General features: G+C 45.1%; 1 protein-coding gene across 2 annotated transcripts; it reads left to right on the forward strand.

Annotated features, from left to right (window-relative positions):
* Positions 1 to 23,487: 23,487 nt before the first annotated feature.
* LOC135552178 (semaphorin-6D-like) lies at positions 23,488 to 120,358 on the forward strand. Of its 2 annotated transcripts, none has more exons than XM_064983635.1 (20): positions 23,488 to 23,650; positions 40,725 to 40,895; positions 77,304 to 77,446; positions 91,930 to 92,144; positions 93,795 to 93,909; positions 94,124 to 94,181; positions 94,773 to 94,829; positions 95,023 to 95,124; positions 96,888 to 96,978; positions 97,319 to 97,441; positions 99,269 to 99,357; positions 100,920 to 101,137; positions 103,465 to 103,596; positions 103,766 to 103,921; positions 105,251 to 105,424; positions 106,056 to 106,196; positions 107,391 to 107,468; positions 110,757 to 110,815; positions 111,482 to 111,535; positions 118,776 to 120,358. In XM_064983635.1, the coding sequence occupies exons 4-20, from the start codon at positions 92,015 to 92,017 to the stop codon at positions 120,101 to 120,103; spliced, it is 3,105 nt and encodes a 1,034-aa protein (XP_064839707.1). In that variant the 5' UTR covers positions 23,488 to 23,650; positions 40,725 to 40,895; positions 77,304 to 77,446; positions 91,930 to 92,014; the 3' UTR covers positions 120,104 to 120,358. The 2 variants fall into 2 exon arrangements, with proteins under 2 accessions (XP_064839707.1, XP_064839708.1); XM_064983636.1 differs by having other exon boundaries at positions 111,485 to 111,535.
* Positions 120,359 to 136,189: the final 15,831 nt, after the last annotated feature.

Consider the following 136,189-nt stretch of genomic DNA (forward strand, 5'->3'; position numbering starts at 1 on the left):
GAGAGAGCCATGTTTCCGTGAAACAAAATATGTCACAGGCCCTGATGTGCTTCTGGAAAGAAATCCAAGTTTGTCATCTTGTGGGCCGGCAGGGTAGACTAGTGGTTAGAGCGTTGGCACTAGTAACCGGAAGGTTTCAAGTTCAAACCCCCGAGCTGACAAGGTACAAATCTGTCGTTCTGCCCCTGAACAGGCAGTTAAACCACTGTTCCTAGGCCGTCACTGAAAATAAGAAATTGTTCTTAACTGACTTGCCTTGTTAAATAAAGATTTTAAAAAATCTTACTCAGAAGTGGTCGGTGGTGTGTGCGCCTAAGAGCCAGTCGCAAGGCCTCCATCTCCGTCGGTGGAGATGGTGGAGATGCCCACATATGCTGAGCACTTGCTGGCTGCTTTTCCTTCACTCTGTGGTCCAACTCATCCCAAAACATCTCAATTAAGTTGAGGTCAGGTGATTGTGGAAGCCAGGTCATCTGATGCAGCACCATCCATCTCCCTCTTGGTAAAATAGCACTTACACACCCTGAAAGTGTCCTGTGGAAAAACTAATGATAGTCCCACTAAGCGCAAACCAGATGGGATGGCGTATCGTTGCAAAATGCTGTGGTAGCCATGCTGATTAAGTGTGCCTTGGATTCTAAATAAATCACCAACAGTGTCAACAACAAACACCCCCCCCCCCCCCACCACCACCTCCTCCTCCATGCTTCACGGTTGGAACCACACATGCGGAGATCATCCGTTCACCTATTCTGCATCTCACAAAGACACGGCGGTTGGAACCAAAAATCTAAAATTTGGATTCATCAGACCAAAGGAGAGATTTCCACCGGTCTAATGTCCATTGCTCGTGTTTCTTGGTCCAAGCAAGTCTCTTCTTCTTATTGGTGTCCTTTAGTAATGGCTTCTTTGCAACAATTTGACCATGAAGGCCTGATTCACGCAGTTTCCTCTAAACAGTTGATGTTAAGATGTGTCTGTTACTTGAACTCTGTGAAGCATTTATTTTGGCTGCAATCTGAGACTGGTAACTCTAAAGAACTTATCCTCTGCAGCAGAGCTTAACTCTGGGTCTTCCTTCCCTGTGGCGGTCCTCATGAGAGCCAGTTTCATCATAGTGCTTGATGGTTTTTGCGACTGCACTTGAAGAAACTTTCAAAGTTCTTGAAATGTTCCATGTCACAACATTAAGAAGGAAATCCATTCCACAAATTAACTTTTAACAAGGCACATCTGTTAATTGAAATGCCAAGAGTGTGCAAAGCTGTCATCAAGGCAAACGGTGGCTACTTAAGGGTGTTACTTCCAAACAACTCAACTTTAGTTTAGTCTGTCCTCAGAATATTTTGCCGGTAGGGCTGTGGAACATCCAGGTGCTCTTTTGCAAACTTCAGACTTTTTTGGACAGCAGTGGCTTCTTCCGTGGTGTCCTCCCATGAACACCTTTCTTGTTAAGTGTTTTACCTATCGTGGACTCATCAACAGAAGCAACAGTGCTGAACTTTTTCCATTTATAGACAATTTGTCTTACCGTGGACTGATGAACATCAAGGCTTTAAGGGATATTTTTGTAACCCTTTCCAGCTTTGTGCGAGTAAACAATTCATAATCTTAAGTCTTCTTCGGTCTTCATAATCTTAGGTCATCTCTTTAGTTCAAGACCTGGTTCAGGCAATGCTTCTTGTGAATAGCAAACTCAAATTTTGTGAGTGTTTATAGGGCAGGGCAGCTCTAACCATCTCCAGATTGGACTCCAGGTTAGCCGACTCCTGACTCCAATTAGCTTTTGCCTAGGGGTTCACATACTTTTCGAACCTAGACTGTGAATGTTTAAATGATGCATTCAATATAGAAAAATACAATAACTTGTGTGTTATTAGTTTAAGCACACCGTGTCTGTCTATTGTTGTGACTTAGATGAAGATCAGATCAAATTTTATGACCAATTTATGCAGAAATCCAGGCAATTGCAAAGGGTTCACATACTTTTTCTTTCCATTGTAGCCTATAGGCCTAAGCCAATTTGCGCTCACTAATAGCCTAAATTGACTATCCAATCTACTCATCACATTAGGAATAGTAGGCTTACATTAGTCTGCAAATGTGATGATAGATGTATGCAATCCTTTGATATAAAGGTGCATTTATTTATATGGTGAAAAAAATTGCTTCCCAAAACTTGAAACTCAAGCTACACATGCTGATAGCTATACTACAAGCTATCTAGCTGGCTAATGTTGGCCACAAGCTATCTAGCTGAATAATGTTGGCCACAAGCTTTCAAGCTAGCTAATGTTGGCGAACTTAGTCTTGTTGTTAACACCTGGTTAGCATAACAGCCAAACTAAACTCAACATCAATTAGACTTATCAGTGATGAAATGATCGGAGCAGACCCTGAACTGAAAGCTGTCTGGGTTCAGGTCTTGATGGAGCAGACCCTGAACTGAAAGCTGTCTGGGTTCAGGTCTTGATGGAGCAGACCCTGAACTGAAAGCTGTCTGGGTTCAGGTCTTGATGGAGCAGACCCTGAACTGAAAGCTGTCTGGGTTCAGGTCTTGACGGAGCAAACATTGTACTGACAGCTGTCTGGGTTCAGGTCTTGACACTCAAAAAGGTGTCTTCCGTTTTATGACAGTTCTTGAGTCTTATCTCCTTGGCGTTTCATGATTGCGGGTAATCTGTAAAAATATTTTTCCAGTTGTCTTTCCTGCCTTGTTAGAGCAATCAAATACTACACAGAAATATACCGTGGTGATGAATCAACTAGTTTTAGGAACTGTTATCATGCAGCTTGGGGTAGCCACTCAGCTGTTGTCTAAATAATTGTGGTGGTCTTCCAACATGGCTGACAGGAGGCATCGTACATCAACTGGCAACCCTCTTTAATGCATGCCCAATACATTGTAACATTCTAAGTGGCATGTGTGGATATTGCAACGTAGCCCTAGTTAAGCCATTTGCTACAATGACCCTTGCAATTTACCCCTTGAAGGGGGTTGCATTTGCACTATCCCCGGTAAAAATGTATGTAAAAAATTGAGGAGAATATGAAAGGAAGAAAGACACATTCCCCTCAGTGATACGCCCTTCAGTGTGTCCACCCAACTGATCCTGTCTCCGCATCAAACCATATGGATAGCTGGTGGGCCGTAAGAAGAAGAGGAAGAAAGGGCCTGAGCCTTCCATTCAGCCTCACCTTGACAAGTTCCTCTGTTTGAAGTTCACCCCCTCTGTCTGGTTATCATAGAAGCTAGCCATGTGGGGCCTCATTACTCTGAGAGCAGAAATGCAAAATAGGACTAATTATCATTCTTCTTACTGCTGAAATAATGATTCTCCTTATTACATGTCGTCCCTAATTAGGATCGAGTGAGTTCCCCGGCTTCACCGGTCTTATGTGGTGGTATTGTTATGGCAGCGTCACACTGTTTTGAAACGACTTTCCACTAGTGATATTCCCCGAACTGTCCTCCTGTGTGTGTGTGTGTGTGTGTGTGTGTGTGTGTGTGTGTGTGTGTGTGTGTGTGTGTGTGTGTGTGTGTGTGTGTGTGTGTGTGTGTGTGTGTGTGTGTGTGTGTCTCATGCTACTGTAGCTGACATGGCAACACACCAAGAAGCCCTTATGATTATGGTTGTGCCTCATGTGAAGTTTGTAGTCTCATGTAAGTCTTAATGGATAATATATGCTGATGTTACCAAACCTAGTTCCTAACCGACTCCCCCAAACTCTTTCTGATGTCTGCTATATGCTTCTCTCATCACCTTCACACGTCCCCTCTGTTCAGTAGTCATTAACTCCATTTCTCCTGGTTTCTGTATTCTTTAATGATTCTCTCTCTCTCTCTCTCCTCCCCCCCCTCAGTTATTTCCTTCTTTATTCAGTCCAATCTGGCTCCCTACAGTGGCTCCCGTAAATGATCCATGAGTCCTGTGTCATTGTGGAGTAGGCCAGTCACATCCACAGTCAGCCACGGGAGGTTCGGTGAGGTTAACCTATAAATTCCACTCACTGCTACTCTCTCCCTCTTTAAAAAGAAAAAAACATCAAGGATGAAATGAATGAGTGATGAAAAGTAAATGAAAAATGGACCAGGAGGACAATGGATAGGGCAGATCCAGAGGGGGGGGGGGAATGGTATAGCCTATCACTCTAATCCTAACCGCTGTTAAAAAAACAGGGCACTTTAGAGCTATGCAGCGTGTTTGGCTCTGGTTATAATCCATTGTCAATACTCCCATCCTCCCAGATTTATGGTAGTTAGCGAGAGAGCATAGTGTAAATGTTTTGAAATTATTACTTACTGATACCAGAGGCTTATTTAAACCTCCAGTCATTAGTCCCCCGACCCATTTGTAAGCTCTGACCCATTGGTAACCTTTGACCCATTTGTAGCCTCTGACCCATTTGTAGCCTCTGACCCATTTGTAACCTCTGACTGACCCTTTTAGCATAAAGTTCCCCAAACCCATATGCTTCAATGATTTATCTCCAAAACCAGGGTGGTTCTGTGCAAGATGTTTTCTGGAATTTTCTGGAGAAGTCAAGTACGATTTGGTCAGTTAAGCCTCATCCGGTCACCTGTGAAGCCTCAAAATGGTAGTGGGTGGTCACTGGTCAAGCGGTTGGCTGTGGTCTGGACAGGTATGGTGGATTATTGTGACGTACTGTAACATCCCACCTGATGTTGAAAGAGTGTGCAAAAGGAAAAGAGGTTAATAGTGGGAGATAGAAAGTAATACTTCTCTCCCGCCCTTTCTCACATGGAAACGTGTCACACACGAGTGCGTTTGAGTTCGTGGGGGTGTTGCATGTCTCTCCATTCTTAACGGTCATAGATCGGGTATGCCTTCAAATCCCCTCGTTTTAACTCTGTTGAGGTTTGGAGGGCAGGAAAACAGACACGCACACAGTGACATACACACAGTCACACCGTTTCACACAGCCACACACAGATTCAGTATACAAATCTCCCTTAATTATTTTTGACGTGTCCAGTCGTTGGTTATATTTTGCTTCCCCTCCTGTAATGTCAGAGTGTCACGATCGTTTGTAGAAACTGACCATGGCGCAGCGAATGTTGAATTCCACATAATTCATTAATAGTGGAAACTTAACAAAAACAACAAATAATAAACAACGAACCGTGACTACAGAGTTGCTACATACACTTACTCAAAATACAAAATCCCACAAACACAGGTGGGAACGAACACTACTTAAATATGATCCCCAATTAGAGACAACGATTACCAGCAGCCTCTAAATTGGGAATTATACAAATCACCAACATAGAAACATGAAAACTAGAACACCTATATAGAAATAATAAACTAGACTAACCCCCCAGTCACACCCTGACCTACTCCACCGTAGAAAATAAGGACTCTCTATGGTCAGGACGTGACACAGGGGCAGCGGTGGATTGAAGGGATAGGTCAACACTAAAGGTCGGTAACAACAACCCTGGCCTCATTTACAACACCCCGTCCTAACCCCATCCCTGACCACCCCCCACTCTGTTGCCACCCCCCCCCCCCCCCCTAGACCTCAGCTAATCACAAGTAGAAACCATGTGTTTGATGTATTTGATACCATTCCACTTACTCCGTTCCAGACATTACCACAAGCTCCTCCTCCCCAATTAAGGTGCCACCAACCTCCTGTACTAATCACGTAGGCCCCAATCCTAACTGGAGATCTGTTTGAGTAACTTGAGTTTTCGCACAGATCTTCCATTGACATCAATGCGTGATTTATGCTAAAAATCAGAGTTAAGCGCATGCATCTATAGCCTTTAGCCCATATGATATTGGCAGTGGGAGGGACATGCCCTCTTAGGAGAAACACTGAGACCCAGCTAAGAATCTTACAATGCAAGTCTTGCATGGTGACCCTCTTTCAAAGGGCTTTGAGCTGTACTGTGTTTCATAATGTTGTTATAAAACCCCATCAACCTCCTCCACACCAAATGCAGATGGCAAACCCCAATTATCGTCACCTTAAATGTCATCGGAAAACCTTTCCTTTCGGTTGAGTGTTTGTTCCATTTGAAGCATGCTCTGGGTTCAAGGTGACCCCCCTCCAGTACAAGTGCAGTGATTATGAGAAAGTCAGTAAATAGAGAAACTGATCTGGAATCTGATTGGAATTACAATAAAGAAGCAATAAAGGGGCCTTATTCGCATATGAACAGAGAGAACCTGGGGGGAAATGCGGGTTGGTTATTGCATATGAGCATCTGTGAGATATTAAAACAAAATAGGATTTGGGGGGGCGTGTGTGTGTGTGTGCGTGCATGTGCTTGTGAGTGCGAGAACGAGACAGAGAGAGAAATAGCTAGGCTCTGTATATGTATGTGAAAGGGAGAGTGTGCATTAGAATACATATTGCCGTTGTCAACGATTAGGTGAATGGATAAGGCGGAGTCAGGCGCAGGACACAGGTATGAGTAATAATCAGAGAATTTACTCAAAATTGAAGCAATTTTCCAACAAGGAAATACACAAATATCCAGAGCACAAAATAACAAAACATCATGACAATGACAATCACGCACAAAACAGAAAGGGAAGCCAGAGGGCTAAATAAGTAACATTGATTATGGAATGGAAACCAGGTGTGTATAATGAAAACAAAACTAAACGAAAATGAAACATTGATCTGTGGTGACTAGAAAGCCGGTGTCGTCGACCGCCGAACGCCGCGCGAACAAGGAGAGGGACCAACTTTGGCGGAAGTTGTGACAGTACCCCCTCCCCCCCTTGATGCGCAGCTCCAGCCGCACGCTGACACTGGCCTCGGGGACGACCCGGAGGATGAGACGCAGGGCGATCCGGATGGAGATGGTGAAATTCCTGCAGTAAGGACGGATCCAGGATGTCCTCCACCAGAACCCAGCATCTCTCCTCCGGACCGTACCCCTCCCACTCCACGAGGTACTGAAGGCCTCTCGCCCGACGTCTCCATGATGGCTCGCACAGTATATGCCGGGGCCCCCTCGATGTCCAGAGAGGGGCGGAGGAACCTCCCGCACCTCAGACTGCTGGAGTGGACCAGCCACCACCGGCCTGAGGAGAGACACATGGAACGAGGGGTTAATACGGTAATCAGGGGGAGTTGTAACCGATAACAAACCTTGTTCAGTCTCCTCAGAACTTTAAATGGCCCCACAAACCGCGGACCCAGCTTCCGATAGGGCAGGCGAAGGGACAGGTTTCGGGTCGAGAGCCAGACCCGGTCTCCCGGTGCATACATCGGGGCCTCACTGCAGTGGTGGTCGGCACTCGCCTTCTGCCACCTGATGGCCCATTGTAGACGCACATGGGCAGCGTCCCATGTCTCCTCCGAGTGCCGAAACCATTCATCCACCGCAGGAGCCTCGATCTGGCTCTGATGCCACGGTGCCAGGACCGGCTGATAACCTAGCACACACTGAAAAGGTGAGTGGCGGAGGGAGTTTTGGGCCATCTCTGCCCAGGGGATGAAAACCGCCCACTCTCCCGGCCGTTCCTGACAATAGGACCGCAGAAACCTACCCACATCCTGGTTGACTCTCCACCTGCCCGTTACTCTCGGGGTGAAAACCTGAGGTGAGGCTGACCGAGACCCCCAGGCGTTCCATAAACGCCCTCCAGGCGTTCCATAAACGCCCTCCAGGCTTTAGAAACTATATCCTCAGGCAGTCCCATAGTGCCGGAAAACGTGGGTGAACAGGGACTCCTCAGTCATAGGGAGACCGGGCAAAGGAAGGAGACAGCAGGACTTAGAAAACCGATCCACAACGACCAGGATCGTGGTGTTGTCCCGTGACGGGGGAACAACCGTCACGAAGTCCACCGATAGGTGTGACCACCGTCGTAGTGGAACGGGAAGGGGTTGTAATTTCCCTCTGGATAGGTGTCTAGGTGCCTTGCACTGTGCGCACACCGAGCAGGAGGAAACATAAACCCTCACGTCCTTAGCTAACGTGGGCCACCAGTGCTTCCCAGCAAGACAGCGCACTGTCCGACCGATGCCAGGATGACCAGAGGAGGGTGACGTGTGGGCCCAACAAATCAACCGATCGCGGACATCAAATGGAACGTACAGACACCCAACTGGACACTGTGTGGGAGTGGGCTCCGCACGTAACACCCACTCTATGTCCGCATCAACCTCCCATACCACCGGTACCACCAGGCAAGAAGCTGGAATTATGGGAGTGGGATCCGCGGACCTCTCCTCTGTGTCATACATCCGGGACAGTGCGTCTGCTTTAACATTCTGAGAACCTGGTCTGTAGGATAGGATGAAAACAAAGCGGGTGAAAAACATGGCCCACCTCGCCTGGCGAGGGTTCAGTCTCCTCGCCGCCCGGATGTACTCCAAATTGCGGTAGTCAGTCCAAATGAGGAAAGGGTGTCTAGCCCCCTCAAGCCAATGTCACCACGCCTTCAGAGCCCCGACAACAGCCAACAGCTCCCGGTCCCTCACATCATAGTTTCGCTCCGCCGGGCTGAGCTTCTTCGAAAAGAAAGCGCAGGGGCGGAGCTTTAGTGGCGTACCTGAGCGCTGAGACAGCACAGCCCCCATCCCAGCCTCGGATGCGTCCACCTCAACTATGACCGCTAAGGAGGGATCAGGATGAGCCAGCACGGGAGCCGAGGTAAACAAGCCTTCAGGTGACTAAAAGCCCTGTCCGCCCCAGCTGACCGCTGCAGTCGCACCAGTAGTCAATACACGGGCGTAAATCTCCATCCTTCTTCTTCACAAAAAAAGAAGCTCGAGGAGACAAGTGAAGTGGAAGGCCGAATGTATGTCTGTCCCAGAGATTTGGTGACATATGTTTCCATAGCCGCCGTCTCCTCCTGTGACAGAGAATATACGTGACTCCTGGGAAGTGCAGCGTCTACCAGGAGATTTATCGCACAATCCCCACGTCAATGGGGTGGTAATTGAGTCGCCTTTTTTTTACAGAAGGCGAGTGCCTGATCGGCATATTCGGGGGGAATATGCATGGTGGAGACTCTCCATAGTGGCACCTAAGTAAACACCTACACACCTCCCTGAGCACTGACAGGACCATCCCTTGAGAGCCCTCTGTTGCCATAAAATAGTGGGGTCATGAGTGACCAACCAGGGATGGCCCAACACAACAGGAAACGCAGGAGAGTCGATCAGGAAGAGACTAATTCTCTCCTCATGACCCTCCTGCGTTATCATACAGAGTGGAGCTGTGACCTCCCTAATTAGCCCCGACCCCAAAGGACGACAACAGGACCAATAGGGATTCCTAATCTAAGTGCAAAGGAATAAAGTTCCCAGCTGCGCCTGAATCTACTAGTGCCTTATGCTGGGAACACGGGGAAAACTCAGGAAATTCTATATATAACCACATGTGTGCAACAGGGAGCTCTGGGTGAGTTGTGTGCCTACTCACCTGGGACCCACTAGTGGTCCGCCTGCTACCTTGACCCTCTGGGGAACCTCCCCAGCACCGACCAGCAGTGTGCCCTCTGCGGCCACAGAGGGCACAGAGGGTCCCCCCTCCGGTCCCCCTCATAGCTGCACCTCCCAGCTCCATCGGTATTGGATCAGAAGTGCTGGGGGATGGAACTGACGGACCCCGATCCGGACGTCCGCGGGAGGCCAACAGGTTATCCAGCCGGATGGATAGGTCCACCAGCTGGTCAAGGCTCCCTACGAACGTCCTCGTGTAAACTACACATGTAGTGGTTGATCAGGGCCCGCTCATTCCATCCCGCGCCGGCGGCCAGTGCAAACTCGAGCGCTCCTCATCCCCTGTCTTGGGGATGGTACAAGCGTTCCCCCGCCGCTCTCCCTGCAGGTGGATGATCGAAAACCGCCTGGATACGGCGGGTGAAATCCTCATAGTTGTCCAACGTTGGGCCTTCCCTTCCCCAGATGGTGTTGGCCCATTCCAGTGCTTTACCAGTCAGACAAGAGATGAGGATGCTCACTCTCTCGCGTCTCGAGGGGGCTGGCTGAACAGCTGCCAGGTAGAGCTCAGCTGGAGTAGGAACCCCTGGCACCTGGGAGTCGTTCCGTCATACTCTCCCAGGAGAGAGAGCCGAATCCCACAGGATTCTGATGAAGGAAGTGTGGACATCTGGGTCGGTTGTTGTGGGAGCTGGAGAGGTGCTGATGGGTTGACCGGAAACCCCCTCTCTCCCATCGGTCCATGGTTTGCTGCTGAACACGCTCCTCCAATGGGAGAGGAGGGCTGGCTGCACCTGCTGACCTCATTCTATGGTGCGTGATTCTGTCAGCGATTAGGTGAATGGATAAGGCGGAGTCAGGCGCAGGACACGGGTATGAGTAATAATCAGAGAATTGACACAAGATTGAAGCAATGTTCCAACAAGGAAAAACACAACACAAAAACACATGTCCAGAGCACAAAATAACAAACCCACATGACAACGACAATCACGCACAAAACAGAAAGGGAAGCCAGAGGGTTAAATAAGGAACATTGATTATAGAATGGAAACCAGGTGTGTATAATGAAGACGAAACAAAACAAAAATGAAACATGGATCGGTGGTGACTAGAAAGCCGGTGACGTCGACCACCAAACACCGCCTGAACAGGGAGAGGAACCAACTTTGGTGGAAGTCGAGACAGCCATATACATGCAAGAAGAAGGAAGTGTGTGTCATTGTGCATGTGAGTGATGGCATTCCATGTCTGTGAGAGAGAAATGGTGTGCATGTAAGCAAGTATCGTTTTGGTTGGATATAGGGACCCATGTTTGTAACTACATGCAGGTCTCAAAGCATTAGATGGAGAGTCAACTGATCCACATCCAAGGGTTCTCGCACACTGTGAATGTTGAAAAGGGAATATGGATCGAGGGAGAAGCCATACCGCAGAGGTCCACCAAGACACTTTTTTGTAACAGTTCCATGCATTTTGAAGTGATATGTTAAGTTTTTCACAGTTGGGATGTGGCAAATGGCATGGCTTGAAAGACAGCTTTCGTTCAGCTCAGAGCTTTATGGTTCCATTTCTGGGCTACAACACTCCTGATGATATAGAGTACCAGTCAAAGGTTTGGACATACCTACTCATTTAAGGTACTTTTTTTTTTTTTACTATTTTCCGCATTGTAGAATAATAGTGAAGACATCAAAACTATGAAATAACACCTATGGAATCATGTAGTAACCAAAAAAGTGTTAAACAAATTCCAATATATTTTATATTTGAGATTCTTCAAAGTAGACACCCTTTGCCTTGATGACAGCTTTGCAAACACTTGGCATTCTCTCAACTAGCTTCATGAGGTAGTCACCTGGAATGCATTTCAATTAACAAGTTTTCCTTGTTAAAAGTTAATTTGTGGAATTGATTTCCTTCTTATTGCGTTTGAGCTAATCAGTTGACAAGGTAGGGGTGGTAAACAGAATAAATCCCTATTTGGAAAAGATTTTAAAAATCCCTTTTTCTCCCCAATTTCGTGGTATCTAATTGTTAATAGCTACTGTCTTGTCTCATCGCTAGAACTCCCGTACGGGCTCGGGAGAGACATAGGTTGAAAGTCATGCATCCTCCGATACACACTAGCCTGCTTCTTAACACAGCGTACATCCAACCCGGAAGCCAGCCGCACCAATGTGTCGGAGGAAACTCCGTGCACCTGGCAACCTTGGTTAGCGTGCACTGCGCCCGGCCCGCCACAGGACTCGCTGGTGCGCGATGAGACAAGGATATCCCTACCGGCCAAACCCTCCCTAACCCGGACGACGCTATGCCAATTGTGTGTCGCCCCACAGACATCCCGGTCATGGCCAGTTACAACAGAGCCTGGGCGCAAACCCAGAGTCTCTGGTGGCACAGCTGGCGCTGCAGTACAGCGCCCTTAACCACTGTGCCACCCGGGAGGCCTAGTCCATCATTACTTTAAGACATGAAGGTCAGTCAATCCGGAACATTTCAAGAACTTTGAACGTTTCTTCAAATGCAGTCCCAAGAACCATCAAGTGCTATGATGAAACTGGCTCTCATGAGGACCACCACAGGAAAGGAAGACCCAGAGTTACCTCTGCTGCAGAGGATAAGTTCATTAGAGTTAACTGCACCTCAGATTGCAGCCAAAATAAATGCTTCACAGAGTTCGAGTAACAGACACATCTCAACCTCAACTGTTCAGAGACTGTGTGAATCAGTTCTTCATAGGCAAATTGCTGAAAAGAAACCTCTACTAAAGGACACCAATAATAAGAAGAGACTTGATTGGGCCAAGAAACACGAGCATTGGAAATTAGACCGGTGGAAATGTTATGAACTTGAGTGAAGACCCAAAAGCGGTTTTAACAGAAAACAGAGTTCTTTAATGAAAAAACAGGAATGGCATAAATCCTCTTCCAACGTTGTCAGCGGAACAAAAAGAACGTTAGTATAGTGCAGGTTGCACCTGCCAGGCAGACTCCGACAGGACAGGACAAGGTGGAAGCAAACGAGACGACAGCTTGCTTCTGGCATCAAAAAACACAAACAAGAATCAGACACTGAAAGTAGCAGGAACAGAGAAAGAAATAGAGACCTAATCAGAGGGGGAAGAGAGAACAGGTGTGAAAGAGTGAATGAGCTAGTTAGAGGAGATGTAGAACAGCTGAAGAATGAGAGACAGAGAAGGTAACCTAAAAAGACCAGCAGAGAGAGAGAGTGAAGAGAAAGGACAGGAACAGACATAACAAGACATGACAGTACCCCCCCACTCACCGAGCGCCTCCTGGCGCACTCGAGGAGGAAACCTGGCGGCAACGGAGGAAATCATCGATCAGCGAACGGTCCAGCACGTCCCGAGAGGGAACCCAACTCCTCTCCTCAGGACCGTACCCCTCCCAATCCACTAGGTACTGATGACCACGGCCCCGAGGGCGCATGTCCAAAATCTTACGAACCCTGTAGATGGGTGCGCCCTCGACAAGGATGGGGGGAGGGACGAGCGGGGGCGCGAAGAACGGGCTTAACACAGGAGACATGGAAGACCGGGTGAACGCGACGAAGATAGCACGGGAGAAGAAGTCGCACTGCGACAGGATTAATGACCTGAGAAATACGGAACGGACCAATGAACCGCGGGGCCAACTTGCGAGAAGCTGTCTTAAGGGGAAGGTTCTGAGTGGAGAGCCATACTCTCTGACCGCAACAATATCTAGGACTCTTGGTCCTACGCTTATTAGCGGCCCTCACAGTCTGCGCCCTATTACGGCAAAGTGCCGACCTGACCCCCTTCCAGGTGCGCTCGCAACGCTGGACAAAAGCCTGAGCGGAGGGGACGCATGACTCGGCGAGCTGAGATGAGAACAGCGGAGGCTGGTACCCGAGGCTACTCTGAAAAGGGGATAGACCGGTAGCAGACGAGGGAAGCGAGTTGTGGGCGTACTCTGCCCAGGGGAGCTGTTCTGACCAAGACGCAGGGTTACGAAAAGAAAGACTGCGTAAAATGCGACCAACAGTCTGATTGGCCCGTTCGGCTTGACCGTTAGACTGGGGATGAAAGCCGGACGAGAGACTGACGGAAGCCCCAATCAAACGGCAAAACTCCCTCCAAAATTGAGACGTGAACTGCGGGCCTCTGTCGGAAACGACGTCAGACGGAAGGCCATGAATTCGGAAAACATTCTCGATAATGATCTGAGCCGTCTCCTTAGCAGAAGGGAGCTTATCGAGAGGAATGAAATGAGCCGCCTTAGAGAATCTATCGACAACCGTAAGAATAACTGTCTTCCCCGCTGATGAAGGCAGTCCGGTGATAAAATCTAAAGCGATGTGAGACCACGGTCGAGAGGGAATGGGAAGCGGTCTGAGACGGCCGGCAGGAGGAGAGTTCCCAGATTTAGTCTGCGCGCAGACCGAACAAGCGGCGACAAATCGACGCGCGTCACGTTCCCGAGTGGGCCACCAGAAACGCTGGCGAATGGAAGCGAGCGTACCCCGAACGCCGGGGTGGCCGGCTAACTTGGCAGAGTGGGCCCACTGAAGAACGGCCGGGCGAGTAGGAACGGGAACGAACAGAAGGTTCCTAGGACAAGCTCGCGGCGACGGAGTGTGAGCGAGTGCTTGCTTTACCTGCCTCTCAATTCCCCAGACAGTCAACCCGACAACACGCCCCTCAGGGAGAATCCCATCGGGGTCGGTGGAGACCTCAGAAGAACTGAAGAGACGAGATAAAGCATCAGGCTTGGTGTTTATTGAGCCCGGACGATAAGAAATAACAAACTCGAAACGAGCGAAAAACAGAGCCCAACGAGCCTGACGCGCATTAAGTCGTTTGGCTGAACGGATGTACTCAAGGTTCCTATGGTCAGTCAAAACGACAAAAGGAACGGTCGCCCCCTCCAACCACTGTCGCCATTCGCCTAGGGCTAAGCGGATGGCGAGCAGTTCGCGATTACCAACATCATAGTTACGTTCTGACGGCGATAAGCGATGAGAGAAAAACGCGCAAGGATGGACCTTGCCGTCAGAGAGAGAGCGCTGAGAAAGAATGGCTCCCACGCCCACCTCTGACGCGTCAACCTCAACAACAAACTGTCTAGAGATGTCAGGTGTAACAAGAATAGGAGCGGATGTAAAACGATTCTTAAGAAGATCAAAAGCTCCCTGGGCGGAAACGGACCACTTAAAGCACGTCTTAACAGAAGTAAGGGCTGTGAGAGGAGCTGCCACCTGACCGAAATTACGGATGAAACGACGGTAGAAATTAGCGAAGCCCAGAAAGCGCTGCAGCTCGACGCGTGACTTAGGAACGGGCCAATCAATGACAGCCTGGACCTTAGCGGGATCCATCTTAATGCCCTCAGCGGAAATAACGGAACCGAGAAAAGGGACAGAGGTGGCATGAAAAGTGCACTTCTCAGCCTTCACATAAAGACAGTTCTCCAAAAGGCGCTGGAGGACGCATCGCACGTGCTGAACATGAATCGAGAGAGACGGTGAAAAAATCAGGATATCGTCCATGTAAACGAAAACAAAAATGTTCAGCATGTCTCTCAGGACGTCGTTAACTAGTGCCTGAAAGACAGCTGGAGCGTTAATGAGGCCGAAAGGAAGAACCCGGTATTCAAAGTGCCCTAACGGAGTGTTAAACGCCGTCTTCCACCCGTCCCCCTCCCTGATGCGCACGAGATGGTAGGCATTACGAAGGTCCAATTTGGTGAAAAACCTGGCTCCCTGCAGGATCTCGAAGGCTGAAGACATAAGAGGAAGCGGATAACGATTCTTAACTGTTATGTCATTCAGCCCTCGATAATCCACGCATGGGCGCAGGGACCCGTCCTTCTTCTGAACAAAAAAACCCCGCTCCGGCGGGGGAGGAGGAGGAGACTATGGTACCGGCGTCGAGCGAAACCGACAAATAATCCTCGAGAGCCTTACGTTCGGGAGCCGACAGAGAGTATAATCTACCCCGGGGGGGAGTAGTTCCCGGAAGGAGATCAATACTACAGTCATACGACCGGTGTGGAGGGAGAGAAGTGGCCTTGGAACGACTGAACACCGTGCGCAGATCGTGATACTCCTCCGGCACCCCTGTCAAATCGCCAGGAAACAGGAGGGATAGCAGACATTAAACAGGTTACATGACAAGAAACATTCCAGGATAGGATAGTATTACTAGACCAATTAATAGAAGGGTTATGGCGCACTAGCCAGGGATGACCCAAAACAACAGGTGTAAAAGGTGAACGAAAAATTAAAAAAGAAATGGTTTCGCTATGATTACCAGAGACAGTGAGGGTTAAAGGCAGCGTCTCACGCTGAATCTTGGGGAGAGAACTACCATCTAAAGCGAACAAGGCCCTGGGCTCCCCTAACTGTCTGAGAGGAATGTCATGTTCCCGAGCCCAGGTCTCGTCCATAAAACAGCCCTCCGCCCCAGAGTCTATCAAGGCACTGCAGGAAGCAGATGAACCGGGCCAGCGGAGATGGACCGGAAAGGTAGTGCGTGATCCAGAAGGAGAGGCCTGAGTAGTTGCGCTCACCAGTAGCCCTCCTCTTACTGATGAGCTCTGGCTTTTACTGGACATGAGGTGACAAAATGACCAGCGGAGCCGCAGTAGAGACAGAGGCGATTGGTGATTCTCCGTTCCCTCTCCTTGGCCGAGATGCGAATACCCCCAGCTGCATAGGCTCAGCATCCGAGCCGGCGGAGGAGGGTGGCAGTGATGCGGCAGGTGGCAGTGATGTGGAGAGGGGAGCAACGGAGAACGTGAGCTCCTTTCCACGAGCTCGGCGACGAAGATCAAACCGTCGCTCTATGCGAATAGCGAGAGCTATTAAGGAGTCCAGACTGGAAGGAACCTCCCGGGAGAGGATCTCATCCTTAACCTCGACGAGGAGACCCTCCAGAAAACGAGCGAGCAAAGCCGGCTCGTTCCAGTCACTAGAGGCAGCGAGAGTGCGAAACTCAATAGAATAATCCGTTATGGATCGATTCCCCTGACATAGGGAAGACAGGGCCCTGGAAGCCTCCTCGCCAAAAACAGAACGGTCAAAAACCCGTATCATCTCCTCCTTAAAGTCCTGATACTGGTTAATACACTCAGCCCTCGCCTCCCAGACTGCCGTGCCCCACACACGCGCCCGTCCGGCAAGGAGAGAAATGACGTAGGCGATGCGGGCTGCGCTCCTGGAGTAAGTGTTGGGCTGGAGAGAGAACACCACATCACACTGAGTGAGGAATGAGCGGCACTCAGTGGGCTCCCCAGAGTAACACGGCGGGTTGTTGATCCTGGGCTCCGGAGACTCGGAAACCCTGGAAGTGGGCGGTGGATCGAGGTGGAGCTGGTGAACCCGTCTTGTGAGGTCGGAGACTTGGACGGCCAGGGTCTCAACGGCATGTTGAGCAGCAGACAATTCCTCCTCGTGTCTGCCTAGCATCGCTCCCTGGATCTCGACGGCGGAGTGAAAAGGGTCCGGAGCCGCTGGGTCCATTCTTGGTCTGATTCTTCTGTTATGAACTTGAGTGAAGACCCAAAAGCGGTTTTAACAGAAAACAGAGTTCTTTAATGAAAAAACAGGAATGGCATAAATCCTCTTCCAACGTTGTCAGCGGAACAAAAAGAACGTTAGTATAGTGCAGGTTGCACCTGCCAGGCAGACTCCGACAGGACAGGACAAGGTGGAAGCAAACGAGACGACAGCTTGCTTCTGGCATCAAAAAACACAAACAAGAATCAGACACTGAAAGTAGCAGGAACAGAGAAAGAAATAGAGACCTAATCAGAGGGGGAAGAGAGAACAGGTGTGAAAGAGTGAATGAGCTAGTTAGAGGAGATGTAGAACAGCTGAAGAATGAGAGACAGAGAAGGTAACCTAAAAAGACCAGCAGAGAGAGAGAGTGAAGAGAAAGGACAGGAACAGACATAACAAGACATGACAGGAAATCTGTCCTTTAGTCTGATGAGTCCAAATTTGAGTTTTTGGTTCTAACTGCCCTGTCTTTGTGAGACGCCTAATAAGTGAACAGATTATCTCTGCATTGGGGCGGCAGGGTAGCCTAGTGGTTAGAGCGTTGGGCTAGTAACTTAAAGGTTGCAAGTTTGAATCCCCAAGCTGACAAGGTACAAATCTGTCATTCTGCCCCTGAACAAGGCTGTTAACCCACTGTTCCTAGGCTGTCATTGAAAATAAGAATTTGTTCTTAACTGACTTGCCTAGTTAAATAAAGGGAAAAAAATACAAATAAATGTGTGGTTCCCACCATGAAGCATGGAGGAGGAGGTATGATGGTGTGGGGGTGCTTTGCTGGTGACACTGTTGGTGATTTATTTAGAATTCAAGGCACACTTAATCAGCATGGCTACAGTACCACAGCATTCTGCAGCGATACGCCGTCCCATCTGGTTTGTGCTTAGTGGGACTATAATATTTTTCAAACAGGACAAAGACCCAAAACACACCTCCAGGCTGTGTAAGAGCTATTTGACCAAGAAGTAGAGTGATGGAGTGCTGCATCAGATGACCTGTCCTCCACAACCAAATAGAGATGGTTTGGGATGAGTTGGACCGCAGAGTGAAGAAAAAGCAGCCAACAAGTGCTCAGCATATGTGGGAACTAGGTCAGTACTGTTGGAAAAGCATTCCTCATTCCAGGTGACTACCTCATGAAGCTGGTTGAGAGAATGCCAAGAGTGTGCCAAGCTGTCATCAAGGCAGGCTACTTTGAATAATCCCAAATATAAATTATTTTGATTTGTTTTGCACTTTTTTGGTTAGTACATGATTTCATATGTGTTATTTCATAGTTTTGATGTATTCACTATTATTCTACAATGTAGAAAATAGTAAAAATAAAGAAAAACCCTTGAATGAGTAGGAGTGTCCAAACTTTTGACTGGTACTGTACATCCATTGGTTTGCATGAAGCAGGCAACTATCACCAGGGAATGTATCTGAATTGGGACTGTACTGTTTAAACTTCTTCATTGGGAATTTAACAGTGTAATATAGACATGATACCAAAATGTACCAGAAATAAATAGTTCAGCTAAAATGCAAGTTCAAACGAAAAAACTGTGACAACTTTGTTAGCCTTATTTAGCTCAGGACGGCTAACGACACTCAAGCACACTGACATCTCTGCTAGGGTGACGGGGGCTGGGGGTGGAGTGATCCTGTCCCTCTGATTTGTGGATAAGGGACTCAAGGGGGCCGTTGGCCAGCGTGATTTAATTCACACCGTGTCACCCTCTGCCTGTGGTCTGTCTGATGTTGTTATTCTGGGGAGCCTAATTCCCTTCTGCTCTCTAGTGTCTGACTGTGTCTTATTTACATTTTAGCCTACAAGTGAGAAGACATGAGGACTGTATTGGGTTAAAGTGGTTCTATAAGGGTTTGAGGTCGGTTACTGAACAAAGTAATGTCCACAGTCGGTCATGCACAGAAGTCTATGCAGGCTATAGATAATGTGTGTGTGTTTCTGTGTGTTTGCTCGTGCAATCCCATACTTGTATGTCTAAACGCATAAATGTGATGTGTGTAGATGTGCCTTCTAAAAAATAAAATAAAAAGTGATGTTTATGCCCTTGACTCCTCTCCACTACCTTTTTGGGTGGGACATGGGGCAAATCAATTCAGATTTCATTGTAATCCATCTGGGAGTTGTGTGTCGCTTCTCTTCTTCTGATTGTGTGACCCTCCCGAAAAATGAATTTGAACCTTCTCCCTGCCTTCTGTTCATGGCCTCCTCCCGCCTCCCATAGGACAAACAAAGGGACCCATGAAATATTTAGTGATTGCTTTCTTATAAACATAGGGATTTGTTTGCAGCCCATGTAGGCCCTCAACATTATAAACACATAATTGAGAACATTCATTTCAATGTAGCAGGACCTCGAGGACAGTTGATGAGAATGGAAGTTCCTCTAGGTTCGTAGAGTTGGCGGTTATGTGCTTTAACTTGTGTTCTTCAACACTTCGTAACGTCATTCATTGGGAATAAAGTGAACTGCGTAAACCGTAAACCATTGATCTGTTCCAAACCACGTTGATCATGTAGTCATCTATTAATCAATAACCGTACATGTATCTTGATTTATTATATTTATTGGCGCCCTTGTGAATTTAGACAGGAACACTGGTGATTGGTCACTATCTTTAGGACAACTATAAGGAGGCAGATAATTTCCCCTTGAAAGATCCTCAGAGGGCAAGTGATGCCAGTCGGATGGCAGGGGGGCGGGGCAGATATGCTGCCAACTCTGATGCTCTTGGTCCAGAGAAGCACTGGCTGAGTGACCCACTGCTCAGGGAGAGACTCAGCGTAATTCAGTCTCTCTTCAAGTAATCACCATCTATTCCTACTTAGCAATCCCAGAAGATACAGACAGTGAAGTTACCAAGTTGTTTGGCTCATGATGATCAAGTCCCTTTAGCTGTTTGGCAAAATGCAATGGGGATGTTATTTGTGCAGCTCGATTCTAGTGCCCGGTGTGTGGTGAACGTGAAACTCGCCTGTAGCATGTTTGGCTGGAGTATATCGGTGCTGTCACCTTCCTTGAGACCTACTGTACTGTCATTCATGGAGTGGCAGAATAGTCTCTTGCTCTGTTGGCTTAGATGGTTGGCTTTGAGTAGCCTGCACTGTTGTGCAGATGGCTCTGAGTTTGAGCATCACTTGATGCAGAACAGAATGCAGTCTATGCATGTTGAGGGCATTTAATTTACTTACTGAATCAACATAAATGTTATAAGAAACATGGTCTAATGTGGCCAATGCACCACAAGGTTGTGTTAGCCTGCTGAGCTAAAGCTAAGGCATTAGCCCAGGGAGCTAACACAAGCCTTCTCATCAAACAAGGTTACTCATCATCACATGAGCATAGTTCACCGAACCACCTCAGTTACACTAACCAGTAACCAATGTTCGATGCATCATTCACTCTTGGGGTGCTCTACATATGTGGGATGTATTTGTAATGCTTATTATAATATGAGGATGTATTTAGTATTCTTCTGCTTATGAGAATGTCCTGATTTGTTTTAGGAGTGCCCAGCGGCTCCCCCAGGTAACTGTGCAATTATAACCCTGGTAATAGCTTCCCTCATAAAATAGTGCTTTTCTAAATAGACTTTGCAATTATGGCGCTTTAATTGTTAAAATACGGGCCAATTGTAAATACAAATGTACACTACAGGGTTTCAGTTTTTCATTTTCAGAATGCATTCAGATCATCAGATATTTACTCTCTCTTTCTCTCGCTCTCCCCCTTTCCGGCTGCTGCTGATAGTTTATGGTCTGGTGGCTTTGACGAAACAGTCATTTCTCTCATGTCACTGATATCATTATTGCCGCCTGCAAATGGCTCTCCATCCTTAATGGCACTTGTGTTGAGTTTACACTCACAAACTTGTCCATCAGTCTGAATAACTCAATGATGAAATGGATGCCGATCATAAATGCTTGGGTTAACAAAGCAATACAAACACTGCATCAGTGTCCACATAACAACATGACCTTTTTATGAATAGACAGCACCATGGCGAGAGGAAGGAAAAATAAACATCAGGCTACAGTATAATCATGTAACAGTATAATCATGTAACAGTAGCTTTGACTTTGACAACAAAAAACAATTTCCCATGATGCAACAATTCTCATAACAAATAGGCCTACAATTTAAAGAATGTGGCTCATGTTAATAAAAAAATGAAGTATTTTTCTCACTCTGGATAAACCCATTGCGTCTTTACTCCTAATTACCCTGTATAAAACGGCATTTAATTTGAATGAATAACTTTTGTTGAAATTAAACGGCCGACTTTGAATGACACAAAGTGGGTTCAGCACGCGGCTATTTCTTGCTGTTTCACCAGAGGTAGTTGTGAAATGGAAAACGGCGGTTGCAGGAAAATTCACCGGGGATGTTGGGACATTGATCCCTGAGATTGAAATGTGAGTTGAGCGGTGTGCTCGAAATGCTTTGATTGCTGGCAAAGCAATGTTTGGACTATAGCTTAAAATGTAGAATAATACCACTTAATGACTTAGTTTGCAAGGTGAGTGCCTAAGTGTTTGATCAGAACCCTCCAAGTGAGACTGTGTAATGTCTCACATATATTAATGATATAGGGAGAGAACGTGTTATGGTCAAAGTAGACCGGATTTGTATTTGATCCATAGAGAAGTGAGAAAGCCATAGCAAACTCTATGCAATGCACAACTAGGCATTTTTCTTTTCCCTAATATTGTTGCTGGTTATTCCTACTTGCTTGCGACTATGCTTATCCTTATATCCAAATAAGATGATATGGTATATCATAAACTCAGCAAAAAAAGAAACGTCACTATTTCAGGACCCTGTCTTTCAAAAATAATTAGTAAAAAAACAAATAACTTCACAGATCTTCATTGTAAAGGGTTTAAACACAGTTTCCCATGCTTAAGACACTAACAGCTTAAAGACGGTAGGCAATTAAGGTCACAGTTATGAAAACGTAAGACGCTAAAGAGGCCTTTCTACTGACTCTGAAAAACGCCAAAAGAAAGATGCCCAGGGTCCCTGCTCATCTGCGTGAATGTGCCTTAGGCATGCTGCAAGCAGGCATGAGGACTGCAGATGTGGACAGGGCAATAAAATGCCATTTCCGTACTGTGAGACGCCTAAGACAGCGCTACAGGGAGACATGATGGACAGCTGATCGTCCTCGCAGTGGCAGACCAAATGTAACAACACCTGCACAGGATTGGTACATCTGAACATCACACCTGCGGGACAGGTACAGGATGGCAACAACAACTGCCCAAGTTACTGGACTGAGGGCTTGTAGGCCTGTTGTAAGACAGGTCCTCACCAGACATCACCGCCAACAACGTCGCCTAAGGGCACAAACCCACCATCGCTGGACCAGACAGGACTGGCAAAAAGTACTCTTCACTGACGAGTCGCAGTTTTGTCCCACAAGGGGTGATGGTCAGATTCACGTTTATCATCGAGGAATGAACTCTGGAGTGGGATCGATTTGGAGGTGGAGAGTTCGTCATGGTCTGGGCCGGTGTGTCACAGCATCATCGGACTGAGCTTGTTGCCATTGCAGGCAATCTCAACGCTGTGCATTACAGGGAAGACATCCTCCTCCCTCATGTGGTAGCCTTCCTGCAGGCTCATCCTGACATGACCCTCCAGCATGACAATGCCACCAGCCATACTGCTCGCTCTGTGCGTGATTTCCTGCAAGACAGTAATGTCAATGTTCTGCCATGGCCATGGAAGATTCCGGATCTCAATCCCATTGAGCACGTCTGGGACCTGTTGGATCGGAGGGTGAGGGCTAGGGCCATTCCCCCCAGAAATGTCCAGGAACTTGCAGGTGCCTTGGTGGAAGAGTGGGGTAACATCTCACAGCAATAACTGGCAAATCTGGTGCAGTCCATGAGGACGAGATGCACTGCAGTTATTAATGCAGCTGGTGGCCACACCAGATACTGACTGTTACTATTTTGACCCCCCTTTGTTCAGGGACACATTATTCCATTTCTGTTAGTCGCACGTCTCTGAAACTTGTTCAGTTTATGTCTCAGTTGTTGAATCTTGTTATGTTCATACAAATATTTACATGTTAAGTTTGATGAAAATAAACGCAGTTGACAGTGAGTGGATGTTTATTTTTTTGCTAAGTTTAGTTTATAGTACATAGTATTTATAGTACTTATCTATAATAAGATGTTTGCGTTAATATTTGACGTAATTCTTACCAAACGTTGCTTTTTTTGTGTGTCAACAATTAGACATTTTAATTAAGTGTTAAAAAGAAAAGTGGGGTGGAAAAAGCTCAGAGAATATTTTTATGCTTACAGTTTGGACTGGAGTCCAAAATCTGGACCATGGTTTGAACGGGGTGGGAGGTGCCACCTGCATCGTCTACCGTGCTGCGCCCCCTAATTGGTCGTAAAGGTTCTTTCATGCAAACGAAGAGGGTGTGTCCTGGGCGAGACAACAGCAGCGCGTCTGGGAAGGTCTTCCGCTGCTTTAGTGTATGTAGTGAATGCAAACACAACAGCGTGCGTTCTGGGAATTACGACGTTCTAAGAGTGAAATAGTGATTCTTTTCTGACTGTTCCGTCTTCGTCGATACACTTGCTGGAATTTTGGATTATTTCTCTCGGAAATATTTTGCGGGATTAATTTGTGAAAAGGTAAATTCTGTGTTGTCGCTGACAATCTGTGTCTGCTCCCTCTGTACATTTCGCTTGGTTCAAATGTTTGAACGATCGGTCCTCATGCAGAACATATGTTGTGGGTTCTGTCTTTTCTGTCTTTGCAAACCCACTGAACTGAATTTACGAACTAAAATGTTGAAACCCTTCAACCCACGGCGCTCTGGTTTGACACGTCTGACATATCAATCCAAGTGAGACTGTCACACAAGGTGTCAAATAAAAATTTGAATGAGAAAAACATTGCATTTATTCTAGTGTCCGGTTTTTGTAGCTTGCAACCTTTCATTTTAAGCTATATTTTATTAGGTTAGTGTTTTCCAAGTTGTGAACATCTTTATTCTAGGGCACTTGATGACTTTCCAGATTGATGGTCACTCTTGTAGTTTGTGATTATAAAGTATGTACAATTCTTTGCCCAGCTATTCAAGTTTTATAGGGTGCGGGGTCGTAGATATGGTTGCCCACAAAGGTGTGTCCCGTCATTGTACCCCAAGTCATCAATGAATATCGATGGGGACAACTAAGGATTGTCAGTGTATGAAAACATAATTTACAAAAATGCTTCGAATGCTTCAGGGATGTAAAGTTGCCAAGCCTATAAAGTCGTCAACTTGAAGTGACATATCACCCTACATATAATTGGTGTGTATTGTAGCCAATAATCATTAATTATATTGAGGCTTTCAAAGTTATCATATCAGTTACGAAATGCTTTGTCCAGGCTGTGTAAATTGTGTACATGTTTCTTCAACAAAAAAACAAATGTCATGATCTAATCATAGAATACCATTTAGAATAATCTTCTCACTTAATTTTTGTAATAAAAATCATGTTTCAACACAGAGGGGGCGTTGTAAAAATGATATTACATGACGATCATTGAAATATTTTCTGCTGAACCCACGGTTGTCATTGCCTGTTATTTCCCCTGAAATCTCTGCCGCGGGACTCGCCTTTTGTCCTAATCCGTTTCTCTCACCGTACTGGTTTACAATCAAAACCCGGATTTAGCGATTTAAATCCAGTCTGGCCATCTGCAGTTGCCTGCGAAAACAGTCTAAATTAGCACGTTTTATGCTTTTATTCAAACAAAGCCTTTTTACGCAATAACAGATTGTATGACACACGTTTTGGCAGATATAGGGCAATATAATCGAAGTTGCTTGCTCTCTTCAGGTGGTTAATTGCCTTGCGCATTGTCTTTTCCTCAAATCTTTTGTCCGTCTTTTGTTATCGTGTAATTACGCCAATGCTTCAAGTCCTCCCTCTTTGTATTTGGGAATAGGCCTATATAGATCTTATGCAATTGTAACATGGAAAGACTTGTTACAAGCTCAACAAAGTTCTGTGAAAATGAAGTAGGCAGCAGGCTGTTAACTGAATGCTCACTCGCACAGAATTCTGCAGTTGGCAACCTGAAGTGCAAGAGAAACGTTCTCTATTGACAGAGCTATCTGAAACATTTATGCACTGTTAAAATTGTATAAGATATTTAAGGCTTCAATGCACACAGTGTATAGGACAGGCTACTGTAATCGACCACACTGCCCCACTCTGGAGGGAGAGAGCTATCGTGTCAACCCCACGTTTTTCCATCATATCTCACCTCAGTTTAGCCATCATATCTCTCACCTCAGCAGGATGTTGTTGGAGCCTGCAGACTGATGTATGTGCGACTTATACAGTGACATTTTGGGGTCTCTTTTTGAATGGGACCATCCCATCTGGGCCTAATAGTAAAGGTAAACTGTAAAAACGTGGCATAAACACAACCAGTCATGTTTTCATCTGATTGTCAAACAAATCCCTCCAACATAAATAAGTTACCTGTGCAAGTTTGTCCACTCAAATAATTCAAGCATGCAAACAGTGCTCTCTGTGCACACGCCTTTTGTTGAATGAAAAGAGGCACCGTTTTACAGAGCACAGTGACATTCGGCGAGTATCTCGTAGCCCGAATTAATTGATGAGTCTTGCTGACACATTGACCTTTTTTTGCAAAAAGAAAAGTAAAAACCTGAAAAGGGACTGACATACGCGACCGGGACGATGGGTGCAGCCACATGGAAATAATACAAATATAAAAACTGACTGATCTGACTGATAATTGCATTATTTAGAAGTTTGACTTTTCTTGCATTTAGGGGAGGGTCATATTTCCTTCAAGGGGGGTTTAGACCCCCTGCCCTCCTGGTAATTCGCACTCTGTGTGTATGTCAATGTAAGCACACGTTCACTTTTTGCATGCATATGTATTCGCTGTGGGCGTGTGTCACGTGTTGCATGACTGACGAAGTCACTGATGCTGTGAATAGGTGACCTCGCTCTAGGAAGATCACACCCTCCCTGCCACATCCTACCACACACGTCTTTCTCTCTAGGCCTCTACCCACCATCGTAGTAGACATCAGGTGCCCAGGTGTCCTCGTGTGTGTGTGTGTGTGTGTGTGTGTGTGTGTGTGTGTGTGTGTGTGTGTGTGTGTGTGTGTGTGTGTGTGTGTGTGTCAACCAGGCAGTTCATTTGTAGATCACTGAATCCGTGTTACAAACAGCTGATCTATCTGAACTGAAGCCAGTTTTCTGGTACGCGCTCTCGGTTTTGGCGACAGCCTTAATTGGCTAACTGATAATAAGGAGTTTGGGTTCACAACCTAAAGGGCATCGTTAGCTGGCGCCACAACAAAAGCCTCGGTGTCATCGGCCCACATCTCTTTTAACTATTTTTATTTTTTTCACAAAGGAAAACGAGCATCATTGTTTTGCCTCACTTAAAATCGTACTCAAATGTGAGCGCTGTCTTTAGTCGGTGTTATTGTTGATGCCTTTCCCCCTTAGTGAGAGTCGTATCTTTAGCCTGTTGGCTTCATTCATTTCAACACCTATCTATCTCGCTGGTAATTGTTCGTTTTTTTTTCTTGAACTATGACACATCTGCTTGTGTATAATGTTTAAATCTATTCAGTGGGCTTTTGTTGACATACGTTTTCATATCGTTGGACCGGGTTGTGTATGTGGCTGGACTTGAGCACACAGATCATGCCGTATTCTGTCTATGTTGATTTTAAAACATGGCTTCGACAAAGTTTGAAAAACATCAGTAAGGCATTGAATGCTTTTGCACGTACACAAAGTCTAGGCCTAATCAGCATGGAACCCCTACAGTGTTTTGTCCATGTGGTTATAAAAGCATTAACATCCACAGTTGTATCTGCCAGCTTGAATTTCCAGCACACAACTCCCAACAGGTTTATCTCAGCTTGGATGTGAAACCACCCCTCTGTGCTGAGTGCAACAGTCTGCACATCACCTTGGGATGTCATCGCTGTTTTCATAGTGGCACTATTGTCTGTACAGTGCAGTGTCTTTTTATTTTGGTTGGGACATCCACACTTGTGGACATTAGCTCTCTGACACACCATCTGTCTCTCCGACCACTGGGCTGCACTGCCATCGAGGGTGACACAGTGGGAGTGGTGAGGTCATGGTTGGAGAACCGTAGCACCATGACAGGGGAACTGTCTCTAGCCAGTTTTGAGATGAGGGAATTAGAAGAGCAGGATGTGGGAAGTTCTCAGTGGGAAGCTGAGGATGCTTCCGATGAGATTGAGGGGGGGGGGCAAATGGGTGTGTGTGTGTTCTTGAGGGTGAAAGAGAGAGCAATGCTTGTGTTGGATTTGATTCATGGCGTGTATAGTTTGGGTGAGGAGCCAGTGTGGTCACTAACAAGTGAACATATGCCTGTGTGATTGTCATTCCGCCTGATGTGTGGTTGCTTTGTGTGCGTGTGTCTTTTTAGCCTAATATCTGTATCAGTCTCTAACGTCTAGTCTGTTGCTCCACTCTGTAGCTCCAGAGGATCTGGAAAAGATCCACTTCCTTTGTTTGCCAATACTAATCTCTCCATTCACCAGCCGGGTTGGGTTCTGCTCGCCAGCCGTGATGGCTTCAATTGACCCTGCCCTCGTAGCTTTTTTTATTTTGTCCAAAGATTGTGTCCCGCTCACTGATGGGCCTGCAGATGCTGAAGCACCCTGGGAAATGGTCAGTTTTATCCAGGTTGTGATTATTCCCCCCCCCCCCCCCGGCTGTCTCTGTTCAGACGTTGGCTGCTGAATTATGTGTCGCCGGTGGAGAGGTCCTCAAAGGTCTGCTGCGCCTAATGCCCCCAGAGGTAATGAGCGCTGAAATAGCCTTCCCCCTCAGGTGCCTCTGGTCTCTGCACCCCGTTCCTTATTACTTCATGTTTTCTCCTCTGTCTCCTTTCCTCTCTTAAATGATGGGGGGAAAATAGATAGTTACAGTGCCTTCAGAAAGTATTCATACCCCTTGACTTTTCTACATTTTGTTACAGCCTGAATTAAAAATTGATTAAATATATATATTTTTTATCCATCTACGCACAAAACCCCATAATGAAAACATGCTTTTAGATATCTTTGCAAATGTATCTTGGGTATCAGCTTTGCTCATTTGGATTTGGGTTTTTTCTCTATTTCAGATTTTCTCAAGCTCTGTTAAATTAGATGGGGAGCGGTGGTGAACAGCAATCTTCAAGTCTTTCCACAGATTTTTGATGGGATTCATATCTAGGCTTTGACTGGGCCACTCAAGGACTTTCACATTCTTGTTCTGAAGCCATTCCAGCATTGCTTTGGCAGTTTGGTTGGGGTCATTGTCCTGTTGGAATGTAAATCTTTGCCACAGTCTTAAGTTTGTTTGCACTCTGAAGCAGGTTCTCATCAAGGCCTGTTTGGTTCCATTCATTGTTCCCTGTCTTACCAGTCTCCTAGTCCCTGCCACTGAAAAGCATCCCCATAGCACAAAACTAATTTGAATTCAGACTGTAACACAACAAAACATGGAATAAGTCAAGCGGTACGAATAGGTTATGAAGGCACTTTATATATTGCAATATTATTTTGGACAATATTATAAAGCTACTTTTTTTTAGCTAGGTAGCTTTAGCTAGTGCTAGTTGGCTGTACCTGTGCTAAAACAGTGGTATTTTTCATCCTAAAGCTTGTTCACCATCTTATTAAATAGTGATCCAACATGTTTTCCATGACTGACCAGGACACATTTTCTCATGCTTTCTGCAGCAGACATGTAATGAGCAATGTTTGGAACATCAAATTGCAATACATGTTGCTTATCGTGAATTCCCTGGTATTTCCCAGCCCTACTCTTCTCACCCATATACTTTTCTCTCTCCTCTCTCCCCCTCACCTCTTCTTCTTTTCTCCTCGTCTCTTCTCATCTTTTCCTCTCTCTTGTACCTCCAGCTTTTCAAACATTCCCCCACATATTCCTCACCTTTTCACTCTCCCCTATTGCCCTGTTGTTGGTTCTATCCACACAGTTTCATAACACTATCTTTACTGCATCACGTGGGAGGAACATAAAACCAGGTCTTTTATGGTGTTTTGCTGTTTTAGGGCTGTATTTGGTAAGAGATTATGTTGAGGCGAGGTGATTAGTTTTCCCAATTCGGAAGCAACGGGTCTCTTATGCCCAGTTTGAAGTCATGTCTGGGTATATAAAAACCACGAAGCAATTGCCTCCTGTGCAAATTAAGGATCTGTGAAATGCTGTAGCAGTCGTCATTAAGGGGGGGGGGGGGGGTTGGTTGACGCCTCGTATTGTAGCTCAGCGGTAATCCCAGCATGCTCGTGTAGACTCCCCATGATCCTCCCTGCTGCTCCTGATTAAAAAAATGTCAGCAAATCTATCTGAAAGACTCCTTTCACAGTTTCCGGCTCAGTAGCTAGCTTTGGCCTAATGTCACCATCCATGAACCCAGCACACTCTCCACAAATGACTTAATTGTCAACACATCCCCTCCATACAAGCTCTTATTTGCTGAGCGCCTTTAGAAACCGTCAGACTTTTGAAGCTGGGTCCAGTTTTTCATTATGAATGAGGTTCAAAGGGGCTTGGGGCTGCTTGTGCCAAATTTATCGCTATCCCATTCACTTAATGATAGTGCATGTCTTTCCTCCTTCCATTGATTAGATGTTGGCATATAAAATGGCTGAAGAGTCCTTTCTGCGGCTGGCCTGCTTCAAAGGGAGATTGGGGTGTCGCTAAATCAGGTTAATGGTTGATGGTGTCTGCCGATATGCAGCACAGAGACTGTTTTATGAGCTTGTTTGGTAAGGCGTGGCGATAAAACAAGACATTGCTTGGAGGAACGCATTTTCTGTAGGGGTGTTTTTGTTCTGTGCATGCCCTGGCACTACGCTGGTACTCGCTTAAAGCTGCAATATGTTACTTTTGGGTGACCTGAGCAAATTCACATAGAGATGTGTTTTATAGATCTCACAATCTGTTTTGAAAGCAAGTCTAAGAAGCAGTAGATCTGTTCTGTGTGCTATTTCTATGCATCCCATTCTTAAGTTTTGCTTTCGCATATTTTACTTTTGGTTTTGTACACTTGGGCCAGTAATCGAATCCCCGAGCTGACAAGGTAAAAAAAACTGTTGTGGTTAACCCACTGTTCCCCGGGTGCCGAAGACGTGGATGTCGATTTAAGGCAGCCCCCCGCACCTCTGATTCAGAGGGGTTGGGTTAAATACGGAAGAAACATTTCAGTTGAAGGTATTCAGTTGTACAACTGACTAGGTATCCCCCTTTCCCTTTCCCAGCTGAAAATACAATCTTTTTGGTTATGGGAAATATATCACAGTGGTTTAGATGGTACAATGATTATCTACACTATACTTGCTTGTTTTGTCACAAACTGAAATTAGACTAACTATTCAAATTGTATTAACCAGAAAATGGCGGAGCAATTTCTGCATAGTGCATCTTTTAAAAATCATTTCCGCTGAGATTTGTAGATGTAGGCTGAGTTATCAACTTCTTTCTTCTTGCGAGCCCTCTTTTTTTCCCCCCACTTTCTTGCTCCTGTTTTGTTTTATCTTGCCGCATTGCTTGTTTGCTTGCTTGAAGTTGAAGTGCAGGTGCTGGCAAACACAACAGTCAAAATTCCTTAGCTCAAGCGTTCCAGGAATGTAAAAGTATAAGAAAGCAAAGTGGGGTGAAGGGAGGGGGGGAAGAAAGATCCCGCAGAATTCCTAAGTGTGCCAAAATGGGTCTGTTTGACGGAGGGGAGAGAAAGGGGGAGGAAGAGAGGGAAAGGGAGGGAGGGAGGGAGGGAGGGGCCACGCCACGCTTAAGAAGGCTTGAGAGGCCACGGACGCTCAAGATCTTTAACTTTGTCCCAGTCCGATGAGGCTGGAGAGAAGTCCAAAAAAGGAGAAGAAAGAGCTTTCCAAAACGTACAGCTGCAAGCTGTCTCTTCCAAGCACTTAAAACGTTGCTTGGCTTTGTGCAACACATGGAGCTGGGTGAAAAATCTGGTCTCTGTAAGTGTTCCAAGGGCTCTCTATGGCAATTAATGGAACAATAATTACAGTAGCGCGGTTAGACAATGGAGAAATTGATGATTTGGTGCTGCTAATTTGCCGGCTGATGTCATTTTCGAAAATGATTTCTGTAATCAGGTTGAGAGATGAAATGAGGCAGAAAATGGAAGGAACCAGATATTGGATTTCAGAGCTGTTCAGTGGGTTTCATATTCATTCATTGCTCCCCTACAGTATCTCCTCAACCCTTACCAGCATGTGTTGCACATCACCCCAAGGACTGTTTCATTCGCTGGTCCAGTTTTAATCTATCTTTAGCAAATAATAGCGTCACCAGTAAGAGATGGAACGACAGTTGAAAGCCTGGCGACTGGAAGGAAGACAGGAAGCAGGTGACAGATGGAGTGTTCCATGTCCTCTTCTCTCTCTCTCTCTCTCTAGCTCAGGCTGGACCAGAACCAAACATCTGGTTTGTCTCTTAGGACTTGGTGGTTTGGGCAGTGTGGGTTATATGCGGAGAGAGGAGACTGACTGGTGTTCAGGCTTCGGTTTGGAAAAAGGGTCTATATTTAAACCTGGGAGTGTGTGAAGGGGGACAAAGGTCAGGGGGTACAGGGCGGTTGCAAAGGGGGGTTGAAGCACTGCATGTCCCAAACCCCCCCTCCTAAACTATTTTCCCGTGTTCATGTTTGGGAAAAGACAAAGAGAAATAACCAAGGAGAGAGATGTAGAGTTTGTCAACGTCAGTGGTGTGCTGATGGACAAAGGGAGGCTCATTCTGTGAGAGATGATGACGCATAGCTGGAAGAGGGAGAAAGGGAGAATGATTTTGCTAGCTCTGGATTTCAACGATGGTAAACATCATTGCCATTATTTCACCTGGAAGCAGCTTGTCGGTCTCAGGGTTCAGACATTTACAAGCTGTTTGTTAATGGTGGTTGCATGCTCAAATTGATGATGGTAATTTGCTGATTGACCTAATGTTTTTAACTTCACAGTATTCCCTAAATATCTATCTCTGGCTCTGTGATGTCACCCTTCTGGGCCTGACTGCAGTGAATAATGGGTCGATCATATCAGTAGAAGGGAAACCATTAAATAGAGGGCGAGATTGACAGAGCGAGAGAAGGGGGAGAAAGAACGCTTTGAAGGAGAAATAAGGAAGGAAGGACAGAGTGAGGAATTCACATTGTTTTTGTTCTGAAGTGAGTATATTCAGAATAAACTCTCCCCTTTTACTATGCCAGGAAGTTGGCAGATGTAAATGTTGCCCTATGACCAAAAGGGTCAAAGTGTTTGTGTGTGGCACCTTTTAATACAATGTCTCATCTTTAAAATTGTATGGAGGATGCATCCAGGAAATAATTTGAGCAAGGAGAAATACTCCTCACGTCACAAGGAGCTGTACAAGGCCATAAAAACGAACTAACCTTAGGGAAATGCAACAGGCAATCGAACAATAAGACTTGACCGGTTCGGTGAATGCTCTTTGAAGTGTCAAGGTGGGTATGGCAGTTACAACGTAGGGTTTAGCCCATCGGCCGTTGTCACGTTTTAATGTAAAACATTTTACAAAATGTTAAAAGACAACTCAGATGTCTTACGGGAAAATAATAGTCCTAATAAATTGCGACAGAATACACTTAATACAAATCATTAGTTTTAGAAGTAGTACTAAGTTCACTCCGGTTATTTTGCCGGGCTCTAATGAAAATGATGGTCCAAATCATGGCTCCATCCTTCCATACACGGAGCGTAATGTTCTTAATTAACAGTTAGCGCTAACGTCTGCCTCTTTCCATACACTCTTGGCTGTTTCCGAGTCATTGGGGTAGATGGCTGTATTGGTTTAGCAGAGCTTTGATTTCCCTGCCAGTATGAAAATCAATGTTCGGCGGGGCCAGTGTCTTTTATGGCCTAGATTAGCATGATAATGTCAGAGTAGCGGGAGTAGCTAATCAGATTCTCGTAGTGCTCGTGCAGCTAATATCGTACGAAACACACCATTAGTGGAGAATGATTTTCCGCCAATCCCCCACCCTTCAATTATTTTAACTAGCTTCTTGGAAAGATGTGCCAGAAATGGGAAACAGTATGGGGTAAGCCGAGATGGAGAGCTTATGGAAGACTGCCTCAAACCGCTATATGCTGTTACCCGCTGTGTTTTTCTATTACTCTAAACCTCTATGGAGGCTGGTCGCTCAGGTGCACGTGGCGTGGGTCTGGGCTCATGTTTGTCTGATTGAAGTGAGTCTGGTTTGGGCTAAAGTGAACCAGAATGGACAATACTCTACAGTGGCTTGTTCTTGTCTCATTCCTTCATCTGCACTGATCTGAAAAACAAAACGAGTCGGCCATTTTAGACTATTGAGGTACAACCATGGAGGCAGATGTGACTTAAAAAAAGCTCAGGTTTCGAGAACCAATCTGTTATTGGCCAAGTTAGTTTGATAGAGACTGTCCAGATATGAGCTTAGATGGCCTGAACGGACACAGCTGACCTCTGATCTGACATGTTGGGGGAAAGACTACAGTGTACTTTGTGCCTTCTGTTGACTGATGGAGAAGAGTCACTTTGATTCCTTTCTGAGCAAGTTGTCAAGAAGTCTGATTGAGCTGCTCTACTCTGACACACTAGCCAACCACACACACACACACACACAGAAGAAAAGTCACTTTTCCACCATAGGGCATCCGCACCGTGCTGGGTCAGCTAGGTCATGAAGCAAGGAGGGGGGACGAGTGATCTGTACGTGGCCCAAATGGAATGTCGCGATTTTATCCACGTCCCACAGTGTTTCCAAAAACACGGAAGAGGATCTTCTATGGCTCCCGCTGTGGTTTAGACGATACAAAGCAATATTTGATAGCAACTCCTTTTGGTGTGCGAAAAGTTCTGATACGCTCATGGAATATGTTACCCTGTAACTGCTGTAGGAGCTCACTCGGTGCCCCTGGTTTGTAGCTGTCCCTATTAGTGCCGCGCGGTGGACTGAAACGTCTGTACTTTTCCCGACACAAACGAAAAACACATTTGGTACCAGAATATTTGTTACTTTCGGTACTTCTGTCAAATGTGCCTCGCGGGATGGAGAGGTTCAAGTCTATCAGCGCAGCCCCTTTTGTTATAGCGAGAAGAGCAAATAGCCTGATCCACTGACTCGTTCATTGCTTGAGCTGTCGGGCCTGCATTGTTAGCTCCCCTCATACTGCACAGAGGTTAACACACCTGAATAATGCAACGCAGCATGTTGAAACGGTTCATTACTGTTCACAACACAATGTCCACAGAACACTTGCATCGCAAGTCGATACCTGTAGATTCCAGCTTTAATTGTAGGCTAGCTTTTTTTGCTAGCTAACAGCTGAATTCACTACCCTCGTACTTTGTTTGTGACGCCATAATGAAAAATATGCACATTTCAAAGCTGATTGTCACCAAAAACGTTATTAATTCCAGACGTCTCCCTTCACCACCAAAAACGAATTCACTTCCCTCGCCTCCCATCTGGTTTCCACGAGATTTCATAGCCACATAGTCAGAGTCCATAGCCACGTTCTGCATTGTGAACGGCATCATTACTTTCTTAAAGAGACAGCACGCGCTTTTGTAAAAGAGAGTGCTTCTTCTATGCAAATGTTGATCAGTACAGAAAATGTTACAATGTTCAAATGTGATGATATTGAACTCAAAAGATGCCTAATGATTGAACAGAGCAGTAGCTGTGTTTCTCTCTGGGTCAAGTGCAATTCTGAGACTTTGGCTAATATGTCTTATTCTTTTTTAGCTGTGGTATTGAGTATACATTGTATTGTGATACTAAACCTGATATTGGTATCAAAGTCCAAATTCTAGTATCATGACAACACTAGGGAATATGGGTCCATTTCTGTCCAGAGGCGCTTGTCTGGCCCATGAGTCAACTGTGTGGGTTTATCGTCAGGCCCTGACGTCTCTTTGACGTCTCTCTCCTTTTCTGCCTCTTTCTACTTTCTCTGTTCTCTCTAGGCTTTTCTCTCTCTCTCTCTCTTTGCTTGTTTTTTTCCCTTATTTCGCTCACTCTCGCTCTCTCAGGGCATACCTAGGTAAGCTCTTGTCTAGGCGAGAAGAGGTTGTGGTATGTTGAAAAGCTGAAGAGCCTCTCTGTCTGTAGTCAGGTGTTAGATTGGGCTGGTGATGAGGGAGTTGGATTGAGTTCACATGAGGCAAGGCTACGCTGTTCATTATCTCACAATCCTCTGGGATGGGTTTGGAGAAAGCGTCTGTAGAAAACAAGTTGCTTTGTCCTTCAGTCCAGCATGGGCAAGGCATCTCTCTTTCATCCTCTCTCTCTAAAATTCAATCTGCGTTAATGGCATGAATGACGAGGTCGATGTTGCCAAAGAGAAGTGATATACAGTAAATGACAATTATAAAAACAGCGAGAGCAATAAGATTAGACGCTATAATACTAAAGATATGTACAGTACCAGTTTCACCTGGAATGCTTTTCCAACAGTCTTGAAGAAGTTCCCACATATGCTGAGCACTTGGCTGCATTTCCTTCACTCTGCCGTCCAATTCATACCAAACCATCTCAGTTGGGTTGAGGTCGGGTGATTGTGGAGGCCAGGTCATCTGATGCAGCACTCCATCACTCTCCTTCTTGGTCAAATAGCCGTTACACAGCCTGGAGGTGTGTTGAGTCATTGTCCTATTAAAAAACAAATGATAGTCCCACTAAGCGCAAACCAGATGGGATGGCGTATCGTTGCAGAATGCTGTGGTAGCCATGCTGGTTAAGTGTGCCTTGAATTCTAAATAAATCACTGACAGCTTTACGGTGGGAACCACACATGCAAAGATCGTCCGTTCACTTACTCTACAATGTAGAAAATAGTACAAAGAAAGAAAAACCCTTGAATGAGTAGGTGTGTCCAAAATGTTCATCGGTACTGTATATAATCAAATAAATATCCAATACAGAAATGTAATAATGGTCTACCTTCAGAATCATTCTTTCTCTCATTCTCTCACGGTCTCTTTTTCCCCCCTCTTGCTCCCCCTCCCCTCTGAATTTGAAATGCTACTGTTCAACCAGTGGCTCTCTGAAATGTCAAGGGGGTCATCGGCAAATTGTATCATGTAGCTGATGATGGAATTCAGAGATGAGGTCAACTGCAACCTTTTCCTGGCCTCTAGAACTTCAATTTCACACTTTCTAACCTATTTGATCTCGTTCGAGAGGTATAAAGCTCATTTCCCCAACAGAAGTAGCCTATTATCACGTCAGTCTCACGTCAGTCAGATATAAAGGGCAAATTGGAATATTAGTTTGGTGGCTAATATTGTATTTTTGTCAAATAAAATGGGTTTGAGGTTCGATTTTTTTTTTTTTTTTTTCTCCCAAGATGAACAGGAATTTTCCTCACTTTGGGTTCATTCTGATTTTGATTGAGACACGCAAGACGTATTGGATCTTGAGCATCCTTTCACATGTTACATTTAAGGCCATCTCATTCTTTGGTCGTCTGGGTTCCTAGTCTGAAGTCTTTTTTGGTGTCTGCAGAACACTCTACACTAAGACCATCAGGGCCTTGTCGGGACACAGGTGGTCGACTATTCCTTTTCACCAAGGTGATGTCAGAAATCACCCTTGGATACCCTGTCTTTCTCCCCCCCCCCCCTCCCCCCAAGGTCAGCATCTGTTTGATTAATCGCTCATTCCCTAACGGGGGCATCTTAGCTATTCATCATCTTGGATCAAGCACCAGGAGACTGGGTCAGGGTTGGGTATGAGAAGCAGGAATTCTGATAGTCACACGTAGACCTACTCCTTGTACTCTCGGCTCTATTGAATGACGAGTACGTTTAAATGCACAGTTATGTTTGACGGTTTCTTTCAGGATTTTAACGTGTTCCCTTAAGTTGTTTCCCTTAATTAGGAAGATGTTTATGGACTTCGTGAGTGCTAGTGAAAAGAATAGCTTTGGTTGGTATGACATGTCTCGCCACCTACTGGTGTTCCAAGATGCATTGTTGCTGTTTTTTCCTATTTCTTTTGAGATCCCACTCTCTGAACTAAAATGCACATAGGATGCTTCTGGTGTTCTCTAAACCAAAGCAGATTAAGCATGATATATTTTCATATTTTTGTCTGTGTTATGTTTTGAGTGTCGTTTTTTCCCCCATCACTATTTGTCCCATTCTAAGCCTAAGTCCACTTGGCGTCATGCAGCACGTGTGACTTGTGTTGGAATAGGAGTGGTTGCTGAGAAGAATGTGAGATACTGTAAGCTTGAGAAAATAAAGCTTTTATTAGAAACTTGGACCTTTTGAGGATTCAACCCGTGAGAAGCAGAGAAAATAGCCAACTAATTGTAGGAAGAAATCCCAATTCCAGCTTTATTTTAATGTTCATTAAATAATTTGCCATTATATTTGGCTTTGTAGCAATCAGAATCTTCAAGTATTTAATTAAAAAGGTTTGTCAAATACTTTCAAAATTGGTCCACAGAAATCTCTCATTTATCCTTCACTGTTCTGTTCTTTTAAACTGTAATCCCACCCATTGTTGCAATCGTTTTTTTGGCAAACATCTGACTAGTTCTAGTGTTATGTGTAGGCAATTCGGTCACGACCCAGATATGAAATGCTCTTAAACGCCGGACCCGCTTGGCTGACCTCCTGCCCAGTCAGCCTACAGCAAAACATGCTTTGATCATATAGCGAGGGAGGAGGGGTCGGGTTCCGAGATAATCATATTTTCTTGTTTTCTGTACTGATCTGAGCCACAATGGACACACTTAGGACCCAGAACAAGTGCTGGATTCAGTTAAACTAGAAACGTCCTGCCCCAGGCTAATTCCCAATGACAGGTCCTTTGTTGACGGGCAAGCTACTTTTGGAGGGAAACACAAAACCACCTCCTAACAAAGTAACAAGCCATGACAGAGGAGGAACGTTTTTTTGAGGAAAAGGATTTAAATTGACCTAGGAACAGATTAAAGGGGAAAAACAAGGACTTTGTGGAAATAGGATTCTTAAAGTCATGACAATAGCTCATTTCTCCTGCTAAAGGTTTTCTGTGTCTCCCCTTAACCTCAACCCTCCCCCAGTTTTAGAGGTTGAGGTTAGCTCAACTGTTAGCACAGAACACGAGGGCAGGGTTTTGATAAATCTCAGCTGAGCCCAAAGGCTCTGGTTTGTGTCTTGGGGCACAGGTTGCCAAATAAACTATTCAGGGAGCACATGTTCAGCTGCCCTCACCCTCCTCAGCACAAATACAGTATTATTTTTTAAATCTCTCTCTGTACTCTACCACTTTGATTCCTCCGTCTGTGGCGTTTTCCAATTTCAGAGGATGCATTTCGGCCCCCACAAAGAGCTTTCCAGCAGCTTTCCATTTTAGATCACATACCAACCTGTGGGCTAATAAGGCCTGACGTATAGACTCCCTAAAAGGGACAGTTATCTGAATCATGGGTCCACCCTGAACACTGATGACACTATCTGTGCCACCCAATGTGTTCAGAATTTCCTTTCCAACATTTCCTCTTTGTACCAAACTCCCCCAGACCATGACATATTGGCTGGCTTCAACTCTTAACAGCCGCGCGTTGGGGCCAACCGCCTGATATCCGAGTCTGGCTGGGGTGCCCTGCTTGGGGAATAATTTTCTCTTGCGCTCAGTAAGTGTGTTTAAGGGAGCGGGGGGGGTCATCCCAGGCAGCTGTGCTGAAAGCCTGTGCTAAACACAATCAGGAAGTCGATGGGAAAGGCAGCGTGTTTCTGTCAGGGAGAGGGCAAACGCCACGGCACATTGAAAGGCCTCTGGAACTTCAAACGAGGACGCTCCTGCCCCCCTCTGAATCCAGATGGCAGTTAGCTGCGTTAGACTTGGCCCGGGCCGCACGTGGAAAGAGGCCCCCGTTTCTGTATATATTATGTTAACTAGTGGCGGTTTAGCGAGGAAAAAGAGGCCCATGCTGTATAAAACGGATCTGGTTCACTTAGGAAAGACAACTAGTTGGTTGGATTCCAGCACAAACGTAACCAATCCGAAAAATACTGACCTGCTAATTGCCCCAATTTCCCCTCGTTCTCTTCAGAACATGGAGACATGTTCTGCATTTTTGGGCTGATATGTACATTACATGGCCAAAAGTACGTGGACGCCTGCTCATCAAAACATCTCATTCCAAAATCATGGGCATTATTATGGAGTTGGGTCCCCCCTTTGCTGCTATAACAGCCCCCACTCTTCTGGGAAGGCTTTCCACCAGATGTTGGAACTTGCTTCCCTTCAGCCACGAGCATTAGTGAGGTTGGGCACTGATGTTGGGCGATTAGTCCTGGCTAACAGTCGGCATTCCAATTCATCCCAAAGGTGGGGTTCAGGTCCAGCCTCTTCCAAGTTCTTCCAAACCAATCTCGACAAACCATTTCTGTATGGACCTCGCTTTGTGCACGGGGGCATTGTCATGCTGAATCAGGAAAGGGCCTTCCCCAAACTTTTGCCACAAAGTTGGAAGCACAGAATCATCTAGAATGTAATTGTATGCTGTAACATTAAGATGTCCCTTCACTGGAACTAGGGGGCCTAGTCCAAACCATGAAAAACAGCCCCAGACCATTTTTCCTCCTCCACCAAACTTTACAGTGGACACTATGCATTAGGGCAGGTAGCATTCTCCTGGCATCCGCCAAACCCAAATTTGTCAGTTGGACTGCCAGATGGTGGAGCGTGATCCATCACTCCAGAGAATGCGTTTCCACAAGATTTCAGCGAGATTTACAACACTTCACAATGCGCAAGGGGCAGTGTTGTAATGTTAGGCTTGTGTGGGGCTGCTCGGCCATGGAAACCCATTTCATTAATCACCCAACGAATAGTTCTTGTGCTGACGTTGCTTCCAGAGGCAGTTTGGAACTTTGTAGTGAGTGTTGCAACTGAGAACAGACAATTTTTACACGCTGCGTGCTTCAGCACTCGGCGGACCCGTTCTGCGAGCTTGTGTTGCCTACCACTTTGCGGCCGAACTGTAGTTGCTCCTAGACATTTCAGCTTCACAATAACAGCACTTACTGTTGACCGGGCAGCTCTAGCAGGGCAGAAATTTGACAAACGGACTTGTTGGAAAGGTGGCATCCTATGACTGGTGCCGCATCGAAGGTCACTGAGCTCTTCAGTAAGGTCATTCTACTGCCAATGTTTGTCTATGGAGATTGCATGGCAGTGTGCTCAATTTTAGCAATGGGTGTGTCTGAAATTTGACGGGGTGTCCACATACATTTGTGTATATATAGTGTAGCTGTGCTCCTGGGGAAGCTACTCTCAATATAGGAACTCCTTCGCCTACATCTTTGCAACTGACCTACGCAATCAATGAAGTGCTGAACTGATGGAAATAAAACAAGACAGGGACTCCATTCAGTGGCAGAATTTCCCACCTCTGAGCTGTGTTTATTTGGGCTGTGGTTCCTGAAGGAGTCGGGCTTTTTAGTAGGACGATGGTAAAGCTGACCGCTACTGTTCTCTGATATAAACAACCTCGGAGGAATCTAACTCCTCTCGAACAGGGCCACTGAAAACCTCTTAATGAGTTTGGATAAGGATTAATGTGGATGTGTCGCCTCTTGGCATGCTCAAGCCCTCTCTCTAATTTGCTCGCTCTCTTTTCTTTACTTTTGTTCCCCACAGGTACTCAGCCAGTTGGAAGGAAGAATTCAGCCCACACCATCTCCATCTCAGAACCATTCAGAATCTTGTTCTGATTTGGATTTCTACTCAATCTCCTGGTTTGGATGTTCACTCTGTACCGGTTTGGCTCATCGAATCCCACCGCCTTTGTTGGATGATTCAGAAGCTGAGGTAAGAGTGATTCTTTGTCCTCCTCTTTATGTGTTACTAACAGATCATTTTAAAGTTATGGAGAATGACCGAGAGAACGCTAATGTGATGGAAATCTGAGGAGATGCCTAAAGAATAGGCCTACAAATGGAGACTTATGGCTTAGTGGACCAGAGGCCTCTGGGTTTCTTTGTACAAATGTGTCCTGTGACAGGCAGATTAATGAGTCCCAGTGCGAAGCTGGCCAATTTGTTTGATGCGGCCACCCAATAACGTGTGTTTTGATAAAAATGCTTGTCTCAACAAGTTATTGGGTTGAAGATGTGCTGCGTCTCCGAGGTTGCCTCAGGGCGCCACAAGGATCCCACGGGAAAGGCTCTGACCTGTTTGAGTGACCGCATGGAACACATCCAGCAACATTTGTTTTTTGAGCAAGGCCGCTTATCTAGGGCATCACATTTCAGATCCCATTTTTCTGTACGTTAGCCGTTTAGGCTGTGGGGGATTTCGACTGATGTGAACCGTGTTAGCCAGGTGAAGTACCTCTCAGGTGCGGTGTGTGGTCACATCAAGTCAAGCAACAATTCCCATATTGCAACCGTAAACTGTTCTAAATCTGTTCCGGGTCGTTCCATTTCAATCATCTTTTGACCGAACCCCTTTTAGATTTGAAAAAACGTTCAATACGTATTTGCCCATGTTAGAAGTGGTCAGAAAGTGAATTTTTGGACCTGAATGCCAAAACATTTATGCGAGAGAGTTGCTCAGAGTTGACTTATTTAGCATACCCCACCCTACCATGAGACCATATCTTCATCACTGGAAAAGATACATCGTTGAGTTTGAGATCGTTTAACAGGGTTGTCAAACTTTGCAATAATTTCTTGAAAAAAAGTTATATTTTTTATCCTTTTAACGTCAATTATCTAAATGCGTAAACTAAAAAAACAAAACATTTTTGCATATGTTGCATATTTTTGCTATTTGACATAATCTGAGGTGTTGTACCTGCCATCGGTTGAGACATTTCAATCAGAAATATAATTCATAGAATGAACATATCCCTTCAGACCACTGCGATTTAGCTGGTACATCATTGACATTTTAATTTAATTGAAATTTTCACTTCCAGTTACGACCACAAAATGGCTGCTGGTCCACCCACCATCGAATGTCTATTCTATTATCTATATTTCTATGATTTCAATAGGTTTCCTATTTTAAGTTTGACAGTATAATTTAATATAACTGATTATTCCCGTTCGTCAACAATCTCTGATGTGTGGACCTCCAACCATCTTTGTGCTACCATTTGAAAGAGAGAGTACATTTATCAGCCAAAACATGACACCCATCCTGTGTTCAATAGCATGCTCTGTCTCAACATATGGCGGGCACAACACAAACATCTCAGTTTATGGCAAATAATGGCAAAAAGCTACAACATATGCAAAAATGAAAAATGATCAGAGTTTTTCGATAATTTACATTAAAGGTTAAACAATTACATTTTTATTACAAAACTTTTTTTTAACAAAATTATTAAATACAGTACTTTTGACAATCCTGTCTGGGGGCTTTTAAATGATGTCCAACTCAACCGTTTCTCTTTTCCTGTGGTGGAGACATGGATGTCTCATGGTAGACTGGGGTATGCAAAATGGCTCAACTTTGAGCACCTCTATCTCCTAAATGTTTTGACATTCAGGTCAAAAGAAGTGAAAAAAAAGTGACTTTGATTACTTCTACCATGGACAAATGATGAATTGAACATTTCATTCAAATCAAAAAGTGACTGAAATCAAATGGAACTGCAATCCTTTTTGGCGGAATTCGGCTTATTCAGAATGTACAAATTGTAGAATGTAGGCCTAATTGCTGTAAACTTTATGATAATTGTCAAATAACATAAGAACCAAAGTCACAGGGATCCTTTTTAACGGATTCCTTTGAATCTAACATGCCTAACTAGATGTCTTTTAGACCCATTACTGGTGGCATTTTATAGATGTTCTCTTATCCAGCAGCTCCTCAGGTAATGCTCCATTTCCTAATTTCCTCTCACAGATGAAAGGGCTGAAGCATTGTGGCTTTATGCTGTGGAGCTATTACCATCTGGAGCAATTACTGTCAATCGCTGCTGCCTATTTTACAGTTATTAGCACAAAATGTTCCTTTCTCCCTGTGTATTACTTTCCAAATGGGATTTGGATGGACTGCTCATTTCAAGATGTCCGAGGATTTCTTCAGTGAATTTCAGATTTACCTCAGATACTCTACATCATTTGAACCAAAACCCGGGACAAAGCGAAATTGTCTGATTTTCTACTGTACCTCCATTCACAAACTTTTGATATTATACATTTTAGGTATAAGTATTAATGAAATTGAATACCTGAAATTGAATACATTAAGTGCCCTATCTATAGGCCATTATAGTGCTAGCTTTTGTGCAGCAGTTGAATTTTTAAGGGGAAAAACATAATCAAGAACATGCCTTTATCACAGCTTAGAGACTGACAGGGGAAGGTGGGGATTGGGGGTACCAATGACTGTATATATGAATGGACAAAGCCATCGATCACGTGAAACCATTCATTCCTACGTGAAACCTCAACAGCGCATTGCAGCCAAATTTAAATCGCTTAAGATGGTGTCTCATGGAGACATAGCATGCAGAGTTTGTGCAATTTTTAAATAATTGATTCAAGGACATAAATCTGGTTTGTTAGACGCAATTATTGGTACCATGATTGTCTTCAAAATGTGTATTTGTTTACACGTAGATCGACCAGGATCGATTCACTATAATAGGGGATCCTGTTTTCTGCTAACAATGCCTGCAGTACCGCGGCAGGCCTTGAACCTCCGTGGCTTCAATGAGAGGGGGCCACCGTTCTCCCCGAGGGATGGGCAGTTAGTTCAAATGCTTTGAACTTTGACCTCCTGTCGCTCATCTCCTCCCTTTCTGTTCGGCACATTGCTCTCGTAATGTACAAGCAGGGAGTGGGGGTTAAGGGGGTGGTTGCGCTTTGTTGACATTTTCAGACTAGTCATAGCCATCAAAAACATGGGGGGGGTGAAACGTTAGTCCCACCCACTCTGCCCTAATCTGATTTAGCAGGGTCTAGGGAAGATGGAGTGAGTGAGTGGGGGGGGAAGGGAGGATGAGAGGGAGAGGCATGTGCTGCATAGTTTGGGTGACTTGATGCTCACAAGGAAATGGAGAAACACTTCTAAGCCTTTTGAACTTTATTCAGGGGAAGATGGGTCTAATACTCCTTCTCCCTTAGACATCCATTTTGACCATTACTCAGTGGAGATGGAAGAAACTATTAACCTTATGGTTGTTGCTTGTGATTCTTCAAATGTCAGTCCACAACTCTTTTCTTTCGTCTTTGTGCGCATTACGTGCATCCTTCTGTTTACAGGGGTTTGTAGTGTGTTTGTAGCGTGTTTACAGGGTTTTGTAGACTTTTGAAAGATATCCTTTTGAGTGATAAGTTGGTAAGTTGTGGCTGATTCAGAAAGGAGTGTTTGGTGAAAATGCAACAAAAAATAATTCTTTGTTGTTTCTCTAACAAATTACTTGTTTAGATGGGTTGGAAGTGTAATTGAGGTAAAGGGTCATGTCTGGGAGAGCCTGGCATCCATGGCAGCAAGACTTTTATCATGTCATGTGACCTCACCTGTGAGAAGGGCTTTGGAGAATTGGGGGATTCTCAGTCTGAGGAGTTAGAGAGGACATTACACTTATTAAAAGCTTGCGTGGGTTTAACCGCAAGTAGTCAAGTTGTTTCCGGTGTGCCGCCTCATACTTCCTTATCAATTTACCATTCCTATTTGGTTAAAGTATATGTCTTACCAGAGGAAGCCATCAACCACCCATAGTCTCCATGTTTTTGCTCAGAACTTTTTAAAGCACATGGTGGGTTAATATCTAAAAGCCTTTAAATGGTGGAGGTCTGGTAGAAGAAGGGGTTAAGCTGACAGTTCTGGCTCCCTGGGCAGGGCTGTACTTGGTAAAGGAGGAAATAGAAGCTTGAGCTGCTCAGTCCAGTTGTCAGGGAGGGTCTACATCAGTCTGTGGATTAAACCAGATCAGAACCCCCCGTAAAGTGCTATAAGTCCCCCCACCTTGAGCCCAGAAGGGCAGATGAACTGTTGCCATGGGAAGGTATTTCCCCTCAGTTAAATTGTCACTGCAGAGTTGTGGTGGCATAGACCAATGGGGTGAGGGTATACTTGTCCTGATTTAGCCCTTAGAGCCTGCCGTGTTTGGTGGAAAGCGGGCTAGGGAGGGATACACGTTTTCTGAGGTATGTATGAAAGTCAAAGGTATGTTACCAGAGCATTGACCAGTTTTACTGTGTCTCAGAAAGTTATGTTCGGCTAAACCTTACACTATAGAACACCTTATTTCTTTAATTTGCCAAAAAAAGAAAGCAAACATGTCTTTGATCCCCCTACAAACCATTTTTAAGAAGCGTACTCCATTCCTCCAAAGCTAGAACCCTTGATATGAAGCGTCAACGATTTTTAAATCTATTAGCAAAAACCCCAAATAACAATTTCCTCAAAGGCACAGAGCGATGGAACCCCACTTGCAGCGCATGTAATATGATGACTCAGCTGAGAAATTAATCTCCACACCCTATATATCTACTAAATGACTCCAAATATAGCACTATTTTCTGGCTTTTACACCCTCAAGTAAGCCTCCCATTTAATCCTGTGTCACGTACCTTTTGCGCCCTTTAGCGATTCGATTCTAGTTCTTAATGTGCCATGGCATAGTATAGTCTATGGCTTTTAGCTTCCTCTAGTACATATCACAGTGCTGTGTCAGATACTGTATCAAGCACCACAGAGTACCAGCTAGCGTTTTCCCTCCAGTCTGAACATAGCCTAGACCCTCTTGATCCTGTGAACTTTAAACGTTTGTTTTTTTTACTTTGGAGTTTTGGGACGACATTTTAACAGTGGAGGAAAAAGCACCGCAGATATCAAACTACACATGTTGCATTCATTTTAAAAAAACTCCCAAAAACCAAAACTCCATTATTCAACCTGTAAACGTTTACTATATTTTTGGGATTATGATGTGATCTTGAACCAATCTCCGTCTCATCGGACTCCTCAGACGTCATCTCATCAGACATCCTCTCGTGTTTTCCTGGTTAGGGGAAATACCTTCACATTGCAACAATGCACCATGACCTCTAACCTATAGTCCTTGACACCTCACCATCCGTATCCTTGGAAGGTTTTCCCAGACAATTTGACATTTAGTTCCGGTAGTGTTCTCCTCCAATCAAGTAGAGCATGACGAAGACGAGACGAAGCACTGATTTTGACGTCACCAGCGTAACTTATAGCGTAACCCTTGTTTTGTGACCCATAGGAGCAACAATATCCTCTGGGAATCTCTGCGCTGACACCTGGTGCTCTGCCATAAGATGTGCCAAGAGTCTCTCATGATTTAAGACATGCCAGAAGTGCCCTGGCTAAGCCTATGCAATATTCACACTCCACAGTTAACATGATTGGATTAGCATGTTTGGATCATGGCACAAAATGGCTGATGTCCAAACCTTGGTTCGTGCATATACAGTTCTCTCTCTTGACCTTGCGCAATGCCCAAACAAGAAATATCATAGGTCTGCCGAATGGCTGATTTGATAAAGCATCTCAATTTAGCATATGCAAATTACACAACATCAAGCGGTTGACTAAGACAAATTTGACTTCCAAGATTTCCAAGAAAAGCGGGTTCATGGATAGCCCTGCTCTCTTACCTGATCTCAGCCCTATTGCCCTGCTCCCCCTATAGCTTTTAGTTCAATTCTTTTAATTGAATACAGCTATTCTGTTTCCTGAGCACAAGCGATTGCGTGTTCATTAAAGAAATCCTGATTAGAATGAAAGAGTGATTACGGTGGGGTGGCCATTACTCCCCACGTGAAAGCTCCCTCCTGCTCATTTGTCTAATGGAAGACTGCTTAGAGCTCCCCCAAAAGCCATTAATTAGCTTAAGTGGACCCTCAGGGTTCCGGCCACTCTTACTCACCCCCCCCCCCCTTCCTCCAGGAATGTGAGTGACCACATTGCTCGTTGTCTAGTTGTTCTCCTTTGGCTATAATGTTGTCAATGTTAATAATAGGTACAGTAGGGAGGTATAGTAATTTCAGTTGTGTTTTGTCTCCTTAGACTGTAGGTGCCCACAGGCATGTGTAGAGAGAGAGACAATTTCATGAGGGATTTTACTTAATTCTATTGTCTTTAACACGAAACAATTGACATTTAAAATGACCGAGCTTATTAAAAGCAGTTTCAGGAGAGTTTCTCTCAGTATGTCCCATATTATAGGGCACGATGGCACCGAAACAAATGTGAGATACTGTGCCATCTCTCGTTGGTTAATTCATATCTAAACATCCCTTATCTGTCTGTGGCCTGAGGGCCAACACTTCTGGGGTTCATTCCTCAGTGTCTCCGCGCACAAAGCTTCAACAGATGCAGGTTGAATGCAATTAGTGAAATAATTAACATACAAATAATGAAAGCAAGCTTTCCTGGGGACATTCCTCAAGCTAATTGACATTCAAGGCAGAAATTAGGTTTCTTCTTCTCCATGCGTACACAATCCACTTGGCTACCATTTGTGAGGTCATATTTCATATTCCCATGTCTCAAGGACAATGGAAGTGTATTGCCTCTGTGTGTGTTTCGTTTAACAACGGATGCCTGCACACATATAGGCGTGCGTAGGTCTGGACGCGCGCGGACACGGGCCAAATCCCTTCGCAGTAGGGACCTGTTGGCTCTGCTGCAGTCGCAGTCTGACTGTGCAGTTTTAGCCGCCCAGTTTGCAGTGTTTAAACCACCCAAGTTTCTAAACATCGTGAGACTTCTGGGAATGCTTGCGAAACGGACCAAACCGACCAGACCGGGGTTTGAGAAGTGAAAAATGTTTCCTTTTTAGTTGTTCATTTTATCTTGAAATCTACAGTCACAACCGAGATTGGAGACGACGTCTTCAAATAGTCGAGCATGTTATTACTACCAACCTCGTGAAAGTGACAAACCGACACGTTGACATTTTCATTAAATAAAACTTTGCCTTTTGATTTTACGGCCTACACGTGAGCTTAGCTAGCCAACGACATCGCCTGCACGTGAGCTTAGCTAGCCAACGGCATCGCCTGCACGTGAGCTTAGCTAGCCAACGACATCGCCTGCACGTGAGCTTAGCAAGCCAACGACATCGCCTGCACGTGAGCTTAGCTAGCCAACGACATCGCCTGCACGTGAGCTTAGCTAGCCAACGGCATCGCCTGCACGTGAGCTTAGCTAGCCAACGACATCGCCTGCACGTGTGCTTTTGCAGCGGCTAATGGGGACCCTAATAATAAATACCAAAAGTATGATCAGGGGTTTTCTATTGGAGAGGCAGTTTCTGCCCATCTTCATACTGTATTGTCTTTGGTTAAACTGTGGAACATTGTTACTAAACACCCACACTCACCTATTCTACAGCATCAGGGAACCTGTGCTGTTCACTCGCTATGCGTGTGGCTGGGACACATAAATCTTAATCTTCCTTCACAGTAGGGCCACCTTCGCTCCCTCTGTGTGTGCGTGTGTCTCTGTGTGTGTCTCTGTGTGTGTGTACGTCTCTGTGTGTGTGTACGTCTCTGTGTGTGTGTACGTCTCTCTGTGTGTGTGTGTGTCTCTGTGTTTGTGTCTGTCTGTGTGATTGTCTCGGAGTGAATGTCTGCACCTTTGCGAGTGGAGCTGAAAGGACAGAGGGAAGGTAGAGAGGAAGGGGGAGGCGTTTTGGACAGGCACTGTGTTGGTGATTTACTGGGTTGAGCAGAACACAGCAAGAGCCCGTTTGTCCTTGTCACCTCCAAAGATCGTCCCTGTACCCCCACTCCCCTCCCACCTCCCCGTTTCACCTGTTCACTGCCTCTTTTCAGAGAGTAGCTCTTCCCTGCTCTTTCATTCTTCTCCATTTCTTCATCCCCCTTCTCTCATCGAAGAGGCCTCTTGAGCTCTCTCTCTCTGGTCATTCTCCTCTCTCTCTCTCTCTCTCTCTGGTCATTCTCCTCTCTCTCTGGTCATTCTCCTCTCCCTCTCTCTCTCTCTCTCTCTCTCTGGTCATTCTCCTCTCCTCTCTCTCTCTCTCTCTCTCTCTGGTCATTCTCCTCTCTCTCTCTCTCTCTCTCTGGTCATTCTCCTCTCTCTCTCTCTCTGGTCATTCTCTCTCTCTCTCTCTCTCTCTCTGGTCATTCTCTCTCTCTCTCTCTCTCTCTATCTGGTCATTCTCTCTCTCTCTCTCTCTCTCTCTCTGGTCATTCTCTCTCTCTCTCTCTCTCTCTCTCTCTCTCTCTCTCTCTCTCTGGTCATTCTCCTCTCTCTCTCTCTCTCTCTGGTTGTTCTCTCTCTCTCTCACTCTGGTTGTTCTCTCTCTCTCTCTCTGGTTGTTCTCTCTCTCTCTCTCTCTCTGGTCGTTCTCCTCTCTCTCTCTCTGGTCGTTCTCTCTCTCTCTCTCTGGTCGTTCTCTCTCTCTCTCTCTGGCCGTTCTCCTCTCTCTCTGGTCATTCTCCTCTCTCTCTCTCTCTGTCTCTCTCTCTCTCTCTGGTCGTTCTCCTCTCTCTCTCTGGTTGTGCTCTCTCGCTCTCGCTCTCTCGCTCTCGCTCTCTCGCTCTACCTTCCCCCCCCCCTTTCCCAGTCCCATCTGACAGCCCATCATGACAGGTGTGATGGTTACGGTCTTGTTTTCTACATCTTGTCTTCTCATTGTGCTTTTGTTAATTCTGTCTTGTCAGCCTACGGTTAGGACGACATCTTGTCTAAACCAAGGATTGGTATCCCTCACAGAAACTGACATGTGAATGCACACATTGACTGTATGTATGGAATGGATAGTAGCTTCCCATGCGCTTCCATTGCAGTCCCACGTATCACGTCAGACATCTCAACAAGGATGTCAGAGTGAACCAGCGTGGTACACGGTCTGTAATAGGATAATAAGTCGATACAACGCAGGAATCCTGAGGTAGGCGTCACTGTGGTTGCATAGCTGGATTCCAGACACTGTGCTTGTCTCTTCTATGGTAGAGATTAGAGAATAAAAAAACTAGGACGCGTCTTCAAAAAGCATCTCCGAGTGTTGATCTAGGATCAGCTCCCTCCTGTCAATATCTCACTCAACATTAGGATCTAAAAGGCATGACTGATCCCTCCTGCTCTGAGAACTGTTGTAAGGCTGTCTGGTATTGACAAAAGTCCGTACTTTACAGTAAAGTGACTACGATGTGTTAGAGCATTATACGACAACATCAATGCCCATGAAATATGTTATCAATAGGTGCCACACCTTCTAATTTAGAAGCCATTGAACTCGTGGCTTTGGCAGCAGCGTGTGAGAACAGCATTTAGTTCACATGTCACCCTTGCAGAAATGTGCCAATATCGTGCTGAAAACTGATGAAATGCATATTGCGTCAGCCGTTAATGCAAAGGCCTTTCAAATCGCCCAGCCGTAGAACATACTGTCGTCTTTGGAAATCACAATAATACCTGGCTGTCACACTGATCATATCACCACCGATGTGGATTGATTCTATTGTGTCATGTCTACTAACTCTCTGAAAGTCTACCGTCTTTCCTCTCTGACCGATGTCTGTGGTGTTATGCCGAGGTGGGCGGTTGGTGATTGGTGGTGGGAGGAAGGTTCGGATGTGTGATAGCATTACACACACGGTAGGTGGCAGCTGAGAAAACAGGTGCTGCCCACAGATTCATCGTTGTTGGTCACGGTTCATTCATTTATCCATATCCTGATAAATGGACTGAATTATAACAATACGTTTAATGATATTAATGTGCACTGTAGTATTTAAAAAAATATTACCCTTTAAACTCCTACTACTTTGAATGTTGTAGCTATCCGTTGCCCCATTTAACAATTACCCATGTTGGCAAACTTCACATTTCTCTTGTAGGAACCTTTTTAGGGGATTTTATCGTACTGAACGATATCAGCAAAATGTCCACGGTAAGTGGTCGGTTTGGTCGTTGTTGACCATTTTCGGTTTATAGAACCAGCTCTACCAGGAAGTGCGGTTTGTTTGTTTAATGGAATGGTGGGAACAAGAGGACTTTGCTCTTGTCACGCCTTGGTCTTAGTATTTTGTGTTTTAGTTAATTAGTTGGTCAGGCCAGGGTGTGACATGGGTTTATTGTTTGTTGTATTCTTAGTGGGGTTTTTTAGTTATTGGGATTGTAGCTGATTAGGGGTGTGTGTTACATAGGTTTGGCTGCCTGAGGCGGTTCTCAATCAGAGTCAGGTGATTCTCGTTGTCTCTGATTGGGAACCGTATTTAGGTAGCCTGGGTTTCGCTTTGTATTTCGTGGGTGATTGTTCCTGTCTCTGTGTAGTGTTCACCAGATAGGCTGTAATAGGTTTCACGTTCTGTTTTGTGGTTTTGTATTTATTAGTTATTTCATGTATAGTTCCGTTGTTTGTTTCACTAATAAACATGAGTAACCAACACGCTGCATTTCAGTCCGACTTTCTTGCGACAAACGAAGAACGTCGTTACAGCTCTTGCCTACTGTCTGTAGGACTGCAGAGCACTGAGGACAGGTGAAAGTGTGTGGTGTGCTTGGAAAGGATATGAGTGTGGTTACAGTGTCTGGCGTGGTTACCCTCGCATGAATGCACACGAACACACACACACACACACACACACACAGAGCCCAACAAAAACTAGGCTATAGCCCAGTCGCCTCAGGGGAAGAAATAAATAATAACATTTTAATTGCTGGACTGTTCTGGGAATGAGTCTGAGAACCAACCATAACAACCCCTAGCCGTTGGGTCAGATAGTTCCTCCCTCCCTGGTCCCTCCTCCAACGGTCTCCGCGTGTGAAACCGAGACAAAACTAACCAAATATGGCTGTCCATCCCAGCCTGGTCTCTGCAGCTGTGACAAAAAATAAATAATTCCAAAGTCTCCTGCTACGATGCGACGACGCAGAGGCGCGTTTAGCCTTCCCTCACAGTGGCTGTTTCATAAACTTTTAAAAAGCACTTAAGACACAAAGCTTCAAAAATAAAAACTCTGAGAGTGCTATGCTGGCAGAAATCGCTGTGCTTTGAGCACGAGAGAAAGCCATCAAAAGCTTTCTGCTGAGGCTCCCTACCAAGCACCCTAAACGTATCCTTCAGCAGAATTAGTACCCTCTCTTCTTCTTTATAGGGGATCATTGTGAGGAGTGTCGATCATTTTTTTTTGGGGGGGGGGGGGGGAGCAGGCTCCCAGGGACAGCCTTGTAAACCACCCCCAATTAATCTGCCCTCCAGCCGCTAGGCGAGATAATGGCCATCCAGATACCCAGCAACCCCCTCTCTAGTGTTCCTGAGGACCAGGGTAAAGAACAAACAAAACACAGATAGTCAACATCAAACATACTGCTCGGCTGCTCGTTTGTTTGTAGGGTTTTTCTCCTGTTTCGTCGACCAGCCCTGTATCAGCTTTCACAGTGGGTGTTAGCTGCACATTCCTCAGTAAAAACATTAAAAAGGACACTTTCTGGATCGGTTATAGTCCTGCCTCTTGTCTGTTGGGTATTTCTGGATGTATTTACCCATTTTGCCTTTGACATTTAAAAAATGTTCTCCAATCTGTCAGTTCAAGGCCAATAAATGGTAGGGTGGGGCACAAACTGACAGCACCCTCGCCTGTTATCAACGGACTGGACTCGAGTCAAGACCAAGCCTGCATCCCCTGTGTTTCTGAGTTTTAAGTGGAGCCACTCTCTTGTGGGACAGTGACTTCAAACACAAAACTACATTGCTAAAATGCTAGTTAAGCGCCGTGCGCATTCCTTTCATGTGGCCCAGGTACTGCCAGGCACTGTGACGTTTTTTGTTGTTGTTGTTGTGTATTATTCATATACGTCCCCTCAAGCTGTCTGTCAATTATTAATGCTGGGGGTTAACATAATTTTTGTTGTTGTTGGCATGTACCACCAAGCGGGCAGCTTAGGAAACGTGTGTGGGATTGTGTGTGTACACGTAGGCATGCTAGTGAGCCTGTGTATGTTTGGGTGATTGCCGCTTGCCTGCCTGTCAGGAAAAGCTTCTCTCTGGTGTCCGGCGCTGTCGTGATGTGTGTTTCTGATCCATTCTCCCCTCTATAATGAAGCTTCTGTATTCAGACCAACATTCATAAATACAGATACAGGATGCTTGTGTAGACGCGCGCGCACACACACACACACACCTGCATTCTCTCTCTCTCTCTCTGTCACACACACACACACACACACACACACACACACACACACACACACACACACACACACACACACCTGCATTCACTCTCTCTGTCACTGTCTCACACACACACTCACTCAAATTCTCTCTCCGTCTGTCTCTCACACAGACCTACACATCAACGCGCACAGTGTGAGAATTCAGATTCAGCCCTCATTATGCCTGCATGAATAAGTAAAACTGGGACGACTGGCTTTGGATCACAGGGGGCTAACTACATAATGGGACCATTTGAATGTGGCGTTGAGAGACCACTTAGAGGACACCCTGTGGACCCACACGCCATCCCGTGACAGTCTGAACTGAGGTTCTGAAGAATGCCCCATGGCTGTGTGTCGGTTAGGGTTGATTTGATGATAAAGGTTTTTGTCATTTGAACTTGTGATTGTATTGATTTGAGTCCCTGGCCTGTGTAATGAGTCTCACTGTTGATTGCAGTCGCCACCCTGTCCATCGATCGCTCCCTTTCTCTTCCTCACTGTTCTCCCCCCACGCTCTCTCCCTTCTCTCGCTCCTTCTTCGACCGTTTCTCTTTTGTCCGTCATATGATCTTTCTTTGCCTCTCTGCCTCCCACTCTGCCCTCCATACTCCTTTCTCTGCCCCCCGCCCCGCCCCCCTCCCTAATTGACTTTTAATGACCGTTTTACATCATGTTTTGATATTCAAATTAGCCGTGTCAGCCGGGGTAGAGCGCAGGTCTTTTATTCCAACCCTCTTCTCTCCCTCTCTCCTTTTTTTTAAACAGGGGTTGTTACATGAGCACCTCACTATTAATTGCGTGTTTAATGTGTCTGTTTATCTTCAGAGAGGCAGGAGTGCAGAAACAGCCTCGTTGAAACAGGCACGCGCATGCAAGCGAGTTGATGGTTTGAATATTTTGGTCTTAACGGCCTCGTGGGAGAGCAACAGCAAGCGGCAACTCGAGTTCAAAGTGAAAATCTCCTGAATTAGCTAACTGCCTAACTGCATTTCAAACTAACTTTTGCTGTCAAACTTTTGTCAGATCAGAAACCAGATAGAGAAAATGCATGATAAGTGTAAGTATTTATGACAAGTTGGGGTTTCAGTTGAGAAAACAGTATATCGAAATACAGTATAGCCCATGATACACAATAAGAAAGCAAATGCGTGTTTCAACACTAAATGTTAGTTGGTTAACGAATGTATTATTAGACTACTGCTAGCATACTGGTTTAAGTAAGCGTGCTGGTTTAAGTAAGCGTGCTGGTTTAAACATGCTTGCCACTCAGCTGATCTCCCATTATCAAGACTTCTCTCGTGACTCATTGGAGTCTGGTGTGACTGAAAGACGAGTCTCGCTGAGAGGAGAATTTCAGCTCTTTGATGGCCTGAATAGAGATGCCGCCACCGTATTTGTTAGTTAGCATTGCTAGTTGACTTGGCATAACATGTTATTACATTATATTGCAGTTTAGGCAACTGACTGTACAAAACATTAGGAACACCTACAATACTTTGTTTTGTCCATTCACACACTGAATGGCTCACACACGATCCACGTCTCAAGGCTTAAACATCCTTCTTTAACCTGTCTCCTCCCCTTCGTCTACACTGATTTGAAGTGGGTTTAACAAGTGAAATCAATACGGGATCATATCTTTTACTTGGATTCCCCTGGTCAGTCTGTCATGGAATGAGCAGGCGTTCCTAATGTTTTGTGCACTCAGTGTATATCCAGAGGGAGACTCATTTCGACCATTTGAAAGTGACTTGAGAAGAAGAAAAAAAGCTGTGGGCAAGACTTTTTTTTTGTAGTGTTTGATGGTTGAAAGAAGCTGCATGGAGAGAGTGGTCTGAGAGAAACACTGCAGTAGTTTGGAATGACCAGGGGGTACAGTTGGAGCTTGTTGTGGCTGGCTACAGCGTGGGAGGAAGGCTCAGTCATTGAAAGAGACAAAAGAAAAGACGAAGGAAGGGGGAGAGCAAAAGAAGATGGTTGAAAGAAACTTGAGGGAGGGAATATAGTGCATGATTTATAATTCAGAAGTTTCTGGATCGGAGGAGATCTGGGTGGGAGGTTGTTTAGGGAGGCCAGTGGTAGCGAGGGATGCTAGACTGGCTGGAGGGAGGGATGTGAGACAGTGGCTGGAGGAAAGGATGGTAGACTGTGGCTGGAGGGAGGGATGGTAGACTGTGGCTGGAGGGAGGGATGGTAGACTGTGGCTGGAGGGAGGGATGGTAGACTGTGGCTGGAGGGAGGGATGGTAGACTGTGGCTGGAGGGAAGGATGGTAGACTGTGGCTGGAGGAAGGGAATGCGAGCCTGTGGCTGGAGGGAGGGGATGCGAGCCTGTGGCTGGCGGGAGGGGATGCGAGCCTGTGGTTGGCGGGAGGGATGCGTGACTGTGGCTGGAGGGAGGGATGCGTAACTGTGGCTGGAGGGAGGGGATGCGTGACTGTGGCTGGAGGGAGGGGATGCGAGACTATGGCTGGAGGGAAGGATGGTAGACTGTGGCTGGAGGGAAGGATGGTAGACTGTGGCTGGAGGAAGGGAATGCGAGCCTGTGGCTGGAGGGAGGGGATGCGAGCCTGTGGCTGGCGGGAGGGGATGCGAGCCTGTGGTTGGCGGGAGGGATGCGTGACTGTGGCTGGAGGGAGGGATGCGTGACTGTGGCTGGAGGGAGGGGATGCGTGACTGTGGCTGGAGGGAGGGGATGCGAGACTATGGCTGGAGGGAGGGGATGCTAGACTGTGGCTGGAGGGAGGGGATGCGAGACTGTGGCTGGAGGGAGGGATGCTAGACTGTGGCTGGAGGGAGGGGATGCGAGCCTGTGGCCGGAGGGATGGGATGCAAGCCTGTGGCCGGAGGGAGGGGATGAGAGACTGTGGCCGGAGGGCGGGATGCTAGACTGTAGCCGGAGGGAGGGATGCTAGACTAGCCGGAGGGAGGGATGCTAGACTAGCCGGAGGGAGGGATGCTAGACTGTAGCCGGAGGGAGGGATGCTAGACTGTAGCCGGAGGGAGGGATGCTAGACTGTAGCCGGAGGGAGGGATGCTAGACTGTAGCCGGAGGGAGGGATGCTAGACTGTGGCTGGAGGGAGGGATGCTAGACTGTGGCTGGAGGGAGGGGATGCGAGCCTGTGGCCGGAGGGATGGGATGCGAGCCTGTGGCCGGAGGGAGGGGATGAGAGACTGTGGCCGGAGGGCGGGATGCTAGACTGTAGCCGGAGGGAGGGATGCTAGACTGTAGCCGGAGGGAGGGATGCTAGACTGTAGCCGGAGGGAGGGATGCTAGACTGTAGCCGGAGGGAGGGATGCTAGACTGTAGCCAGAGGGAGGGATGCTAGACTGTGGCTGGAGGGAGGGATGCTAGACTGTAGCTGGAGGGAGGGATGCTAAACTGTGGCTGGAGGCAGGGATGCCAGACTGTGGCTGGAGGGAGGGATGCGAGACTGTGGCTGGAGGGAGGGATGCGAGACTGGCTGGAGGGAGGGAGGCGAGAGATTTCTTATAGAAAGTTTTTATCTCCCTTTAACTTCTAGTAGCCGGAGGGAGGGATGCTAGACTGTAGCCGGAGGGAGGGATGCTAGACTGTAGCCAGAGGGAGGGATGCTAGACTGTGGCCGGAGGGAGGGATGCTAGACTAGCCGGAGGGAGGGATGCTAGACTGTAGCCGGAGGGAGGGATGCTAGACTGTAGCCGGAGGGAGGGATGCTAGACTGTAGCCGGAGGGAGGGATGCTAGACTGTGGCTGGAGGGAGGGATGCTAGACTGTGGCTGGAGGGAGGGGATGCGAGCCTGTGGCCGGAGGGATGGGATGCGAGCCTGTGGCCGGAGGGAGGGGATGAGAGACTGTGGCCGGAGGGCGGGATGCTAGACTGTAGCCGGAGGGAGGGATGCTAGACTGTAGCCGGAGGGAGGGATGCTAGACTGTAGCCGGAGGGAGGGATGCTAGACTGTAGCCGGAGGGAGGGATGCTAGACTGTAGCCAGAGGGAGGGATGCTAGACTGTGGCTGGAGGGAGGGATGCTAGACTGTAGCTGGAGGGAGGGATGCTAAACTGTGGCTGGAGGCAGGGATGCCAGACTGTGGCTGGAGGGAGGGATGCGAGACTGTGGCTGGAGGGAGGGATGCGAGACTGGCTGGAGGGAGGGAGGCGAGAGATTTCTTATAGAAAGTTTTTATCTCCCTTTAACTTCTAGTAGCCGGAGGGAGGGATGCTAGACTGTAGCCGGAGGGAGGGATGCTAGACTGTAGCCAGAGGGAGGGATGCTAGACTGTGGCCGGAGGGAGGGATGCTAGACTGTGGCCGGAGGGAGGGATGCTAGACTGTGGCCGGAGGGAGGGATGCTAGACTGTGGCCGGAGGGAGGGATGGTAGACTGTGGCCGGAGGGAAGGATGCGAGACTGTAGCTGGAGTGAGGGATGCTAGACTGTGGCTGGAGGGAGGGATGCTAGACTGTGGCTGGAGGGAGGGATGCTAGACTGTAGCTGGAGGGAGGGATGCTAAACTGTGGCTGGAGGCAGGGATGCCAGACTGTGGCTGGAGGGAGGGATGCGAGACTGTGGCTGGAGGGAGGGATGCGAGACTGGCTGGAGGGAGGGAGGCGAGAGATTTCTTATAGAAAGTTTTTATCTCCCTTTAACTTCTAGCTTCTGAAGTGTTAGGTTTTTTTCTTATCCCTTGGCTTTGTTGGGTGTGGCATGTCACTAGGCGGAATGGGAGGGATGTTACCCAGTTGCCACGAGCAACTCTGGAGTCGATAGAGTTCTGTAGGGCACTGCCCTTGTGTTTAGATCAGGGAATAGGGGTGAGGGCTAAGTGTATGTAAGGTGAATAAGGGTAATTTAGGAAGCCCCCATAGAGATATAATATATTTTATTCTGGGGATGCCCCACTTTCTCTCTCTCTCTCACATTCACACACAGAGAAGAAAAATAAATTAAATAAGTATGAAAGTTTAAAGACTTCAGGTGAGCCAATTATGAAAATGGTTGTTTTACTCATAGAAATTGTTTTACCCAGTTAGCTAAATGGTTAGTTGGGGACCTAGAGGTAGGGTGACAACATTTAAAATACCCAAATACAGGACAACAGGACAATTCCAGCTAAACTTGGAGGACAGTTACCTATAACTACTTGTGCATTGTGCCAACTGTAAAGTTTGGTGGAGGAGGAATAATGGTCTGGGACTATTTTTCATTGTTCGGCGCTAGGCCCCTTAGTTCCAGTGAAGGGGAAATCCTAACACTACAGCATACAATGACATTCTAGACGATTCTGCGCTTCCAACTTTGTGGCAACAATTTGGGGATGAATTGGTACTCCGACTGGGAGCTGGGACTAATCGCCCAACATCAGTGCCCGACCTCACCAATGCTCTTGTGGCTGAATGGAACAAGTTCCATGGAAGCATGGAGAGCCTCACAAGTTTGATGAAATGACCTTCTCTTTCAGTCTAATACTGTTATTTACTTACTTTTGTATCTATTCGTCAGAAGCACAGTTTTTGTAAGTAGTTATAGGTAACTATCCTCCAAGTTTAGCTGGAATTTAGCCCGAAAGGATATGAGAAATGTGATTGGTTGACGATCGGCCTATGACATTGGCCTACTGTACGCGCAGAATATCAGATCTCAACAACGATTGGAGAAGTGTTCCACATCACCAGTACCACATCCCTCTATTCTATATCTATTCATAAGTCCAACGTGACTGCAAGGTTGGAATGTCTGACTGAAATATGTTTTTATTTTATTTTTTAAGTTTGTGGTGTTTGAATTGGTTGATAAAATGCGGTACATGATTGTTTGGTTGTGGGACAAAGGGCCAAAATGCTGGACTGTCCCGCACAATCCGGGACGTGGTCACCCTATCTAGAGGTAAAGATATGTCTTTAGGTCTCAGACAAAGTGACCCCACGCTGAATGTTTCACAAAAGCTCTACAGACACATCCTGTTAAACCTACAACTGACAAGACCTACCTTTTCTCCCTGCAGCTCGTCTTTCCTTCTCTCGTTGTACTCTGGCTCGCGTGGCTAGGTCCCTACATTGTGGGAACTGCCATGCTTGTCCAGGGGCTGTTCTCACACAAGTGTGTCTGTGTGTGTGCGTCTCTTTTGTCACTCTTCTGACACTTCAAGCGCTGGGGCTGGGGCCGCCATTAGGGTTGGACATGTCTCATTAGCATAATGTCTTTTCTGTTGGAGGGTCATTATAGCGGACATTGATCAGTGGTACTCTGTAATGGGAGCCATTTGAGTAGCCTTTTCATTAATTGGGGGTTATTTAAAGAGACAGGGTCAGGAATGGGTTGACTTTGTAGATGTTGCCATAACCACTGATCTAGGATCAGATAATCCTACCCCCAATCTTAACCTAAACTATTAGGACACGAAAACATATCTGACCCTGTATCAGTAATTAGGGGTAACTTTTTCCAATGTATTTTACATGTTTAGAAATAGGAAGGCGTCACGGCTGTCCTGTCTCTAACACTTTGCTGATCAAACTCCGAGGTGTTGCTTTGTGTATCTGTAATAAGTGTCAGTTCAGTGTGCACAGGAGATGCCATGCATTACACTGCATCTGTTGTGCCCCAAATATTTCCACTAAACGCGGTCTCTGAAGAGCAGCCTAGCCAGTTGTGGTTTACCCCCTGTTCAGTGTCGGTGTGTTTTTGAACCAGCGGCGTGACCAATGGATGGACATGTGAATGCACAAGAATAAACAGTACAAAGTTCTGCCAGTTAAATCTTTGTTTTCATGTAAATGTCTATACAAGTATCAGGGAATTCTTTCTCTTGACTAATTTGGAATATTCTTTTTTTTTTCTTCTTTTTTCCCCCCATGAATCTTGGACTGGACTCTCCTCTGGTCCCTGGTCTCTCGGTTCGCAGGTATGTTAAAAATCCTCTCTACTTCACTTTCTGTACTATTAGTTTCTTTTAGCATCCTGTGGGTTTGGCATGGTGTGTCAGGGTGGCATTTGCATGTTCTCCAGGCACACTTGCCAGGGGGCTGCGGAGAAGGAGCAGGTTCTTAATGGAGGGGGTGTGGCTCAGCAGCTTTTGCGGTTGCAGCTACCCACAAACCTTTTAAGCCATTTAAGGAAGAACAAATGCTAATTCACCGACTATCAAGGGCGTCGGAGAAAATGTGAAAGGTTTTTACTTGGTTGTATTTAGAGGGCACTTTTTGATGGCTGTCGAGGGCCGGCTAACTCAAATATTAAATGGCTGTGTTTATAGGGGGGAAAGGGCCTATTTATTTGGTGGCTGCCCGCAAACCTGCTAGCTAAGGCTAATCTGTCAGATGGAGAGACTTGGAAAGCTGCAGGGTCAACAATATATGAATGTTCTGTAACGTTTTGCCCTACTGACCGAGGCCCAGAGAACACGTAATAGGTCTGTTACCTGAAGTACAGTATTGCGAAACCCCCGGCGCTAATGCTAATTGGCATACTAGTTCCCTTCTCTCTGGATAAAGTCTCAGTTCAGTCCAATTTCGCTGACTGCAGTTCAAGTTCAAGAAGTGTTCTAAACTGTTTGTGGTTGTCAAATATGCTGTCTGTGTATCTAGACCCCTGATAGGTTTTTGTCTAAGGCACCTGTGTCAAACTCATTCCACAGAGGGCCGAGTGTCTGCGGGTTTTTGCTCTTCCCTTGTACTTGAGTGATTAATTAATGTTGCTGATTAGTAAGGAACTCCCCTGACCTGGTTTTCTTAATTGAAAGGAAAACCTAAAAACCAGCTGACACTAGGCCCACCATGGAATGAGTTTGACAGCCCTGGTCTAAGGCAATTAGAAAATGAAATAAAGCTATTAATAACACAAGGGACTAACAGAACTATTCTACAACAAAGCTCATTGCTTGGAATTGTCTTTGCACTCCTCTGTGTGTGTGTGTGGTCAATTTGAAACAGAAACCTGGCGACAGGTTGGGTAAACGGCAGCCGTGTGAGCCCTGAGAGTCTGGCTACTTATTCCTCCCGGATCTCAGAATTCTTGCCTAATCCCACATTGGGGAGATGGAGAGCAGATTAAGCGACGGGAAATATCCTTCCAAAAGGCCTATTCCCGCTGCTTTTCCGAGCCCTCGCAATCAGATTTCCGGGGATTTGGACGGTGTCTCCAACCTCATTTCCACCCTCTTGGCTCGTTCGTCTTCAGGGAGCGACGGGAGGGATGCTCCACACGAAGGCACACCCACACACATACTCCCTTGCATGCACACGCACACACACACTTGCCCACTTACTTGCCCATGCACGCACACGTGAATTGTGTTGAGGCCATTGGATTCCAAGCTTCATTAGTAGATTCAGATATTTCAAATTTGGTTATCAATGAACCTGTGAACTACTTTGTATGTGCAAATTTTACTTAGTTGGGCTAATCCAACTATACAAAGTCACAGTTCCAAATGAACTTTGTTGCACAGAGAGTGGTGTCTGTAGGAATCATTTGAAGCGTCAGTCTTTGAGGCTCCCGAGTGGTGCAGCGATCTGAGGCACTGCATATCAGTGCTTTAGGCGTCACTGCAGACACCCTGGTTCGAATCCAGGCTGCATCACATCCGGCCGTGATTGGGAGTCCCATAGGGCGGCGCACAATTGGCCCAGTGTAGTACGGGTTAGGCCGGTGTAGGCCGTCACTCTAAATAAGAATTTATTCTTAACTGACTTGCCTAGTTAAATAAAATGTAAAAAAAATATAGTAAATAAGGTGGCTGTGTGTAGTGCCCGAGGTCTACAGCACAGGAGGTTGGTGGCAACTTAATTGGGGAGGATGGGCGCGTGGTAATGCCTTGGAGCGGAATCAGTGGAATGGTGTCAAATATGTCAAACACGAGCTGTGTTCGAATACTCATAGTAACTGTACTATTTGTGATATAAATTGAGTTTGTACTATGTTTATTGGTCATAGTATGGATGTAGTTAGTATGCCAAAAGTTCCCGGATGTCGTACTACATTCGACAAAATACAAAGTATACAAGCAATGGACTATTTCCGTGCTTTTAGGGCCCATAAAGCAATTCTTCCGAAAGGGGGCGTGGTTTCACGTTTTCAGATTTGAAGAAAATGGTGGAAAATATGCAGCGGAAGTCCGGCGAGAGCGGATACAAAATCTTGAACTAATTATGACAACTGTTAAGAAAATGTTGACCAATGTAATGACTTTTCAAATAAGTTATGTTACACGTTATGTTGGCTGACAATTTGTTAGCTACACTATCCTTATGAACTGCATAGCATAACATTAAAGCAGTATGTTCCGGTATGTTAGCTACCTACTGTAACGATAGTTGGCTACTAATACATCAAACTTGCCAGTATATTTACTTCATGCTATCTAATTACCCAACGTTTATTGACTTGATTATTCAGGTTATTCATTGCTTAGCTAAGTGGAATAGTGATTCGGGTGTGTTTGTAAATTCTCACTGGCTATCTACTGATTTCAGAGCACTCTCGTCTGAGTGCCAGAGCACAGAATAACTGGTGAATTTACAAACGCCCAACACACGTTGAATATGGCCAGTCTCAGTAAACATTGGCAAAAAGCATAATTAAGTTGTTGCCAGCAGCACATTTACCAACGCTCTAGATAACATGACAACTGCCTAACCAGCTCTGCTAGGGTGAGTAAAATGGTCAGAGTGAGGTGTTCTCTCATTTGTGTCTGGAAGTAGCTAGCCAGTTAGCTTGGGTGCTTTACTGCCGTTGTGATGGTCAGAACGCTCAGCTCAACCCTACTCCTCGGCCACAGCGTCCAGTGTGTGCGCCGAGACTAGGGAAACGCTCTGAATTTATGAACGGACAATCTGACAATGCCCTTGAATTTATGAACCTCCAGAGCGCACTCTGGCACTCCAGATTAAATTTAAGAACACACCCGAAGTCTAGCTAGAAATTTGTTATGCTAGCAGGAGGTTGCATAGCAACAGCATGAACTTCCGGTAGACGGAGTACGCTCAACCGCTCAGTTACTGCAAGTTTACAGTGTTCTAAAAGGAACTAATAGTATATACTCATTTAAGTATGTAGTATACAGAATGTTAGTATGGGTATTTGAACACATCTAAGGTTTCCGTGTGTTTGATACCATTCCATTTGCTCTGTTCCAGCCAGTATTAAGAGCCGTCCTCCCCTCAGCAGCCTCCACTGCTCTACAGTACTCAAGCCAAGGTACAGGACATTGATCCCCTGACGGGAACACAATGAGAACGTCGTTAAACACCAGGCTGGGTTATCGAGTGGATAGGCAGAGAGAAAATATTTCCCTGCTAGAGGTTTCCCCACCAAAGGAGGTTGTGTGTGTGTGTCTTCATATGTGAGTGTGCATTCATGAATGTACTTGTGCACATGCCCTTACATATCCTCCTCATCCCTCGCTCCTAAAAAATCCCAGCCGCCGTCTGATTTAATCTTGAGCCGCTCGCCAAGCCTAATCAAGCTAACCGTCTAATCTCAATAAGAGATTTACTCCAGTCCAGATCAGACTATTCTAGTGCTGAGCAATTAGTGCTTTTTGAGGTCTGTTATATATATATATATATATATAAAACACACATATATAATTTTTTTAAATTATCACTTTTTCGGTTTCAATCATTTTTGTTAACATGAAATGCATTATGAAATTTAGAGTTTAGAGCTTTTAAATGGAAATTCCAAGGCCAAAAATAGTGTAATTGCCATAACATTGAAAATATTCCATTGTCTTTCATGTCCACATTGGGTAAACATCAATAGAAAAATAGGAAATTACTATAAAATGGTATATTACTTAGTTTTTATTTGCTGACTTTATCATTTTTCATTACTTCGTCAACTCTTCTCTGCTCCGCCAGTAGCATCCAGACAACCGTCTGACTTTATCTCTGCCACTACTCCCCATACTGTACTGTCTTTAGCCATCTTATTTAGCTCGTCTCCCTAAATGTAATGTAGAGCTGTCTGACAAAATCATTTTACTAGTTCTTCAAAGTAGATAAGGCATACTTTCATCAACTGTCTCTATCCCTCCCTCTCTTGTGCAGTCTGTGTGTGTCTAACCTAATGTAGCAGGTGAAAAAGTGGATCCGTCTTTGTCCGAGCCTGAAAGAACCAGTGCAGTGGATTATGGTAATTGCAGTTGTTTACAACGTTTCTGAGCTGAACTATATTAGTTGAATATTTGCTTAGTGAAAACTGCAACTCCCTTCCGCCCAGCGGCCCACATAGTTCTCGACTTGATTTCTTTCGTGAAGGATTTGATTTCTCTCTAGATAAACGGCGCATTGGGCTCTCATAAAAATAAAGAACAAAGTATTTCAAGTAATTGAACTGATGCCGATCAATTAGTTGTTTAATAACCACACAAAAAAACCCAGAAATGTTGGTGAATCGCTCAGCACTAGACTATTCTAACGCTGTCTCGCCTGTGACTAATCCTGGACCAGAGGGAGCCAAATCAGGGCCTCGTGAGAAGCCCTTATCAGATCCATCCCATAGAGGCGTGTTGCCAGTCTTACCCCCATTCATCGTTACGGTGCTCAGCCTTATCTTTAGGACAGATGTGCCAACCATACAGACTACTGACAGGCCCTTTTTTTTAATGTGCGACAAGTGCAGATCCCAGATCAGATGGTAGCCGTGCCAGGTGAGTGGGTGGGTTAATGGATGGATGGATGAGGGCCAGGGTTAGAATGCACTTTCTCTGTATACAAAAACGGTAAAAACATAGACGGTAATCATAAATTTATCACTGCACTGTATGAATCCCACAGCCTCTTTTAGGAATGTAGAACAATTGCATATACTTGCAATTTTTGAAACCTCTTGTAAGACTACCATATTTGGCCGTGACCCCTCCCACGCTGATCACTCATGGTCATGCATGTGCGAGTGTGTCCATGAGCGTGTTTGTGAGTATCTTCACAGATTAACACCAGAGCTTGCACAAGTCCTTTTGATGGTGCGACTGTGAATTCCAGGTTCTGAAAGATTGACACCGTATATTGCACTACTTCCGTGAACGATATAGCTTCGGGTGTGAGTGTGTGAATTCCTGCTTTTCAGATATCAATAACAGACATAGTGGAAATGTGTTAGTGTTTTACATTTACAAGGTTTACACTAGTAGTGTATGCTGCTGTTGGTGTGACAAATACAGTGCATTCAGAATGTATTCAGACCCCTTCACTTTTTCCACATGTTATGTTACAGCCTTATTCTAAAATGGATAAAACAATTTTTTTCCTCATCAATCGACACACAATACCCCACAATGACAAAGCGAAAACCGTAAAAAAAAAAAAAACATTGAACAAATATATGAAAAATGTCAAACAAATACCTTATTTACATAAGTATTCAGACCCTTTGCTATGAGACTCAAAATTGAGATCAGGGGCATCCTGTTTCCATTGATCATCCTTAAAATGTTTCTACAACTTGATTGGAGTCCACCTGTGGTAAATTCAATTGATTGGACATGATTTGGAAAGGCGCACATCTGTCTGTTAGGTCCCATAGTTGGCCGTGCATGTCAGAGCAAAAACCAAGCCATGAGGTCCATGGAATTGTCCGTAAAGCTCCGAGACAGGATTGTGTCAAAGCACAGATCTAGGGAAGGGTACTAAGACATTTCTGCAGTGTTGAAGGTCCCGAAGAACCCAGTGGCCTACATCATTCTTAAATGGAAGAAGTTTGGAACCACCAAAACTGTCCCTGGAGATGGCCGCCCGGCCAAACTGAGCAATTGAGGGGGAAGGGCCTTGGTCAGGGAGGTGACTAAGAATCCGATGGTGACTCTGACAGCGCTCAAGAGTTCCCCTGTGGAGATGGTTGCTCTTCTGGAAGGTTCTCCCATTTATGCAGCAGTCCAGCAATCAGGCCTTCATGGTAGAGTGGCCAGATGGAAGCCACTCAGTAAAATGCACACGACAGCCTGCTTGGAGGTTGCCAAAAGGCACCTAAAGGACTCTCACACCGTGAGAATCAAGATTCTCTGGTCTGATGAAACCAAGATTGAACTCTTTGGCCTGAATGCCAAGTGTCACGTCTAGAGGAAACCTGGCACCATCCCTACGGTGAAGCATGGTGTTGGCAGCGTCATGCTGTGGGGATGTTCTTCAGTGGAAGGGACTGGGAGACTAGTCAGGATCGAGGAAAAGATTAACAGAGCAAAGTACAGAGATCCTTGATGAAAACCTGCCCCAGAGCGCTCAGAAACTCAGACTGGGTCAAAGGTTCACCTTTCAACAGGACAACGACCCTAAGCACACAGCCAAGACAATGCAGGGGTGGCTTCGGGACAAGTCTCTGAATGTCCTTGAGTGGCCCAGCCAAAGCCCGAACCCGATCGAACATCTCTGGAGAGACCTGAAAATAGCTGTGCAGTGACACTCCCCATCCAACCTGACATGACTGGAGAGGATCTGCAGAGAAGAATGATAGAAACTCCCCAAATACAGGGGCGCCCTCACACCCAAGAATATTTGAGGCTGTAATCGCTGCCAAAGGGGCTTCAACAAAGTACTGAGTAAAGGGTTTGTACTCAAGTAAATGTGATATTTCAGTGTTTTTTTAAATTTGTATAATTTTTCAAAAATGTCTATAAACCTGTTTTTTTCTTTGTCATTATGGGTTATTGTGTGTAGATTGATGAGAGAAAAACAATTTAATCGTTTTTAGAATAAGGTTGTAACGTAACAAAATGTGGAAAAAGTCAAGGGGTCCGAGTACTTTCCGAATGTACTGTAGCTGGGCAGAGTGGATTCTTTTGTTAACGTCTGTTTGCATGAGTGTGTGTGTTTGTGTGTGTTTGCATTTGTGATTGTGTGCGTATGTGTGTGGGTATGTCTACTGTGTATGTTTGCGTGCGTGCACATACAGTATTTATAACATATGATTACAGTATTTGTGTGGTATTAAGACAGGGTTATATATGGGCTAGTAGGACTTAACACTGCTGAGCTGTGTGCATTGTGTTTAAGAGGCAGTAAAGCTGACATTATAAAAAGCTCAAAGTAATGGCGCTTAGACCAAATGTGGCCTCTGCTCGATGGTCGGCTGTTCGAGGCTTATTCAATGTAAAACATGACTGAGAGCTCTGTTAAAGCCAGATATCTTTGACGAAATGTTTAAAGAGTTCTGGTGGCTGTCCTCAACACTTGATCGCTCAACTAGTCGTTAAATGACAATGGAGCATTTGGCACCTGTTTTATTCCTACGTTGTGATGAACTACTCAATGGATGACACGGAGTTTGGAACACGCAGGATGTGATCCTTGTCACATGAACGTTGTGCGGTCATCGTATACGCACTGCTCACTTTGAATCATCCCCTCATGGACAGTGTAAAAAAAGATCCGCCGGCAAGTTTCTGCTCATCTCGGAGCATTTTATCCATGTCAAAATATTGCCAGGCTCGTCGGTCCAAGACAACCAGCAGATAACATTTCCAATTGTGTTATGAACCTCGTTCCACCTTAAGTTCCTTGTTGTGGATTGGATTTCTGCCACACAGGAAACGTTATGGTGTCCATGTGACGTGTGTTAGGGTGGAACGAGGGCCCCCAATGCTTTCGGCTCCCCCTGGAACCTGGCAAAATGCTACACATGCCAAGGCTGCCTTTTTAACACTGCATCCCCCACTTCTGAGTGCGCTGTGTGTGTTGTAAGGCTTCTGTTTGTGTTTCTCTTTACGCCTACAGACAGATGCGGCCTGTCACACCGAGAAATAGGCAGATGCATTGGTAGATGCACACAGACAGACACTTACGTCCATGGTCTGTCACACACACCGACACACACAAACAGGTTCTCAGTGTCAGTCCTGGGAGGGTTATGGTTGCCTAACTTCAACCATAAATTAGTCAGTTCCACTGAGCAGCAGAGGAGCAATTAGGTCCACATTCCAGGGTATCCTCGGTCATCCTGTAACCTTTGAACCTCTGGGCCTTGTAGAGACTTGCCAAGCCTGTTGGTATTTTTTGGCCACAGATACACATAGTAAAACAACACGCACACACTAGGCCTCAGCCCGTGTACTGTAAGCCATAAGTGATTGCGAAAGTGATGGTCTCCCATCTTAAATGCCTAAACAAGACAAACCATATCTATCACAAGGCAGCCAGTGTAGATGAAGAGGATTCTAGGTGTCTATGTCTCTGGCTCAGCCATGTTTACAGGGAGCATGGAGTGTGTCTACGTGGAAAGGTGGGTGTGGACTAGGGAGGGAACAGCAGGAAGGGAACGGAGAAATGGATAGAGATGTCAAGGTGAGTGGGAGGGCAAAGACGGACAGAGGGGGAGGAGGAAAGGAAGCTGAAGCCAGTAGGAGAGGGGGAAGAGTGAGAGCGTGGCTTGTTTATGACATTTGTAGAGATGGAAGACATGCCACAGGAAGATTAACTGTCTCAAGCCGAGGAATGTTGACTGCAGGAGTTTATTTCCACATATCTACCGATCTGTGTTTCTACACACACCGCCAACACACACACACACACACATGTACTGCCTGAGATTGTTTTTGACCACTATCTTTGCTTTGTCTGGACAGAGAGAAGTACAGCGGGGATTGTGGAGTTGTTTTAAGGAGGGAGCTATGGGGTAACATGTTTTGAACAGGAACCTATACTTTAGGGGAGTTTTTACTTGTATTTTACTTCCATTTAAGACTTTCTCCTCAAGTTGGCCCCAGAATCAACATCGAGGCAAAATGTCCCGTTCAAACCAGGAGAAAGCAGTTGTACTGTCTATCCTACACCATGATGGAGGGATGGATACATTTTCAATTAATACTGATTGGGAACTTCAAGTGGTCACAACGGTACATTTCGTCTTTGCAGAATCCACTACACCTCCTGAGTGATGGGTTTGTGGAAAAAATATATAACTGCTGTCCTCAGATCATTGTAACGGAAATCTATTGTGAATCTTTTGTGGCACTGTGGTGGATCAGAAGACTCTGTAGGTTAGAGTGCGGTGCTAGCGCCAAGGGTGCTTAGTTTGATTCCTGCAAGGGTCACAAGAATAGTTCTAAATATATATTATCATCGTTTAGCAGATACTTTTGGATAAAAGTGTCTTAAATGACCTATTGTAATATATTGTATTCCAATGCGACTCAGTTCATCTCTGTTTTTGTGATGTAGCCCTGAGCTCTATGTACAGATAATGTGGATGGGTTTTTGTTGCCGTTGTGTGTGTGTGTGTGACTTTTTTGTGCGTGTGTATGTAGTGTGTGTGTTTTGCGTTGACGCTGTGTGTTTATACAGGTGACAGCCGGGTGGCGGTGAGGGGCATTTTAGAAGGGTAATGGGATGCGTCGGCAGGAGTTTGGGTAAATATCAACGCGTGGGTGTGAATATTCACAGTGGGCCTACAGTGAACGGACACACACAAACACACACACACACACACACACACACAGAGGGCTCTGGTTTGAATCTCGTATCTGTCATAGTGCGGAGAGAGCCCTCTTGAAAAAGTGAGCCATAAAGTGGACCCTGTCAACATGGCATGGTCTGAAAAGTGTCTTTGAGACACACTACTCATGATGTCAAGCAAAGCGGATGTTATTGTTTTTTTTTTCTTCGTCCTATAACCTCCAGACACTGACAAACAAGCCTTGTCACCAGCAGTGGCAAGTTTTCTTGTCAGTCGGCAGCATCTCTATAATGGGGTTGCTAGGAGGAGACCTACTACTCTCTCAGACAATTAGAGCGGTCCCAGGAACACCACAGGAGCCAATTAGAACATACCTCAAACTCCTGAGGAGCCAACTAAAGGAGGGTGAGTTGTGTGGTGTTGGTGACAATTGTTTTGGAAGCAGTGAGGATTGAGGCAAAGTGTGTGTGTGTTCGAGCCTGCACATGTGTGTTAAGAGAGGACATTCTGATTTAGAGCTTCAGGCTAACTTCTTTAAGGTTCTCTGACATCACCTGTGGAAGATATGTCATGGTCTGTGCCAAAAAAAATGAAATCTCTCCCAAGTGTGGCGCTCCTTTAAAGGTGCAAGACCAGTTGTCGTCTTTATGGTTATATATTTACAATGTAGACAGGTGCATTTCTGCATGTAAATGTTCATTTGTTTGCTATGTCTTTTAATGCAGAACATGAATGTCCCATGTAACAACGCATTCACAAATTAAGTATCATGATTAATTGTCAGTCATCATGACTAATTGCATGCCTAAACATCTCTGTATCCCTTTAAAAAACATCACAACAACATTAAATATAGGCTTTCTGAGGCACTCAACTCCCAGTGATAGTTTCCCCTCATCCCCTTTAACTCACTAGAGGCCATAATCTCTGCTATAGTCTTATAGAGAGATTTACTAAAGCCTTGTAGAGGCTTAGTCGTTTACCAGTAAGTAGACCTAAATCTTTCACAACATCGTAATAACAATAGGGAGTAGGAGTTAGTCATCCATAGACTGATCTAAAGTCAGTTTTGCATTTGATTACTTATTTGTTCATATTTGGATGTGAACAATTTAAGCTGATCTTAGATCTGTGCCTATTGTACCCAGAGCTGATGATAACAATGTAATTTTGCATTTGTTAGTGTGAGGGCTTAGTGGGTTGAGTTGAAAAAATGACACTATGTGAACTGTGTGATTTATTTAGAATTCAAGGCACACTTAACCAGCATGGCTACCACAGCATTCTGCAGCAATACACCATCCCATCTGATTTGCGCTTAGTGGGACTATCATTTGTTTTTCAACAGGACAATGACTCAACACACCTCCAGGCTGTGTAAGGGATATTTGACCAAGAAGGAGAGTGATGGAGTGTTGCGTCAGATGACCTGGCCTCCACAATCACCTGACCTCAACCCAATTTGAGATGGTTTGGGATGAGTTGGACTGCAGAGAAGGAAAGAAAAGCAGCCAACAAGTGCTCAGCATATGTGGGAACTCATTCAAGACTGTTGGAAAAGCATTTCAGGTTAAGCTGGTTGAGAGAATGTGCAAAGTTGTCATCAAGGCAAAGGGTGGCTACTTTGAAGAATCTCAAATTTAAAATATATTTTGATTTGTTTAACACTTTTTTTTGGTTACTTTTTTTTGGTTACTACATGATTCCATTTGTGTTATTTCATTGTTTTAATGTCTTCACTATTATTCTACAATGTAGAAAATAGTAAAAATAAAGAAAAAACCTGGAATGAGTAGGTGTGTCAACTTTTGACTGTGTGTGTGTGTGTGTGTGTGTACACACATGCGTGTGTCCTCCCCACTTCTAAAATCAAAGTTGCGCCCCTGCTTTTACTCACTTATTAATACCCACAGACACATATCAAATTAGTGTAGTGGAGGAATACAACTTATTAATTATGTAGTACAATAGAGAAATCATGCAGAAAGTACCCTACACAATCGCAAAGCACCTGATATATTCACATGCGCGCCGCACACAGCCTAGTTTCAGCGGAATATCATCTGCAGGCAGCAAGAGCGCACAGCTCTCAACTGGTTTTGGCATGGAGCAGCTCACAGAAGAATGACATCGGTAGGGTTGGTAGGAAAGACATTTCAACTTAGTTATAACTATCTACCAGTAAATGCTAAGACAACAATGGGTATGCAAACAAGGCATTGAAAAAGTTTAGTCCAAGGTCTTAGTTAGTAGGCTATTTGTGATGCGCAATTCAGTCATTATGCCCTGTTTGCATCAGGGACCCAGGCCCACCCAATCAGATTGAACAAAGATGATACATTATTACCAAAATACTCCTCAGCACCCCCTCTGGACAGAACATCACATTTCTTGTTGTTTTTCTACAATTAAAAAAAGTGTGATTTTGAGAGGGCAAAACTGAAAAAAATATATAGGAAAACACAGGATTCTTCACACAGGGTGCCTTTCCTTCGCTGGGCAGCCCATTTTGGCAATTTTAATATACCCACTTCTCCAGACTCCACGACACCACTGCATAGGGCCGAATGAAAGACAGCAGCCACACACAGCATCACTCAGACGTAATAAGCCAGTAGGTCCCAATCATAATCATAAGACTACAAAAACACAACCATTAGGCGTTTCCCAATTGAAATGTAAAGCTATAACTTCCCGTAGCAAAAAAAAAAAACTTCACCGTTGAGCATACAAGTTTACCGGTGACCTAAAGTGATGCGCTATGGAATTTATACTTGAGCGTTCAATGAACTGTATGGTGAAACTCTAGGCATAATACGTTTTTCATAGGATATAAGTTGTGGACCAGCCCGCATGAATGTGTGTGAGCTATATACTCATAAGCATATTTGGTACACTAGTTATGCACGTCTACCCACATACAAATATGCACAAATATTGCACGATACACATAAAATGGCCCTCTTGTGAGTAGTGGTTGCATCTGAAACCGGTCTCTGGGAATTAGAAACACAATTCTCCATAAGTCACAAAAGCAACCATAGAGATACATTCATAAAGACACACACACACCTACGCACAAACAGTTAGCCTGCGTCCTTAGACATCTGTAATCTGTCTGATCCAATTAGCCAATTCCATCAACAGCCGTAGAGAGAGAGGGGGAGGGTTCCTGGGCAACAACCGCCTTGAGCCTTCGCTCCAGGCAACACAGAGGCACCCACTCCACCTCACCAGTGGGTCTTCAATTAGTTCTGCCTGGCTACTCCCTTGCTCTGTTTCTTTATCTCTCTCGCTCCCTCTTCTTTCTCCCTCTCTCTCTCCCCTATCTCTGCTTCTCTGCCACTCTTCTTCATCTCTGTCTGCACTCTTCCACCGCTCTCTCGTTATTTTCCCCTCCTTTCCTTACACGCACTCTTCTCCTCGTCTCCCCTCTTCCTTCTTGTGACGTCTTTGTTTATCCTCTCTTCACATCTTTTCCTTCCTCTCCCTCACGTCTCCCTCTCCACTTGCTCTCCAGCCTTCCTCTCCACCCTCCCTCTTCTCCTTTAATTTTGACAATTTCCCTGCACCAAAAATACTGTTTTTTACCCCCATCTTTTGGACTGCAGTATACGAGAGTTATGGAGAGATGTGGCAACAAAAGAGCTTATGAGACCTTGCTTTGTTCATCCCCTTATCACAGTTTGCCCCATAATTGGGGTTAATTGCTCAGTCCCGATTTGACATCTTGTTCAAGCCCTTACTGTTGGAATGCATCCTCCCTTAAGTTTGTTCCAATTGAAGAAAAACCGTTATGTTTATACGTTCGGAGATATGGATGAACTCTGAGTGTCTGCCTGCCTGCCTGCCTGCCTGCCTGCGTATGTCGCCCGGACATTGTTTGTCATCAGGCAGTAAGCCATTCTGATTACCCAGCTGACAATAGTGGGCAGTGAAAGCGCATGACGTCTTTGTCTCGTTGCTACCGTGTGTAGTCTCCTGCGTTGTCCCAAATGGCATATCCCAGAGTTAACAGACAGATGAACCCGTGGAAAACAGAGGGGTCCTGGGATTAACCCCTGTGGCACTCTGTTACTAAATTAACCCCTTGAATAACCCACCCACCATTGTAAAAACGTCAAAACCACCCCCAAAGGGTCTGTAGGGTTATCCTTGACCTTGCTGCACTCCACTTTACTACTATTGTAATCCCAGCAGTGATTCAGCCAATCAGCTCCTTCCCTTCAGCTGACCCCCCACGTCATTGCAGTAGAAGTGCTCTGAGGGGAGTGGCTGTGATGGCTCTAGAGTGTGTGTGGGGGAGAGGGGCTTCTGGAACACGTGAAGCTCTGGTGTGTGTGTGTCCGTTTCCCTCAAGTATGACTGGGGGGAGGGCGTTTCGCCAATTGGGCAGTGATGACATTGATTCTTATTAAACCCTGTTAAAGCAGAGGTCTCTCACTACCTGTTACCAAGGGCAACCAGCAAATGGCTTCCAGGGGGGCTGAAATGCTTAATCTCCGTCGGACACGTTCGCACATGCACGGAGGTGCATACACACGCGCCACACAAACTCATTTCAATAGACGTTCTCTCCCCTCTGAGTCCCATCCGCAAAATATCAGCGGGGATCGTATCATTAGTGCTCTGTAGTGTGGAGTAGTAACGTTCCTCCTGTGATGAAACGCTCTTCGCCATGTTTTGTGAGTAATCGGGAATCGTTACGGTTATCCCACAAGGATGTTCAGCACTGTTCATTGGAACTGATGTCTTCTGTGACTCCGAACAGACTGGAAATCCCCTGACTGGTTGGGAGTCATTTTATTGATGTGCTCGTTTCAGAACAGGAAGTGAGGTCACGCCAATTGATCACAAGTGACGGTTCCAACCTAACTGTCAGGCTGTCGGGCAGCCATGGAGGAGAAGTGATGAAAAAAGAAGAGGGGAATAAATGAGTGAAGGTATAGAACGCTGGAGAGAAAGGGAGACCGGGTTGAGACGGGGAGAAAGTCAGGAGTCCTAATACAAACCGAAGGATCGGCGAGGAGGGCCTGTTTGAGAAAGAGGGATGGACATTTAAAGGGGAGAAGTTGAGTGGAAAGGAAAAGAGAGGAGGAGGAAGGAGGAAGGAAGCAGAGGTTTTCATTAAGTGTGAGGGGGAGTGGAGTCAATGAATCATGGCCTAACGAGGATGAGCCTCATTACGACCCGGTGTTGCCACGGGGACAGATTGAGAAAATGGACTTGGTTAAGGCAGGCCGGGATACTCGTTAGAACTCATTAATCATTGGTCACAACCATGTCTGCTAGCTTCTTGAGGAACCATATTTGTTCTTGAGGGGCACATTGAGAGAAGTGTAGCTGTAGTTTAAGTCAGATTGAAGAGGAGATGGGCTCGAATATAAATGAGAATATGGGCACCACGGAATTAGGAACTAAAACAAGCGGGGGGAAAATAGGTGCTCATACACCTAGCCACATCATTTCTGAACATTGGAATAATTCAGAGTAATGTTTCTAGGGCACTTATTTGTCTTTGCGCTCGCGTTAGTGGCTCGGCTTAGTCAGCTGGAGTGTGTCCACAGCATCTCTCCGGGTGGATGCCTGTTTGTCAGGCTACGCTCTCGTTTTGCTGTTAGTTTGGGACTGCAGCCTCCTTTTTGGGACTGCAGCCTCCTTTCTCAGAATCTTCTTGTATGTAGATTTGTCTGTCCGCCCTGTTTGAGCTTAACCTTTCTTCACCTGTTCCTGTCTCTCATAACCATTTTCCCCAGTCAATTATTCTCTTTATTGCGGATGTCTTTCTCTCTGCCACTTATTCATCCTCATTCAACCCCCCCCCCCCACCACCACACTTCTACATCATTCTTTCATATTTCCATTTTCTTTACCTCTGCATCACCCCATTTCTGCCTGCTCTCATTCTCTGCCTCTCTCTCTGCCTTGCTCTCTCTGCCTCTCCCTTTATTTATTGGTCTTTGTCTCAGCTCATGGTTAAATCCAGATAGATTCCCTGTAGACATGTTGGCCATGAGAGGTAGCTGTCACAGGCACGCCCTTTTATGCAATCACTCTCTCAGATCGGTGTCCTTATTGTAGATTATTTTTCACTGCCTTGCCTAGAGGGAAACTGGAATCAACTTGAAAAATGGCCCCATTACCCAAGCGTTCCAGGACCGGTAGTATGTCCAGTCTTTGGAAGGACTAGAGATATGGCCAAGCAAGCTGCATTGATCTTTGTCCTAACATACCATTATTGTCTCCCAAAGTCAAACCGCTCACAATAAATCACCAAAATGCATCAATGGAGTAATTCATTGCCCCCCCCCTCCCAACTCCAGATAGCTTCCTGGTATCAGCCAAACATCCAATTCATCCAGTAGTCAAACAACCTGACAGACAACTTGTTTAAGCATGCGTCAAACACTCAATGAAGTTTGTCAAATACAGTACAAACGACTCCCGTTGTGATGGATTTATTTTTTATTTTTTTAATGACGGAGGGATTTTGTGACTTGGTGTACAAAATAAAATCAAACATTGGCAGTGTAAAAAGACCATACAGTGAACATTATTATCGTGGAATAAGCGATATAAACAAAGGCATTTGTCTAAAATGAAAGGGCCAGCGGAATGAAGAAAGGGGCTGTACTTTGGGTAAAAGAGTGATGGATAAAGAGACTGTAGATCAACAGAAAGGCAACAACCGGGCTCGTTGTGGAATCTAAAAATGATCTGTATTACAAATCCTGACTCGGAGGAAGTCGAGCTGACGGACAGATTGAGAATGGGAAAGGCATCAGAGGGTGAAATGGGGGGGAAAAGCGGCATATCAGGATAAAACCCTCAAACATTGTTTTGTTGGAGAAAGGACAAGATAAAAAGGCAGCGACGGGGTAATACAGACAGATGATGGATCATAACAATAGGGCCATTACGAGGCCTGAGGGCCTAGAGCCTTTCCATTCGTCTCTTATTCGGCTTCCTATTGGCCAGGTGGTCTCTCTGGGTTGCCGTTGCCACGGTAGCAGGTTTGCGCTATGGCCTCACCTCAGTGGTCATGTTCCTCTCTGGTAAGATTAGATTAGAGTGCCTCAGCCAGTCTCCTGTGGGGCACCGCTGTGTGTTTTAACTCTGGAGCTCACGCTCGTTAGTCAAGTTAAATTATAATTGGACCAAGGCTTCGTTTCAAACAAATCTGATTAGTAAAGGTTATTCAACAAAAACAAAAAAAACATTCCCTCCAGTAAAAATGGTCAAATCCAGGAAATAGGCTACTTTTAACATGATTGTTTTTGTTTTAATAGTGATCTAACAGCACGGTAAGGAAGGATGCTATTCTAATGATAGTTATTTTTATATTTTTGGGGAATTAATGGTTAAATTTGCAGACAGACAGATTGTGTCGTCATTTTATGATCGAGATCTGTTTACGTGGATGTCAGTCAAACCTAATGCCACTGACCGCCATTCCCCACTAATAGGGGACCATGTTGAGGTCACCATTGACGTTTTGAGTCAACCACTCTTGCCCTCCATTGCGCCCCAAACAGATGGATTTGTCAATGTTTGTATGCTGATTACATTAGGAGGCCCTCTCTCTCCCACTCTGTCTCCCTAACGACAATCACAAACCCTGGATTGGACGGTCAGAGGGGTGAAGCGAAAATGAGACGGGGCCATTTTGTTGTGTGTTTAGAAAAGTCGACGTTTCTGATATAAATGTTGTTATTCTTGTCATCACAGGACTTGGCTGAGGACCACTCTGCGGGGGTCCACCCCCACCTCCCTCTCTTCTTTCTGAACCATTGTTTCTTCCACTTCCTGGGAACTTCGACTACAGTGACTGATTGCACGCTTCATCTGCCAGTCTCCGCAGGTTCAAGACTGTGAGTATCAACGAGTTTCCCTCCTATTGCAGGACGGTTAGATTTCTCATTGAGCTCAGGGGAGCAGTAGGTAAAAGCAATAGCAACATGGGAGAGGTCGTCTTGGGTGATTGAATCTATCAGCCCGGTGATTTTGATTTCGTTATGCACTTTACTTGATCAGCAAAGTCCCAAAGTATTGTAATCCCCCTATTGCAATGCCGATCACAACATTGATGCAGTTACTGGTGCAATATCTAAATTGGCAGCACTTGTATAAGCTCCGGAGACATATGGTTAGCCAAGTCAATTGTGTGTGGCCCTAACGATATTACTCTGATCTCTCTCTCTCTCTCTCTCTCAATGTTGTCACTAGGGCTGGGAATTTGCAGGGACCTCACAATACGTTTTTGTCACGATACTTAGGAGCCGATATGATATGTATTGCGATTCGATACTGTGATTTTTTATTTATTCATTGCGACTCGATGTTCCAAACATTACTGCTCAACGTACGTGTGCTGCAGAGGGACAGGAGAGCCATGAGAAAACAGTTAGCAAACGGGCTGTGGAGAGGTTCTACTTTCGGACAGACGGGTCTCCTCGCGGATCTTGAACTCCTATCAGCCATGTTGGCAGAATCCTTTGTGTGGGATTGAATGGGACTGCTGCACTGTCAGGTGTGCCGAGGTTGGCTTTGTGCAGGGAAGTTTGCTGAGAGTAAAGGTGAAAATAGACATGGTAACAGTCAGAGGTACGGGTAGACCATTCAGCCCAGGTGTGAAGAAACCCTGTTAGTTTTGGGCCAGAGTGTTGACGAGTTGTCAGTCATTATTCCACAGCAATTCATTTTTAGTCAGTATTTGGATAGAATGTTGGCTCACCTGAATTTTCAGCTGGGTTTACGGTTTCTGACTAAATGGAAAAGCATGCGAGATGATTCTCAAATGTAATTGCAGGGGTAGTCTTTCCTCACTCACACCCAACTGAGTGGTCAACATAGGGTCACTTTTAAATCATTTGATAATCATTTGATAAGGCACACCTTGAGCAGAAAGGGAGGACGTTGACATTATTCTGACCCTGTATAGAATGTCCACTTTGTACTTTCTGAATATTGTGTTTGTTTGATTATGGGGTTTTCACATGCACTCTCCAAAGTTTTATTTTTGTCACACAACACAATGCCACATATGTCTCCAAGTTTTGAGGGAGAGTGCAATTGGCATGCAGGAATGTCCACCAGAGCGGTTGCCAGAAAATTGAATGTCAATTTCTCTACCACAAGCCACCACCAAAGTCGTTTTAGGGATTTTGGCAGTACATCCAACCAGATTCACAACCGCAGACCACGTGTAACCACGCCAGCCCAAGTCCTCCACATCCGGCTTCTTCACCTGCGGGATTGTCTGAGACCAGCGACCCGGACATCTGGTGAAACTGAGGAGTATTTCTATCTGTAATAAAAGCCCTTTTGTGAAAGGAAACTGATCTGATTGGCTGGGCCTGGCTCCCAAGTTGGTGGACCTATGTTCTCCCAGGCCCCACCCATGCCTGCTCCACTGCCCAGTCATGTGAAATCCATAGATTAGGGATTCATTAATATATTTCAATTGACTGATATCTTTACATGAACTGTAAGTCAGTAAAATCATATTTCTTTGCATATATACAGTACCAGTCAAAAGTTAGGACACACCAACTCATTCCAGGGTGTTTCTTTATTTTTACTATTTTCCACAGAATAATAGGGAATACATCAAAACTATGAAATACCACATATGGAATTATGTAGTAACCAAAAAAGTATTAAACAAATCAAAATATATTTGAGGTTCTTCAAAGCGGCCACCCTTTGCCTTGATAACAACTGTGCACACTCTTGGCATTCTTTCAACCAGCTTCATGAGGTAGTCACCTGGAATGCATTTCAATTAACAGGTGTGCCTTGTTAAAAGTGAATTTCTGGAATTTATTTCCTTAATGCGTTTGAGCCAATCAGTTGGGTTGCCTCCTCAGAATGTAGCTACAGCAAGAAAGGTGGGTTCGGAGTCAGCTTCACGGCAAGAAATGTGACACAAATCGACGTTCCTACCTCCTCTCCCCGGCTGCGATCGATGAGGCAGGCAGGGGAAACCATGGGAACTGTCACCTCCTTATATCCCTCAGAGGAGGAGACGGTCACGGAGTCTTAGCACATCGATCCCCAGGTGACAGGCCAACCATTGGGCTTAATGACAAAATACTCACAAAGCCGCTACTGCTGTGTAGAGCGCTGTGTAGACTGCTGCATAGCTTTAAGTGAAATATTTCTTCTTTTTTTTAAATTACCCAATAACCCAAGGGGAGTTGCAACATCAATCCTCATTCATACTTGTTTCATACTGGCCATATAATAGCACCGGTAGATGGACAATGAGGAGACAGTATGAAAAGGACCGGCCTTTTGCCCAGGTTTCCATCTGGAGATTGCAAACGGAGTGCTTTGGATCATTTCTCAAGATGTCTTTCTACTGCAGTACAAGTGCCTGCCTTCTTGATAAGTGGCTAAGGCGCTGCTGCCGCTTGCAAGAAATGCCCAAGGACACTGACACCAGCTCTTAAAGACCATGGTTTCGCTTACTGCTCTTAAAATGGCGCGTTATGGATTTCTGAATAAACACCAGCCCACCTATTGAGGAGAGGCCACCGCTGAAGGTTAGAAGACATAAGCTCTGTCGATAACACTCAAGTTGCCATAGAAACGTCAAACTCCATTTAAATCCAAAGAGAAAGAGCGGGGGGAGGATGAAGACATGGAGAGCGGAGAGAACGCAAAAGAGCAAATGGGAGAAAGAGGAGGACGACTTGGTGTGAAAGAGGGAAAGGCACCGTATAGCGATAAGGGGAAAGATGGCTTTCGATGCATGTGGCTAGATGAGATCTCGGGACAGCAATGGTGGTGATAACAGGCACATAGCTCTCACACACTAGCACCTGGAGCTGTCCAATAATGCACCTCTATGCTGACACAGAACAGCACTGGAGGTCAAAGTATCGATTCCCCAGCAGACGGCTGTCCAGGGAATGAGTGACCGCAGAAACCCAGCTCTGGGATGTCCTCACCACAGGCGCGACATGACCTTTTTCTCAAAGTGCCGCAGAAGGGGAACTGAGGGTATCCAATTGCTTCACACACAAAGGCATACATCCACTTGCTCTGACACACACACACACCGTGAACATCAATCACTCTAAACCTTGCTAAAGTCTCACAGGGCTAGTTGTTAGGTGGCATGCACACCAGGGAGCAGAGCCCAGAAAGAGAAGCACTTCTGTGATGCAAAGCCCTCTTGCTTGGTAATCACTCCCATGTCTCACTGTTGCTTTCAACACCCCCCAATTATCGCTGTGTCAGCCGGTCCAGTCGAGTATTAGGGACACTAAAGACTGGCCTATTTTTAGAAGAAAGGGGGCCACAGCTTCTGTCCCTATGGGCTCACAGACACACGCCGAGAAACCGTGAAAGGAGACTTAATAGGAAAATAGAGCAATCTATGGGCTCGCACGAACACACACTTGCTGGACACGAAGAGATACACACACTTTCTCACAAACAGTAAGGCTCAGACGTGGACTCTCTGGAAGGTTGCAGATTTGGGTTGTTTCAAGAGAATGAGAGCTTGCGTTTATACCTGCGAGGACAGTCAATCCGTTTTATTTGTGATAGCTCTACTATCACCAACAGTGTTTTAGAAGCTTGGCTGCGTACAGAAAGACAATGTAATTCTTTGTTGACAAAGTTCATATGGCCTAGATGAGACTGGTACAGTAGCTGGCTGCTCGGAGGATGTTCAATGTGTTTGGAACTGTCCTGGGATCAGAAGCCAGGGTCGTATAACATTGTACGACATGCATGGTGTTATGCTGTTCTGGGTATAGGGTGATCAAAGAAGTGGACCAAAGCGGTAGGCCGAGATGAGAGGGGAGAAAGCAAAGTGGCATGGGAAGAGAAACAATAGAAGTACGATTTGAGTTCCAGGCCGACGATTTGAGTTCAAGACCGACAATTTGAGTTCAAGACCGACAATTTGAGATCCAGACCGACAATTTGAGTTCCAGACCGACGATTCGAGTTCCAGACTGAATATTCGAGTCCAACAGATCCAAATAAGAAAGCGTGATGATTGAAGATAGGGAAGCATAAGAAAGGGCATAGGAAGAGAGAGCGAGTGGGGATGGAGAAAGATTGCAGAGAGAAGGGAGGAAGTGGAAAAAAAGAGGGAGGGAGAACGAGGGACCCTCCAGTCCTGCTTCTGATCTCTCCCTGAAGATGAGTGAGGGCCTATTTTAAACCCCTTCATCTGTCTAATCTGACATTCATCTTTCGCCTCTTTTCTTTTGCCACCTTCGCTCATTGTTCAGCGTCCTTGATTTAATTGAGAATCTCTTTCAAACAGTTTAATAACAGCCTCTTGCCCTTCCCCTGTTCTCACTGACAATCGAATAGAATGACTTTGATGCGATTCGAAAACAGAGTACACCCCCCCCCTTTTATTTCCAATGTGGAATTAATTGTCTCTTCCCCAAAGTTAATAGAATCATAAAATGATAGCTCTGAATCATAGTGACTTGATCATTTCTTGAGCCCTGCTCTCTTAAAGCTGTATGTTCTTACATTTGCATGGAACACACTTTAGAGTTATGACTCTAACTTGACCCTCTTGAGGGCAACCGGCACAGGCTTTCGACATATCAAACGTATCAAATAAAAATAAACGTACCTCCTTCCTTCAGGCAACGTTGGCTCTTTCTTTCCGCTAGCTGTTCATTTGATGCAACCCCCCCCCGTCCCCGTCCCCAAAGTGGTTCTGGCCTTGGAGTCGCCTGGGGAAATTCCATAGATGACGGCCAAGAGAGACGAGAAGGGCAGAAATAGAGTTTGCGGAGGGCAAAGGAATGCGACGTTAAGCCCACAGTGTGTGTTTCTAAGGGGCTTGATAACACAGGGCTTATGTTACCACTCCACCTCCCCTCTCACTGTACCCTATTGCCCAAAAGGCTACGCCCTCCGTGCCAGAGAGAGAATATGAATGGGAGTCATTGATTGATATGAATAGTGTTGTGTTGGTCAAGTTGCACACAGATGGACACGCACGCGCACCATACGCATGCACGCCGATACACATTCACACAGCCAATGGATCCCCCATCCTTCATGAGCGATGGCTCTGCAGCTCTCTACTGCACACAGAGTAATGAGAACTTCAGGTCTGTGGAGCCCAGTGCATTTATCACATGCTCACACTTAATGGTCCCTCTGCCAAGGCTTAGCACCACGCCTGCTAGCCACCCGCTACAAACAGGACTGTTTGTCTCCCCCGTCTCTCTACAGCTGTGTGGACGTGTTTGTGTGTGTGGTTGGGAGTGTACTCTCACTGTTGATTAACACTTTCTCGCTCTTTCTCCTGTGGTCTCTCTCCAAAGCACTGCTTTCTTTCCTCATTTCATCCATCTCTCCACCCCCCCTCTCTCTCATTCTCCCCTCTATGTCTCTTTTCTAGGAGAGAAGGCTCTTTTGGTGTTTGTCCTTCAGCATGACACCAGGCAATGAAAGATGGCTGCTGGATTAGCTGTCATGATGAAAGCTTATCCCAGTTTTTCTCTCACGGTCCAGTGCCTTGTTTCAAGGCACTCTCTCTATGCTGAACAAAAATATAAATGCAACAATTTCAACAGTGTTACTGAGTTACAGTTCATATAAAGAAATCGGTCAATTTAAATAAATGAAATGGACCCTAATCTATGGATTTCACATGACTGGGCAGGGGCGCAGTCATGGGTGGGCCTGGGAGGGCATAGGCCCACCCACTGGGGAGCAATCAGGAGTTTTTCCCCGCAAAATGACTTTATTACAGATATAAATACTCAGTTTCGTCAGCTGTCCGGGTGGCTGGTCTCAGACGATCCCACAGGTGAAGAAGCTGGATGAGGAGGTCCTGGACTGGTGTGGTTACACGTGGTCTGCGGTTGTGAGGCTGGTTGGACGTACTGGCAAATTCTCTGCTTATGGTAGATAAATTAACATTCAATTCTCTGGCATCAACTCTGGTAGACATTTCTGCAAGTCAGCATTTTAATTGCACGCTCCCTCAACTTGAGACATCGTAGTATTGTGTTGTGTGACAAAACTGCACATTTTAGTGGCCTTTTATTGTCCCCCAGCACAAGGTGCACCTGTGTAATGATCGTGCTGTTTAATCAGCTTATTGATATGCCACACCTGTCCGGTGGATGGATTATCTTCGCAAACAAGAAATACTCACGAACAGGGATGTAAACACATTTGTGCACAACATTTGAGAGAAATAAGCTTTTTGTGCATAAGGAGAATTTTTGCATTGCATAAATATTGCCAAATCATCAATGTATTCAATATTTTTTTAAAGGAAACACTTAAGAGCTCTCTTAAGAGCAAGCATTCACACACAGTGAATTTCTTTGTTGTATATCAAGACAACTGAACAGAGATTTGTGTTATCCGTAGGCTGATCTCCACCAAATCCATTTTAGGCCTATTGAGCCAGAGGGATGATCTTGCTGAGGAACAGGCATTTTGACCTGGTTTTCCTCTCTCCTAGAAACCATTTGTGACAAACAGCCTTTGACTTGCCATGCGTTTCGGTTAATAACATGCCAGACTGTACCCTGTAATGTCTGTAAGGTGTCATAACAATGTAAGAGCATGCACAATGATTAAGTACTTCACCGTGGCGTAAAGCGTCAGGAAGCGAGTAGACGAGGTTGTGGCATTTTACGGTGCCTAGCGCTGTATTCAAAATGGAGGGCTTAAAAAGTGCACAGATAGATCCCATTGATTCATAACCTGTGAATTTACATAGGCTGCGGTTAAAATGGAAAATCACTCGTACAAAGTGATCGATCTATTGTGTCAGGAGGATATCGGGAAGCGGTGAGCTCAGCTTTGTACCAAACCCTCTCCTTTCTGCTTTACTACTTTATCCTGGAGGAAAGGATTCTCCAAAGCCTCTTTGTGGAAATACAGAACTCCAGACTCAGCAATGGCTGGTCTTTGATTCCTCCATACCCCCCCTGCTCTCATCATTCTGTTAGATCAGTGGTCAGGCCGTTTCTCTATTTTAATGTGTGGCAAAAAAGTTAATCTGTCTTTTGAAACAATGTATTTTCTGGGCTCTTTCATCTCATGTTTACTAGATTTGGTTTCTTTGTACTGTCTCCAATTTGTTGATAAACAAGGCTATTTATTATCATCTTTGTGACAGAACAGGCAAATACCTCTGTTGCCAAGCACAAAAGCCTTCCGCTGTTAAGTGAGAAACACCAAGAAGCATGGCTGAGAGGGGAGAAACTGAGAAGATATGCATTTACAATCACTCAGTGTTTGTTTGAGCTTTGAGTGTTTATGAAAAACAGGGCGAGACAGGGAGAGAATGGGAGAAACCGATAGACCTGGTGAGAAAATAAAAACAAAGCCCTGTTGAGAAAAACAAAGAAATGGAGACCAAGGGAGAAAAACAAAGCAGGCACACAAGACAAGACACAGACCTCACATTATCCTAAAACGATCCTGTCTGGGCCTGGCGGTTTCTGGTGTGCGTGGTAGAGCTGACGCTGTGATGCTCAGAGGAAAACGCTGGCACTCATCTATAAAAAGGCCTCCTCATGATCCCTGAGGGCTGTGAGAGGAAATGGAGGAATGAGCACAAAATGAGCCGCAGCCCACCAAAGCCGCTGACCACTGGGATATTCCCAGGTCGCGCCAGGGTTCCGTGACGGATCTAGTTTCTGCCGCCAAAGCCGATACTTGGATTTTGCCGGGTGGGTGGCGAGTGGCTAGGAAGAGATTGGCAGCTGACTTGCATAGCAAAGGGGCTAGCCGTGTCCCATGGATCATCAGAGACTGGGGAAAGAGCAGTGCAAGACACACACACACAATTGAATACTGAGCTGTAACGCACACAGCTGCCAACTCCATCAATTCATACACGGCCACTGATCAAGCTTCATTCAGAAAGGTTACTCAAGTTCAACACAAGCAATGGCCAGTACCATCTAATCAGTAATCCTGTGGGGGAAAAAATATGTTTTGTTTTTACATAGAACACGCAGCCATTGATGTGTGCTACGGACAACATTGATTTCTCTGAGCCCAAACATCGTGCTCGTAAGCAGAAACGTATGCAATGCCCACCAGTTATTTTAATGACCACTCGTAACGCAACTGATGATGTGCATTTAGATGACATCAGAGGGCATGTGCACTTGATTTGTTTCACTTTCAGGCTCAGATTCGTTCAACCCATCGTAAAACGGACCCATGCCGTGTAGAAATGTTCAACCTGATTTTTATATGCCTGGATCTTTCAGTCAATATATCAATGCCACACTTGCTTTTTGGTGCACTTGGGGTTTACAGGTCCCAGTACAGTTGTAAAAGTGTATTTGAATGGTTGCCAAGCTCCACACACACATACAGCTCTTATTTGCTGTGTGCGTGTTTGATCAGCCCTGAGTGTGATATGTTAGTGCTTGCTTCAGATTGTTTCACTGATAATATTCTCAACCGTTCATGGGGCATTATGCTAATTTAGCGAAATGTTTCGACGTGTCCGCACATACAGGATGAGATAAGATTACTTGAAATCTTTGGGAACAGACTTAAACTCCGCTTCAGACTCTGCAAATACTGGAAATATAAGTTGAAAGTACAGCACTTGTTCTGTGTCATCAATCTCCATTTCCTATTTGATAATGAAATGGTAGTAGATCATCAGAGTCCACATACTCCGTAAGAGTTTGTTGCTAATCTCGTCATGCCATTGCGATCCTTCCTCAAATCAAATTTATTTATATAGCCCTTCGTACATCAGCTGATATCTCAAAGTGCTGTACAGAAACCCAGCCTAAAACCTCAAACAGCAAGCAATGCAGGTGTAGAAGCACGGTGGTTAGGAAAAACTCCCCAGAAAAGGCCAAAACCTAGGAAGAAACCTAGAGAGGAACCAGGCTATGTGGGGTGGCCAGTCCTCTTCTGGCTGTGCCGGGTGGAGATTATAACAGAACATGGCCAAGATGTTCAAATGTTCCTAAATGACCAGCATGGTTGAATAATAATAAGGCAGAACAGTTGAAACTGGAGCAGCAGCACGGCCAGGTGGACTGGGGACAGCAAGGAGTCATCATGTCAGGTAGTCCTGGGGCATGGTCCTAGGGCTCAGGTCCTCCGAGAGAGAGAAGGAGAGAATTAGAGAACGCACACTTAGATTCACACAGGACACCGAATTGGGCAGGAGAAGTACTCCAGATATAACAAACTGACCCCAGCCCCCCGACACAAACTATTGCAGCATAAATACTGGAGGCTGAGACAGGAGGGGTCAGGAGACACTGTGGCCCCATCCGAGGACACCCCCGGACAGGGCCAAACAGGAAGGATATAACCCCACCCACTTTGCCAAAGCACAGCCCCCACACCCTTCATTCATGGTCTCTGCCAGTTGATCTGGCCGTTCCTAGGCACATTTTTTTTGCCTTCAACACACCATGTCTCTGATCATCTGTGAGCCACGGTGTCTGCCAGGGTTCCGTAAAGTTCAGCCATGTTAGCGGCCACCAGCACCATTAGGGGCCAACCACCGCTTTTCACAGAACCTTTAGGCTGTTGAAAGATTTCCTTGGACAGGGACTGCCCACCCCAAGGAACTAGAGGCAAGGGAAATCCACCGGTAGGTATTAGAAGATTACGTTGTCTTGTCACATGACACTGAGATTTGAATTTCCGCTTCATCCCAACTATTACCTGTGGAAATAAATGTTCTCTTGATCAGTGGTTGGAACCAGTTGAGGGAACAGAACTGAAAACCGGAAAATGACTAAATTGTTTGAGGAACATAAGTGGTCTATACTGTTCTGGAGCAGAACCATTATTTTAAAAGCATGGGAATCGGTTAAAAATGTTTTATCTTCCGGGCATTTTTTTTTTTTTTACAGTCCCACAAAAAAAATCTACGAAATGCCTATGCTAAGCCCTCTGTCACCGATAAACATGTTTGCTAGTGTGTGTATGCTACCTGCATGGATACATGGATACACTTTTTAAATGCTAGTTAAGGATACTATAGTTATTACGTTTCACATTGGATTTATTAACTACAAAAAGGTACTTATTTTTAATTATGTTGCCGCTCTGCACACACAAGCGTGTTAGCTAGCTACGCCTCCTCCACCCTATCTCGCTCTCTCCTCACCCGCATTTTTTTTGTTACAACCCGAGCTGTACACTTGTCTGTCCATCACTCATATAAACAACTAGGCTGTAGCTTGCCTGCTTCATAGCAAGCTGCTCTATCCGCACTGATTGGTGAAGTAATTTAATGTCAAGCTTAATGTAAAAAAAAAAGTATATTTGAGGTTTAAAAAGGAACAGAAAGCAATGATATTAAGCCAATTATTACTTTAAGCCTCAAGATGGTCCTTCTAACCAGTGACAGGTATGCGGTTTACGGTACCCTCTAGCTGTCCCTCTCCCAGTTAAGATGACATACTTAAGCCCTGATCACCACAAATCGGCTGTATGATTTACCTTACGCATGTAGTTTTTCCGCGAGGTCTATACGCCAATATTGGCAAAGCCCCCCTTTATCCTTCCGTTGCTCCTGCATTGTAAGAACATTTCACCCCCTCAACTCACTACAACCTATAGTTCCCAGAAATTGTGTTACAGGATGCTTTTTTTCCAAGTCCACTCAAGCAGTGAAGAGTTAGTCTTGGTGTTGTACTTACAGAACCTCGTTGTGGACCCTCTAGGTGTAGAAAGCATTGTGTGTCCCGAGGGGGCTATGTTTACGCTAGCTTAGATACGTGGGTTGTTCTCGAGCGTTTGTAGCGTTAGAAAAACTGCAGCTGAGGAATGAATAGCGATTAAGTAGGTAAGTGGGAAATGAATGTTGGCTGTGCTAGCAGGGAGTCATCTAATGCAGTATGGAATGACACACCCGCCAGTGGCAAGCAAGTCAAATAGGAAGACTGCCTGTACCAAACCAAGTTTATTTTTGCCGGATGCATAGTTCAAACTTGTCTCTTCCTCTCTCTAACAGACTCACAAATGCTGTAAATCCTTCGTGTAGTGTTGTAAAATGATGCCTTCCTCTACTATATTTTGTTTGCCCTTGACTTCAAACCAGGGGTAACCCCCAGCCTTCGCAGTAACATGGGACGCAAATGAGAGGAAATTAAGCAATTCACTTAACTCTAAGTCTCTAGATCTAATAACAAACATGAGGGTCGTAGTCAGTGTTGTAGTCTATAGATTGAATACTCTCTTGTTTGTCCGTAGGTCATTGTAACCCTTTTCAACCATGGCACCGGTGTAGTCTGTGGGAAACGATCCTTTATATATTCCCCAATTCCGTAGTTTTCTCACAGAGCCCGAGTACAGTCCAAAATAAAATAATAAATAAGAGTGAGGAAAAAGTTGGACTGGTCTCTCGATATAAATGGCACTCTGAGGATCCACATTGACACAAACCAAATGTGCAGAGGAGGTTTTGGAACTATGTAGTACATAACAGAGATTATGTGTTTAGGTAATTGTGGTGTAGAAACTGGCGGACGCGTGTGGAGTGACTTTCATGGACGTAATCAGTCTCAGCTGAAGTGAGGTTTTCCCCGATCGCTCCAAAACCTCAGGCGTGCGCCGGTGACCGCAGAGAGAGGGTTGAGAAGTTGAACGGTACGGTGACTGACACCCACGCCTCTGGTGGAATTTTAGGGGGAGAGCTCGATCTCTTCTTTTAAAGCCTGAACATCTTTCTAGAATAGTTCATTCCTGCAGTTGTTCTCCTTTCCACTTAGGGGAGCTAACTTCTTGCTTGAACAGAAGAACCTCAAGTTACACTCCCCTCATGTATTTAGACAATGAAGCTAACAATGTGACTTTATACTCGCGGCAGTGCAGAATGTCACTATTTTATTTGAGGGTATTTTCATACATACCTGTTTTACTGTTTTAGGAATGAAACCACTTTATGTATCTAGTGTCCATATTTCTGTCATAAATATTTGGACAAATTGACTTAATGTGTTAAAGTAATCAAAAGTTGAGTGTTTGATCCCATATTCTACATCAAGCTTGTGATTCTACAGACTCCAGTTATGACTCCAGACTCCAGGATGCCAGTTACTATTGAGAAAGCAACCCAAAACAAACTGCAAATGGATCCAACGAGTCTGTAGAGTCACAAGGTTGATGTAGTCATTGTGTGCTAAGAATATGGGACCAAAACCTAAACATTTGATTGGATTTTTACATGTCTGGTGACTGGTCTATATACATTTACAACACTTAGCATAGCAAACGGAGGCAAACCTCTTAAATCAATCCAAGATGGCTTCAGTCGCGTCCTGTTGCGGTTTCATACAGTACTTTTGATCTTTTGCCTCTTGACAGGAAATGTCCCCCACGGTTGTGACTACCACAACCCAGGCAGGCGCCACCACAATAGAGAACAAGTTGAAGAGCTAGAGTGAGTTTTTGTCTCCGGGGTCGTTGTGTCCCAGCTGGGAGCTCTTAGCAGCGCCGTAACAACCACTCTATTGGAGAAGATGGGAATGCATGTTCTCACTTTTAGCTCCTCAACTCACTAGTGAGGTAAGCTGAAGGTAGACTGAAAAGCAGCTGGGCCTTAGAGCACAGTCATACAATATGACCTTGGTTTTCCCAGAAAAAAAATATACATTGTTTCATTTGTTCTATTATGTTGTTCTGGAAACAAACCTTCCATACTGTACAGTTACAATATTACCCGTTTTCATGTGTCGTGCTGATTATGCTAGTCAGTGGGGGAAGTTTTGAACTCTTCCCCTCTTTGTGTAATATGATCACAAAAATTACCTCAGACTTTCCAATGTTACTTCCTCCAAACATTGATTGAATGACAACACAGGTTGCCTCATTCATGTATCTTCAGTCTGACTGTAGAGGAGCAGTAGGTTGTGCGTGTCTGAGTGGGTGTAATCCTTTCGAGTAGAGGCTACCGCGAGCCACAACGTAAACACGACTAGACGCTAATGCTAATCCTTATCATTTATAGGTGGGGGGGCATGACTGGCTGACCTCGCGGCTAAGCACAGCACCTGCACGGAATCTAAACTAGGATGGCGTAGGCTAATTGATATTGATGGCGAGAGCTCCTGTTTGTTGACTTTGGGAGGGCAGTTAGTTAGCACGGCAAGCTAACATCCTGTCTCTAACGTAGCGTTTCCCAAACTCGGTCCTCAAGACCCCAAGGGGTGCTCGTTTTGGTTACACGGCTGATTCAAATGATCAAGGCTTGATTATTTTTTAATCAGCTGTGTAGTGCTTGGGCAAAAACAATAAACATGCCCCCCTTGGGTTCCCGAGGACCGAGTGTTGGAAACCCTGCTCTAGCGAGTCAGTGGAGAGGGTCAGAGCGAGTCCAGAGGGTCAGGATTTTAGAATGTTAACCTAGTAATGTATGATGTTGTAGTAAATCTAAATCTTGCTCTGTATCAACTTGATGCAACCGTTTACAATGTGAAACGTTTCCTGTGAGCTAATGTGGGACATTATAAAATGAGTCAAACAACTTCAATGAAACTATATCAATTGACTCGTTCAAAATGTCGATCGACACGTCTCTATGGTCCATTGGACTGATCTGTATTGTATCTCAGACAGAATGACCTTTCCCGCCAGCGGCTCCCTCTTGTCATCGCTCTGGCTGTGTGTGTTAGCGCTGTATGTTAGTACTCTAAGAGGCAGATGTTGAAGTTGGCAGCCGTTCAGACCATCTGGGTTCCAGCTCGGACCGTTCGTTCCTCATTGATATCGTTTTGATGAAAGCAGACAGCCTGAAGTCGGTCATTAATATTTCTGACCAAAACTGTCTGGTGTCAGTCTGACCTTGGAGAGAGAAAAAAAAAATGTATTCGTGATTATTAGTGTTTAACGTTTAGTTTTAGGAGTTCTGGACTGCTGCCGGTGTCATGTGTTGATAGACCAGAACATGGAGACAATCACGTGAAACAATTGTCCTGTGTGAGTTTTATTGTTGTGCATTTCTTTCAAATATTGTAATGAAGAATATATTTTGTTATGCTCGCAGATTTGTGTTGCCATTAGATGCCATCAGGCTATGATGAATCATAACTGTAGCTTTTGTTTTAGATAATACAAGCAGAAAATGCCTCTTGTCCTGAAATTGTATCATTCAATTAATAGACATCGGCTCCCGAATAAATGTTCTTTAAATCAAATCGATTTAATTTGCGAAGATCACTAGCCAATTGAGAAAAGCTCCTAAATTGAGCAATTACAGATTTTGCATGACATGTCCGTCTCTGCTGCATGATCTGTGAAATAGGTTTTCATGTATAGGCAAACAACGTGTGTGTGTTCTATGACCCCTTTTCATCTGACTGAACTTAATTCCTCTCTTCTCCGTCCATATTTCCCTCCACAGACAGGGCTCCCTTGGATCGGAGCCCCACACCATGACTTGCTGAAGCTGTCTTTGCTGCTACCCAACCCCCTTATCCTCATTCAAGATGGTCCCTCCGAAACGGATGAGGAGGCGTCTCCTGCTGGCAGCCCTCACACTCACTTCCTGTCTACTGTCCGCCATGGCCACGCCCTTCCCCAAGGACCTGGAGCCAATCAACGTTGTTGGATGGGAGCGTGAGTAGCCCCACCAGCTCCCTGATTGGCTTAGAGTGATTTAAAAGGGCAAGTGGTGCCATGTTGCATATTTTTCCTCTGTGATATAAGGGGATTAATTTAGTAGCACGGGACTGGTGGTTAATGCACTAATATGATGTGACATATAAATCTACCCCAGAGTTAGGGGAGGAAGATTGCTGTGATATTTGTCACCAGCAGCACGCAAGGAACCGATACCCTATTTGAGTGGCCTAAGGCTGATTCAGAGCCCTAATGCTACCTTGTTAATACATTGATGAGCCGAAGTCAGGCTGTAGAGTTGTCCTGCACGAGAGATGAGTGTGGAGGGATGGTCTTGTGGAAATTAAACACAAGATTAGATTAACCAAAGATGTGCACTCAAAATGGCCATCATTTCGATTTTGAGTGGGTGTTGGGCACAGTTTTCCCACAGTTCTCTAACTATATGTGGGGTCTATCGGCTCCAGGAGGTGTGGTTTACATGGGAGTTAATGCGCCGGACAGGTTCTGTACATTATAGGTGTGAGAAAGGTGGATAAAGAGAGGCGAAGGTGAAAGTGTCGCTGAGGGGCTGTCATTGGGAGAGTGGCATTAGAAAGGAGTTGGTTTGCGCGGTCAACAGCTTCAAATCGCGGAAAGAGAGAGGGCAAAAAGAACGAGAGGGAGTTTAGTGCGCTTCCAGTATGCACACATCAAAGTCGAGGAGAAATGCTGAACATTTCTGACCGAGATCAGCTGTTATTTGCCGGATGTAGTAGCCTAACGCACCTTGAAACCGTTTTGACTACGGATATATCTCCTGACATATTGGACAGTGTAAATGACAGCATCAGATCTATCTACACAAACTGGGAGTGAGAGTGGACTTCTCAAGGGCATTTTGTTTAGTGTTAGAGCATATTCGACTCTTCACCCCGCGTGTTGTGGGTTGGCGTCGTCTTTGCCATCGACGAAATGCCAACAGTCTTATCATTTAATGAACACTTTTGCCTCGTCATCATATTTGCTGTTGTGTTGTCCAAACAAAGCCTTTCGACAGAAGTTTAATCTTACGGCTACAGTATGTGCTTTAATAATTGCCATTTATGCAAATGACTTGCGCCAGAACTAGAGTAGCAGACACTTTATCTTGGCTCACTCATCCCGAGCCAAATAAACTATGGATCTATCAAACCTTCATCTACCCTTCAGCAGGGTTGTGTTCATTAGGCACCAAACGGAAGAAAACGGACAATAAAAACAGGGATTTGTCCAATAAGAAATGCTCATGTTTTCAAAAAAATGTATGTTCTGTGCCTTAATGAACAAGACTCAGGACTGGACACAAATGGCAAGAGCGGGGACGAGCAGAGGTTTCTGTTCATTACCTTCCCTCCAGTCTGACCTTTAGAAACAAGCAGGGCTCCTGAACCTGGATCCAGTCCACAGAAAGAATAGGACATGACTAGAATGGAAAGAGTCTGACCAGAGAGTGACTGGTTTAGTTTAGCTACGCCATATCCGTTTATTGCCACTAGCAACTGAAAATCCAATAAATACTACATTATTAAAGATTTAAATACCATAGCAGTTGGGGTCATGAATTGGAAAAATCTTTGTATGTGATAATTCAGCTATTCTTTATATTATAATTTTCTCTCTTTGTAGACTCCTACCTATGTCCAGGGTTCCAGGGGCTGGTGTCGGACAATGACACAGCCAGACTAGGCCTGGACTTCCAGAGGATGCTGAGGATCAATCACATACTCTACATTGCTGCCAGGTCAGTCAGCCAATCCACTGCCTCCATTCTGGTCCACATGTTAACAATCCCAACCAATTAAACATCACAACCAGACTAACCAGTCCCGGGTCTGTTTCCCGGACACTGTAGAATTTTCAATGGAGAATCCGGGAAACCGACCCTTGGTTTGGCCTTATATTTATGAGACTGTAACAGCACACCCTGACACTAAATCTTAGTCTTTACCCCGCAGGGACCATGTCTTTGCAGTAAACCTGACCACAGCTGGTGACGACTTCGTCCCCCAGCTGGTAAGTTACGTAAATCAAACAGTCAATCAAACCTCACATGGCTATGCAAGATGGAATACAACGTAAAAAAACGAAAGAGAAAATAACATGGCCATGTGGTTTATTACTGCACACGTTTGATCTGCTTGTTCTCTTCTAAACACAAAGTACCCATAATTTATTTGCAACATCAATAATATTTGTTTGTAGAAGTACCACAGCCTGGCCCCTAGTGAGTTTTCCTCACTAATGGACTTGCCTGCAAACAATGGCCCTCAGCTTGGCTGCTCCCCCAGCTACCTCCCCCTCTGTTTGACATGAAAGACCACAGTGGAGATCCCTTGAGCGTAACCCCAATATGGCAGAGGTCCAGAAGCCCCTTTTCATATCAGCTTCCCAGAATCCCCCGCTGTTGACGGGGCGGCGAAGTCGAGCGACGCTCTCGGCGGGCAGACCCCAAAGGTCACAGAGAGGCCTCTGACAGGCTATGGCCACACGAGCACATTCTGTGATTGCGTCCGGTCTCTTTCATTTAACTCTGGGTGTGGTGGGGCGTTCTCTAGAGCATGGTGTGGTGTCATATTTAGTCCCCACCCATTTCATGTATTGCAGAAGCTCACATGGAGGTCCAAGGATGTGGCCAAGTGTACCGTGAGGGGTAGAAACAGTGTGAGTATCGATCACCATGTTCCTTGTGTGTCTACTTTGAGGTCAGGAGAGAAACTCTCCCTAGCAACATAAGTGCACCCTATAACATAATTGGATGGTGTCAAGGCTCCATAATTGTATTTGTGAATTGTTGTGATACCTAGTAATGCCTGAGTGCTATTTTAACTATCTATCCTGTGTTTTTCTTTTCCAGGATGAGTGCTACAACTATGTCAAAGTGCTGGTACCGCGGAACGATGAGACCCTGTTTGCTTGCGGCACCAATGCCTTCAACCCCACCTGCCGCAACTACAAGGTGTGTGTGTGTGTGTGTGTGTCTGTCTGTCTGTCTGTCTAGGTGGGGATGTGTGCTGTTAATTTCTTTCTTTCATCAAACCTTTAGATTCTAGAGAGCCATGATTGACGTTTGTTAATGTCACTCCAATTAGAAGGCTGTGATTGCTGATTTGCGGGCATGCAGAGACAACGAAGCTAGTCATTATCACAATGCCACAATTTGAGTCTTCGTTCACCCCCTTTTTTTTGCTAAGCCTTTTGTGTGTTCAGTCCTCTTGCATTGACAAGGTATAATTGCTACCTGGGCAGTCGGTTTGCACTTTGAAATGATGTCAATATAGACTGACTTAGTTTTCATCACTCATTACTTTAAAAAAAATAAAAGTCAGCGCCATGCTTAATTTTTCACTACTTTTTACAATATGTCCGTAAGAATTAATCTGTTTATTTTCATAAAATACAACTGGCATACATAACATAGTGAGATTGTTGAAAAGCCAAGAAATATGACTTGTCTTGTCATTTAGCATTAGAAACTAGAGGTAATTACAGCTCATTGAAGGCAGTGAGGTGAAGCCAATCAGACAGATGTTGTTTTGTTTTCCCTAGCACTGTGTGTGTGTGTGTGTGTGTGTGTGTGTGTGTGTGTGTGTGTGTGTGTGTGTGTGTGTGTGCGCGCGCGCGAGCGCACTCCTGCTCCTGCTTTGCCACAAATAGGAGACTGTCCCCAGAGGGACTGGAGGGGCAACCACAGCCGTGCTAGCAAGGGGCTGGGCAACCACAGCCGTGCTAGCAAGGGGCTGAGCAACCACAGCCGTGCTAGCAAGGGGCTGAGCAACCACAGCCGTGCTAGCAAGGGGCTGAGCAACCACAGCCGTGCTAGCAAGGGGCTGAGCAACCACAGCCGTGCTAGCAAGGGGCTGAGCAACCACAGCCGTGCTAGCAAGGGGCTGAGCAACCACAGCCGTGCTAGCAAGGGGCTGGGCAACCACAGCCGTGCTAGCAAGGGGCTGGGCAACCACAGCCGTGCTAGCAAGGGGCTGAGCAACCACAGCCGTGCTAGCAAGGGGCTTAGCAACCACAGTCGTGCTAGCAAGGGGCTGGGCAACCACAGCCGTGCTAGCAAGGGGCTGGGCAACCACAGCCGTGCTAGCAAGGGGCTGAGCAACCACAGCCGTGCTAGCAAGGGGCTTAGCAACCACAGTCGTGCTAGCAAGGGGCTGAGCAACCACAGCCGTGCTAGCAAGGGGCTTAGCAACCACAGCCGTGCTAGCAAGGGGCTGAGCAACCACAGCCGTGCTAGCAAGGGGCTGAGCAACCACAGCCGTGCTAGCAAGGGGCTGAGCAACCACAGCCGTGCTAGCAAGGGGCTGAGCAACCACAGCCGTGCTAGCAAGGGGCTGAGCAACCACAGTCAAGCTAGCAAGGGGCTGGGCAACCACAGCCGTGCTAGCAAGGGGCTGAGCAACCACAGCCGTGCTAGCAAGGGGCTGAGCAACCACAGCCGTGCTAGCAAGGGGCTGAGCAACCACAGCCGTGCTAGCAAGGGGCTGAGCAACTACAGCCGTGCTAGCAAGGGGCTGAGCAACCACAGCCGTGCTAGCAAGGGGCTGAGCAACCACAGTCAAGCTAGCAAGGGGCTTAGCAACCACAGTCGTGCTAGCAATTCCACTAATGTTGCAAAGGAGGTATTGGGGTTAAGGGGTTTGTGTAGTGCTAGTTTCAGTCCAGGCCCTGGGCCATAATGACGACAGAGAACTAAGTTTCCTCTCGCTCACACAGATGACCACCCTGGAGCAGGTTGGCGAAGAGGTGTTGGGTCAGGCGCGCTGTCCCTTCGAGTCGGGCCAATCCAACCTTGGCCTCTTTGCTGGTGAGTGGCTGAATTTATACATTTAGAGTTTGAAATGTCAATGTTTTGCCCATAGTCCATTAGCAATACAATTTTGTCCAAAGCCTAAGTGTTAGGCCTTTTAGGTAGGTCAAGACGGAAGCCTAGTTTTATGGCTAAATCGATTATTCATAAAAAATCGGAGCATTCTTGTAGCATATATGTAAGTGTTTCATATATGAATTGGTAAATAGATATGACATGGACTTGTCTTTTATATAAAGCTTAACCATTTTAATTGTATTGTCTTACTATGACTTGCTTTTTTTATACTATCTTACTTATTAATTGCTATATTTACTATACTCACTTTATTTTCTAGGTGGTGATTTCTACTCTGCCACCATGACCGACTTCCTTGCCAGCGACGCTGTCATCTACCGTAGTCTTGGCGACGACAGCCCCGTCCTGCGGACCGTCAAGTACGACTCCAAGTGGCTCCGAGGTCGGTCACATGAATGTCGTGTATGTCAGTGTCCTGGTTGGGGGTGTATCGATTTTTCAGCCCAGTACCAGAACACCCATTTTAACTCACCACTGCATCATCAAGTCCTTACATACCCAGCCATCACAATGTCTTGAGACCTGTCTTAGCAAATGACGACACGTCTCTATAAACACGCATTGGAAATACCAAGACATTTTTATAATTTGTTGTTTTCATTTAAAAAATAATCATTATAAATACTAATCACTCACTCTACGACTTTCCTGCACATCCATAGCCCCAATTGTGATGGACACCAAATCAAAGTAATCAAGATTTATTGACCAAAAATAACAATTTCAGAAGCAACAAAATAACTGTAGCTGAAGGTGGTATAGAGCTCCAAACAACGCCTGTCTTCAAGCCTTTACAGCCAGAGATACTCTTCTCTTGTTTGGGGATCTCAGAGATGCTCTTCCTTAATCTGTAATAAAATCAAATGTAATTAGGTATCATTAGGTACCCCGCTATTTTCTTGTACCTTATTTATGAACAGCTCACCTGAAGCGTAAAGCCCCATCGTCCACGAGGTCTTACCGTTTGACACCAGATAGGACGCCAGCTTTTGTCTATGTCCAGTCTGAAAATAGAATGAATCAGTTAAGCACTCCTGTTCTCATGGGAAGAAGTGACTGTTGCATGTGTCCTGGTCCTTTTTTTTTTGCAATGCGGTGTTCTCACTTGTATTTGCTGGGTGACCGCTTACCTTCATTTAGTTGGGTGGCTGACATGTCTTCCATTCTCGTATCCTGACAAAAGAGACATGGGCCGTGTCCATTACACAATGACTACCAAAGCACATGTGAAAACAAGAAAGCAGATGCAAGCATCCGTCATAACGTACCTACGTCAGCCTAACCATGCATGAAGGTCACTATAAGTCCAGTCTACTCTGCAGCACGTGAGGTTGGCAGGGCTGATCAATTAAACAAGAAACATCTATAAATGCACCAGCCATTTATCCATTTATTTGGGAGATGTTATTTAATGTAACATTTAGATGTATTCTCTGTTTAATAAAACTGCACAGGATAGACCAGAATTAGTCGCCCGGTTAACGAGAGTAGGTCAACTTTGTCTTGAGACATCTTAAGGTTATTGGTGGCGATGGCTGAACGATCATCGAGGTTGAGACCTTTGACATGATCCCATTCCCTCTTTGTGCTCCCCCATAGACTCCATTGGGCAACTGAAAAAAAAGAGACATGCATTTAGAGATTTTACTATACTTGCTAGCTAATGACAGTTGTTAGCTCGCTAACCAGAGTCTGCACAATGTCACATTTGGTTGTGCCAAAACAAGATGTCTAACATATTTCTTCATATTGACTAAATATTATTTTGGCTAACGTACATTACATATTAAAATGCTTTGCATGCTTTCCTCAAGTTGAAAAAAAATCTTCCATGTTTGACAGACTACCATTTGAGTCTTACTGTCAGTAGAATGTTCCATGAATTTGAAATGTTAAACATTCCAAAATGAAGACTATATAAAGACTACATCTTTTACATTAGTGTCTTGAGACATGTCTTGACACCCATAACATGTCTGGAGAGATGGCATTGAGTGTTTCTTAAGACGTCTCAAGACGAAGGTGATGGCTGGGTATGTAATTAGTTGGATCTGGTGTTAGTACAGGGTTGGCGCAAATGCCTGAACAGCAAGGACTCCATCTCCGGCAGATACAGATACTCCCCAGAAAATGATGACTCCCCATAATGACTTTCATTCGATCTCACCTCTCACTTCTCCCCTCTTGTTGTGTCTGCTTGCCTCCCCAGAGCCCCATTTCCACCATGCGATCGAGTATGGGAATTATGTTTACTTCTTCCTCAGTGAGATTGCAGTGGAGTACACCACACTGGGCAAGGTAAAAGGGTGTCAGTGATAGAACCACAAATGTATGTACAGTCGTGGCCAAAAGTTCTGAGAATGACACAAATATTAATTTTCACAAAGCCTGCTGCCTCAGTTTGTATGATGGCAATTTGCATATACTCCAGAATGTTATGAAGAGGGATCAGATGAATTTCAATTAATTGCAAAGTCCCTCTTTGCCATGCAAATGAACTGAATCCCCCCCCAAAACATTTCCACTGCATTTCAGCCCTGCCACACAAGGACCAGCTGACATCATGTCAGTGATTCTCTCGTTAACACAGGTGTGAGTGTTGACGACGACAATGCTGGAGATCACTCTGTCATGCTGATTGAGTTCGAATAACAGACTGGAAGCTTCAAAAGGAGGGTGGTGCTTGGAATCATTGTTCTTCCTCTGTCAGCCATGGTTACCGCAAGGAAACACGTGCCGTCATCATTGCTTTGCACAAAAAGGGCTTCACAGGCAAGGATATTGCTGGCAGTATGATTGCATCTAAATCAACCATTTATCAGATCATCAAGAACTTCAAGGAGAGCGGTTCAATTGTTGTGAAGAAGGCTTCAGGGTGCCCAAGAAAGTCCAGGGTGCCCAAGAAAGTCCAAGAAGGGCAGCAAAGGAGCCACTTCTCTCCAGGAAAAACATCAGGGACAGACTGATATGGCCAGGAAACTCCCCAAGACCTTAATCCCATTGAGAACTTGTGGTCAAACCTCAAGAGGCGGGTGGACAAACATAAACCCACAAATTCTGACAAACTCCAAGCATGGATTATGCAAGAATGGGCCTTCATCAGTCAGGATGTGGCCCAGAAGTTAATTGACAGCATGCCAGGGTGGATTGCAGAGTTCTTGAAAAAGAAGGGTCAACACTGCAGATATTGACTCTTTGCATCAACTTCATGTAAAAGCCTTTGACACTCATGAAATGCTTGTAATTATACTTCAGTATTCCATAGTAACATCTGACAAAAATATCTAAAGACACTGACACAGCAGACTTTGACAATGTATATTTGTGTCATTCTCAAAACTTTTGGCCACGACTGTACTGTATGGCCTGTGTTCTTCAGCTCTGTCCATTAGAGCAAGACGTGAGAATGGATGTACTATGTTCCCTTATCAGATGTATCAAGACTAGCTGAGATGGGTGATCGATTCATTGTGAAAAAATAAAGGCACCATTATGGTCGGACATAGATGATTAACTATAATGACAGGTCTGTAGCCTTCTGGACTGGATCCACTGAGCTATCATGAATGGGAAATATAACATCCATTTGTGGGAGTTAGTCTGGTGTAACCAGCGGGTTGCTGGTTGAAATCCCAGGTGAGGGCAAGTTGAAAATGAAATGGTAACTGCTGGTGACAGAATCTCAAGTACCCGCTACTACCGGTGTGCCCTTCAGCAAGGCACTTGTTAACCCCAGACAGCTAGAGCTGTGGCTGCTTCAAGCCTCTCAAGTCCCATGTCTCAGGGGGTCAGGAGAAGAGCGCCAAGGATAATAAAGCACTATTCTGTGATATTTAATTATTTTCTGGTTCGGCTCCAAGGTGGTGTTCTCTCGTGTGGCGCGGGTGTGTAAGAACGACAACGGCGGCTCTCCTCGGGTGCTGGAGCGCTACTGGACCTCCTTCCTGAAGGCGCGGCTCAACTGCTCGGTGCCCGGCGACTCCTTCTTCTACTTCGACGTGCTGCAGTCACTCACCAACGTGCTGCAGATCAACCAGCGCCCCGCAGTGGTGGGAGTGTTCACTACGCAAGCTAACAGGTTAGCCTAGCGGTCAAGAAAGTAGTGGTGAATGAATGTTAAATGACTGGGCACTAGTCCATCAAAGCCAATATCCATACGTTTCCTATACCCCTTTCATACAGACAGAATTCCTACTATTTTACTATGGGTTCTCCTTTTTACCTGCTATTTTGTATATCTGAAAGGGGTCGGGGGGGGTATAAAAAAAAACATGGACATTTAAAACCCACCTAAAGATCAAGTAATGTAACCAAAATACAGGTATCGGGTCTGTGTGATTTGTTCTCTGCTTTATTAAAGGTAAATTCGTTAACACTTCCATTGTTCAACACCTCCCTAATTTGAAATGCAAAAACAGCCCCCATATTCGGCTGGGTGAAATGGCCTAAAAATAATTGTTTATCTTTTTTTCAAACTTAACGGCGATTCACAATATACAAAATGTTTTCTCTAAATAGGCTTTGCTGCACAATTAAAGGTCAATAAACAGCATTTCAAACAGTCAGGAATAATCTAAGGAATTCAGGGTTTAGAAAGTATACCTAAGCTAAATAAAATCTTTCCACAAGCATGAGACCCATTAACAATTTAATTATTTTCTCAAAATAGTTTAACCTGCTTTTCTTTGCGATATTCACTGATCTGGCTTTCAATTAGTCCTAGAAAATACCCTTTTTTTGTTTCAATTTTTTACCAGAAATATGCACATTCTCTAATAGTGCCAAACTTCTTGTAGCAGGCATTATAGAACACGAACACAGGTCTCATAAACAGTCTCTCAAGCACAAGCCCACATGCTAGCGAGGAGCCAGCTAATCTTTATATTTCAAGTCTAGCCAACTTGGATCTATTTGCTTGCTAACAAGGTAGAACTGTTATGAATGCACCCTCCTGTCCAGCTGTTTGAATGACGTAGCCTGTTCACTTTAAGATTTGAAATCAAGTGGCCTACCTGGATAAGAAGAGGTTTCCAATTCCTTATATAAACGTGTCTCTTTATGCTCATTGCACATTTATAAATTGCACGTTTATAAAACACAGACTAGAAAGCTAGCACATAACAGTATGTGGCTAAAATGCTGCTATTCCGCACACGACAAACGGCGCATACGTTTTCCACAATCATGTTCATTGATACTCTGGTTTTCGTAGGGTCTACTTTGTTTCACATGTTGGGAGCTGAGAGCTAAAAAGGTTAAGTTCTCCCAGAGTGGCGCAGCTGCCTGAGGCACTGCATCGCAGTGTTGAGGCGTCACTACAAGCCTGAAGTTCGATCCCAGGCTGTGACACAGCAGGCCGTGACCGGGAGTCCCGTATGGTGGCGCACCTTTGGCCCAGCGAGGGTTTGGCAGGGGCGCTTTCCTTGGCTCATCGAAGCCTGCAAGCTGACTTCAGTCGATCAGTTGAACAGTGTTTCCTCCGACACATTGGTGCGGCAGGCTTCCAGGCGTTAAGAGGCAGCGTGGCTTAGCGAGTCATGTTTCGGGAGGAAGCGTGACTCGAACTTTGCCTCTCCCGAGCCCGTTGGGGAGATTGGATCGCAGTTGGAAATCCCGAAATTGGGGAGAAAAAAAGGTTCACTTCTCGTCTATTACAGTAAAATCATGTCTAATAGTTTTGGTGTCCATATGACCGATTCTGTTGGAACAAACCTCAAATGCAAATAGCGAGTTTAAACTGCTTGCTGTCAGAGAGGAAGAAGATACTCTGTCTTTTGTTGTACTGGAAGTGGCAGGGGCTTGGTGTCTGTGCGAGTGGATGGTGCACAGTGCACACAGTACAGAAGGAGGGAGACCAAAGACCGAACGGTCATAAAAACAAGAACCTAGATTCTTGCGATACAGGCATTTGGAATTTAATGTATAGCCCAGCCCTACCCCCATGGTTTAACTACCCCCCCCCCCCCCCACACACACCACACACTATGTATAAAAGAGAGATACATGCAAGAAAGTAGTAAATAAGGGGCTGTTCGAAAGGGGGTAATATAAACATTGCCTCATACAGTATATTTTAGAGAATATACCACATCTTCTATCTGAAATGGGTAGTCCACTGCAAGAATATGCAACACCACTAAAACTGGAAAAACAGTGTGATATTCACTCACACTGGACCTCCTTCCTCGCAGCCCAGGACCATTTTAGTTTTACCACAGAAACGTCTTGATATTGATTTTTAATTATACACAGAGCTGTACTCACCAGATACAAATCATGTCGCTTTTTTTCACCTTGTTTGACTAGCCAACCATGTTTCAACAAACCTTTTCGACAGCTCAATCCCGCGAGGCTCTTTTTATTTATTTTTTTGAGCACGCTCTTTGCGTCTGTCTCCCTCGTCAGTATCCCTGGCTCAGCAGTGTGTGCCTTCTACATGGACGACATAGAGAAGGCCTTCAATGGGAAGTTTAAGGAGCAGAAGACCAGTGACTCAGCCTGGACCCCAGTACCGGAGGAACAGGTGCCTAAGCCCAGGTATGAGACTGTCCTGAAGGGGCACTAGAATACATATGACCAGGCATGACAACAAACCTATGAGTTGGCTATACAGCACCAACAGATCTGGGACCAGCTAGCACAGTACACACCCGTGATTTGTTTAAATAAGACTTGCCAAATGTAATTTCTCTATTCTCTGCTTTAGGCCTGGTTCCTGTGCCGGTGATGGCCCGGCCTCGGCCTACAAGTCATCCATCAACTTCCCCGACGACACGCTGACCTTCATCAAGTCTTACCCGCTGATGGACGAGGCCGTGCCCTCCGTCAACGACCGGCCCTGCTTCACCCGCACCACCAGCAGGTACAGTAGGGCAGTACCAAACAATATAACCACTTCTCTTTGTGTGGACAAATGGAAACCTAGACAAATATACAATAGTGCAATGTAAAATAACATTTGATCAAATTTAACATATGTCAGTATTTCAGTGCAACCATAAATCTAATTAGTCAATGAATGACACTTTACTCAAACCAGATAACTGAAGTTCTCGCTCAGGAACAAAACCCAGAAATTGCGTCAGCCTAGCTACTGCTAGTGTATTTGACCGGAGACTGTGGCTTCATCCACAAAGTTTGACATTTACTGGCGGTGCAGAGGTGACATGAGCTGTTTGAGTCTGCCTGCCGTACCCCCTGGGTGACCCGTTTGCTGCTTCTCACTGCAGGAAGCTGATGTGATACTCTGGTAAATGACAACAAAAGTCAAGGGTGCATGGGGAACGTGTTATCTCACACTGCTCCCAAATCTAGAGACGAAACATCCTGGTGAAATATCCCAAAGTCCTAGTGAAGTCATGGAAATATTGGAGATAAAATGGGGTTTAAATCATAAGATATTCTCATCGAGTGTGTTGCGTTCATGAACCCGAGGAAATAACATATTTTATAGCATAGTTGATGTTAATAAACTGAAAATGACATACAGTGGCTATGCAGTCTTCAGCAGCCAGTTGAGATGACTTGCGTTAGATATGCACGTGCAAACATACAAAGATAAGAACCTGCACATTCTGGAAGCAATCATGGTTCATTTACAAAAGCTTCCTTGACAGCTGTTTTCCTGCTAGGCAACCAACAGTAACCATTCGGGAAAGTGCCAAATTTCACCCAGAAAGTAGCCTAAAGCAGAAGTGAAATTTCAACGCAGCTGCAGTCTAGCACTTCTGTCTACCCCATTTGAGTGTGCTCTCCACTGATGCACAGAAAATTACAGAATCACGTGGGTTAAAATCAGGAAAGCACAAAGGGTTGAAAAACCATATCCAACTGAAAGTCTCCCGAGTGGCCCAGCATCTCAGTGCTGGAGGCGTCACTACAGACGCCCTGGGTCGAATCCAGCCTCTATCACAACCGGCCGTGATTGGGAGTCCCATAGAGCGGCACACAATTGGCCCAGCGTTGGCAGGTTTTGGCCCGGGTCGGCCGACATTGTACATAAGAATTTGTTCTTAACTGACTTGCCAAGTTAAATAAATAAAAAATCAAAATAATGTATAACCCTATGTTGATCCGTATCTCCATGCCAGTCACGGCGGTGCACTTGTTCTGAATGACTGACACATTATGGCTGACTAGTTACCGTTGCTGGCCATACAATCAGCGCTAACTGTGTTTTTCCCTTCTCCAGGTACAAGCTGACTCAGATTGCGGTGGACACCTCTGCCGGACCGTCTAAGGACCGCACTGTAGTCTTTCTGGGCTCTGAGGATGGCAGGGTCCTGAAGGTGTTGTCCAGCACTCATCCTAACGCCTCCTTTGGCTCCCAACTCTTGGAGGACATTGATGTCTATAACCCCTCTAAGTCAGTACAGAACCTCTATAAGTCAGTCTATAACGGGTTTAGTAAAAGCAAAACTCGGTAATGGAATGAAAACCTGACTGTTATATAAGCACCTGTGTCTAATTTCAGCCGGGACCGTCTCCAAATGAATTAGTCTATACCTGATTTAAAGGAATACGGTATAAATACTGACCACGGCATCATAATGACGCAAAAAGCATAATAGGATGCAAAACGGTGAAAGTCCTATGTCTTGAAAACTTGATTTCTGACATGCACATTGTTTTGGGACTATACTAACAGTGGACTAATGAAACAAATACCAAAAATAGTTTTTGAGCGGAGTATTCCTTTGAAGCTTGTAACCTATATTATTATGGTATTACCCCTACCAAAATATCAAAATATTAACTAAGGTAGTTCACAGGCAGAGTAATTGCATTTTCCACTCTATATTGGGTGTTCAAATGGTATATAAACGTACTAAATGAACATTTATTACAGAGATAGAAATGGGAGCCCCAGAGGCTAAAGGCGACCTGTGACTAATGAATAGTACTGTGTTTCACGTGTCTGTGGTTCTAACTCTAATCCATTAGTATGGCTGTGCTGTAAGGGTTCTCACGTGTCACGTGACCATATTTTGCCGCAGGTGCAACGTTCAGGGGCAGGAGGACAGGAGGATTCTGGGAATGGAGCTGGATAAGGAGCATCATGCCTTGTTCGTGGCCTTCACCAGCTGTGTCATCAGAGTACCACTCAGCCGCTGCACCGAGCACGGCGCCTGCAAAAAGTGAGTTACAACAAGGCAGAGATGATTGTGCAAGAGTGCAAAGGGGAGGATATGCAGTATTGTTAGGATTTAGTACTGCTTTTACACTGCTCAAAATGGTTTGCTCTGTGTTATAACAAATACTTAGTCTCTGGATACCAAGCTCGTTAGATGTCAATTTGTGGTCAAGTGATTTCAGTATAAACAAATATTTATATTTGTTCTAGTCATTTTGCCAATTAATGGCGCAAGAAGAGTACAGAGAAGGCATGAGGAAATTACCAAATTCTCCAAATGTGTTTGGTGCAGAGAGCATATTTTGGCAAACAACCAAAACATTGAAAAGGGTGGCTTAATTGCCCATATAATCAATATTTGAACAGCCTGTAAATGTTGGGGGAAATGTTTGCGATATCATTAGCACAGAATACCACATCAAGAATATCAGTATAGTTGACTGATCCACCCATTGGAATAATTCAACATTTAAACACCCAACAAAAAAACGAATTTCCTCCTTCGTAGTCTGTCACACACACACACTTGCACGTGCATGCACACAAACACAATAGGTCAGCCCACAATGATGCCGTGTGCATCATCTCCTACTGGCGGGATGTGAGGGAGGCAGGGGTTCATGGAGACAGAGAACTGAGTGACAAGTGAGAGACCCAAAGAAGACAACCCTCTCTCCTCCTCCCATAGGCAAGTGAATGACAGACCCTCCCCTCTCCCTTCTTCCTCCCCGAGAGCTCCCCCTCAGTCCCCGTGGCCCTGGCTGTCAGTGTGTCACCACGGCTGGGGGAGAGAGACTGAGGACACCTGTCACTAAGATGACTGGCTTCACCCCTCCAGGCGGCCCGTAATGGCACGGCACACACAAATATTTAGAAACCGATGCACACACCTGTCCTCTAAGGTCTGTCACGGGCAGACTTGTCATCTTGGAGAAAGAGCTAAAACACACACTGACACTGTCAGACACAATCACCTCTCCCGAGTTCACACGCAGGCCAGCCAGTCTCGCTCTGCAGAGCACCAGCTGGGGAATAGCCCCAACAGAATACGCTCCACTAGACCGCAGCAGTATCCTTGGCTCAAGTGTGTGTGTGTGTGGCGTGTCAAAGTAGACACAGTCGGGCGCCCATCGCCTGCACGCCAAGGAGCGATATCATACAGGGATTTTAACCGCCTCTTGCCTCGTCATTTTTCTAGGAGTTGTCTGTCGTCCCGCGACCCGTACTGCATCTGGCTCCGGACTGGGAGCTGTGCCAACATGGCGCCAGGGTTCAAGTAAGTGTCACTTTCCTTCCTGTCGGGCTGAAAGCCGTCAATCTGAAAGGTAATAAAGGTTTGAGAGTGTGATCGTATATCTATCATTGGTATTGGGCCCCATAAAAGGAGAGGAGATTAGAGAGTAGAAGATATGAGGGAAATAAATCTCAAACCCTGTGGAAGTCATATTAAAGAAGAATGTATTGAGTGAGTGACATCATTGTACTGCAGATAAGGGCCGCTCTTCAAAGATGCATTTTCTTGCGCTAGTCAGTTTCTTTATACCAGGAAGTTATACACTCTGGTGCACCGTATGCTAATATGCATTCATTTGTTTCATTATATCTGCTGGCCTTGGGCCAGTTTCCACTTGTGCAATGCACTTTAAGTGAAAGGAATGCTCAACCGCTTGAGCCACAATGGCTTGAGTTCATTGATTTATTTATGAGCTGACAGATACTGCAATCGTCAGGAATAAAACATGTTTTCACCCCGGACCTCCTGAAAATGAAAATAGTCTCTCTAATTATCTGGAACATAAGAAATGACTGAACAACTGATGGGTTGCCATCGATCAATTCTCATGAACCGAAGAGGGGTCATTTGACACTGTGACTCATAATCGTTGATCTCCAGTGCTATCGAAAAAGCTGCTGTGTAAAAGGGCAATTATGGTGATTCATTTGGCCATGCCACCAGTTAACCTTGTTCCACAACCCCACCCATTCCCTAGCAGTGATCCTGGTTTCTGTCCTGACCTCGTGCCATCACACCCGATTTCAACTAATCAAACAAATTGCCAACACTTTGTTTCGCTGATATGAGACGATCCCCTTAAATATCCCAGTGTAGATTTTCTTTTTTGTTTGTTTGTTACTTGGTCAGTAAAAAGTGAAGATTTTAGATGTGTGGGACCGAGTAGAAGAGCGGAAAGCAGTCTGCCTGGTTTGACTGCTGAAGAATTGAGTTTCGACATGGCACTTCCAGGGTTGGCGGTTTAGCGCATTTTGTCATGTTGTGTCCGCAGTAAAAGCCTAGATTGAATCTTTTAGATGCTGAAAAAAGGTAATTTAGCTTTCTTAAATGTCGTAGTGCACCAACATGAATTCAATACCAAACACTAATCTAATATTGGGATTTGTGGGAAAATGTTTCATGACATTCCTCATTCCAGCAGCACAGGAATTGGCGGTTTAAGATGAGGTTTCATCAAACTTGAGACTATTGCAAGTTCCATGAAGTTCCACTCAAAAGTATCGATCACAATTTTGGATAGAGAGTTGGAGTTCAGTGGGACAAGGAAAGTTTTCAGGGTTCTGGAAACACCTCATCCAGGACACTGTGGTTCCGCAACTTCCCTAAGATGAGCAGCAGATGGGCCTTGTTGTCGTGGCAGCGAGTCAGTGGTTTCCCTGGAGACTAATTGGGTTGATCCAGAGGTGAATGTGACAGCTGCTTTGGCAGACCAGGCCGTCTTTGCAAAACGCTCCAAAGAGCTCCCAAGTGAGGCAACCCGGGAAAAAACTAAATGGAGCGGAAGTCGGTCCTGAAGGAACTCTGCAGCCTGGCCCGCCACGGTTTAAAATATGTTGCTTGTTCTCCTAAACTTAAACTTCTATTTAGGCCAACTCCAAAACGGAATCCTCTGTATTTGGTTGTGAGTGGGTGTCCCTAACTGTGACGGTTTTATATGTTTTATTGGCAAATATTTGTATAAATATCCAGTGGTGGAAAAAGTACCCAATTGTCATACTGTCATAGTGAAAGTCGGGTATATCAGTGAAAGTCAACCAGTAAAACAGTACTTGAGTAAAAGTATTTGGTTTTAAATGTACTTAAGTATCAAAAGTAAATGTAATTGATCAAAGTAGGGATGACCAGGGATGTTCTCTTGATGAGTACATGAATTGGACCATTTTCCTGTCCTGCTAAGCATTCAGAATTGAGCGAGTACTTTTGGGTGTCAGGGAAAATGTATGGAGTAAAAAGTACATTATTTTCTTTGGGAATGTAGTGAAGTAAAAGTAAAAAAAATAAAATGAATCAAGTACAGATACCAAAAAAAACGACTTAAGTCGTACTTGAAAGTATTTTTACTTAAGTACTTTACACCACTGTAAATATCTACTTTTATCTACTTATATCACTGTGTCTGTATGCATCTCTGGTAGGTCGTTGTTTGCATGTATGCGTTGTCAGTCTTTTTTTCTGAGAATTTGCATCTATTCATATGTATGTCTCCTAGTGCTTTGCCCTCCTTCATTACAAGTAAATAGAGCTTTAAAGTGTCAGCGAGGGAAATGAATAGCGCTCTCTCACTCACGCATTCCACACTTTTTTTGAGAATGGATACATAGAGAGCGAGAGAGGAGGGGGGAAAGCAAAAACAAACAAATGAACACAAAGCAAGGACTCCACAGCTCCGAGATGGAAAGGGCTGGAGGGTGAATGAGAATGTGCGCCCGTTGGTGTCAGAAGTAGGATCCAACCTAATCCTATTCATTCCCCTTCCCATAATGGACACTTGTGTGCTGCCTTCAAACCGCACATCCCATTAGCTTCCAGCCACTCTAAATGTATCTGGTTGTGTGTGGACCTTTTCTCTCATTCACAAGCACGCTAAATCTATCGATGGCTATCAGTGCAAGCGGCATGCACTGATTGAAAAATCCTAATGAGAATGAACACTCCGTGGGCAGGAGGGGAGAGTGGCCCCAAATACAGCGCTTAATAGTTCAAACCCGCACTCGTGTGTTTTACATCCCTCAAAAGTGTGCTGGAATATGCACAGGCAAGACACTGTGTCTGGCTACATATTTTGTTTGAATAGGGTCTGGATTATGACCTTGGCTTTAGTCATAGCTGCCTTTTTTCTTCTGACTGATGCAGGCTGTCCTTGCCAAATGAGGCCCGGCGACATCTGCTCCCCCTGTCACCTGATAGGAAGAGTTATTGTCATCTGACCTTTATCAGTCGTGGCGCTGGCTTCTAATTGGACAGCAAAAATGGATGTTCTCTCCGTTCGTGCCATTCTCCTGATTCACCCACCTTGTCTGTGGATGGTGAAGTCATAGGCATATGCAGGATGTCTCTCTGACACAGTGTACGGGCTACAGAAGTTCTTCTCTCCTCCACGACTGGCAGGTCGGGCAAGTTCTCTGTGTCAGGATGGCGCTAAATGGGCTTCCAGCCTGGAGTGAATGACACGGGTCCCAATTACAGTTGGATAGGTGGCAGCAAACAGGAAAACAGGTGATGAGCCTCCATTTTTACTCTCTCTCTCTCTCTCTCTCTCTCTCTCCCCAGGGCTGGCTTTGACCAGGACATCGAGGGAGACCACTCACTGTACCCTGAAAACTGCCACGGTGAGCTATCATCCACGTCCCCATGGCAACAGGCCACTCACCTAAACATTAGCCCTGTAAGAAGAGGGTCTATTCCTTCATGGAAGAATGGGTTTCACAGGCTTCCATGGTGTTATATCAAATACCTCCTCCCCTTTTGTTATGGATTTAATTGATGATGTGGCAATTGAATTTGCTACCTGTCAATCTGCCAGCTGAACATTGAAGGGGTACAGTATCAAATCAAATTGTATTTGTCACATGCCCCGAATTTAATACACCTTACAGTGAAATGCTTACTTACAAGCCCTTAACCAACAATGCAGTTAAGAAAATACCTACAAATATATATATTTTTTTAAGTATGTTCTTAGATACACACGGAAGTTCTATCAACAAGGCTACATACTGCAGACACATTTACATGCTACACTGCATGTTTATACAAGGCAGACTAAAAGTACAAGAATATGAAGAGAAAAGTATGGTAGGGGAGAAAATGGCACATCTAAAAATTATTTTATGACGCTTGAATCCACAACTGGGTCACAATTTGGAACCTACTACTTGTATTTCACGTCACGCCGCCGGGAGAACCCCATTTATTTTCTTATGTCTTTGTGAGCGGTATGTAATTCACTCCGTCTTTTCTCTCTCCATATTAATGCTTTGTTTTGCTCCCATCAGCAGATGTGCTGGCGACCACACGAAACCAGAACTCCGCGGCAGACTCGGCCTACGGTCAGTTTCCATTTCTCCCAGTCTCTCTCGCCCTTTCTTTCTCCCTGTGTTGCGTTCCAATTCGTTTTATTGTAGTATGACTGAGCATAAACACTTTGAATTAAGTGACATGCAATGAGTTTGCTATAACTATTGGCGATTAGTAGTTTCACACCATGATGATGTGAACGCTGACCCTTTGCTTCTTGTATGTCTAATATCTTGAAAACTTGACTACTGACTTGCAAAACATTTTGGGACTGTATCAACAGTGGGACTAATGAAACACATTTTTTTTGAAACAGTTTAAGTGTCTTTTCCCTTTAAGGCTTCCCACTAGACGACTTGAAAATGAAAGAGTACCCCAAGCTTTTCCGTGTCTGTTAAACCTTTTGACTTAGAGACCATTATAGCTTTTTATTTGACTCGAAATTCAAAGTAATGTTTGATTGTTTGGTTCAGTTTGCTCCTTCACAGGGCTACAAACATTGCTCTAGTTCCACATCTTGTAGAGAAGATTAAACACGTGTTGCTGCTTCTGGAAATTGGAGGCTGAGGAGTAAGATCAGATACACTTTTTAAACCAAGAGGATCTCCTTGGGTAGCCGATTGAAAGTACATTATCTATCTCGCAATTCATAACTCGGCATGGCCCAAGTCAATAAACCCCTCTGGTAGGCCTAATATTACTTGAGCGTGGTAATTGTAATTCACAGAGCGAGCCTCACACCAGAGAAGACCCTCGTGATGTAATAGAAGCCCAGCCTTTGCCATTCACTGTGATTAACCCAAGGAGTGAACGACGCTATTAGAGGCTAATAGAGAGACTAGCCTCGGCTGCCAACAGGCACGTTGGGCTTTAACCTGCTGGCCCTGGCGTGGCTCAGCCAAGTGTGAATGTCTGTCAGAGAAGTGATTTCTCGATTGGGGGAAGTCCAATTCTGACTGGAGTCTGTTTTTAAAAAATAATGCTATTTTGAGTGAACTTTGACTGGCCCCCAGGTGCAATCTGTGTATAAAATCATGGCGGTATCGCTTCATTAGCAGTCAATCCCATCATGCAGCAGCACACAGGGTTCAAGGTGGCCCTCCACGAGCACCGGGAACACAGCGAAGGTGGTTTTCAATCACTGAAACCCCCCAGAAACACTGACAATGCCAAAGACCTTGAAACGGTCTTGATGGCTATGCAGAAAACGTCCTGACTCCAATGATGGACTAGGCGTAGGGAGCATGCCAGAGTTTAGCCAGGTAATGGTCAAGAGTGACTGTTTGTCATTTCTGAATGCCTATGAAACAAATCAATTTAATGAAGGCAGTGCTTTACTGATCCTGGTTAAAACCAGAGGATGGAAATATGACATGAGAACTTACCACTGCACTTGGAATATATTATCTTTATCGTGGCTTTACATACAATGATTATTGATATACCCGTAAGCCAGTTAGGATGAACTTTGTCCATAAATCCTGCCCAAATCTGACATGTTAACTTTAGTTCTAAAGTGAATACTTTATACATAATTTAGAGATACATCAATAGGACATAGGGAATGCAGTTGGTTATTGAACTGCAGCTCATATAGTAAATTACAGTGGCCTTGTGCCCATCTATGATTACTCCACAAAGCCTAAGTGGTCCGCAGTGTTCTAAGAGATTGGTCCTGCGGCTTTAGAACATTGGACAGACCTGTGTTGTGCCAGCTGGCTCGAACAATCCGGTCCAAAAATTGGCCTTGGTTTGTTTCCGAAAGCTCTACAAGGTCTTTAAAAGGAACAAGAGCCCCTTTCGAAAAAGGTCTTGCGGGCGAACGCTGTGCAAATGATCATAATTACCGGCAATTTATGACTTATTTGGCAGTAACTGATGCTATAGACCTTCCCTTTTAATACAAGGAAGATAACACAGAGACACTCCATTTGTAAGTGCCTCAACTCATTAAAAAACACTTTAGGAACTCGGCGGTGGGTCGTCAGCTCGGGTGGAGGTATGCAATTATGGGGCCGAGACGGAGCAGAAATCACATCAGATTGTCTCATTTGCATGCGTTATGTGGACGTCCGCGTGGTATGCCGACCTCCTAATTACTTTTACGGCAGCTTAACGTATTTCCTATAGCCGTCCGCGGTTTATCACCTTGTAACTGTATGCACCACGCGGCGCCGCGGCCCGGGCCGTATCATTAACAAATGTACACGACACGCACGTCTTCACCGAGTGGAAATCCTTGGCATAAAGAGAGTCATATACTGTGGTGGGTGTAACGCCGTATTGAAACGCCTATGTGTAAATAAATGAAGAGGCTGGGGGAAATGATTGAATCGTCAGTTGGTATTGACGTTCAGATTGAGTCCGACAAAGGGAAGATTGGTCTTTTGAGACCGGGCTGAATATAATTTCTCTCACCACTGAGAACACCACCAACCTCTATTATACCCTGAGAGTGAGTCACTGGAGCCAGTGATCATGCTCAGGTTTTCATGTATTCAGCTTCTCTTGGGGGTGCCTAGTGGCTTTACTTGTTGACGCAGTGATTTCCCAGGCACATTCATGCAGGAAACATCCATCCTGAAGGGAAGCGCTGTCGTGTTAGGCTTGGCAGCATCCATTACAGCGGTGACGAGGGTGCTCCGCCTGAAACGAGCAAAACAAGATAATGAATTTATTGCCCGTTGAGCGACGTGTGCATATGGGAAAGCCAATGATTCCAGTGGCATCTATCCTGGTGGCAAGGCGTTGTACAGGCCTAACAGCAATGTGTCATACTTGTACTGTACATTTAATGGTCGGAAGCAGAGAGAGTTTGAAACTCACACATTGAAATTTGCCGGACTGGTGGTGAATTGACTTTAATGATGGGGTGGGGAAGATTTTAACAGAAAATATTTTCCTTTCTTTGGCTGGTGAAAAGGTGTGCCTGACCTTTCACCTTTTTATTTAACGAGGCAAGTCAGTTAAGAACAAATTCTTATTTACATTGAGGGCCTACCACGGTCAAACCTGGACGACGCTGGGCCTATTGTGCGCCTCCCTATAGGACTCCCAATCACGGCCGGATGTGATACAGCCTGGATTCGAACCGGGGACTGTAGTGACGTCTCTTGCACTGAGATGCAGTGCCTTAGACCGCTGTGCCACTCGGGAGCCCGTACCATATAGATATGGTAATAAATTTAAAAAAAATAATGGCAATGAATGACTAAAGCTTTTCAGAATTCTGAGTAAAAGGCTTTACTGATCAGTGTTCGTAGAAGATTTATTAACTGTTAGACCTCTCACACAGTGACCAACCAGAAATTGACCGAAGCCGTTTTTACCAAATATAAGCCGTTTTTGAAGCCGGTTGGATTATTTTAACCAATCACAAGCCTCTCCAGCATACATCATTTCACCTATTACTTAAACCTAACATTCCCATTGTCCTGGCTCAAGAGTGCTCAGGTTCAGAACGTACATGTGTGACTATAAACTCAAGCAGAAATACATTACCCAGCAACCTGAAGTGGAGCTCTGCTGAACTTAAAGACCTGCTGAAAATACCAGATTCAATTGGATACGTGAAAATGCAGCATTTTCTAGTTGTACATTAGGAAACATATTATATTATGCAAACTGTTTGACAGCTCCGATTCTGTTCCCTGGCGGGCTCTAGTCATAATGCCTTTCCCCTCTACCACTAATCCCAAAAAGCCTTATATGTGTTAAGGTAACGTGCATATACACACTCATAATAGTACTATTCTGAGTGTTATCTGGATTTCAGTTACCGGAGCGTTCACTGGGCACTCCAATTCCACCACTAAGTGCTAAATGTTATATTCATCTGTCAGAATTATCTCTTATCTATTCTACTGTTAAATTACCATTTATGACCGAGAACAAAATGCACACAGTTCATTTTTTTGGGGATTGGGATTTATACAAAATGGCCTACAAAAATACGTATATGCAGGTAACTGCCAAAATGAAAGGAACAACAACAAAGTGTTTGAATATAATTTTGGGCCACCATGAAGCCAGATCTGCTTCAATGCACCTTGACATAGATTCTATAGTGTCTGGAACTCTATTGGAGGGATGCGACACCCTTCTTCCGCAAGAAATTCCATCATTTGTGTGTTGCCGTCTCGGGCACCGCTCCAGAATCTCCTATAAGCGTTCAATTGGGTTGAGATCTGGTGACTGAGACTGCCATGGCATATGGTTTACATTTGTCTTTATGCTCATTAATCCATTCAGTGATCACTCGTGCCCTGTAGATGGAGGGGGGCATTGTCATGCTATGGGGGCATAGCCATGACAGAGAAAATAATGGACTGCCCAGCATTTTTATACATGACCCTAAGCATGATGGGATGTCGATTGCTTAACTAACTCACAAACCACACTTTTGTAGAAGCACCTGCTTTCAATATACTTTGTATCCCGCTTACCCATTATTTTGGCAGTTGCCTATATCTACCAGAGGACGTTTGTTCAGAATATCACCTCAAGGCAGGGTAGAGTTTCTGATGCTTGTTTTGCTCACCGGCAGTTCCGTAATCCTTCAAAAGGCACATCCTGCCAAGTCCTGAGGCCTGGTCTAGCCTCCATTGGCACTAAGCAGAGAAATCTGGATACCTCACACTCCCAGCAGATATCCATATGTCCTGTTCATTGAAGCCAAATAAAGAGGCACGATCACACCTTTTTATTAGCACGGGCTATAATGCTTACACTGCGCCGTATCGTGTCAAAATGACGCCAAGATGAATGCTTCGTCAACATCTCATTATCTGTCTTCACGTACAGTAGCATTGCTGTCCTGCCAACAGAAGTAGCACTGCTGTGAAGTATCAAACAGTCCCATTTTGATTGGGAGGGAGGGAGGGAGGGAGGGAGGGAGAGAGGGAGAGAGGGAGAGAGGGAGAGAGGGAGAGAGGGAGAGAGGGAGAGAGGGAGAGAGAGAGAGAGAGAGAGAGACTCTCTTAGGCCAAAGGTAACAGGGTTTCTAATATTGGTCAGCAGTTTGTGACCTTTTAAGCAACACTATCAATGGACAGTGTGTGCTGCAACAAAGGCAGCATCAACAAACCTTGTCTCGCGCCGCGCGAATGCCACTGCATCGGACTGTGAGTAGAATCTAATGCCAGTGCTGGAGTCCCTGTACCTACCGACGTACTCAGATCCTGAATATTCCCTTCTCTGTTCTTGCCCCTGTCATAAAATGTCTTTGATTGTGCGATAGCTTGGTTTCTAATTGAAGTCATTTGTACTCTATGACAAACGGAAGATGTTGTTATACAGTATATTGACTTTTCTTTGTTGTCAAACGATAGCTGGAGCATATCCAAGCCAATCAATTTTCTGTGTCATAACTGTTTACTGGAGTTGGTAGATACCTCACACATTCAACACTGTTTTGACAACAACAGAAGCCATGACTCTCTAAGCAGATCCCTACGTTTTAACCCTTGAATGCTACTCTAAAGTTGGTTGGCAGGCCGTGCCAGCATATCGCTCGGTGCACGGGATCTCAAACCGGTGCTGAAATCCGAGGCTTATCACGCATTTGGTTCCCATTAGAGGCGAGGAATCCTCTGAGAACATCACTCTTTCTGGAAATATGTGACCTACATAAGAGTCTATATGAGAACCACACGGGAAGGGCTTTGCTCGATGGGGCTTTCGAGAGAAAGACATTCGTTTTGGTTGAGTCTAATTACCATATCTGTCTCTCTCTCGCCCTGTCCTATTTTTAACTTTTGGAGGGAAAAAAAAGAGACAACGATGAGATGAAAGTCAGAGTGTTGGTGCTCACCAGGGTATTGTGTATTCTTCTACCTCCAACTTTTAGTTCTAGAAATCTGTTCTGATTGCAAGACCACGGGGCCAAGCGCTGTTTCATACTTGACACTTTAACAATTACTCCCAAGATATCAACATCTTATGAAACTATATACATGGATAGCCTTTGTAATGAAAAATGTGATTCTTTTTTCGAGGAAGTGACAAGCAACGCTTTCTTTTAGTTACCTCGGTCCAGCATGCTCATCCACTCTTTCTGATCCCTCTGTTAGACCTTCATGAGTTACCCCGGTCCAGCATGCTCATCCACTCTTCCAGATCCCTCTGTTAGACCTTCATGAGTTACCCCGGTCCAGCATGCTCATCCACTCTTCCTGATCCCTCTGTTAGACCTTCATGAGTTACCCCGGTCCAGCATGCTCATCCACTCTTCCTGATCCCTCTGTTAGACCTTCATGAGTTACCCCAGTCCAGCATGCTCATCCACTCTTCCTGATCCCTCTGTTAGACCTTCATGAGTTACCTCAGTCCAGCATGCTCATCCACTCTTCCTGATCCCTCTGTTAGACCTTCATGAGTTACCCCGGTCCAGCATGCTCATCCACTCTTCCTGATCCCTCTGTTAGACCTTCATGAGTTACCCCAGTCCAGCATGCTCATCCACTCTTCCTGATCCCTCTGTTAGACCTTCATGAGTTACCTCGGTCCAGCATGCTCATCCACTCTTCCTGATCCCTCTGTTAGACCTTCATGACATTTTAATGGCGCTCCCCAGAGGACACAGACACCATTATCTCTGCTGGGCTAAACCCAACCCCAGCTGCTGCTCTGCTGGATAGGCTCGGGTACCATTCTCATTTAGCCTCCCCATAACCGAGCTGCAAATCCGTGGCTGCAGCGTGCCTGTTCGAGCCCCGATAAGCTTCTGGATATCGGGAGTGTTGATCTTGGCCAGTGCGAGGAGCCAGGTGCACCTGCAGTGAAGTATGAACTCAAATCAACTCTGCAGAGGGGGAGAAAAAAACATGGCTTTCCTCCCAGGGTCCTCCTAAGCTTTGTGTGCTCTGTGTTTAGAGTCTGGGCTGATTTGGGTGTTTGTTATGATGAATGAGTAGACTGTCTGGAGGCTTCTCTGTTGTGGCCTCCTGAGACAGTGGCAGCAGAGTGCCTGGCAGGATAGCTCTCTGTGTTTGATGGAGGGAAGAATGAATGACTTGGTGGGCTGGATTCAATCCGTATTGCGGAAGTATAGCCTAAGATGCGCGTTGCAGCTCGATTTTAAATTTTAAAAGCAATGTTTGCGTTTTTGCAGACACTGCAATTTTTCCGTTGTTACAGCCACAATGTGGCGGGGGGGGGGGGTGTGAAAGCCTTTTGATGTCATGACAGGACCTGACAAGGAAGGTTTTATTTTCGTACGGGCTACGTCATGACGTATTTTTCTTTCTTTTGTTCTTGCTTTTTCTCCTTTAGGTGTCCGAAGGCTCCCTGACATGGAGAAGTCCAGCCCCAGCGTCCATTACACCCTCCTGATCGCCTGCGTTCTGGTGGCCTTCTTCCTCGGCGCCATCCTCTCCGGCTTCTTGGTGTCATGCTACTGCAGTCACAACGCCCGCCGTGCCCACCGGCTTGGCAAGGACCCTGAGGCGTCCATCCACCCCGCCCTCTCGTTGCGCAGCCTGGCCAAGCTAAACGGCCTGCTGGACGGCCAGCCCAAAGAGGAGAAGCTGGACGTGTCCACGCCCAAGATGTACAGCTCCTTCATTCCCAGTGGGAAGGAGCACACTCCAGAGAGACACGGGATGTCCCTGGGAGACCCGGACCTTAATCTCTCCCAAGGGGAGAACCTCTCGGGCCTGCCCACCCCAGACTCCACCCCGGAGCTGCCCATCAAGAACATGAAGGCTTTCCGGAACCAGTGGGAGAGGAACCAGAACTGCAACAACGCCAAGGAGTCCAAGGCACCCCCCGGCACTGGCTTCAGCCTGGGTTCGTCAAGGTCCGTCACCCAGCAGGTGTTCCCCTTCTCTCACAGCCTGACCAACGGCCAAGCCCTGGGGCACCTGCCTGAGGAGAGGAAGATCCCCAACGATGAGCGTGCGCAGGGGGCTTCGGCCTCCCACTCCTGCTGCCCGCAGACGGTGGTGGACGTGGCGGCCCTGGACGAGCTCCTCAAGCACATCTACGAGGTCAGCGCCTCGGGCAGCCGCAGCATCACTGTGCTGACCTCACCATGTGCCCCCCTACCGGGTAGCTCCAGTTCCAGCCATAACCACAGCAGCTTCAGATCCCAGCCCCAGATCCCCGAGACGGAGTCAGCCACGTACTACAGCTCCTCCACCCTGCCCAGGGACAGTCTGACCCGCCGCCTGGACGTGCCCCCGGACGCCGCCGCCGCCTCCTCGGCCGGCGCCACCCCACTGCAGCAGCAGTCCATCCCCGAGCGAAGCGCAGTGACTCGCCACCACTCCCAGAGGCACTTAATGATCAAGATGGGCAACGGAGGGGCCGTCCCGCGCCAACACAGCTTCAGACAGGACGGGGGTGGGCTACCGCCCCACCAATTGCTCACCCGGATGAACTCGTCAGGTGGTGGCGGGGGAGGGGTCGGCTGTGAGGTCCACCAGCCGCTCATCCCCAGTGCCTGCCTGACACGGCAGCACAGCTACAGCGAACCGCCGCACCTTCACCGCGCAGCCATCGTACGCCGCACGGCCTCCCTCAAGCCCCAAGTGCCCCCCAAGCCCCACTTCCTGCCTGCCACTTCGCCCGTAAATGAGCAAGGCAAGTACAACTACTGAGCGCTAAGGAGTCGGACCGAGAGGCTCCGAAACGACAGTCGATGTAACCGCGCTCCTCTGAGTTAGGGAAAGTGGAGCTCAAAGGGGGCAACTACTGGGACTGACACACCTTTTGGTGAGATGCCCGAGAATAGCCTCCACACCTGATAAATGTCTTTGTACCATATTGGTATTATTGCAATGCTCCTTGATCACAGAAGGGTGATGGATTCACAGGATATAGAAAATGTGGTGGTATTATTTTGAGGGGGGGGGGGGGGGGGGTTCTATACCCTTCAGTGAGGCCAAAGAATACATTAACAGGAGCCCCAGAACTCAATGTAAAGGACAGATCGCAAGTCGACCACCACGCTATGGACAATGCCTGTTCTAGCTTGGACCCAAGCCCTCAACCTAAGAGAGCACCTCACGACACGAACAAACCCCCTGCCTGTAATATGTGTATACTGTTTGTGTGTGTGCACAGGCAAATGCACTGCACGTGAAGATACACACATGGCGTCGCCATGAAGCAGCTACACGAACTGTGGTGAGACTCAACTCCTAGCCGTTTCTTAACCCTCTACGACATGGAAGCCCCACTCAGTACACACGTTCGGTATTACATCCCTCGACGCGTGGGATTTAGCAATAACTTACCGTTGTGCAGCTAAGTGTGAACTGGACCCCTTGAGGTAAGGGTAGGTACTTTACTTCATGCAGCATACCTTGTGAAATTACTCCTTTGATAATGCTTCAAGTGATTCATTCTGTGTTCATGGAATGATGCTGCAGAACGAGACATGAGCGTCAGTATCGACCCAACATGCATCACAGATTTGCCATTATGTTTGTCACTGGCGGGGGGGGGGAGTTTCATTGTCATGATACCTAATACAATGATGGGGGGGGGGCTCTGCTGCACCGTGACAGGTGGCGGCCGCCTCGGGGCCTGGTGAGTTAGGAGAATCCTTGACCTGGTAGTGCTATGATAACTCCAGAGGAATTGAACTTGCCCCCAATATGACTGTCATTGAAGAAGAGTATAGGGGCGCAGTGCATTGCAACCTCAAAAACCAATTTTGTTTCATCCTTAACTCTTGGTGAGAATTGGTTCCACGGTGAGGCGTAATCATTCAGGCTATTCAAGTGTCTTAAAGCAGGGTCCCGAGAAATCACTCACGGGCACATAGCGCCCCCTTATGGACAAGCCCTTAATAACTGTAATAGTCAGTACTTATGTTTACCATATTGCTATTAACATTGTGGATATTGGTGTAAATAAAGGCAACTGTGGAAGAATTACTAGCCAAACCTTGATTTGTATGTGTTAATGTGTGCCTTCTTTAATAGTGTGGTGTGTTCAAAAAAGAGGTAAAAAGTATTTGTCTGCATTCTCAGCCTGTTATTACAAATTAATATTCAATCTTGCCTCCTGCACGGACTCCATAGAGGTTCTGTTTTGACTGGCAGTTGAAGTCTACATTGTAGCTTGACAGATGTAAAAAGAAAAAATGGCATTCCTTGTCTTTTTTGTTGTTGTTTCATGCTCTTCAAGCTTCTTTATATATACTCCGTACCAGTCGAAAGATTTGGAATTTCCAGGTGAAGCTGGTTGACAGAATGCCAAGAGGGTGCAAAGCTGTCGTCAAGGCTAATGGTGGCTACTTTGAAGAATCTCAAATAAAATATATTTTGATTTGTTTAACAATTTTGGTTACATGATTCCATGTGTTATTTCATAGTTTTGATGTCTTCACTATTATTCTACAATGTAGAAAATAGTAAAACTAAAGAAAAACCCTTCAATGAGTATGTGTCCAAACTTTTGACTGGTACTGTATATATTTTTACGACGGGGGGGGGGGGAGATAAGATTGGAGTAGACCCGAAAGTGTATCTGCAATGTTAGGTCTGTTCATCTGTGTTGTGTTTTTGAAAGTTCTCAAATGTTTAACAAGGTATGGACATAGGGTGATGCCGAACTCTGCTTTTAAAAGATTGTCTGTATTTAAGGGCTCCATTCAATCCGTAGATTCCCCAATAGCAATGCAAAGGTAATTTCCGATTTGCATTTGCGCTGCGCATGTCGGCTCAATCTCCGCTAAAGCAGGGACATTGCCTTTTACTTTTCGGTCATGCTATAGAGTAGAGCCCCAAGTGTGTGGCGAAAGAAGGGGGGGGGGGGTTGCAAATGAAAATGCTGCGAGAGGCACTGAATGGCTGGATGGTTGATGACGGCCTGGTCCAACAAATATGCTATTCAAATGAAGTTCAGCATTATAGGACATGAATTTGGTGTGTCTGGAGATGCATGAAGCGATGCCTACAGTGAGATAAGCGCCCATTGGGTAGATATTTATTTGCTATTACTGTATAGAAATGTTCAAACTCCACCCAACCTATATTGGTATTTGTTTCATGTTGGTACTATATCAACAATGGACTAATTAAACAAATACCGAAAGATAGTTTTGGGGTGTAACTTTCCTTAAATACAGTAATAGCATCTTGTGTGTGCGCGTGCAAGGAACCAAGACTTTAACAAGTGAGTTGATTGAGTGTGTGCACAGCACTGGCACCTTCTCTGCCTCAAGTTAAGCAGAAATACAGAATGAATATCATAATTCAATGCTAATGTTAATTTCAAGACACATAGGCATTTCATGACAACACTAAAACCACGCTATCTATAGCCCCTCTCCTCTGGCCACTTTGACAACAATCAAAGTTGAGTTGGTTGCTAGAAGAGATTTTCCAAGTCAGATGAATGTGAGTTGGTTCCATTGGAGGGCTTTCTGCCATGTATACCTTTTTTCAATTGCTATAAATAATCGCTTCAGAAGAATGCTCTGACATGCATCTAAAATGTATTTCATTTGACATCTTATGTATACCGCTCACTTGAGGTTTTGCTTTTTTTTGTTGTAAATATAGCAAACCAGCTGTCACCTGCATCTCTGTGGTGAGTTATTTTCACAGGTGAACTATGGCCCAGATGCTCCTGAGTTCTATTAAACACAGCTGTATGTCCCAATTTGAAAGATATCTAATAAAATGCTCTTCGAATGCATGTTGTACATGTGTCAAATAGTTCATACAACTGAGCAGCACCCGTCTAAGCTGAACCAATAGGGGCCCAATTCTGACCAGAGTTAAGTGAATGTGAATGGAAAGTAATTCCCTTTTTAATTCCCACTGTTCTCTCTCTGCACATTCTGAGCTTGAACTTAAGCATGAGAATATAGTGCTATTCACCTGCTATTTGTTCAGGTGGAGATCGAAGCAATTGAGGTGTGTCCGTATTCGGACCTTTTGAATTAATTCCACAACTTTTACACACGAGGAATCTATGAATATGATCGAGCAAACCTACTGGTTCCAAATGGGAAAAGCATCTACTTCATTTTTTTCTCTCACTATTTTCCATGCACTGTAATGTACATCTTCGTACGAGCTATTGATAAGAGCTAGGTAAATGAGTAATCTGTTTGGAAAAGGGAATTGTAAATATATGACACTTGTTTTTAAATATTTTCCCTTATCACTTGAAACAAATGTGAAACCAGTCATATGGCAGCCAGCAAGTATAACATCACCTTTCCCACAGTAACGTTTCAGAAATGCTGTGCCATTATGCAGAATTTAAAATGTATGGCCTGTTATGGTGCAGGGATAGGCACTCAAATGTCTTAATTATGGGCTACAGACTGTTTCCTATGATGTCAAATATTAGTCACTATCAGTATCGACCATCGGTAGGCCTAATATGTGCTTAACAAGTCACGAGTTGCATGGATTCACTCATGTGCAATAAGTGTTTAAAATGCTTTTTGAATGACTACCACATCTCTGTACCCCTCACATATAATTATCTGTAAAGTCGCTCCGTCAAGCAGTGGATTTTGAACACGGATTCAACCACAAAGACCAGGGAGGTTTTCCAATGCCTCACAAAGAAATCTACCTACTGGTAGATGGGTAAAAATAAAATGTAAAAAATGACATTGAATATCTCTTTGAACATGGTGAAGTTATTTATTACACTTAGGGTGGTGTATCGATTCACCCAATCGCTACATAGATACAGACATCCTTCCTAAGACAGTTGCCGGAGATGAAGAAAACCATTCAGGGATTTCACCATGAGGCCAATGGTGACTTTAAAGCAGTTACCGGTTAGAGTTTAATGGCTGTGATAGGAGAACACTGAGGATGGATCAACATTGTAGTTACTCCACAATACTAACCTAATTGACAGTGAAAAGAAGGAAGCCTGTACAGAATATAAATATTCCAAAACATGCATCTTGTTTGCCCCAAGGCACCTAAGTATTAATGCAAAAAAATGTGGCAAAGCAATTAACTTTGTGTCCTGAATACAAAGTGTTATGTTTGTGGCAAATCCAATTGAACACATTGTTGAGAACCACTCTCCATATTTTCAAGCATAGTGGCAGCTGTGTCATGTTATGGGTATGCTTGTTTTTTTGTTTTTTCCCCCTTTATTTATACAGGTTTTTCTCATTAAGATAACATATCTTTTCCAAGAGAGACCTGGTCCAATAGCAGCAGGGGGAACAACGTTTCAGACAAAACAACTTACATACACTAACACAACATTAAACAAAACTATAAACACACAGTACAACAAAAAAAACACAAAAAAACAGCTTTCCCAAAGACAATTACACTCTTCTATGATATATACAAGCGTTTATATAAGCGTTTAAACTCCACCAACGAAACTAGATCAAAATTTTAAATGTTCAGGAGAGAATTCCAGGACCAAGGAGCTAAGTAACTAAAACTATTTTTACCATGACCTGTTCTATTTTTTTTGGTACTGTTAGAATCAAATGAGAATGGGACTGTAATTTGATATTTATTTACTTGTAATCATTAAGGACTCCAAGATAAAAAAAATAAACGGAATGGAGCTAAGAACAGGCAAAATCCTAGAGGAAAACCTGGTTCAGTCTGCTTTCCACCAGACACTGGGAGATGTTCACCTTTCAGCAGGACAAAACATTTCACAAGGCCAAATATACAGTGGCCGAGTTACAGTTTTGACTTAAATCTATGGCAAGACCTGAAAATGGTTGTCTAACAATGATCAACAACCAACTTGACAGAGCTTTGAAGTATTTTAAAAATAATAATGTGCAAATATTGTACAATCCAGGTGTACAAAGCTCTTAGAAAGTTACCCAGAAAGACTCTCACCTGTAATCGCGGCCAAAGGTGCTTTTACAAAGTCGATAAGGGAACACAACGTAGATAACTGAACACATTTCTGTATTGCTGTGTGCAAACATTTCTAAAAACATGTTATCACTTTGTCATTGTGAGGTATTTTGTGTAAAATAAATCTATTTAATTTGAATTCAGGCTCTAACAACAAATTGTGGAATAAGTCAAGGGGTATTAATACTTTTTGAAGGCAGTGTAGGATAATTAAAACGTTATGGCACGCAGCACGCAGACCAAGCCCGAACCGTTTGAACTGGACGCATAACACAATACTTGGCTGTCTTCACACAGTTCCATAGTTAGTGCAGGCAATACATGAAGGTAGCCAGCCTACTATTGTGCACTATTCTCCCTATTATAAGTTGATTTACACTAATCTTCCAACATTACCGCGTGGTAATTATCTGAATTCATCAAACCACCGCTTTTTTTCTTTCATGTGCAAAGGCTCTCAAAACCAGTTTAATGATGAATAAATACTTCCCTAGCCCTAAATAATCTACACGATCAGAGTATTTTTAAATCTACAAATTGCTGCTGAAACAGATATGAATATGCATATATTTAGATGGCTTTCTTAGATTCTGAACCCGTTCTCTCAATATATTCTATTGAGTCGGTCAGCAAAATTAAAATTTTTAAAAGGCGCACCGTATTTAAAGGGATGGTTTAAGATAAACGTGCTGAAACCCCTATTGAATGAAAACTCCAGGAGAAAATCTGTTGGCCGGCAAGTGGGAGGGTTTTCAGCGGTTGAAATACATTTATTCAGTGCGAGCAAGGGAACCACGCCTGCAAAGCCTGTTATACAACTTCATAAGGGAAGTCTGAATACCAACTACTGAGAATGTGTTTGAAAGATGTGTAAGAAAGGCCTAATTCGCAATCGGCCCCTGTGTGAAGAGTAAGGTTATGAATAAATCACATTGCTCCAAGTGGACCATGTCCTCTGCATGTCCAGTCAATTGCGCTTTTTACTTGGTCTGATCAGACATTAAGATTACTTTCTATTATAAGAATCGAAATCACTCATTTACATAGTTAATTAAGATTATAACCATACCTTGCCTGTCAGATTCTGATGTTCCGAGCATGTTAATGTAAAGTTTCTAAAACATGTTTTAAAAAATTCAAATAATAAAAGGTGAAGTCTGTCCTATGACATTTCCTGCCAAGAAATGTGGTATTCATATCACTTCAAATGCACATCTGGGTCATTTATCTTTCATGTAACATAAAATTGGAACAAGAACAGCTTGCAAAAGGTCAGAATGTGATTTTATGATATACTTGGAGAAGAATAAACCATATTTTTGGGAGTGGATTAAAAAGAAGAAATGGTTCAGGTTGCAGCCACATGCCCATCTAAAACTCAGATCTTTGGCACCCTTTGGCACCCACTGTGCAGCGCAGAAGGAGATGGCAGCTTCTGCGTCATTTATTGATGAGTAAGTGTAGAGCCAGGATTCAAGCCCACCGCGGGTTACAGGCATTGCAGCTTTTAAAGGAAATTCCCGATAAGACCCGACATATGCAGCGTTCATGGTGAATGGGAACTGTGCGAAAGCAGGAACATTGCCTTGAGAAATCGCAATGCCGATAACCTGCTCTCAAATTGAATCCCGGGCCAAGTGTTTTTATGCAGACACTTTTGTGTAGTAAATTGACGAAAGAGGAAACTTGAATTCAATGATTCATTTATTAATCATAAAGAAGAGTTCAATCAATCAATCGAGTTCAATCAATCAATCATGTTCAATCAATAGAAAATGGAATCTCTCATAAGTGGCTGCATGGGACCCAAATAACATTTTAAACAGGTAAAAAAGACCAAACAATTAGTCATCAATGAATAGTGAAAGGAAGTAACATAATAAAATGTAACAACATCTATCCAATGATTAGAACAGTTATAATAGCCTCAAACTCTACTACAACCATTGGTGATGTACTGCTCACAGGTGTGTTGACGAGCAACATGAACACTCTCTGGTTCTTTTGTAAGTAAATCCAAAACAAGAACACAAAAAAAAGCCAGGCCCCGTTGACTAAGAACCGACTGATCAAACACCAGGTAGTACTGGATCCATTTTCCATTCAGACAAGTATAAGACACACTCGATAGGTTAAAGCCTCTCTGCTTGGCATTAAAGAGATGGATTGGGGGGGGGGGGGTCCTGCGACAGACTAGCATCCTGTGGAGGGGGTGTACTTGTCGGCCTACATAAAGCTGCCTCACGCTACAGGGCCATTCTGGCTCAGACAGGTCTATATTGTTCAAGGGTTACTTACTTCTCCCTGGCTTCCTCATACTTAAAATACTCAGCTAACAAGTTATTTTACACAACAAAATCGCTCCGATGGTTAACCAAACATCGTTTACATCAGTAAACCTGTTGCAACCCACACATAAGGCTTTGTTTGGGCATAGCCTGCCCTGCATAGCCTGCCCTGCATAGCCTGCCCTGCATAGCCTGCCCTGCATAGCCTGCCCTGCATAGCCTGCCCTGCATAGCCTGCCCTGCATAGCCTGCCCTGCTTGTGGTTGACAATTTATCGTGGCTGAGATTCGTTTATTTGCTCCAAATAAAGTATTTTCATAGGGGGCGCTGAATTCCATATTCTGTAGTACTCTACTTTCTACAAAAGGAATGACATACATCCTTCATATGCACCAAAGTCCCCAGGTCATAGCCTAAGTGCTGTTGTCCATTAGTTTACACCAATTAGGGGAGGGATGGTAGGATTAGCAGAAAATAAAAGGAATCCTAGTGGAAAACCTGGTTCAGTCTGCTTTCAACCAGACACTGAGATGAATTCACCTTTCGGCAGGACAATATACTAAAACGCAAGGCCAAATCTACTCTGGAGTTGCTTACCAAGAAGACCGGAGTGGCCGAGTTACAGTTTAAACTTAAATCTACTTGAACATCTATGGCAAGATCTGAAAATGGTTGTCTAGCAATGATCAACAGCCAATTTGACAGAGCTTGAAGAATAATTATGGGCAAATTATGTTGCACAATCCAGGTGTGGAAAGGTTTGAGAGACTTACCCAGTAAGACTCACAGATGTAATCACTTCCAAATATGCTTCTACAAAGTTGACTCAGTGGTGTGAATACGTATGTGAATGAGAACTGTATTCAATTACTTATACATTTGCAAAAATGTTTAAAAAAAACGTGTTTTCACTTTGTCATTATTGGGTAATATATTAAATCCATTTCAAATTCAGGCTGTAACATGACAAAATGTGGAAAAAGTCAAGGGGTTTGAATACTTTCTGAATGCACTGTTCATTCTCTTGTTGCAATTTCACGGTACAACAATACATTTGGTTTGCGTTTGGAAGACACCGGCATGGCCCACCACCCCTGCTCGTGCCTTCCGTATGACTGACTCAAGGGACCGTACAGGATCCATCGTTCCCCTGCCTTTCCTGAACCCACTTTGATCTGGTGACATTAGTACTCTACTCTCCAGAAAGTCTGTCGGCCTTTCCGTTACCATCCTTTCCATAAGTTTACATACGTGAGATGTCAAAGTTATGGGCCTGTAGTTTGAAGGACTAGTACGGTCTTTCCCTAGGTGTCTGTATCAGCGCCTCTACAGGCTGCTTCCAACTTCCAGGCAGTTTCCCTTCCTGCCGCAGCTTATTGTATAAAGCCCCAATACTTTCCCCATTGCAGTATCAGTGAGATGAGCCATCATGATATAGCGCACGTTATCCTTCCCAGGAGATGATACCCCTGACTTAGCTACTGCCCTCTTCATCTCAGCCCATGTAAAAAGGGGCCTTCAATGCATCCCCCACCATCTCTCTCCGATCCAGGACCCCGGATGTTCTCCTCTGACCCTCTCTCTCCCACGCTGCCAGAAATGGTCTTGATTTCTTTGTTCCTTTTTCCGCTTTGAAACCGGATTTTGAGGAGGAGGAGGGGGGGTGGGGGCATTCATAACCAAGTGGGAAGGTGGTAATTTCCAACTTGCCAGCTTGTAGTCCGAAAACCATGAAATTTGTTCTCTCTGGTTCGTTTAGCCATTCTTATTGGAAAATGAAGGTCAAGTCAGGTAGTACCCAGCTTTTGTCATATTTATATAAAAAGTAGATTTTTTTTGTTTAGCATTTTAGTTGACCCTAACATAATTACCCTCACCTGCCACATTAATTCTCTTAACCTGCTGCATATGTTCTCCTCAACTTGCTACGAAACATATATTCTGACAAAAGCTATATCCCTTCCAGCCATAACCAAAAATGAATGGGGAAAAAAATAAGGTTTAGGGATAAATGGCACCAAAAATAAGGTCTGAGGTTAACACAGGCTTAGGAGATCTTATACGTTTTGTTTCTAATATCAGTCAGTTAACATTACCTTAATTATGAAACCTTTGTTCTTTCGGGTACTAGGGGGTAACTGCCCCCCCCCCTGTAATTCACATTCACACCACAAGATGTCACCAAATTATTGTCCCAACACTTTCCCTGGCTGCCACTGCTCTTGCTCAACAAAACTTTTCCTTTGTGTCATCATAACTTTTGGAGATATTTCAACAAAATAGATTTTGTGGTAAATGTATCTAATTACTAGGGAGTAACTGGCCGCTGAGGTGTATTTCTGTCTGGAAGAAAGCCCTTTATCCATTCATTCATTGCTTCTGCCCTCCCAGGCCCACCCATGTTTGCGCCACTGCCCAGTCATGTGAAATCCATAGATTAGGGCCTAATTTAATGTATTTCAATTGACTGATTTCCTTACATGAACTGTAACTCAACAAAATCTTTGAGTGTTGTGTTTATATTTTTGTTCAGTATTTTATTTTTAGTTTAACTAGGCAAGTCAGTTAAGAACAAATTCTTATTTGCAATGACGGCCAAGGAACAATGCGTTAACTGCCTTGTTCAGGGACAGAACAGATTTATACATTTCTTACCTTGTCAGCTCTGGGATTCAATCCTGCAACCTTCGGTTACTCGTCCAACGCTCTAACCACTAGGCTACCTGCCGCCCCTAGTATAATAATGAGTAGTTATTTATGATACAAGGTTCATTGTAGATCAGTCAGTCAGCAGTCGCCTGCACTGTCAAACAAGCCCAAAGACTTCTTAAACTCCAAACGCCAGTCTGCTCTAGTTAGTCTGCCTCGCCCGTGTTCCCAGAAGTCTGGCGATGTTGGGTCTCTGGCTTTAGATAATATGTGGCGTTTGTTTCATAACAGGGCTGCCTCCCTGTCATTTCAAAACAAAGTGACCTATGTCAAGCACATGGAGTAGTGAATAAGGATTCTGAGTTTTCACCTAAATATATTTTCACATGCTTGGTATGCAGAAGCTGCATGGACGTTTCACCGGTACAATCGTGAGAAGTACCATTCACGATTGACAGTGATAAATGTAAAGGAAGATTCTCTGTGAGTAGAGGAGAGAATGTGTGAAAAGTAGAGAATCCTGCAAATGCACAGAAGCCCCAGGACACTCAACCTGCATCAGTTTTAAAAACAGCAACTCAGTTATGGACATCACATTTATTTGAGAATGTGGCTACTTTGCATAATGAAAGGATTTGGAGGGGAAGGCATTCTCACCTGTGAATGGTGTCGTTTGGCCCCCAAAACCTCATTTTGCACATTCAAATGGAAAGTATGCAATAGAATTCCTCGTTTCACTAGTAGTAAACAGTGCCTTCCGAAGGTATTCAGACCCCCTGACTTTCCACATTTTCTTAACTTACAGCATTATTCTAAAATAGATTCAAAAGATAATAGTCAGCAATCTACACAATACCCTATATTGACAAAGTGAAAACCGGTTTATAAATGATTGCAAATCTATGAAAATGTTTAAAACAGAAATACCTTATTTTCATCAGTATTCAGACCCTTTGCTGAGACTTGAAATTGAGCTCAGATGCATCCTGTTTCCATAGATCATCCTTGAAATGTTTCTCCAACTTGATTGGAGTCCACCTGTGGTAAATTCAATTGATTGGACATGATTTGGAAAGACACACGCCTGTCTATATAAGGTCCCACAGTTGACAGTGCATGTCAGAGCAAAAACCAAGCCATGAGGTCCATGGAATTGTCCGTAGAGCTCCGAGACAGGATCGTGTCAAGGCACAGATATTGGGATAGGTACCAAAACATTTCTGTGGCATTGAATGTCCCCAAAAACACAGTGGGCTTCATAATTCTTAAATGGAAGAAGTTTGGAACCACCAAGACTCTTCCTTGGGCTGGCCACACATCCAAACTGAGCAATTCGGGGGAGAAGGGCCTTGGTCAGGGAGGTGACCAAGAACCCGATGGTCACTCTGATAGGGCTCTAGAGTTCCTCTGTGGAGATGGGGAGAACGTTCTAGATGGACGACCATCTCTGCAGCACTCCACCAATCAGGCCGGGGGCCAGACGGAAGCCAACCCTCAGTAAAAGGCACATGACAGCCCGCTCGTGCGCCATCGCTCAGATGTTGACTTTGTCCACCCACACCAGACGCGATCAGGACACGCGGGTTGTAATATCAAAACGTTGACGCGAGCGAGCAGTGTGGGTTTAATCATTGAATAAGATGTATGTGTACATTTGTTTTGTAACACAAGCAGCGAGGTCGGCACGTAAAGGCTGTAAAGTAACAACATGTGGAATAAGTCAACGGGTCTGAATGCTTTCCGAAGGCACTATATGCTGTCACTGTGAGTTGTGTGTTCTACACAACATGTACTGTACTTTATTTGTGTTGAAAATGGTGTATTTCCTCTGTCTAGACCATTGAGGTATAAAAGGAACTGGAGATTGCTTCCGAGATGGACAGCCATCGTTTTCAGTGTAATCTACTCACATTCCATGGTCGCTGCCATCTGGTCTACAGAGCCAATAACGCCAATGCACTAGCACTAAGCGCGCTCTGGATCAAGCATGAGCAGCGCATCACATTATCCAGACGCATGACAGATATTGTATGAAGATTAAAATGTTAATATCTTCAGCTGTGAGTGATGAAAAAAGAACGGCCTCTAAGACAATTACTGGACAAATGTAATGGATCATTTTGGCACAAAGATGATAACAAATGTGTATTTTTAGGAATTGGACTTCTCTATCGGGCATATCTATGGGAATTTTGCCAAGTGTGCAAAGGTGTCAAGGCAAAAGTGGGCTACTTTAAAGAATCTCAAATCTAAAATATTTTGATTTAACACTTTTTGGTTACTACATGATTCCATGTGTTATTTCATAGTTTATGTCTTCACTACTATTCTACAGTGTCTAAAATAGTAAAAAATAATGAGTAGATTGGAATGAGTAGGTGTGTCATATATATATATATATATATATATATATATATATATATATACACACACACACACACACACACACACATTTTCATAATGCTAATAATAGGCCTTTAGTGTTACATGAACTGCTAAAATGAACAAAGGTATTTTATGTTGAAAAAAAAAAAATCAGCAACTTCGCGAATGCTGGTCCTCAAGACTAATGAAATAACGTTACCTACCTTCAGTTTTTAGTCTAATTCAAAACACCGGTCCTAACCACCAGATGGAGTCATTCTACTGTCCTTACTCTGCCTAGACTTGCTGGCAAAGAACAAAATAACCTCACTGTTGTCTAAAAAAAAACATGCACAAATCAAATGGAAGGTCTGCGGTGTCCTGAGGCTCTGGAAGTGATTCTTCATACTTAAAAACGAAACAAGCATTTTGATATTTCACTGTGTTTTCTTCTGTGTTGTGCAGCTAAGCCGCTCTGCTTTGCCACACATTAAACACTGGTAGGAGGGAGCATCAACACTGGCAATGGACCCAGGAACAGGTGAGGAATGGATGACGGGGGGCGACACAGAGAGAGACACACACACACGGACGGGGTACAGTACTGTACTACATAGAGCAGGCTTAACATGCCCTCCCCAAACACACACTTGACTGTGCCCAAGAAAGCAAAGGTAACCTGCCTAAAAGACTACTGCCCCGTAGCACTCACATCGGTAGCCATGAAGTGCTTTGAAAGGCTGGTCATGGCTCACATCAACAGCATCCTCCCGGATACCCTAGACCCACTCCAATTCGCTTACCACCCCAACAGATGCACAGATGACGCAATCTCAATCGCACTCTACACTGCCCTTTCCCACCTGGACAAAAGGAACGCCAATGTTCATTGACTACAGCTCATAGTGCCCACAAAGTTCATCACTAAGCCATGGGACTAAACAACTCTGCAACTGGATCCTGAACTTCCAGACGGGCCGCCTCCAGGTGGTAAGGGTAGGCAACAACACATCTGCCACGCTGATCCTAAACACGGGGGCCGCTCAGGGGTGCGTGCTTAGTCCCTTCCTGTACTCCCTGTTCACCCACGACTGTGTAGCCAAGCACGACTCCAACATCAACATTAAGTTGGCTGACGACACAACAGTGGTAGGCCTGATTACCGACAACGATGAGACAGCCTATAGGGAGATGGTCAGAGACCTGACAGTGTTGCCAGGACAACAACCTCTCCCTCAATGTGAGCAAGACAAAGGAGCTGATCGTTGGCAAGAGGAAAAGGAGGGCCGAACACGCCCCCATTCACATCGACGGGGGTTGTAGTGGAGCGGGTCAAGAGTTAAGTTCCTTGGTGTCCACATCACCAAAAACAATCATCATCCAAACACACCAAGACAGTCGTGAAGAGGGCACGACCACACCTTTTCCCCCTCAGGAGACTGAAAAGATTTGGCTTGGGTTCCCAGATCCTCAAAAAGTTAGCCAGCTGTACCATCGAGAGCATCCTGACCAGTTGCATCACCACCTGGTATGGAAACTGCTCAGCGTTGACTGTTCTCTCTGCTACCACACGGCAAGTGGTACTGGAGCGCCAGGTCTAGGTCAAAAAGACTCCTTAACAGCTTCTACTCCCAAGCCATAAGAAAGACTGCTGAACAATTCATCACCACCCGGACTATTTACATTGACCCCCTCCCCCCTATGTTTTTACACTGCTGTTACTTGCTGTTTATCATCATTGCATAGTCACTTTACCCCTAAGTACAAATTATCAACTAACCTGTACCGCCGCACATTGACTCGGTACCAGTACCCCCTGTATATAGCCTCGTTATTGTCATTGTGTACTTTATTTTATTTTTTACTTTATTTTATTTAGTAAATATTTTCTTAACTCTATTTCTTGAACTGCATTGTTGGTTAAGTAAACATTTCACGGTAAGGTGTTTATATCCGACGCATGTGACAAATACAATTTCATTTGAATACGAGTTTGACTCTCCTTACTGGGAGGAAACTGGGACAATATCGTCGACCCAGGTACGCTAGTCCTCCACTCTCAGACGAGAGAGACATAAATCGTTGTGTGTCTCTCTTTGGTGATTTTTTAAACTAAATACTTTAGTGTCCACCTGATAGAGATAGACCCAAGGATACACTACACTTGTGACCAGACTCTTCAGTACCCCTGGTACGGTGCACAGATGCGTGTACACACACCTTCTTTTGCCCCCCCAACAGAACCTGGCCCTCAAGTTGCTCTCCCTCCCCCAGTACCTTCAAAAAAAGGCTGTTGATTGTGGCCTGTGGAAGTTGCTGGATATTGGCGAGAACTTCAACATGTTGTCTTACACGTTGATCCAGAGCATCCCAAACATGCTCAATGGGTGACATGCCGAGTGAATATGCAGACCATGGAAGAACTGTGACATTTTCAGCTTCCAGCAATTGTGTACAGACATGAGGCTGCGCATTATCATGCTGAGACGAGGTGATGGAGGCGGATGAATGGCACGACAATGGGCCTCAGGATCTTGGCACGGTATTTCTGTGCATTCAAAATGACATCGATAAAATAAAAATGTAATTGTGTTCATTGTCCATAGCTTATGCCTGCCCATACCATAACCCCACCGCCACAATGGGGTAACTCTGTTCACAACGTTGACATCAACAAACCGCTCACCCACACAACGCCATAAACGTGGTCTGCGGTTGAGGCCGGTTAGACATACTGCCAAGTTCTCTCAAATGACATTGGAATCTGCTTATGGAAAGAAATTAACATCAAATTCTCTGGCAACAGATTTGGTGGACACTCCTGCAGTCAGCATGCCAATTGCACGCTCCCTCAGTACATGAGACATACAGTGCACTCGTAAAGTATTCAGACCCCTTGACTTATTCCGCATCTCATTACAGCCTTATTCTAAAATAGATTAAATTGTCCCCCCCCCCCAATCTACACACAATACCCCATAATGACAAAGCAAATGTATAAAACATTTAAATATCAAATGTTCATAAGTATTCAGACCCTTTACTCAGTACTTGAAGCACCTTTGGCAGCGATTACAGGCTTGAATCTTCTTGTGTATGACACTACAAGCTTGGCACATCTGTATTTGGGGAGTTTCTCCCATTCTTCTCTGCAGATCCCGCCAGGTTGGATGGGGAGCGTAGCTGCACAGCTATTTTCAGGTCTCTCCAGAGATGTTCGATTGGGTTCAAGTCCCGGGCTCTGGCTGGGCCACTCAAGGACATTCAGAGACTTGTACCGAGGCCACTCCTGCATTGTCTTGGCTGTGTGCTTAGGGTCATTGTCCTGTTGGAAGGTGAACCTTCGCCCCCAGATCTCTCTGTACTTTGCTCCATTCATATTTCCCTCGATCCTCACTAGTCCCCCAGCCACTGCCGCTGAAAAACATCCCAACAGCAGGATGCTGCCACCACCATGCTTCACCGTAGGGATGGTGCCAGGTTTCCTCCAGACGTGACAGTTGGCATTCAGGCCAAAGAGTTCAATCTTGGTTACATCAGACCAGAGAATCTTGATTCT

Source organism: Oncorhynchus masou, chromosome 13 (assembly GCF_036934945.1).
Source record: "Oncorhynchus masou masou isolate Uvic2021 chromosome 13, UVic_Omas_1.1, whole genome shotgun sequence".
Lineage (NCBI taxonomy): Eukaryota > Metazoa > Chordata > Actinopteri > Salmoniformes > Salmonidae > Oncorhynchus > Oncorhynchus masou.

Bases quoted from the DNA above. Each gene is read 5' to 3' on its own strand.
- LOC135552178 (XM_064983635.1), top strand. From the start codon at position 92,015: ATGGTCCCTCCGAAACGGATGAGGAGGCGTCTCCTGCTGGCAGCCCTC. The intron at 103,597-103,765 runs GTATGAGACTGT...TCTCTGCTTTAG, and splicing joins GAACAGGTGCCTAAGCCCAG to GCCTGGTTCCTGTGCCGGTG. The intron at 110,816-111,481 runs GTGAGCTATCAT...TGCTCCCATCAG, and splicing joins GTACCCTGAAAACTGCCACG to CAGATGTGCTGGCGACCACA.